We start from the raw sequence: 142,298 nt of genomic DNA, 5'->3' as shown, positions 1-142,298 counted from the left end.
TACAGAGTGAGTTCCTTGACAACCAGGGCTACACAGAGAAACTCTGTCTTGAAAAAACAAAAACAAACAAACAACAAAAAAAAAAACCAACAACAAAAAGACCTGGATTACCTCTTCTGAGAGGAAACCTCAGGTGAGATTTATTGAGTAGGAAATACGAATCATTTTATTAATAGCTAGATGGCTTCATGCAGAGATGTCTAGTACAGTTGAAGCATGTGGCTTAGGCTCACACCCCATCAAAACTTCTGTACTTAAAGGGCAGGCAAATTTCAAGCTTTGCATTTACTACTGATTAATGGTAAATTGTGTGAGAAGGAAAGCCAAGCTCAGAGATTGAGCCCATCTTAAGTGTATAGAGTGATATACACACAAGAAACATGAACTGAGCAGGTTGTATTTATATACTTGGAGGTGTGTGTGTGTGTAACAACAATTAAAAAACAGTCATGAATTTGAGAGAGAGCAAGGCCAGGTACATGGATAGAGGTTGAAGGGAGAAAAGGAATGGGCAGAGGAAGTTATGTGATTATATTTTATTTAAAAAAAATTTAAGCAAGTCAATGGTGGCACATGTCTTTAATCCCAAACACTCAGGAGGCAGAGGCAAGCAGATTTCTGTGAATTCAAGACTAGTCTTGTTGATAGAGCGAGTTCTAGGACAGCCAGTACTACACAGAAACCGTCTTGAAAAAAAAAATTTAAGTTATTTTACTCTTTTATTTTGAGGTAGGGTCTTACTATATAGCTCTGGCTGTCTTGGAATTCACTATGTAGACCAGGCTAGCCTCAAACTCATAGAGATATGCCTACCTCTGTCTCCTGAGTGCTTGGGATTAAAAGCATGTACCATCATGCCCAGCTAAGAATTTTTTTTTAAATACAAACATAATAATTATTTTTTTAAAAAATGCTTGGCCCTCAACTGCATACCTGGTTGTAGTAGGGAAAAAGAACCTAACAAATATACTTGATCTTTGATTGTTTTGAAATAGGGTCTCATTCTGTAGCCCAGGTTAGCCTAGAAATCTCAGGGAATTGCTATGCCTGATTCCATTTGAACTTTTAAAAAAGGAAAGCCACTCAGATCAGTATTTATCTTCCAGAAAGGAACAGGGAAGCTTTCCTAGAATGGAAAGTGAGTCCAGGAGTTCCCTCTTCCCCAGGACTTGTAAGACCCCCCCCACTACAGGATGCCACCTGCCCACCAGAGAAACTGGACCCTAAAAGTTTCCCTCCTCAGCTTGGTACTCCTTCTGGCTTACTTCCTTCGAGGTTTTCATCCATCTCTCCGGTTCAGGACACAGTTCAGGTTTCCTAAGCATCCAGTTGGTCACCCGCTGCCCTCTGAAGCCAACTCTTCAGAGGCTGCCCCTTTGCTGGAGGACAGAGTTTATACTCAAGAAGCCTTACGAGGCAGGCCAAGCTAGCAAAATCGTGCTCCTGACTGCTTTTCCAACTTCTTTCTCACCCTCCTCTCCGTTAGCTCAGTGTTCCAGTCATGCTGAACTTAGTCATCGTCGGCCCTGTTTTCTGTGCCTTGCTTTTCCCCCATCTTGTTCTCGTCTGTTTGACCCTCTCTTCTCCATTCTCACAATCTCAGCAGCCCCAGCCAGGACATCTGTCTTAAAGCTGGGGCATCCCATCACCTGCTGACACTGGATCTATCAAGCCCACAATATCCAAAGCTTCCTCACACACTTACCCATTGTATTGCACTGTATGTCTTTTTTCTTTACCTGATACTGCCCCTGGGGTGTGAAATCCAGTTCTATCCAGGCCATTGTTATAGTCTGCCAGCCTGACCAGAGTACAGTCACTAAACAGAAGAAAAAGGTGTTTGGCATAGATTTCTTGCTTTTTTGACTTTGACTGTAATGATGAGCTATTCTTTCCTACAGGCAGACAAGTTGTTAAGAGCCTTGAAAGCCCACCTGAATCCAGAAGCAAGGAAAGAAAATAAAAATCAGGTGAGTAATGTTCCTTATCACTTATTAGATAGTAAAATATTGTATTTAGTTAATGAGCAATTAATACTTATTGGTGATGATTTAAGATGTAATAGATGATGTAAAGGCTCATGCTTATAAGCCCAACATTGGGGGATGGAGCCAGCACAGTCTATTAGAGTTCTAAGTCAGACCCTGACCCTAGCTCAAAAACAAACAAACAAATAGATAAAAAGATATGATGTTTATTATTATATGATGTTATTATCATTAGTAATAGGACCAGGGACTGAATTATCTCATCATTGTTTGTTATAAATTTTTTAAATGCCATGTTATCTAACAAATAAGATATCTTTTTTTTTTGTTGTTTTTCGGTTTCTCGAGACAGGATTTCTCTGTGTAGTTTTGGTGCAAATAAGGTATCTTTAAACAAATGCAGAAGTACTTGTATGTCATGGTGCATGCTTATACTCTTACACTCCAGCCTTCCAGTGGCTGAGAGAGGAAGTTCTTTTTTTTTTCAATTTTTTACAAAAAAATTGTTTATTCATTATTAACATATGTTTTAATTCAAATAGAATTGCACCACTTCTCCCTCCTATGCAAACTCTCATTTCCAAGTTGGTAGCTTTTTTGTTTGTTTTGGTTATTTTTGTTAGATATATGTGAGAATATATATATATATATATATAATATATATATATATAAAATGATATGTATGTATGCTTATGCATATGCATGTGAAATTATAAGTAAATAAATAAATCTGCTAAGTTCTTTAAAAAAAAAAGGTAGTGCAAGTTGGTAATCCTAGCACTTTTTTTTTTTTTAAAGATTTATTTATTTATTTATTATGTATACAGTGTTCTGCTGCAGCCAGAAGAGGGCACCAGATCTCATTATAGATGGTTATTAGCCACCATGTGGTTTGCTGGAATTGAACTCAGGACTCTGGAAGAGCAGCCAGTGCTCTTAACCTCTGAGCAATCTCTCCAGCCTGATAGGAAGTTCTTGAGTTCAATATCAGCCTAAACTCATGTAAGACCCTGTCTTAAAAAGAAAACAAAAGCCAGGTGGTGGTGGTGAATGCCTTTAATCCCAGCACTAGGGAGGCAAAGGCAGGCGGAACTCTGAGTTCGAGGCCGGCCTGGTCTACAGAGTGAGTTCCAGGACAGCCAGGGCTGCACAGAGAAACCCTGTCTTGAAAAACAAAACAAAAAACAAAGAAAGCAAAAGTTAAGTGTAGGTTGTGAGAGGTAAGATACAGCAGGAGAGAAGCAGGATAGAGGCTAGACTTGAAGACGTGAATACCCAGGTGAAGTAGCGGATCTGATTTCATTTTCTTTTTTGTTGGTTTTTTGAGACAGGGTTTCTTTGTGTAGTTTTGGAGCCTGTCCTGGAGCTCACTCTGTAGACCAGGCTGGCTTCGAACTCACAGAAATCTGCCTGCCTCTACCTCCTGAGTGCTTAATTAAAGGTATGCGCGCCACCGCCCAGCATCATTTTCTTTTTGTAGTTATTGTTTTTAGTCTTCTTTATTTTGCTGTATGGGAATAGGATCTGTGTAAGAGCAACAAGTGCTCTTAACCACTGAAACATCTCTCCAACCCCATTTTGTTTCTTTATAAAATGTGTTTGTGGTACGGGCAGTGGTGGTTCACTCCTTTAATCCCTGCACTCAGGAGGCAGAGGCAGGTGGATCTCTGTGAGTTCAAGGCCAGCCTGGTCTATGAAGTGAATTCCAGGACAACCAGAACTGTTACACAGAGAAACGTTGTCTTAAAAACAAACGTGTTTGTGTGTGTGTGATTGGGGCATAGGAGGGGAGAACATGCTTGTGGATGCCTTTGGAATCCAGAAACTGGAGTTCCAGGAGGTTGTGAGTTGCCTGGCATGGGTACTGGGAACCAAACTTCAGTCCTCTGCAAAAGTAGCAAGTGCTCTTAACTTAACTGCTAAACCATCTCTCCAGCTCCATCTTTGAAAATTTTGCTTTGTTTTGAGACAAGGTCTCCCACAGTGCAAACTGTCTTCAAATTTGACCTTGACTTTATAATCCTCCTGCTTTTATCTCTAAAATGTTGGGATTACAGGTATGTACCACCATGCCAGGTTTGAAATGTTTACTCTTCTTCTTATTCCTGCTGATCTCCCAGTGTGTGTGTGTGTGACTCTAGCTGCTTGGAAGGCTCTGTGCAGACTACCGTGGCCTGAAGCAGAGCTCTACCTGCCTCTGCCTCCTATTGCTGGGCTTTAAGGTCAGCCTCGCCCGTTTGCTGCATTCTGATGATCCTGTCTTCACTGCCTTCTTAGTCCATAGGTGGACAGGTCGGTCGGATGTCTCTCCACTGCCCTGTGTCTGCTCTTTAATGAGTGCCCTCTGCTTTTGTTCTTCAGCATCTGTTCAGTTCTTTAAGATTCCATGGACCTTGCATCATTTGAAGTCACTCTACTTCTCCAATACTTCGCCCCTGTCTAAAGTGGATTTCTTTATTTTTATTTTATGTGTGTGCCAGGTGCCCACTGGGGTCAGAAGAGGACGTTGGATCTCTGGTAGCTGGAGTCATAGATAGTTATGAGCTGCCATGTAGGTGTTGAAAATTGAACCCAGGTCTTCTGGAAGAGCAACAACCCATTTCTCCATCCTCATTTACTTATTTGTTTGCTTGCTTGCTTGCTTATTTATGGCAAGGTCTTCCTATGTAGCCCAGACTGGCCTCAAATTTGAGACCCTCCTGTCTCACCCAGTACCTAGGATTACAGGTGTGTGCATCCATGCTCAACTACTTTGCTCTGACAGTCGAGATACAAAGCAATCTACTCCTTCCTCCATGTGTGGATGTGGAGTACAGATCTCCCTGTAAGGAAGGGTAAGTGCTTGTGAAGCCTTTGGCATTCAAGGAACCTAGGGCATAATGCACTCCTCCACCCACCTATCCAGTATTAGAATGCTGCCATGTGAAAAGCTCCCTTCTTTGGGCTGGAGCAATGGACTCAGTGGTTGAGTACTGGCTGCTCTTTTAGAGACCTAGGTTCAACTCCCAGCACCCACATGGCAGCTCGCAACTGCCTGGAACTCCAGTTCCAGAGATTGTACACCTTCATAAACAAAAACCTTCCTCCCCATTCAAGCTCCTAATGACCAAACAACTCAGTCACCAAACATTTGTGGAAAAGCTGCGACCTGAGACAACACTAAGGTAAGAAGAAGAAAAAGCCTGGCCGGGCGGTGGTGGTACACGCCTTTAATCCCAGCACTCGGGAGGCAGAGCCAGGCAGATCTCTGTGAGTTCGAGGCCAGCCTGGGCTACCAAGTGAGCTCCAGGAAAGGTGCAAAGCTACACAGAGAAAACCCTGTCTCTGAAAAAAAAAAAAAAAAAAAAAAAGAAAGAAAGAAAAGCCCTGAAGAATAGAGCTCATGTAGAAAACAACCAAAAACATACTTTGCAATAATTTATTGAGTAAACCATCCACAGGATCAAGTAGGTGGGCAAAACAGAGATGATTCAGTTAAGGCTATAGAGCAGAACACAAACTGACCGACGCAGAGACAAGAGAGCAGAAAGAGCTGGTTGTGGCAGCAGATGCATAGAGGCGCTATGCTGAGGCATAGAGCTTTACAGTTCAAGACAGCCTGGGCTGCTTATGAAGACACTGTCTCAGAAAACAACAGAGGACAGAAATTGGAAAGTAGGGCTCTGGCCTTAGCTCAGTGGCGGAGCACTCACTGGCTCATCATGCATGATGCCCTGTGCTCAGCCTCTCAGTACTGGTTTTTAAAAAAGGCTAAACAGGATAGGAAGTAGAGGTGTAATTAAAGATGCTCACACCTCCAGCTACAGCAACGTTTGAAGGTGGATTTAAGGCTGTAAGGGTGGTACTCTGACAAAAGTATAATTCTACTAAGAAGAAAGTGGCAAGAGAAGAGTACAAATAAGCCACATTTTGACATAAAAGCCCTGAACATCTGAATGATATACCAGAATTTCCTAGAGACAAATGAGGAACCTACTGAACTAAAGCCTTAACAGTAAGCAAGGGTGAAGAAAAAACTGCTTTTCATATTGTTTTTGTACATGACAACTACCCCATCTCCAAAGTGCGAGGGCCAAACTCTGGCCTTGTACACAGTAGACAAGTGTTTTACCACTGAACTACATACTTTCCAAATCTTGTAGTTAATATTTTAAGCCATATTTACTAGGCAGTGGTTTTATATTGTGTGTGTGTGTGTAGCATGAATCCTAATTGGTCTTATAATAAAAACCCAAGCCAGATATCAGAGTGAAAGCTGAAAGATCAGAGAAGCAGAGCAAGCCACAGCCACCACCTCTTACCTCACAACTCCTCAGCCTGAAAGAGTTGATCTTGTCTACAGGAATCCTCAGACTGATCCTCTGAGTCCTCAGCCAAAAGGGCGGTATTCCTTTCTTTGCCAGTCTATCACTTTCTGTCTCAACCTCCCTAGCTGCTGGATTAAAAGCCTGTGACTTCCAAGTACTGGGATTAAAGGTGTGAGCCATCACTGCCTGACTGTTTCTCTTTTAGACTGGATTAATCTCCTGTGGTCCAGGTAGTCTTGAACTCACAGAGATCCACTGCTCTGCCTCCCAAGTGCTAGGATTAAAGGTATGTGCCACCACGGCCTGGCTCTATGGCTAAATTCTGTGCTCACTCTGCTCTCTGATCTTCAGACAACCTTTATTTGTTAGAGCATATATAAATATCGCCCCCCCCAAAAAAAAAACAATATCAGCCCATGTGGTGGGACCATCCCTCTAAACCAGTACTCAGGAGGCTGAGACAGGAGGATCAGAAGTCAAAAGTCAGCCAGGGTACTTAGTAACAACAAGAAGTTTAAAAAAGGACTGGCTAAGTTCACCCTGGTGTGCTTGCCTAGCATGTGAGGTACCTAGATTTGATCCCTACTACTGAGAAACAACTATGACCCATCCAGATTCTTTTTTTTTTTTTTTTTTTTTTTTTTTTTGGTTTTCGAGACAGGGTTTCTCTGCATAGCTTTGCGCCTTTCCTGGAGCTCACTTGGTAGCCCAGGCTGGCCTTGAACTCACAGAGATCCTCCTGGCTCTGCCTCCCGAGTATGGGATTAAAGGCGTGCGCCACCAGCGCCGCAGCCAACCCCACCCCCCACCCCCCCATCCCCCGCCCATCCAGATTCTTTGTGGTATGGAAAGAAAAAAAAAAAAAAACAAGTTTTTTTCCTCTAACACAAATAAAAGAAATAGCTGGGCGGTGGTGGTGCACGCCTTAATCCCAGCATTCAGGTGGCAGAGCCAAGAGGATCTCTATGAGTTCGAGGCCAGCCTGGGCTACAGAGCGAGATCCAGGACAGGCACCAAAGCTACACAGAGAAACCCTGTTTTGAAAAAACAAAAAAAACCAAACAAAAAAAAAATATATAAGAAATAATAGCTAATAGTATTAGTTATTCAGTAATGAAAAGAACCTTCCCCACTAATATATATAAGCCATTAACAATGATTTCTTTTGTTTGTTTTGTTTGTTTCTCGAGACAGATTTTCTCTGTGTAGCCCTGGCTGTCCTGGAACTAGCTCTGTAGACCAGGCTGGCCTTGAAATCACAGAGATCCACCTGCTTCTGCCTCCGGAGTGCTGGCATTGCGTGCACCACTATGGCCCGGCTAACAATGATTTCTTACATAAGCAGGTCTGTTTAGGATTCTCAGCTTTCTGACTATACTGTATCATACAGTAACTTTTTACTTTTTTAGTTTATGCTATTTCCTTATTCTCATCTGTGACAAGTTACTTTGAGTTAGGATGCAATTGCTAGTGTACATGCATACAAGATCTGGCTCATACTGTATCCTCCTTTTTCCAGGATGAGAATCAGTCTTCTGCATTCTCCTGTGATGAGACTGAGATGCAAAATTAACTGTGAGGAGCAAGCTGAGAGGAAACCAGTTGGTCATGTCACCAACAACAAGAAGGAAGCGCAAGACAGTCCATGGAATCCCTAACTTCCAGGTGAATGGAACGATGCAAACTGAAGAGAAGCCACCATAACTAGCTTCCATTTTGAGCTTCCCTTATGAGCCAGATGGCTGGACACGTGCTATGTGCTGCACGCTCCTCACAAGTACAGACTTGTGTCTGCGGTACTCCCCACCATACCCCTGTCCCGAGCACTTGGAAGAATCACTAGTATTAAGTACAAATTAAATTAAATACCCATTAAAGGGGCTGCAGAGAGATGAGTGATCGCTCAGGGGTTAGGAAGGCTTGCTGCTATGGAGTTCAGATCCTAGTACCCATGTGAAGGCCAGGTGTGGTCTCATGCACACCTGTAACTTTAGCTCTGAGGGGAGTGGATACAGCATCTCTGGGGCTTATTGGCTGCCAGTCTAACCCAAAAACAAGATCTCCAAGTTCAGTGAGCGATCCTGCCTCAAAGAAACAAAGAATAATAGAGAGGCCCACACACATACATAGACACACACAATGCCCTCCTCTGGCATTCCTGCATTCATAGTGTGCATACCCGCACATACATACTTCCACGTGCAATTCATACAAAGTATAATTCATACAAAAATTGATAGGATAAATGTGAGTGCTCATGTATTGTTCACATAGGTGGTCTGCAGTAAATACGAAAGAGCCACCAACCTGAAGTATAGTTTTAATTCTCTTTCTCAGTCTGCTGCTGGCCTGGTCATCATCCCGTGCTTAGTCTTTCTAGTGTGTGGTCAGGCTGAATAACTGGGGCTTCCCTCACTTGCTTTGATTTACACTGATTTCATTCTTTTTTTTTTTCAAACATTTTTAAAATTTATTTCGTTTATATGAGTACTGTCTGCATGTTCCTCTGCCCACCAGAGGAGGCATTGGATCCTATTACAGATGGCTGTGAACCACCATGTGGAGGCTGGACCTGAGCTCAGGACCTCTGTAAGAGCAGCCAGTGCTCTTAACCACTGAGCCATCTCTCCAGTCCCCTGATTTTATTCTTGTACCTTATACAAATGAAACTTTTTTTTCCAAGCATGAAGGTATACAACTCTAATCTCAATTCTGGGAGGCAGAGGCAAGAAGATCATGAGTTCAAGGACAACTGGTGCTACTAGTGAGACCCTGTCTCAACAGCAACAGAAATCAAAAATGATTCTCACCACATGAAATCATAATCCATCCCTCTCTCCCTCCCTCCTTCCTTCCTTCCCTCCATCCCCTCTCTCTTTCCCTCCCTCCCTCCCTCTCCCTCTCCCTCTCCCTCCTCTCTCTGACACAGCATCTCACTAAGGGCCCGGGCTGGCCCAGTACTCATTATGTAAACTAGGCTCAGCTTAAAGGCATGCACCACCTTGCTTGGTCTCTTGGTGGTGGTGGTTGTTTTTGAACAAAAGTCCAACTCTCTAACCCCAGCTGGCCTTAAAATCATGGTAATTTGTAACAAGTCTTTCTCTGTCCCACCAGCCAGCTCCCAAATAATGACATGGAGAAGTTTTATTAATTATGAAAGCTCAGCTTTAGCTTAAGCTTGTCCCACTCACTCTTATAATTTAAATTAACCCATTTTTGTTAATCTACGTTTCAGCATATGGCTTTTACCTCCCCCATTCTGGATGCCTGACTCATTTGGCACCTCATGGTATCCTGCATGTCTCAATTCATCTCCTACTTCCTCTCTCTCTGCCTGGAGGTTCCACCTATACCTCTTGCCTAGCTATTGACTGTTTAGCTCTTTATTAAACCAATCACAGCAATATATCTTCACACAGTGTACAAATATCCCACAACAGTAATTCTCCTGCCTCAGCCCAAGTGTTGGGATTTCAGGTATGAACCAACATGCCTATCCTAATGTCTTAATTTTGTTTTGTAGTGCTTTTTCTTTTAGTTTTTCTTAATTACCTTTTGGGTGGTAGGGAACAGAGTCTCACTATGCAACCCTGGCTGTTCTAGAACTTACTCTGTAGACCAGGCTGACCTTGAACTCACAGAGATCCACCTGCTTCTGCCTCCCAAGTGCTGGGATTAAAGATGTATGTCTTAGTTAGAGTTTCTATTGCTATGAAGAGACACCATGACCTCACAATTGGGGCTAGCTTACAGTTTAAGAGTTTAGTCTATTATCATGGTGGGAAGTAGCGTGTGCAGGAGAAGAAGCTGAGAGTTCTACATCTTGATTCACAGGCAGCAGAAGGAGTCTGTGACACTGGATCTAGTCTGAGCATATAAGACCTCAAAGCCCACTCCCACAGTGACACACACACTTCCTCCAACAAAGCCACACTTCTTAATAGTGCCACCCCCTATGGGGGCCATTTTCTTTCAGACCATCGCGATGCATGCCACTATGCCCAGCCTTAATAATTGTTTTTAAATTTACCTTTTTTAGTTTATGTGTATGACTGTTTTACTTGCTGTATATCATATGCCATGTGCATTCCTTGTACCCTTGGAGGCCAGAGAGGACATTTCAGTTCCCCAGAACTGGAGTTACAGGTGATGGTGACCTGCCATGTGGTACTGGTAATCAAATCCAGGTTCTCTGGAAGAGCAGCCAGTGCTCTTAACCACTGTGCCATCTCTTCAGCCCCTTAATAACATTTTTAAAATATATTTGTTGTGTTGGGAGGGAATGGGTTGGGGCTGGGTGCATGCCATGCTTACATGTGGAGGGGATGTGGGGGCTGGGGTGCATGCCATGGCTTGGATGTGGGGGCTGGGTGCATGCCATGGCTTGGATGTGGGGGCTGGGGTGCATGCCATGGCTTGGATGTGGGGGCTGGGGTGCATGCCATGGCTTGGATGTGGAAGTCAGGAGACAACTTTCAGGATTGTTTTCTTCTTCTACCATGTGGGGCCTCAGGAATCAAACTTGGGTTCATTTCGTATTTGATTTTGGATTAATTTGGGTTACTTCATGTTCAGCTTCCATGTTTAGTCATGTGACCCCATGGATTAAGAAGCTATGTTTTAGTTTGTTATCCATAAAGGAACAAATCTTCTGTTCTTTCTAGTGGCCTCTAGTATCTCCATTTTTGAAATTACAGTCTCAGAACACTGGGTCACACAAAACTACTCAGGAGTCTTATTCCTCTATTGTTCTTCTGACTGACCCCCTCCCCCTACACACACCTTGATTTCATACCCCTTTTTCGGAATGTAGCAATTGTTCTTTTGGGTTTTTTTCCTTTCACAATTTGTTGCAGGATCATTCTGAGATAAAAAGAAGTGATCGTACTACATTACAGAATCAAGAAAAGCAGGAAAATCAGGACCTCAAAACTACTACAAAAGTTCCTTCTCTGCCAGACCAGAGCCAAGAAGACGGGAGTGCAGCTTCCTCAGGAAAAAGTGGAGTCAACGGTATGCCAGCCAGTGTTTTCAAACTGAAATGGTCAGGGGGATCATGGGTATTAGTTTATGAGGAATGCAAACCAGGCAGTTTGAAAATCTAGAAACTGAGCCATGCATGGTGGCACATGCCTTTAATCCCAACATTCAGGAGGCAGAGGCAGGTCAATCTCTGAGTTTGAGGCCATTGTGATCTACGGAGTGAGTTTTAGGGCAACCAGAGCTGCATATCAGAGAGAAGACCCTGTCACAAAAACCACAAAACAAGAAAAGGAGCAGAAATAGATTGTCATCTACATTTGGGAGCTGTAAATCTAAAGCCGAAGTGTCAATGAGCCATGCTTTTCTGAGGCACGGGTACCTTCTTTACTTCTTGTACCTTGTAATGGCTGTGCCTGTCTGTGGTTCCGTGGCCTGATCCACATGCTCTGCTCTCTGCCTCTGTTTCCATATGACATCTGTCTTATTTATTTGGCTTGTGGTAGATCCTCACACTCACTGCAGTCTTCCTGCCTCAGTCTTAAGGGTTCTGGATTGATGATCTGAATCTGTTCTTCTAAAGACACTGCTCCTATTGGATTACTACCTACCAAACAACCTCTGTCCGATTAAATATCTAGAGACCCAGTTCCTAAGTGGTGACATCACAGCTGGTAGAGTTTGGGAACTAACTTATCTTTTGAGGACCACAGTTCACCATAGCCACACTTGGAACTTTCACGTGTTTTACAATTAAAGCAAAACTTAGAAATAAATACAGAAGACCAATGAGTCATATTTAGCATTTGTTATCTGGTACTGGGACCAAACTCAGGAGCTTGAGCAGCTGCTCAAGTGCACGGTGACTGAGCTACATCCTTAGCCATGACTCTTATCCAGAGCAGAGTAAGAGGTTTCTGGAGAGCTTGGGAAGGTCAATCTCTCCTGGTGACAGGAGAGCCATTTTCTTCTCTAACCTTTCTGCTTAGCTCAAGAACGATGCAACCACTGCCTGCTTCTTAGGCTGGGATGCTAACATGAGGCGGTGACACCCACTTTTCACATAGTGAATCCCTGTCTTTCTCAATCATGCACATCCCATCCCTTAATTCCAACATTTGGGTGACTGAGGAGGTGGCTAGTTCAAGGCTAGTCTGGTCCTCAGAATAAGTTCCAGGCCAGCCAGGGCTACTTAGTGAGTGACTGTCCAAAAAGTCAATAAATAAAACAGGTTTTTCTTAAACTTTTTCAATAACAGGTTTTTGTTTGTTTTAAATTTTTTTATATACATTTTTAAAATTTATCCTTTTTTTTGGTTTTTTTGAGACAGGGTTTCTCTGTGTAGTTTTGGTGCCTGTTCTGGATCTCGATCTGTAGATCAGGCTGGCCTCGAACTCACAGAGATCCACCTACCTCTGCCTCATGAGTGCTGGGATTAAAGGCATGCACTACTACCTCCAGGCGTCTCTGTGTTTCTTAAATAAGATAGTTCTTACACAATGTACAAAGAACATAAGTTCATATTCTATCATGCAACTAACATTTAAGAAACTATGACTTGTCTGTTGGGTATGGTGATGCACACTTGAATCCCAGCACTCAGAAGGCAGAAACAGACAGGTCTCTATGATCTCAAGGCCTTCATGGTCTACTTAGAGAGTTTCAGGCCTGCCAAGGCTACATAAAGAGACCTTGTCTTAAAAGGAGCAGCAGCTTCCCCTTGGTGTGTTTAGTTGAATAATGCCTGCCATTACTAAAGGCTATTCAGACACTTCCTGCTCAACTGTGCCTCTCTGAAAGACCAAATAACATAGCACATAGAAGCAGATAAAATAATTTACTCTTTTTTTGTTTGTTTGTCTAGTTTTTGTGGTACTAAAGATGGAACCCAGGGCCTTGCATTTGCTAGGCAAGTGCTCAAATACAGATGTTTCTTAGAAGCTTTTTATATCTGTGATTATCTAAGTTAATAGAGTTTAACAGAAAATGTTTTTTTTGTTTTATATGTGTGTATTTAGACGATAAAGATTCAAAGATGCCTTTGGAAAAAAAAATCTCTATGCACGGATGGGTTTTCCAAACTTGGGAACAATAAAAAGACTGCAGCCACTACACCAAGTAAGTTTTGTACACAAAGAAGACAGTGGGTTGCCCTCCTTCAGATTCCTGTTGAGTAGGCAGTGGTTGGCAGCAGCTAAAATCTCCGGTATGGGGACCGGGGCTCATGTTCCACTGTTCTGGGTTCCTGGCTTTAGGATAGTGGGCACCTGACCCTCAGACTGTCTTTCTCGGTGGAAAGTGGCAATGGCTGTACTTAGGCTTCATGGGTTAGTATTTAACTTGAGAATACTCTTTCCACTGTTTAGTACCCAGCACATCCAATAGCACATAGCAAGGCTCCAGTAATTATCTGATGAAATAGTATCTGTGAAATACTACATACATGCTATTTACTCAGAACTTGGGAGTTAGAAGCTAGGTTACATGGTTTTGGACCAGCCTGATGTATAGTGTGACTTTCTGTCTCAATAGCAAAAAACAAACAAACAAACAAAAACAGTTTTTTTCATCTGCCTTACGGTTCTTGACACATAGATTACTATATATTTATAACAGAGTACTGTTTGTCATATATTAGAAATTCAATAATGAGGGATGGAGAGATGGTTTAGAGGTTAAGAGCACTTGTTGCTCTTTCAGAGAACCTAAGTTCAGTTCCCAGCACCTACATAGTGGCTACAGCCATCCATAACTCCAGTTCCAGGGGATCCGACTTCCTTTTCTGACCTCCCTGAGCACCAGGTATACACCTAACACACATACATATGTGCAGGCAAGCCTTCATACCTATAAAATAAAGCAAATTTAAAAAAAGAAAAAGTTCAGTAATGGAATAGCCTAGGGTAGATTTGACAAACCACTCCCTGATGACCTTTATTAGTTTTAAATCCTCTGAGCTAAAGTTTTTGCCTTCTGCATTTTTTGAGAACGGGTCTTAATGTAGCCCAGGAGGCCGCAAACTTGCTATGTATCCAAAGCTGACTTGGAATTTTTTAGCTTGTCTCTTCCTGCCCTGTGCTTTGTTTATAGGCATGTGCCACCACACTCAGCTTGACTTTCAATTTTTTAAAAAATAATTTATTTTTATTTTATGTACATTGGTGTTTTGCCTACATGTGTGGCCGTAAGTTTCTCTGGTCCCACCCAACCCTGTGGTCCCGTGTTTTTCCAGTCCTGCCTGGCCCCACTGTCCCGAAGCCACTTATAAAATAATCACTCAGAGGCTTAATATTAATTACAAATTATATGGCCTGTGGGTCAGCTTCTTGCTAGCTAGCTCTTATAACTTAACTCAACCCATTCCTAATAATCTACATTACCAGTCTGCTGGCACCTTGTTGCTCCTTCAGAGGCAGACTGGCATCTGCCCCACTCTCCTTTCTCCTCCTCTCTCTCCAGTTGGAATGTACTGCCTCACCTTATTCTGCCTCACCATTGGCCAAACAGCTTTATTTATCAACCAATCAGAGCATACATATTCACAGCCTACAGAAAGATATCCCACAGCATACATGTATGTTTGTGTGAGGGTGTCAGATCTTGGAGTTAGATAGTTGTGAGCTGCCATGTGGGTGCTGGGAATTGAACCTGGGTCCTCTGGAAGAGCAGTCAGTGCTCTTTAGCCACTGAGCCATCTGTCCAGCCCAGCTTTCAAATTTTTAAAGGGATTAAAATAAAATGAGACAGAAACCATACTAGCCTAACATATTTATTGTTTGAACCTTCACAGAAGTCTTTAGCCTAGTGCTTTCTCAGTGTATAAATTGTCAGTTTTCAGAGGCAAGAGAAGTTGTATCTCAAATAGTAGACCGTGTGCTTTCCATGCAGGAGGCCCTGTATTTCAGTCCCCATCATGCACATACACACACACACACACACACACACACACAAGCACGGTCCATTTTGTAATGATTAAATAAAGCCCTTTAACTAACTGAGGTGGAGGAAGACAAATCTCTTGTTCTCCAAACAAAGATGTCAGGGAACTAGCCAGTGGAGATGTGAATGCTTGATGATTTCTAAGATGAACATGCTTTCCCCAGAGTTTCCAAAAGTTGTGTGTTCTAGAATTGTGTTTTAGTCAAGATGACATTAAGTTGAATGTCAGCAAAGTAAAGAGAACAAATGTTGATAAAAACACAGAGAAGGTTAAAAATGGATTTTTATCTTACTACTTTTCATATTGTGATACATTCTAGACTTTAAGAGGCTTCATGAGGCTCGTTTTAAGAAAATGGAATCCATTGATGAATATATTGTGAGAAAAAAGAAACACTTTAAAGAACACAATTCACTTAATGAACTAAAGGTATGCAGACAAAATGCATGTGTTTTTTTTTTAATTTATTTTACTTTATTTTGTGTGTATGAGTGTTTTGCCTACATGTAAATATGTATACCATGTACCTGCCTGGTGCCCATGGGGTTGGATCCTCTAGAATAGGAGTTACAGGCGGTTGTGAGCTGCCATGTGGGTGCTGGGAATTAAACCCAAGTCCTCTGGAAGAGCATCTAGTGCTCTTAACCACTGAGTCATCTCTCCAGTCCTATCTTCTTCTTTTCTTTTCTTATTTCAAGACAGACTCTCACTATGTAGCTCTTGCTGTCTTAGAGCTCACTATGTAAGCCAGGTTGGCCTCAGACTCACAGAGACCCACCTGCCTCTACCTTCCCAGTGCTGGGATTACAGGTGTGCGCCACTGTTCCCGGTGTCTTGTTAATTGTTAAAATTCATGTTCTGAGACCAAACTACTTGTTGTCTGCCTTTTTGTTGTGTAGTCAAGACTATGTTTCGGAATATTACTTTAACTATGTAAAGATGTGTTACATTTGTTTCTGCTGCAGTTGTGTAATGATGTCAAGGTGTGTTACATTTGTTTCACCTTGCCTGCATTAGGCACTTAATTGTACTAATGAAAAGCTGAATGGCCAATGGGTAGGCAGAGGAGGGATAGGCAGGGCTATCAGGCAGGCAGAATAAGTACAAGGAGGAATCTAGGCTTGAGAGAGAAGAGGGAAAGGAAGAAAGAAAGGGAGAGGAGGGGGCCAGCCAGGCAGCTGCCAGCCAGGCAGACATGGAGGAAGCAGGAAAGTAGAAAATACAGAATAAAAGAAAGGTAAAAAGCCTAAGGCAAAACGTAGATGAAGAGAAACAGGTTAAAATAAGTTATAAGAGCTGGTGGGACAAGCGTAAGATAAGGCTGAGCTTAATAACTAATAATTTAATGACTTAATTATTAATGACTTAATAACTAATAGTCTCCATGCCATGATTTGGCAGCTGGTGATCCAAAAAACCTGCTATCAGGCTGTCTTTAAATTGTCAGTGGCCCACCTGTCTCAGCATCTTAAGTAGTAGGATTTTAGGCATGAGCCACTACACCTAGCAAAGTTTCAATTTAACACTATGGAGAATATAGCTGTAATCATATGACTGCATTTGTGAATGGACTTATCTGGGTTTGACACATCTTTCTTAAAATTGCTTCCTCCTGCCCTCAGAAATTTAAAAACCTTCCAAGTAAAACTGTATCCTGCCGTCTCGTGGCTCATGCCTTTAACCCAGTATTTAGAAGGTGGAGACAGGCAGGTGAGTGAGGCCATCATGAAGCCAGGCGGTGGTGGCGTACACCTTTAATCCCAGCACTCTGGGAGGCAGAGCCAGGTGGATCTCTGTGAGTTCGAGGCCAGCCTGATCTACAAAGTGAGTTCCAGGACAGGCACCAATACTACACAGAGAAACCTTGTCTTGAAAAACCAAAAAAAGAAAAAAGAAAAGAAAAAATATTATGTGTGTGTATACACACAAATAATACACACACACACACACACACACACACACACACACACACACACACACACGAGTTCAGGTGCCCATGGAGGCCAAAAATAGGATTTTATGTAGTCTACACTAGCCTTGAAATGTCTCTGGATGAACTTCTGACCTTCTTGCCTCCACCTTCCAAGTGGTGGGATTCCAGGGATGTACCTCCCCACCTGATTTAAGAACAAGCTCTTACTTTGGAAATTCTATTGTGTGTGTGTGTGTATGTGTGTGCACGCCGAGGTCAGAGGACCATTTGTGAGAGTTGATTCTTTCCTCTCTTGTGTGGGCTGTGGGATGGAATGCATGTCATCAGACTTCTGCCTTTACCGCTGAGATAACTCGCTGGCCTGCAACCAAGACTTAAAATGGTGCTTTTTCTTCCTTTCAAAAGCAGCTTGAGAAAAAAGGAATCGTGACCCCAGTCCCAGCAAGAGGAAGATTCTCTGCACCCTATACTCCTGCCAGGCAGCAGTTCTCACAAGACCGGGTCCGTGGCCCTGAAAGTCTGAAGGGGTCAGACAGACACTCTGTGCTTTCAGCAACTAAAATGAATGTCAGGTAAAGAGATTTTTTAAGAGAGTGTGTAGGTGTGTATACACACATGCACACTGGGGTTTAAATCCAGGGCCTTGGGTATGCTAGACCAGGGCTCTACCAATGTTCAGATATGCGCGTGTGTGTGTGTGTGTGTGTGTGTGTGTGTGTGTGTGTGTGTGTGTGTGTGTAGGTTTGTTGGCTAGTGGACAACCTCCAGTCATTGGCCAACACAAGAATATCAGAAAAACACAAATATATTTTATTTATTATTTATTATCGTTAAAGATTTATTATTTGATATGTGTGAGCATTTGACTGCATGTATGTATAGCACTTGGGTGCCTTGTGCTCTCAGAGGCCAGCCAGGAGGTGTCAGATCCCCTGAAACTGGAATCACAAATGGTTGTGGGAGCTGGGAACTGAACCTGGGTCCTCCATATGTGCATCGAATGCTCTGAACTCGTAAGCTATCTTTCCAGCCCCTCAAAACTTATTTTACAAATAATGGAGGTTGTCAAAAACATGTCTTTTGTGTGAGAGAGGCTGATTCACGTAGCAAGTATTTACTGAGGCTCCTGTGCCACCTGGTGATGGTCCAGTGGTTTCACTTACATCTTAACCTTGGTGACCCTTGGTACAGGTACCCACATCTTTCCATTGTTGCTTTAGGTTTTCAGCTGCTACTAAAGATAATGAACATAAGTACTCACTGACCAAGACTCCGGCCAGAAAGTCTCCACGTGTGACCCTACCTGGGAGTGCTTCAAAAGACCAGGCTGTGTTCAGGACACCCAAGTTAAAGACCACTGAGAGGACTTCTACTACTGCAGGTAAAAAAAAAAAAAAAAAAGAGGTTTTAACTTTAAACCTGAACTTCTGAACTAAGCGCGTCTCTTTCTCTAAAGTCTCTTCACATGTATATAATCAAGTACAAAAAGTCATAGCACGTTTTCCATTTACACTGGTGAAGGAAACACCAGAGATGTAAGCTATAAACTCACATGCCTGCTGCACACACTAAGACTCTCCTTCGAATCCCTTGAAAACGTCAGGCTGGTAGCGGGCTCCTGGGCCAGAGCCATCCATTGTTTCAGACTGGAGGAGAGGTCATTGGTGTGAGACTCAGGGCCTCTCATGGGTCATGACCTAACTGAATAGGGAGAAGGAAAATCAAATTCAAGGGCCCAGGGCTAGCGAGAGGCTTAGTGAATAAAAGCACTTGTCTTCTAAACAAGGGACCTGAGTTCAGTTCCTAGACCCTTTGTCTAACAACAGAAAGCTGGATGTGTTGACTTGCCTATTATAATCCAGTGCCAGGGAGACTTAGATAATGGCTCTCTGAAGTTCACCAATTGGTGAGAACCAGGCCATTGTGAGAGACAATGGGTGGTACCTGACCTCAAAATGTGTGCTTGCTCTCTTTGTGTCTGTCTGTCTATCTGTCTGTCTGTCTGTCTGTCTCTCTCTCTCTCTCACACACACACACACACACACTCACAGAGTGCAGAGATGAGAAGAGGAAGTTCACAGAATTCTCCCCTTAAATGACCTCTCATCTGGCCCAGTAGACATTCTGCTTGGCGCTCTAAACAGGAAGAACTAGCCTGGGCAGGGGTGATCAGAAAAAATTGGTTAATAGCTACGTCTGTGTCATTTTACAAAGAGCTCAGGCCTGAACAGCACCTACCTCACAATAACAAGAGGGTTTACCATTGCTCAGAGATAAAGACATGAGGCCCGACTCGTCCTGAGTGCTCTCTGCTAAGGAACTCAGGGGCTCAGTAAAATGAGATGCTATTTTGTGCCCCTACCCCCATTACCAGATTTGATTTTACATGAATAAAATTTAACTCTGACTTTTATTCCTGTGACTTTTTCACTCAACAGAATATTTCAAGATTCAAACATGTTTAGTTATTTTTATGGTATTTCAATAATAGGGATATATTTCAGTTTATCCCCCAAAGACATATAGGTTCCTCCAGAACACATCATAAGCTGTGGAAGTATACAAATTTGTTCTCAACACAGGATCGAGACTAGTGTACAGCACCTCACAACAGTCCTCCTGCCTCAGCTTTCTGAGTGCTGGGGTTCTAAATGAGCTGGCTTAATTAATTAATTTTTTAAGATTAACTTCTTTTGGTTATGTGTATTTAACTGTGGGTAGGTATGAGCACATGAGTACAGGTGCCCATAGAGACTAAAAGTTATCAGCTTTCCCTGGAGCTGGAGTTACAGGTAGTTGTGAACCACCTGATGTGGGTGCTGGGAATTGAACTCAGGTCCTGGAAAAACAGTGCATGCTCCAAACCACTCTAACCCTCTATTCATTTTTTTCATTTGCTTTCTGAGACAGGGTCTTGTGTAGCTGAGGCTGGCTTGAACTCCCGCCTTCCTGCCTTCACCTTTCAAGAGCTACAGTTAGAGTCACGCCCTGTCACTCCCCATGATGGCTATCAGCTTTTCTCTTTTTTATTAAAAAAAAAAAAAAGATCAAGTATGTATGTGTATGCACATGCATGTGTGCCAGAGCACACATCTGGAGGTCAGAGGTCAACTTGTGGGCCTCAGTTTCCCTTACCACCATGTGGGTTTCCAGGATCAAATTCAGGAGGTTAGGCTTCATCAGAAGCACCTCATCTGGTGAGCCATTTCCCAGCCCCCGCTACTCCCAGATGATCCTGGAAAGTGTTGAACCATTCAGAATATTTAGGGGCTGCTAACTGGGGAACAGACCTTAGTAGTTATGTTCACACCCCTTCTTTCCTGCCTTTGAGCCCAACATCTACATCACATAATCCGTATGGATTAATTCAGCATCTTATAATAAACTACCAAGGGCTGAGTGGCTCATAACAAAAGAAATGTCTTCGCTCTGGAGGCTAGCTCGGGATTGGGACCGAGTAAAGGCCCTTCAACTACCACGCTGCTGGTGTCCAGTCACACCCTGAAATGGCAAACTAAGTGTCTTAGTCCCTGTTCTGTTGCTGGGAAGAGATGCCATGACCAAGGCAACTTATAAAGAAAGCATTTAACTGGGGACTTGCTTACAGTTTCATCTCGGCAGGGAGCATGGCCGCACCCGGACATGGTGATTGGGAAAGAGCAGAGAACTCGACAGTCTGAGCAGCAGGCAGCAGGCAGAGGCAGGGCCTGGCCCGGGCTTTTGATATCAAAGGCCACTCTCAGTGACGCACTTCCTCCAATAAAGCCCCACTTCCTAATCCTTCTCGGCCTATCAAGGAGTTCCACCCCCGGTGAAGCTTTCAAATACAGGAGTCTGTATTGAATCCTTATTCAACCACCACCCTGAACTAGGATACACTGTAGGGATTCTTTATAATGCACTAATCCCATTCGTGGGGAATGATTCTTCTCAAGATTCCATTTCATCATGGGAATGAAAGATGGGAACAAAACATTTCATCCCTAATGTAGATATTTTTAAATGGTAAAATGATACTTTGATAAGAACCTGTTATCTGGGGAGCTGGAGAGATGGCTCAGCAGTTAGGAGTACTTGCTGCTCTTCAGAGGACCTGTATTCAATTCCCAGCACCCATGTGACAGCTCACACTGTGACTCCAGTTCCAAGTGATCCAATATCCCTCTTAAGTCCCTGGGCACAGGCATGTGTGGTACACAGACATGCAGGCAGAATACTCCTACACATAAGACGAGTCTAAGAAATAAAGTTTTAAGCTGTGTAATTTTTTTTGTTTAAATAATTAAGTTCTAGCTGGGCATGGTGGTGCACACCTTTAATCCCAGCCCTGGAGGGAGGGGACATGCAGAGGCAGGTGGTTGAGGACAGCCTGGTCTACAGAGTGAGTTCCAGGACAGCCAAGACTGTTTCACAGAAAAACTCTGCCCCAAAAAGACCAAAAACAAAAACAAAAGAAGAAATGAAGTTCTTTGGTGTTGTGCTTTTTCAGTTCTTCCCCCGTTCCAGTGGTCAGCTGAAGCAGCACAGACTCCAGGCTCCAGTAAGAAGCCGGTGTTTGATCTCCAGGCAAGCTTGTCTCGTCCCCTCACCTACAAGCCACACAAAGGTATGTGGAACTGTCTGGAAGGACAAGGCTAGTAGAAGACTTTCAACAGTTCTGCATCAAAAGATATCAAAAGGCTGGAGGGTGTGTGTGTGTGCGCACACGAGATATTATAATATATATAGCAGTAAAGTGCTTCCTGGCGGGCATGAGACTGAATTTGATCCCTGAACACTACAAAACAAGAGAAAAAAAGCTCTGTGACTTGGAAGAAGTCCTAGAAATTTCTGGCCCTCCTTCCACATGAATCCCTGACTTAAAAGATTTTCCATTGAGCAAAAACCAACTGACCTGCTTACACATTAACAAATGTCATACCAGGAGTATGACTTGTAACAGATTGGTGTCAGCCTGAAGGTAGCCCGTGTAGCTTTTTATCTCTGCCTGTTACAGACAGGTATATAAATACCCGCTTGAGTTTCTGCTCCTTTGTTTTGAGACAGGGCTTCAATTTTTTTTTTTTTTTCTTTTTTTTGGTTTTTCGAGACAGGGTTTCTCTGTGTAGCTTTGGCGCCTGTCCTGGAACTTGCTCTGTAGACCAGGCTGGCCTTGAACTCACAGAGATCTGCCTGCCTCTGCCTCCTGAGTGCTGCTCCCACCGCCCGGCTTCTTAGCAATTTTAAAGTGTATATCAGATCGACTTTATTTTGGGTATGCGGTTGTTGTTGTTTGATCTTTGTTGTGGTGTTTTGTTCTAAAAGACAGGGTTTGTTGTGCCTTACATTTGGGGGTGGGTCCAGTTCATCTGGTGGCAAAGGCCATGTGACAGAGCATGAGGCTGACCATCCATCACATGTGTGTCATAGCAGTTCCAGGCAGACAGTCCATGGCAGGAAGCCAGCCTGTCACACTGCGCTGGCTGGAAGCAGAGAGAGTTTTTTATTCTGAGTCTCACTGTGTAGCACAAGCCAATCTGGAACTCTCTCTTTTTCCCTTTGTGCCCTTGTACTCATGGCCTTTCTTTTCTTTCAGCCTCCTAAGGTGTGGAATAACTAGTGTGAGCCGCCATGCCTAGCTATAAAGTGCACAGTAACCACACAGGTGGCATACACTCACACACACATATACATATAATTAGAAACATCTTTAAAACCTTAAAAATATGAAATGATTTTTAAAAAATTCTATTAAACATAATACTTATACAATTTTAAGATAAATTATTTGGTTGTAATTGTTTTATTCAGTGTAATGTGTAATTAGATTAACAACAGATTTAATTATTAGTATTTGTTTAGATTTTTTAAGTATTATTGTACTGTCTGTCTGTGTGCATGTGAGTGTAGTTGTCTAGGGAGGCAGAAGGTATCCAATACCCTGGAACTGGAGTTACAGGGACTGTATGCCACGTGACATGGGGCTGAGAACGGAACTTGGGTCCTGTGTAAGAGCAGTAAGCACTCTTAACCACTGAGCATCGCTGTAGCCCCCCGTATTAGGGCTTTTCCCTCATGACTGCGTCAGAGTTAAAACAGAAGACAGCAGGGCCCGCATGGCGGCTCAGCAGGTGAAGCCACCAAACTGACGGCCTGAGTTTGCAGTTCTTAGGACCACACGGCGGAAGGAGAGAGGCAGCCATTGTCTGTTGACCCCACACGCCAGGGCATGTACACAGGAATACATGTAAATGGCGGCTATATGACCCAGGCCGCTGAGCCGTTGCGTGGGCAGAGTGCCTGCTGCATAGACCTGACCATCTTAGGTTCTGTCTGCAGAACTCTTGGTGGAGAAGGAGAGAGCCAGCTCTCCAAAGTTGCCCTCTGACCTTTGTACTCACACTCATACAAACACAGTAATAATAAAAGGTTTTTATTAAAACACACTTTTATTTTTTGAGGAATAATATGATTCACGTCTGGAATGTAAAATCAAGATACATTAAAATGTTGATAGGCAGTTAACCAAAAAGACAGAGACAATAGAGTTGTGAATAAAAGAATCTTAGCACTGTCCTTTTCCTAACCTAGGAAAGCTGAAACCTTGGGGTCAATCTAAAGAGAATAGTTCTCTGAATGAGTGTGTCAGCAGAGTTAGCCTGCACAGGAAAACCTACAAACAGCCTCATCTCCACACCAGGTGAGTACATCATTATCTCATATTCCAAATTTTCTAATTTCAGAAGACAGTGTACCAAAGCATGTCAGGGACAGAATCATAGTAGTGACAGAAGTGGAATATTCCATTCTATTCTATGTTGATTTAACCAAATGCTTGCAATTAGACTTTCTACAGACAACAGTTTATTTTGATCTACAGTTCTGGAAGTCCAGGGTGCTGGTGGAATCATGCTATGTCACAAGATGGCAAATGGTATAAGTCCACTTGAGAGTCAGGAGAATGTGTGGACTAGGCAGAGGGAGGGTGTTCTGCTGTCTTGTTAACAGCCTCCTCCTAAAGAGCTAGCTCATTCCTCAGGCTTGGCATTAATCACTTTCAAGGGTGGTACCCATAACCTAAAAGTGAGCTGGGTGGTGGTGGGTGGTGGTGGTACACACCTTTAATCCCAGCACTCAGGAGGCAGAGTCAGGCGGGTCTCTGTAAGTTCGAGGCCAGCCTGGTCTACAGAGCAAGATCCAGGACAGGCACCAAAACTACACAGAGAAACCCTGTCTCAAAAAACAAACAAACAAACAAACAAACAAAAACAGCAAACAAACAAAAAAAAAGTAAGCTAGGGGCCTGGAATACATGATAACATTTTTTTTTTTTTTGAGACAGGGTTCTCTGTATAGCTCTGGCTGTCCTGAAACTATGTAGACTAGGCTGGCCTCAAACTCAAGAGATCTATCTGCCTCTGCCTCCCAAGTGCTGGGACTAAAAGCATGCGCCAATGATAGCCTATTTAAAAATGTAAATTTTGTCAAGTATTTTCAGCTCTACAAAATGGATTCCAAACTGGGTTTGCAATGCACCCTGAATACTGCTTCATGTTTCTGTGGGACCTGTCTTCCCAACAGCACATGGAACTATCTCTGCAGACACCAGTGCTCAAGTATGGCCAGGTATCAATTCTCCACTCCCAAGCAAACTAGGCATGTAAGGAGTGAAGTCCCACACAGATCCAAGCCAAGCATGGGCCTGCGAGGCTCCCTTCTGTGGGCTGGGCTGCACTTGGTCTTGGCTGGATCAGATTACCGCCTGGACTGTCTCCATACAGGTTGCCTATCATCCACCTCTTGCCTATATCCTTTTCCACCAAGACCTTTTACTACGTGTAAGATAACATCATGAGCCTGGAGGTTTTTTCTTGTCTCTAGTCAGTGGACCCTAGTTCTAGTACTGTGGCCAAACTCTTATGTTTGACTTCTAGGAATAAGACTTCTCATTTACAACTAACTTTTGAAGTACAGGCACTGAATTCATTCACCAAGGTGTCCTCTGGTTCTTGCTCCATGTGTGACTTTAGAATGCTGTTACTCTAGCAACCTGGTGCTGACAAACAACTCTAGCACATGGTGCTGACAAACGTTGCAGCTGGTGGGTAGAGCCCAGGTCCTGGCTGACGTCTGTTCCACGAGTGTGCCAGGGGCCATTTAACTAGATGCTAAGTCAGCAGTACGTTCTTTAGTGTCTGTAAGGCTAACATGGAGCCTGTCTGTCCTCTTAGGGAAGAACAACGGAAGAAACATGAGCAAGAACGAAAGGAGAAGAAGGCAAAGGTCTTGGAAGCTCGAAGAAACCTGGTTACGACCAAAGCCCAGTGATGCTGTCCAGTCCTTTCCTTCTGATTTGTTTTCCTTCTCTTGGTGTTTTTATACTCTCCTCTACGTTAGTCCAAAGCTTTTTCTACCATAACTGTCAGTCCTAATTTGTGGAGTGTCTGCTTTTCATGTGCTATACCTCTGAAAATACATTCTCATCCTAAAGTTCACAACTAAAGTGGTTTTCACCTAATGTCCTGTAAAACTCTGCTTTTTAAAGTCCTGTCCTTGGGGCTCTTGACAGGTTTTCCATGTCAAGGTCCTGCTAGTTCTAACAGGGACGACCTGCATCCTTTCCTGGACAAGAGCACTTCCCACATGGCAGCAAGCCATAGCAGAAGCTTAGCATGAGACTCTGAGTGAGATCAAGTTCACAGGAAAAGGGAGGCTGGAGAGGCCACCTTTTTGTTCACTAGTCTGGAAAATCTAATAATCTTATTGATTTGGCTATGAATCAATATTTTATCAAGGTAAAAACATGTTTTAGCTTATAGGAGCCTTGTTCAGATCATTTCATGTAATTGCCAACTGTCACTCATATTTTTAAAACAGAATTCTTTGTCTCTACTTGTTAAATAAAAGCCACAGGGCAGAGGGTGTGCCTCAGTTGTACAGCACTTGTCTACCACACACTGGACCCTGGATTTGACCTGTTACCATCGAAGACAAACAGAGTCGCTGCTGTACGAGTTGCCATGTCTGTCAGACTTAACCCTTACCAGCTGTAAGGGAGAGGAAGCAGCTAGACATAGCTGTAGTTATTTGCTCTGCCACACAGAGATGCTGAGTTGTGTGTGATGCTTATGGTTTTCATGAATAAAAATGTTTTCACTGGGATAGGTTCGTTCTTTTTAAATGTAAGCTGCCCAGGGCTGAGGTGGCCACTGAAGGTCAGTAAGTACTTACACATCCTCCCCACCCACTTCTCTTCCACAACAACCTTTTTTCTTGAAACAGGGTCTCGGGTAGCTCAGACTCATTTTGTATCTGAGGATGACCTTGAACTCCTGATCCTCTTGTCTCTACCTCCCAAGTATATGCTGAGTTAGGTGTATACCACCATCCCTGGCTGTAAAGAAGTGTTTTTCTCTTTCCCTTTCTTATTGGGTTTTAAATCTAAGGCCTTGCACTTGTTACTAGAAATAGTAAGATAACAAGGTAAATAGCCAACAGTTCTATTTATATGTACTAGAAATTCATAAAGCTGAGCTGAGTGTGGTGGCATAAACCTATAATCTAGTACTCAGGAAGTAGAGGCAGAAGGATCAGAAGCTCACTGCCTGCCTTAGCTACAGGAGCCCGTTTCAAAAATAAACTATAGTACTAGGTGGGATGGCTTGGTGGCAGGGCTCTTGCCTAGCATGCATAGGATCCTGGGTTTGATTTCCAGTACCAGAAGTGTGCAGGGGGTGGGGCGGGGGAGACACGACCCTTAAGGTTGGAGGGATGGCCCAGTTGTTAAGGGCATGTACTAACAACTCTTCAAAGGACTCAAGTTCAGTGTTTAGCACCCAAGTCAGCCAGCTTACAACTGCCTATAACTCTACCTAAAGGGGATCTCATACCCATTTCTAGCCTTCATGAACACCAGGACTCATGTGCATATACCCACACACATACACATAATTTTAAAAATTAAATCTTTTTGGTCTTTCAAGACAGAGTTTCTCTGTATTAACAGCCCTAGCTATCCTGAAACTCACTCTGTAGACCAGGCTGGCCTCGAACTCACAGAGATCCACCTGCCTCTGCCTCCCGAGTGCTGGGATTAAAAGCATGTGCCACCATCACCTGGCCTAAAAATTAAATCTTACAAAAAAATAAACTGGTGTCTTATTTTACTTTTTGATTGCTGTGACAAAACCCGGTGACCAAGGCTCCTTAGAAAGTGCTTGATTTGAGCTGAACTGACTGGTACCTGTGGAGGCCAGAAGAGAGCTTCAGAGCCCCTGGAACGCCAGTTCCAGTGCTTGTGGGCGCTGGGAACAGGACCTGGGTTCTGTCAGAGCAGCCAGTGGTCTCACCGACTGAGCCATCACTGTAGCCCACGCTGTGACATTTTATATGAATGGGACCCATGAGCAACCAGTCTATCGCCTATGAGCAACAGTTATTTATGTAAGAAGCCCCTGAAAGTAAAAACTAAGTTCATGTCTTTGGAAGGCAAGCTCTCTACACGGCTATCCCATTTTCCAGGGATGTCCATGGCATATTTATTCAGCAGACTCCTTTCCTCAAAGCTCAGTTTAGAAACAAGGGCAGAGTGGATAAGATCAACCACAGTTGCCCTAGAGGTGCCTTATTTGAAACTGCTTCCTTAAGTAGGACGTGCTCCTACAGGAACTTTCCTGGCAAATGCATTCCTTACACTGTGCCTTTGTTAGCTACACCCCAGCCCTGGTTTCATGCTGGGTTCCCCCTTACCTGCTCTCTCTTAGAGACAGCATTTAACCTCACCTCATCCCATCCCCCAAAACATGTACCAACATGCATTGCCATCAGCCTGTGGTGGTGCATGCCTTTAATCCCAGCACTCGGGAGGCAGAGGCAGGTGGATCCCTGTGAGTTCGAGGCCAGCCTGGTCTACAGAGTGAGTTCCAAGATAGCCAGAGCAACAGAGAAACCCTGTCTCGAAAAATGAGACAAAAAAGTGCTCATGTGGGGATGGGAACGTAGCTCATGTTTGCCTAGAATACATGAGGCCCTGGGTTCAATTTCAGTTCCCAGTGTAAGTGTTACAGCTTCTAAGGGAAAGGTATCCTGGCAGTCAGGAGCCCAGGAATACCTACAGCTCTGTTCCAGCGTGGGACTGGATCCCCAGCAGTGTTAACGGTCCTTGCTCCAGGAAAGGTTTCTCTAAGGCAAGCCTAACAGTTCTGCTCCAGCAGGGGAGGGTTTCCCTGGTGAGGTTTGTTACAGCTCTGCTCTGCTCCAGGGAAAGAAATTCATTGCTACAAACCTCACTGGAGATTTATTGGGAGGGAGGAATCCAGAAGAGTGGCTGCCTCTGCCAGGGTAGAGAAAGGGCAGCCCCAAACTGACCAGGTACAAGGCTTATATAGGATTTCTTAGGGGCAGAGCTTTCCAAGGTAGAGATTTTCAGGGTATGGATTGGTAGGATTTCAATTCCTGAGTTTGGGACAAACTCAGAGATTGGTTGGTTTTTGTGCTCTGGGATTGGTTTCATGCTCAGGAGTGGGTGCTTGGTTGGTTGGTTGGTTGGTTGGTTGTTGTCCTCTGGGATTGGTTTCATGCTCAGGGATTGGTTGGTTGGTTGGTTTTTGTCCTCTGGGATTGGTTTCATGCTCAGGGTTTGGTTGGTTGGTTGGTTTTTGTGCTCTGGGATTGGTTTCATGCTCAGAGGTGGTTGGTTGGTTTGTTGGTTGGTTTTTGTCCTCTGGGATTGGTTTCATGCTCAGGGGTTGGTGGGTTGGTTGGTTTGTTGGTTGGTTGGTTTTTGTGCTCTGGGATTGGTTTCATGCTCAGGGGTTGGTTGGTTGGTTTTCATGTTCTGGGATTGGTTGGATTTCAATTCCTGAGTGGGTTAGGGGCAGGGTTTGTTTCCTTGACTCTGGTCTCAGGGCCAGGGTGTTCTTTCACTGGCCCTTTTTACCCTACACATAGTACAGCAGATAAAGGTTGGGGGGAAGTGGTAGACAGAAAGGCTTTATTTTGTATTTGTGACTAGTACTCAGTGTTACTCAAATCTGCCCCAGTTCTCTATCTGAAAAGATCTGGGTTAACAGCTGGAGAACTCTCATAAGCAAGTTCTTCTGTATGGGCTGGATCAGTAAACACACCAATAAAATCTATTTCCAGGAAGAATGGTCCATCCACCTTATCTGCCAGGGTGAGTCCTATAGAAGAGATCTAAATGTAAAATAAGAGAAATGGATTAGACTCTCCTACACTGATACAACGATGTTCTTTCTGAAGTCTTCAAAAGACTCGTGGGAATCACTGTAATGGAGTCTTCACCCCATCAGCCTCAGCATATTATACTCTTCATTTGCTGGACTAAATTTAAGAAGTACAAATTCAAGACTGCTTTCATTTTTTTCTACATAGGGTTGCATGTAGCCCAGGCTGGCCTTGAACTCCTGATCCTCCTGCCTTCACTCTCAAGGGCTGGGATTTACAGGAGTGTCCTAGCACACTTGAGCGAATGCTTCTCTCTACCCCACATTTTACTTCCTTTCTTCTCCCCTTTGAGTAGTCCACTTAAGACAGTCAGTACAGCATGGCCTCTTAATGGAGTCTCCTTAAAGTTCTTCTGAGATCTTACTACACAGCTAAAATAAAATGAAGCATGCTGATAGAGGTGGTCCCCCAGGATGGAGGTCTAAGTCAGCATCTGTCCCAACAGAGGAGCCTGGGTAGAATTTTAATCTTTCCTCTGCCATCCTTGGAAAACAAACTGAGCCGGCTCTACAACAACTGTATCTCACTAAAGAAGGTATCTTTCTGAGTGGAAAGCATTACCTTGTCAACTACAAGTGGGCTCTGGCCATCTCGTATCCTTCCTTGATTTGAGAAGAAAAATTTGGAGAAAGGAATCTGAAAAAATGAGACAAGTTATGTCAGAGCTGGAACAAGACCATTTGAGGCATATACGCTAGAATCTATAGTCCTAGCTACTCAGGAGACTAAGGCAGAAGGATCACCTCAATTCAGACTAGCATGAGCAACATCACAAGACCCTATTTCAATAAGTAGGTAAATTAGTAAGTTTATAAAAAGACAGGTATATGAGGTGCACGCCTTTAATCCCAGCACTCGAAAGGCAGAGACAGGTGGATCTCTGTGAGATCCAGGACAGCCAGGGCTGTTATACAGAGAGACCCTGTCTCGAAAACAACAAAGACATGTATATGAAATGGTTAGCTCCTTGTATTAATGCTGCAGTTTTCTGAGGGTTTTGTTTTTGCAGTGATGTGGATTGAGCCTGGGGTCTTAGGAAGCATTTCACTACTTTACCTTAGACTAAAGAGGCAATAAGTGTGGGCGCACAGGCGCGCGCGTGCGTTTGCACGCACGCACGTGAACACACACACACACACACACACACACACACACACACACACACACACACAGCAGGCCTGTGAATTCAAGGCCAGCACAGGTAACTTAGCACTTACTTCAAAACAGAAAACCCAAGTGTTAGCTACGCTGTGAAGTGTTCTCCCAGCGAGTGAGAAGCGCTTGCTGCAATCCTTGTATGGGGTGAGGGTGGAGGATGCTAGTTATCTGCATCACAGGAAAAAGCCAAATCTGAAGACTTATTTTTTTTGTCTGAGACAGGGATGTAAGTCAGCGGTAGATAGAGCACCTCCAAAACACTCCTCATCCACACACAAGTAGACTGGCTAGGAAGCTAACAAACTGTGCCGCCTGGTTTTATGCCAACTTGATACAACCTATAGTCATCGGAGAGGAGGGAACCTCAATTGAGAAGATGCCTCCACAAGACTGGGCTGTAGGTAAGCCTGTGGAGCATTTTCTTCATTAGTGATTGATGGGGGAGGACCCAGCCCACTGTGGATGGGACATCCCTGGGCTGGTGGTCCTGGGGTCTGTAAGAAAGCTGGCTGAGCAGGCCATGAGGAGCAAGGCAGTAAGCAGCACTCCTCCATGGCCTCCATGTCAGCTCCTGCCTCCAGGTAGGTACCAGCCCTGCTTGAGTTCCTGCCCTCACTGCTTTTGATGATAAACTCTTGTATGGAAGTGTGAGTGAATTAAACTTTCCTCCCCGACTTGCTTTTGGTCATGGTATTGCATCACAACAATAGTAACCCAAACTAAGACACATACATCCATAAACTTATTTTATTTATTTACTTATTTATTTATTGTTTGTTTGTTTGTTTGTTTTAGTTAGAGTCTCTATGCAGTCCTGGCTGTCCTGGAACTCACTATGTAGGCCAAGGCTGGCCTCGAACTCACAGAAATCATCTGCCTCTGCCTTCAAAATGCTAGGATTAAAGGCATGTGCCACCTTGCCTGACTCTTTTCTGGTGGGAGTGGGGTTGAGACAGGGTTTCTCTATAACTGTTCTGACTGTCCTGGAACTCACGCTGTACATCCGCCTGCCTCTGCCTTCTGAGTGCTGGGATTAAAGGCGTGCACCACCACCCAGCCTGGCTCAATCTTATTAATGAAAAAAACAAAACATGTGTCCTTTAAATCTTTCCCAAGGTCCTCTCACTTCTACTCATTCTGCCTCTATTTTATATAAGAATGATTAGTAGGGGTTGGAGAGATGGCTCAGTGGTTAAAGAGCACCAGCTGTTCTTCCAGAGGACCCGGGTTCAATTCCCAGCACCCACATGGCAGCTCAAACCTGTCTGTAACTCCAGTTCCAGAGGATCCAACACCCTCACACAAATATACATGCAGACAAAACACCAATGCTCATAAAATAAAAATAAATGAGAAAAGAATGATTAGTATGAAAAAGGAAACTACAATGTAACCATACTTTCAACAGTGAAGAACTGAAATTTTACCTTGACTTCCTGCCAGTAGGGCCCCCCACGAGTGAACATGAAGTAACTGTACATCTGATTTTTTCTCTGGATAAATTCTGTGTCTTGCCTGATATTCACCATCCAAGGCCGGCCATCCCCACGGACTCGGAGATACAGAGTGTTGAACTGGGACCAATCATAAGACAGCTTCCTCACAAAAGCCCCCTAAGGTACAGAAAGTTAAGTTAGTATATAGTAGGAACCCTCAGCAAGTCAGCAGTGTGTTGTTTATTACCGGGCGGTGGCGGGTGGAGGGGGGACGCATATGGACGTCAGAGGACAACTTCTGTCAGTCAGTCTTTCCTTCTCCATGTGGGTTCAGGGACTGAACTTGGGTCTTCAGGCTTAGCAGCAAGTGTCTTACCCACTGAGCCACCTTGCCAACCCAACAGGGCGGTCTATGTATATTTTCTACCACAAGAAGGCAAATAAACCAGTATTTTAGTACAAAACACTGACGTATGTTTCTAAGGTAATGTTCAAGGCATGATTAACCTAGGACAATGTTTCCATATGACAGACATTCATTTGTGTTTGCCAAATGGAAATTAATGTACCTTTCTTCCCTGGTTCTAAGAAACAACGGCTTCTGAGAAGCCCATTTTATAACAACTGTCTTACTCCATCAAGTTTTAAAAATCAAGAGACTGGGAAGATGGCTCAGTGCTTGCTGTAAAAGCATAAGGACCTGAGTTCGGATCTCCAGCACCCACAATACAAAACTAAGTGGTAGCATCCACCTGTAGCTGCAGCACTCACAGAGAGGGGCAGACCCCAGGGGCTCACTGGCCAGCCAGTCTAGTCAAAACGGTGAGCTCCAGGTTCAGAGGAGACCTTGTCTCCAAAAACTAGGCAGCCAGTGATACAGCAAGACATTCCAACATTACCCTCTGGCCTCTACATGCTTACACACTCCTCTCATCCCCTCCCCTCCCCCTCTCTCTCTCACACACACACATTAAATAATAGCTAGCATCCATTCAAGCAATTTACATGCATAATTTCCTTTAATCCTCCCCACAGTCCTAAAATACAGATATCAAGATGTCAGAGATAACAGAGAACTCAGCTAATCAGTACAAGCACTGCTTAAGCCCCAAATCTGTGTTTAACTGCCTAGGCTGTCACTCTCTTCAAAAATGGAAGTTAAGGTCTAGGTGTGGAGGCACATGCCTGTCATCCCTACACCAAGGATGCTGAGGCACAAAGATTCCTGGCAGACTGAAGTCAGCCTAGGCTACAGCCATTAGACCTGCTGGCGCTCCAGAGTAAGACTCCGTCTCTAAACAAATAAATAATAAAAAGAGAGAAAAGGAAAGGAACTTAGGATGCATTTCCCTAGGCATTTATTTATTTATAGCACTCTCAAGGACAACTGGCATTCAAGATGTCAATGCTCAGCCATGAACTAATGCTCACGCCCTCTGACTAGCTGCATCCCTGCAGAATCACCAACTCGCAAAGCCTCAGTTCCTCACAGTAACACCGGGATGATCTCCTGTCTCAGGACCGTTTTGAGGGATGAGTGGAGGACGTACATAAAGTACTTAGCACCAGCACGGGGAAAAACATACTGACACGTTAGACTAGGCGTGGTGGCTCACATCAGTGACCCCAGTGCTTAGGGTGCAGAGGCAGGAAATATGATGTGAGTTTACGGGGAGCCTGAACTACTAGGGGATTCTACCTTAAAAACAAACAAAAAAGTTATCTACTAGTTTCATTACTTCACAGTGTGTGTGGGGGTGTTTGGCTACAGAATTACTTTCTGCTCTGACTGACCATAACTATCCCATGCATTTTTTGAGGGAAGACTGGAAAAACAAACGACTTTGTGCATCCCTGGTTACGTCTGAAAGAACAAGGAGCTTCCTTTTTCCACTACTTCACAGAGAGTCTAATGCCGCTCCTACATCTGCTTTTCCCCCTAATGCATAATGTCCACGCGAACCACCAGACTGCAGCTGAAGTTGAAGTGCAGCCCCTCTAGGCAGCCCTGAGACAGCCAGTGAATTCACACGGAGACAGCCCTGAGACAGCCAGTGAATTCACACGGAGACAGCCAGAGGCTGACAGGGACTCAGGGCAGAACTTGAGACAGAAACTTTAAGAAACTGAGCCGGGAGCCGGGCGGTTGTGGCGCACGCCTTTAATCCCAGCACTCGGGAGGCAGAGGCAGGCGGATCTCTGTGAGTTCGAGGCCAGCCTGGACTACCAAGTGAGTTCCAGGACAGTCAGAACTGTTACAAGCAGAGAAACCCTGTCCTTAAAAAAAAAAAAAAAAAAAGAAAATTTAAAAATGAACAACGTTCTTTTTTGTTGTCTTGTAATATGGAGTAGCTATTGGTTATAGGGCCTTGCACATGCTAGGCAAGCACTCTACTACTCTAGGCCTCCTTGGACTTGGTAGTTTCTGAGATGGGGCCTCATATAGCCCAGAACTCACTATAACTCAGAATTACCATGAACTCCAATCCTCCAGGCTCCTCCCAAATGCAGTGATCACAAGAATGCACTACTACACCCAAGGTTTTTATTTTGAGATAGGGTCTCACTAATTTGCCTAGGCTGGTCCTGAACTTACTCAGTAGCCTAGGCTAGCCTGAATTGGCAAAACTCCTGCCTTTACCTCCCACACTGCTGGGATTGCAGGCCTAAATTATCAGGCCCAGCTTAAACACTTCAATCTAACATGCGATTTCTGAAATGGCTTTTGGTTAAGAATTCTGAAACTGGGGCTGGGGCGTAGCTAAAGTTCTGACACTTGCATAGAATACCGAAGCCCTGGCTCCGATCCCCACTGCAGAACAGACACGAAGCGTTGTGTGCATACCCGTAATCCCATCTGCTTAGGAGCTGGAAGCTGGAGGATCACTTAAGCCAGGAATTCAAGACTAATTTGGGCAACACAACTCCGGAAATTCTAAACTGCATTATATATTTACTGGGGTTGGATTAATAAGTAAGTGGATGTCGAGAGGATGAAGATTTCTGTTAGAGAGGCAAGTTACAGATAAGAGATGAAAGGCTATAATGAACCACATGGTACTAGAGTCAGGGACAACAGAATGTATCCACATTTAGTATAACACAGACACAGTGAAATAACAACAGATATGTATACACGGCCATTAAACAAACACATGTAGTCCGTTGTGACCTGGAGGAGCATGATGCCCCACCCAGCTTCTTATGTGTGCACTGGGGATCAAACCCAGGTCCTCAAGCTTGCGTGGCAGGCACTGTACTGACTGAGCCATCTCCCCAGCCCCCAGCACAGCAATGTCAAATATTAATACAAGTACCAGACATGGTGGCACATCACTTAAGTATCAGCATTTAGGTCAAGGCAGGAGTGTTAGGAGTTCTAGGTCATCCTCAGCTACATAATTAGTGCAAGGCCAGCCTAAACTGCATGAGACCCTGTCTCAAAACCAAAAAAGGCCATAGGGTGATCCTACTTAATCCAAGCTAGAGATCTCCCTAGATACCTTTCAAAGTCTATTATCTCAGGATTCCTCAGACACACCCCATTCTTCTCAGACCCCAAACAATGCCCAGAAACAAGGCTGCCCCATTTTACACTCAGGCCAAGTAGTTATTTATCCCTAGAGGCAAGCTGCCTATATATAACAAAACTGATGTGTTCATTTACAGAAAAGCAAGCTGTCTGTTATAGTTCATGCTACAACCAAAGTCACTAGAAAACTGGCTTCCAGGCCTCACCTACCCTTGGAATCCTGGATACTATTGCACAGTAGCCACTTTGGGTACTTTTTCCATCTTGAGGTGCCTCAGAGCTCAGCGTCCCATAGAGCAGGGCACTTTGGTTGTTCTTGGCCATTTTCAAGAATATTTCACTTTTGCCTCCAATTGTCTTATCAGAAGTCACTATCCACTTCTCCAAATCTTCTTTTCCACGAAACTGCCAGACGACCCTGGCTTGCTCCATTATGACCTCTTGTATTGGGCGGCCTCCTGGACCTATCCAATGAGCCTTAATTTCATCCTTCAAAAGCTTTAAATGTTCTATTACTTCATCTCTAATTGCTTTATCAAAACTAACTTCGGGTTTCTTGTCAGGAGAAGTTATATCCAAGGCAACCTCTTTGTCGTGACCCTCTTGTAAACCCTCTTCAGTTTTCTTTTTCTGGGAGACTCTGTCAGCAGGAGCCACTTGTTTCTGAAGAGGACTGGAAGAACAGTGTACAAAGTGAACACCTATAAACGGATGCAAGGCAGCCCTTGGCTTCAGGAAGTTTCTATGAATGTAAGTGCCAGTCAGTAATTTGTGAAAGGAAGCCATTGTAAGAAAAAAGTCAAAATGTAAAAATTTCCGTGGATTGAGAAAATAAGCTTCAGTAATCAGCCCAATTCCACCTATAGCAGAAAAAACATTGGTTATCAGGAGAGCAACAAATGAATGAATCAGAAGTTCAAACTCAACAGAGACCATGTACTGTATAATTCATAGGCCTCCCCCGCCCCCCAATTACTCAGCAGTGGCTTTTAGAAGCAGAGTACTATCTTATGCATCATAAAAATAAAAGTGCCAATATGGCCAAGAATGGTGACACCATACTTGTAACCCTAGCACTTGGGAGACGAAGGCAGGATGATCAGGAGTTTAAAGTCATCCTCAGCTACCTAGTGAGTTCAAGGACAGCTGGGCTACATGAGACCCTATCACTAAATAAACCAAACTACCAACATGACTACAGCAAAACCTCAGCTTCACAGAGTTGGCCATCAACCCCCAAATAATTCAAGTATGTGCCACAAGCTGCTTCAAGAGGTGTCAACTTCAAAGCAGCTTTTTCTTGGGGTTTTATTTTTTATTTTTTGGTTTTTCGAGTCAGGGTTTCTCCATGTAGTTTTTGGTGCCTGTCCTGGATCTCGCACTGTAGACCAAGCTGGCCTCAAACTCACAGAGATCCTCCTGCCTCTGCCTCCTCAGTGCTGGGAGTAAAGGTGTGTGTTACCGCCACTGGCAGGGTTTTATTTTATTTATTTATTTTTATTAAATTTTCTTTGTTCTGGAGTTTTAAAGACACAATAGGTTCAAAAAAGTAAACTCAAGTAATTCAGTCCAGAGCCTGGCCCAAATGATGTGGACATTAGTACTTTATCAATAAAAAGAGGGCCTAAGGTGAGCATTGCAGAGAGCCAGAGAGGCAGCAGCGATACCTGGTTCTATTTACTCATTAGCTGTGACTATTGGAGCAGAGGCTTTGCACTACTGAACCAATTCCTCTCTTTCTTCAGGCATTAAGTCCGTACCTACCCTGAGAGCTTCTTCTGAGAGATGGAATGGCAGTCACAGAGGCTCTCTGATTCAGTACATGAGATTCCCAAGATCTTCTGTCTGACAAATTTGTAGGCCAAGGCCCACACTGGTATTACTATTTGAGCACTTCAAAGGTAGACCTAAGCAGGATGGTGACGGGTTGTGATCCTAGCATTTGGCAGCTAGAGGCAATAGGATCGGGAAGTCATCTTTGGCTCATAACAAGTTCAAGTCCAGTCTAGGCTATATAAGACCCTGTTTTGAAGAATCACAAGAGCAAGAAAGAAAAGGAAAGGAAAGATGACAGACCTAAGTTAAACCTCACTGTTAATACTTACAGATTCTCTGACATATTTAATCCACATAAGAATCATCTGACTCTTCCTGTACGTGGCCTCAGGTGACCCGTGAAGATGGTTTGCTACTCGATGGACCCAGAAAACCCTACGAAATCATGCAAATCGAGAGGTTCAAATCTTCAGGTTCACTTTAAGAACACCCAAGAAACTGCCCAGGCCATCAAGGGTATGCATATCCGAAAAGCCACCAAATACCTGAAAGATGTCACTTTAAAGAAGCAATGTGTGCCTTTCCGGCGGTATAATGGTGGAGTCGGTAGGTGCGCCCAGGCCAAACAGTGGGGCTGGACACAGGGCCGGTGGCCTAAAAAGAGCGCTGAATTTTTGCTGCACATGCTTAAGAATGCAGAGAGTAATGCTGAGCTGAAGGGTTTAGATGTGGATTCTCTAGTCATTGAACACATCCAGGTGAACAAAGCACTTACAGAGCTCATGGCTGGATTAACCCATACATGAGCTTCCCCTGCCACATCGAGATGATCCTCACTGAAAAGGAACAAATTGTTCCAAAGTCAGAACAGGAGGTTGCACAAAAGAAAAAGATATCCCAGAAGAAACTGAAGAAACAAAAACTTATGGCACGGGAATAAATTCCACATAAAATAAATGCTGATAAAAGTAAAAAAAAAAAAAAAAAAAAAAAAAGAATCATCTGAGACAAGGGCTAGTAAGATGGCTCTGTGGATAAAGATGTTGCTGAACAAACCTGGCAACCTGAGTTCAATTCCCAGAACCAATATAAAAGGGGGAGGAGAGAACTACCACCACAAAACTCTTCTGTCCTCTACACATATGCGTGCCCATATACATCCATTATGCGCGCGCGCACACCATACATAATACTTATTTTATTTACTGGATTTTCTGGTTGTCCTGGAACTCACTCTGTAGACCAGGCTGGCCTCGAACTCACAGAGATCTGCCTGCCTCTGCCTCCTGAGTGCTGGGATTAAAGGCGTGCAACATCACAACCTGGCAAAATATTAGCTTATAATAAAGTAAATAAAGGCGTTGGATTTCTAATCCTCCTTCCCCAACCTCCCAAGTGTTAGGACTACGGGCATCTGTTACCATGCCCAGTCAAAGAGATTCTGTATTTCCTTTTCTTTTTGGTAAGAGTCGCATGTGACCCAGGCTGGTCTCGAACTCCTGATCCTTCTGCCTCTGTCTCCCAGGTAAAGCCTTGTTAACTCAAGAACACCTTTTAAATATTAAAGTTCTGGTCAGATTTGGGTGCAGACTACAAAACCCAGCACTTGGGAAATAGAGACACGAGGACCAAGAATTTAAGGACATCTTGATACACAGAAGCTTCAAGGACACGCTGGACATTATGTGACCCTCTTTGAAGAAAGAAAAACTATTTTAAGACAAAAAGGTTTGAGAGAGAAAAGGGCAGTAAACAGGTAAAATGGTGGGATTATGAGTAACCATTATTGAACTGTTTTCCAAACATTCAGATATCTTACTACTTTTCTAATAACACTACAACTTCGTGTTTTGTTTAATAATTTCTTGCAATAAATACAGTCAAACCCAGCAATCGGACGACAGCAGCCCGAAGCTAACGATGAGTTTTGACTACGGTATCCACACCTACGTATAGCAAATCTAGGGCTTACAGTGTGCCAGAAACTATTCCGCGTGTGTTTTCATTGAGTTCTCACAGAAATCCTCGGACAGGTACCACTAGTATTATTCCAATCACAAAGGCAAAAGGAAAGGTGATGTTTCGAGGTCACACGCTAGAGACAAAACTCACTCTGAAGACCGGGCGTTGAGCTCTCGGCCTGCGCGGAGTCGACCACGCCCCAGCCTCCGGGAGCGGGGTGCTCTGGGAGAGAGGAAGCCCCTCACCCTCTCCTGCCAGGCTTCCTTAGGGCTTCCCAGTGCCCGGCGTCCCCAGCTGTGAGAAGGGGCAGCTCACCTTCTCAGACCCACACGGGCTTCCGCTCAGTCCGTCGATTTTCCCCACCGGGTTCTCCACGCTTCCGGTGGAGGTCCGTGTACTTTTCCGGTCCCGCGCCAAAGTAGGTGTTTAAACACAAGGGTTTCAGATAGCCCCGGGGAGGATCCTAAAGGTGGACGACCTGAGGCTTTTGGTCCACAAAGTCCCCCGGAGTGTTCGGTTTCTGAAATTTCCTGTCATTTGTGAGCGAGTTTTTCCGCTCTCCTTGCATCCCGCCCTCACGTGCAAACACCAATCCTCTGCCTTTCAAATAGGGTATAGGCACTGCTAACGCCTCTTCACTTGTAGATGTCTGGGCCCCTCGTGCCTCCTCTTCCCTGCAGTCCCTTGAGAACTGTCCTGTGTGAATCCAGAAAGCCTCTTCTGCTGGAACTGCCTTTGGAGATCCACCGAGCTAGATAGCAATCCATCCCGGCTTTCTTCAATCGCTCCGTGTAGTCCACACAGCCGAGTTGCTGGATACCTTGTGTACACTTCTCTTAAAGTGTTGTCCAGTTTGGGGTCACAACCTGTGTCCCAAGTCAGCTCCAGCTACCCGTCCTCAATAAGGCAATTAAAAGAGCCAAACTGGGCTGGAGAGATGGCTCAGAGGATAAGAGCATTGACTGTTCTTCCAGAGGTCCTGAGTTCAATTCCCAGCAACCACATGGTGGCTCACAACCATCTGTAATGAGATCTGGTGCCCTCTTCTGGCCTGCAGTCATACATGCTGTATACATAATAAACAAATCTTTAAAAAAAAAAAAAAAAAAAAAAAAAAGAGCCAAATTAAAAATGAGAAGGAAGCCGGGCGTTAGTGGCTCACGCCTTTAATCCCAGCATTCAGTGGTAGAGGCAGGCAGATGTCCGGATTCGAAGCCAGTTCGGTTTACAGAGCGAGTTCCAGGACAGACAGGGTTATACAGAGACTCTGTCTCAAAAACAAACAAAAACAAAAAAAGCTAACTAAATGAAAGTGGCAAGCGGAAGGTGAGATTTATTCAATCCAAGCACATTGGGGAAAGGAACAGAGATGCAGCAAACCACCCAAGTCAGTCCTCGGGGTCCTGAAGTGGAATCAATGTTTGAATAGAAGATGAAGGAAATGCATATCTAAGCAGCCCAGTGCAAGTGTGGTCCTGCTCACTCATCATTGTATGGGCTCAGGTCTCATCCTGTAAGGTGGTCTGACAAGATGCTAGAGGTAATATCCTCAGCATGAGGAATTTAGTCAGGCTATATGCCTGATAATAGCTCCTAGCCATAGAGAATGGCTTAGCTCCAGCCTAACCGTTCAGCTGCATCTGCTGAAACAATATGTCTAGATATGGAAAGCAACCTAGTCTGCTCCTGGTCAAACCTCAAAAAATACAGTAACTTCCTGGTAGCTACCCAGGTATGTGTGTATGTGTGCCACAGTCCCTGTAAGTACGCCCAACCTTCATCCCACGGAAAGACTGAGGCCTCTCGCTGTCCCAATAAAACAATCGTAGCCTGTTTAAATCAAATCTGTCTCTTCGCCTCATTTTTCCTATAAAAACGGTTAAATCTGTTTCCCAGAGACAAGTTCCCCATTTTGCTGTTTTGTTTTTTTTTCTTCCTACATGAGGCTCCTGGAGAAACTCCCATTTCTTTGAGATACATTGTGTAAATACTGTGATAGACTGAGAGACACAAAATGTCTCTTTAGAGTATTTTTATTTTTGCTAGGCTGGTTCATGCACAAATGTAAGTGCAACATATGTGTTTGGTACCCTCATAAGCCTGAAGGTATCAGATCCAATGGAACTGTAGTTACTTAAGATTGTAGACCACCACAAGAGTGCCGAGAACCAAATCCTGAAAATGCTCTTAACCAACGACCCATCCCTCCAGTCCCTTAGCAGCTTTTTACCTCTACTTGGGAAGCAGAAAATCAAGTTTGGACTTTGTTTTTGGATTTTTGAGAAAGCAGGACGTTTGGTAAGTATCTCTCTCTCTCATCCGTGCACCTCAGGCTTTGCCTTCCTGTTCGCCTTTGGACTCCTTTGAGCAACTTGGTGTTCTTTTTAATCACTTGGTGCAGTTATGGTTGACTGGCTTTGTTTTGGGGTGTTTTGGTCAACAATATTGGGGTATTATTGATCAATAGAAAAACAGTGACCATGGCAGTGGAGGAGACAGCTCTTGATGGCATTGGGAACCTGACCTTAACTCAGTTAGGGACTGCAGAGATGGAGCTCTGCCATTCTTTCAGTGGGAGGCCTCAAGGAGACATAGGTAATAAGTGTTCTGTCTTGGGCTTGCTTTTTCCCTGCTGTGACCCGTGTGAAAGGGTCCTCCCAGCTCTAGAAGGGAACATGGCTTATTAAAGACAGGTGGCTAGACCTGTCTTGGGGCACAGGTTGTGACCCACAAGTCTGATACAAAAACACTAACAATATTGTATGTTAAATTTTTAGCATTGAGTGGTTAGGGTATCATGGTGTGGGTTCTGAGGATGGAACTGTCAAGTATCTTGACTCCCTGGGCAGTCTTGATAGCATTGGGTACTGAGGTATGCTTATCCCCATTGAGACCCAGTTCTCAAACGTTTCTCCTTCCTCTTGCCTGCTCTGCTGCATGAGAGTTAGCTGACCACTGAAGTCTTTATAGATGACACCCTAAAGTTAGCTAGAAATGCACTTCTTAAGGATTTCCCAGTCCCAAGAAAAGGTCATACCTGGAGCCAGAAATGCTGACCACAACAAAATCCAGACATAAGTCACTTTGATCAACAAAGAAACATTGATCATGTATGTCTTCTTTAGATCCACACATCTGTAAACTTCACAAACATAAGTGAATGAGATAAGGTATACACAGCCCACACTCAAGAAACAGCCGTTTATTGAAACATTAGATAACCATGCACACGTTTTTTTACCTCAATACTGGATAGAGATGGGAAATTTGAAGACATGGCAAGGGAAAGAAGTTCTTCACCTGATTCTGGTTGAAGTTTCTCCCCAGCTGAGAATCAGGAGTTCCAACATAATTAACAAAATTGCTTAAGCCTACCTCCTTTCCCAGCATTGTCTAGGAATCTCAGTAGAAACCCCATTTACAATAAAACAAATGTCCTAAATGTCTTGTGTAACTCCAGTGTTCTGGTTTTACCTCATCAAATTATAAGCCCATTCAAGGCACCTCCACAGCCACCCTTTAACTTCATCTACCAAAAAAAAGGGGGAGGGGAATTTCATAGTAGTCCTTTGAGTTAGAACTTGAAAGCCATTAAAACACTACACACGTCCAACCCTAAGACATTTAATTGAGACTTTCCAATGGAAGACTGGTACCCAAGCAGGGATATATCTTTTATTTTAACAGTGTCTTAATATACAGCCCTGACTGACCTTGAACTCCCAGAGATCCACCTGCCTCTGCCTCTTAAGTGAACTTTGGATATGTCTTATTTTTTCCTGAGTACCTTTCCTTCTCTTAACCCTTGAACTTAAAAATCTATATTTAGGGGCTGGAGAGATGGCTCAGCGGTTAAGAGCACTGGCTGCTCTTCCAGAGGTCCTGAGTTCAATTCCCAGCAACCACATGGTGGCTCACAACCATCTGTAATGAGATTTGGCACACAGACAGAACACTGTATACATAATAAAAAATAAATAAATCTTTTAAAAAAATCTATATTTAAATATTTTTAATAAAACTCCACTGGGATAGAGTCGCAATTTCATTTCCACTCTGAAGCCAAAGATCTGGTTTAACCTGGTTTGAGGTCCCTAAACGATTAAGAGAACTTCTCAGAGTGTAGCAGTGTGACACTGTGGAGCTGTATCTCTGTTCCTGTCACCACTAACATAACCCACAAGCCTTCCCTTGAAAATTCATACTAAAAAATGATTCCTCATAGCAAGGAACCTGCTGCCCTCCAAAATGCCAGCTTGTGCTGTTAATAATGATAAAGACTCTGGGGCTGGGCATGTAGCTCCGCTGACCGCTGCTCGCCTAGCATGCATGAAGCCGTGGCTTGACTTCCCTACCTCTCGTGGGGCACTCTTGCTGTCTCAACACTTGGAAGGTGAGATGGGAGGCCACTGAGTTTCAAGGCCAGTGTGGAATTCACTGTGAGTTCCAGGCCAGGTCATATAAAATAAAACAAAACAATAAATGCTATAGGAACTGGGCCTGGTGGCATCGACCTATAACCCTAGCTACTGAGAAAGCAACCCCCCCCCAAAAAAAAACACCAAAACAAACAAAAAAAAAAACATGCTTGGTACTAGAATAAGTGTTTGAGATGCCACTCATTTGGTGAATATTTGCCTAGAATGTATGAGATCATGAGTTCAGTCTTTTCCACTGTGTAAATCTGACCTTGTCGTGCACACCTGTAAATGTACCAGTTGGGACATGGCAGTGGGAAAGTCAGTGGCTCAAAGCCAGTCTCAGCGATGTATGGAGCTTGAAGCCACTCTGGATTACATAAGATCCTTCCTGTCTTAAAAAAAAAATAGGGGACTAGAGGAACGGCTCAGCAGTTAAGCACTGGCCGCTCTTCCAGAGGTCCTGAGTTAAATTCCCAGCAACCACATGGTGGCTCACAACCATTTGTAATGAGATCTGGTGCCCTCTTCTGGCATGCAGGCACACATGCAGGCAGAACACCATATACACAATAAATAAATAAATCTTTAAAAACAAACAAACAAAAATAAGAAGTTGCTTGGGAACAGCCATTGGGAAGTCTAAAGCAGAAGGATCACATGTTGAAGGTCTGCCTACAAAGTGAGCTGAAGTTCAGCTGAGCAGTCCTAGCAAAATCTCTCAAACTAAAAAAAGAGTGCTGGGGGTTGGGGGTGGGCGCTGGAGAGATGGCTCAGAGGTTAAGAGCACTGATTGATCTTCCAGAGGTCCTGAGTTCAATTCCCAGCAACCACATGGTGGCTTACAACCATCTGTAGTGAGATCTGGTGCCCTCTTCTGGCATGTAGGTGTACATGTAAGCAGAACACTGTATGCATAATAAATAAACCTTAAAAAAAAAAAAAAGAGTGCTGGCATGTAACTCAGTGGTAGTGCACTTGCCTAGCCTGTGAAAGGCCCAGGTTTAATCCCAGCACCCACATGGCAGCTCACAATTGTCTGTAGCTCCAGTTCCAGAGGATCTGACACCCCTCACACCCATGCACATAAAATAAATTTAAGTAATATTTTAATGAAAAAAAAAAACAATATCAGGACACTGCTGGGCATGGTGGCAGATTCCTATAATTCCAGAGGCTTTGGGAGCAGGAGAATCTAAAAGCAAGGCTTCCTGGGCTAAAGAGAAAGGTTCAGACCACATGAACAACTTAGAGAGACCCTGTCACAAAATGCAGATTTTTCTTTGGTTCTCTTATGACAAGGGCTCACTGGCTCTAGCTGGCATAACACTTGTTAGGTAGATGAGCCTGGTTTTGAACTCGCAGCGACCATTCTCACCTTAGGATTACAGGCATGTATCACCATGCTCAGCCTTCAAACTGAAAAGTAAAAAGAGGGCAGGGTATATATGGCTTAGTGGTACAGTGCTTACTTAACATGCATAAGATCCAGAGGTTCAGTTTCTGGTACTGCACACAAAGGAAGGAAAAAAATATCAGACACAGACGCATTTTCTTTCTGTCTCTCAATCTCTCTTCTATTTGTATTTGTTGTGCTGTTTTTAATATATATACATATGTATGTATACAGAGCATATACATATATACATATGTGTGTATATGGAGTATATACATATATATGTATATGGAGAGAGAGAGAGAGAGAGAGAGAGAGAGAGAGAGAGAGAGAGTTTGAGACAGGGTTTCTCTGCATAGCCCTGGCTGGCTGCCCTGGAACTCACTCTGTAGACTAGGCTCACCTAGAATTTACAGAACTCCACTCCTCTGCCGCCTGAGTGCTAGGATTAAAGGTGTGTGCCTGTGTTTTTTGTTTTGTTTTGAAGACAAGGTTTCTCTATATAGCCTTGGTTATCCTGGAGTTTGCTCTGTAGACCAGGCTAGCCTGGTCAGGCTCACAGAGCTCTGACTGCCTTTGCCTCCTGAATGTTGGGATTAAAGGCGTGCGCCACCACCTTTCGAGACAGGGTTTCATTGTGTGGTTTTAATGCCTGAACTGGATCTTACGCTGTAGACCAGGCTGGCCTCAAAATCACAGAGATCTGCCTGGCTCTGCCTCCCGAGTGCTGGGATTAAAGGCATGAGCCACCACCGCCCAGCCTGTGTTGGTTTTTTAAACTGTTTATTTCATGATAACCTAAAACTCACTATATAGCCCAGATTGGCCTCAAATTTACTGTAACCCTCCTGCCTTAGCCTCCAGAGTAATGAGAACATAAGCATACACCACTATGTTTAACACATAGATTATTCTTTTGAAATATTTGTTTTTTTATTTTATGCTTATGTATGTTTTGCCTACATGCATGTCTATGTACCATGTGTTTCAGTGTCTCAGAAGGCAGAAGACGCGTTGGATCCCTGGAACTGGAATTATAGATGGTTGTGAGCCAACTTGGGTCTTCTGCAAGATCAGCAAGTGCTCTTAAACCACTGAGCAATCATACAGTCCCTTTTTTTTTTAAAAGGATTTTATTTATTTATCATGTATACAGTGAGTGTTCAGCCTGCCCGCAGAAGAGGGCACCATATCTCATTGTTGATGGTTGTGAGCCACCATGTGGTTGCTGGGAATGAACTCAGGACCTCTGGAAGAGCAGCCAGTGCTCTAACCTCTGAGCCATCTCTCCAGTCCACTCCATTCCCTTTTTAAAATTTATGTGTATGAGTGTTTTGGCTGCATGGATGTCTGTTTCACATGCATGCAGTTCCTATAATAGCCATAAGAGGGCATCAGATTCCTGAAACTGGAGTTACAGGTGGTTTTGATTCACCGTGTGGGTGCTGAGAATTGAACCAATGTCCTCTGCAAGTGCTCCTAACTGGAGAAACAACTTTCCAACCTCATGGACATACTGTTTATTTATAGTCTTGACTTAGTTCCCTCCATGTGGCCAATTCACTATCCTCTACTATTATGCCCATGACTATTTTTTTTTTAATTGAGTAATTGATTTTGAGATAAGGTCTTGTTTCGTAGCCCTGGCTGATCTGGAACTTACTATGTAGGTCAGGCTGACTTTAGAACTTTTGGTAATTCTCCTTATACTCTGGCTTCTGGGTGCTGAGATTATAGGTGTGCTCCACAAGTGGCCCAAATGAGGAAAACTTAGCCTCCTTAAAATGACAGCTGGGCGGTGGTGCGCACGCCTTTTCCCCAGCATTTGGGAGGTAAGGCAAGTGGATCTCTGTGAGTTCCAGGCCAGCCTGGGCTACAAAGTGAGTTCCAGGAAAGCCGCAAAGCTACATAGAGAAACCCTGTCTCGAAAAACAAAAAAAAAAAAAAAGAGAGAGAGAGAGAGAGAGAGAAGAGAGAGACACGTCGTGGGCTGGGTTGTAGCTTAGTGGTAGGGTGCTTGCACAGCACACGTGAAGCTAGAGTTCAATCTTCAGTACTGGAAAAATTTACAATCACAAAATGTCACGTGTGTTGGAGCACACCTATAATCCCTCTTCTGAGGTTCAAGGATTTGAGCTGAGCCCCAACTATCTAGAAAGACCCTGTCAAAAAAAAAAAAAAAAAAAAAAAAAAAAAAAAAAAAAAAAAAAAAAAAAAAAAACTACAAAATGGTAATCACGTCTGGGAGGTTTTTATCAACAGTCCTCCTGATGTGGAGCTGGGGAAGGGTGTTACATCTGACACACCTTCACAAAAATCCTTAAATACTAAAGCCCTGCCCACCATACAAGGGTTAGTAGACCTGAGGCTTCAATTTCTGATTCATGTTCCCAAACTTGGTCATGAAGCTTAGGTGGTGAGCCCTGAAAAAAAAACCAACCGTTATTACTCACATATTTTTCCATCTTTTCATTGCAATAGAATATTTAGCTGGGCATATGAATAATCTTTATATTTCCAAGCCCCCATTGCAAGTAACAGTGGGAATACAGTGTCATGGGATAGCTTCTTGTTTCTTTGTTTTTGAAGATTTATATTCCTTTAATTTATGTGCATAGGCCTTTTACCTGTATTTATGACTGTGTAACACATGCTTCTGGGAACTAGCTTTATGTGCATGGATTTTTGCCCGCGTGTATATAAGTGTACCTAACATGTACAATGTCTTCAGAGAGGCCAAGGAGGTGTTAAGATACCCTGACACTGGAGTTACAGTCTGTGAGTGAGCGACATGTCGGTGCTGGGAATTGAACAAAGGTCCTCTGGGAAACAGCCAGTGGTCTTAAGCACTGAGCACCTCTTCAGCCCCATGGGAACTTTTCTTAAAAGACAACTGTCTCTGGAGGTTGAATCTCCGTCACCACAGCAGACAGCATGGGGCTGCTTTCTCTACCTTCTCTTTGCTTTCAGGTCATTATTAGAACTTATAAATGGTAGAATTCCATCTTTCGACTATACGATGAAAACAACCACTAACAAAACAGCAAAACAGAAAGGAGTTGGGGATTTGAGGACTTGGTGGGTCAGAGCGGATTGCACCCACCTAGGGATCCCAGTATGGCAACCACACTTGTAATCCCAGCGTTCAGGAGACTGAAGCATGAATTTGAGGCCAACTTGGGCTACACAGTGAGATCCTGTCTCACACAGGAGATGAGAAAAGAAAGTCTCAGCAGCCTTCTACTGTGCACATCTGGACTATTTCATGGAAACCTTTTCTCTAATTCAGCCTACTAAATTGGGTTTATCCTAATCTAAACAGCATAACCCTGTTTGCGCCACTCTCTGAAGTACACAACTGGACCAACTTTTGAATTAGGAGATTTTTTTTTTTAAGATTTATTTTATTTATTATGTATACAGTGTTCTGTCTGCATGTATGCCCGCAGGCCAGAAGAGGGCACCAGATCTCATTACAGATGGTTGTGAGCCACTATGTGGTTGCTGGGAACTGAACTCATGACCTCTGCAAGAGCAGCCAGTGCTCTCAATCTGAGCATCTCTCCAGCCCGATTAGGAGGTTTTTTAAAATTTGGTTTTTGGCTAGGCAGCAGTGGCACATACTTTTAGTCCCAGCACTCGGGAGGCAGAGGCAGGTGAATCTCGGTGAGTTTGAGGCCAGCCTGGTCCACAAGGTGAGTTCCAGGACAGGCTCTAAAAGCTACACAGAGTAACCCTGTCTCAAAAAACAAAACAAAATTTTGGTTTTTGGGCTGGGTGGTGGTGGCGCACACCTTTAATCCCAACTCCTGGGAAGCAGAGTAGGAAGATTCTGTGAGTTCGAGGCCAGCCTGGTCTACTCTATACATAATAGATAAATAAATCTTTTTAAAAAATTGGTTTTGTTTCATTTTGTTTTGTACATGCTAGCAGGACTAGCCCTTTTACACATTTTATTTAGTTACTTTGGTGTGTGCATACACACAGTTGTGCAGATGCCAGGATCAATGTCAGAACTTTCTCTATCACTCTGCACCTTATCACTGAACTCAACATTTCAGCAAAACCTGGCTGGATTTGCCTGTCTCTGCTGCCAGAACTGTGTTAGACATGGGCTTGAGCCCAGCTTTCTACTTCCTTCCTTTATTTACGTTGAAGTACTCTCCTGAGATAGATTTATCAGCATAGCAAGGATCCCACTGTTTGCAGATTTGCTGCTGTACCGGCTCTATAGAGCATGGAAAGGACAGCATGACTCAGCGACTAAGGCAACCGCTACCAGCCTAACGACTGGGTTCGATTCCTGGGACCCATGGTAGAAGGAAGAACTCCTCCTGAAAGCTGTCCTCTGACCAAGCTATAAGGAAATGTGTTGGCATGAGGTATACTAGTGTCACTACTGGTCTATGTGGACTGTGGAATGTAATCATTGGATGGATTTTCTTCCTTACACTGCACTTTTATATCCACTCCAGTTACACATTTCTTTGAGCTCTTTAATCCTTGATCTGTTTTAGTAGTTCTTGCCTTAAAAAAAAGTAATTGTTATAGAGTTTTCCACGTCAACTCTTTTAACAAAACAAAACAAAAATGATCATCTAGCTTATTTTCAATTTTTTAAAAAAGATGTAAAGACAGGGCTGAGGAATAGTTCAGCTGGTAGAGGTCTTGCCTGACATGTACAAAGTCCTCTCAGCACAAGGAGAGGTGACACAAGCCTATAATCCAAGCTCAAGTGGAAGAGGCAGGAGAACCAGAAGTTCAAGGTCATTTTAGCTACTTGGCCAGTTTAAGGTCATCCTGGGATACATGAGACCCAGTCTCAAACAAACAAAACAAAACAACAACAAAAAGAAATACAAACCTATTTGTTAGGAATCCATAGTTTTTGTCATTTTCTATTTTATTTAGTTGGTTTTTTTCTCTTTTTTAAAATTTAATATTTGCTTTTCATTTTCTAGTTTCTCAAACAACAAGTTTTCTATTTTGTAATCTAACACTCAGAAGATAAAGGTAAGAGGATCAAACACAAGCAGTTCAGGCCCAGCTAAGCCACATGAGACCCCATCTCAAAACACTTTCTAGCTAGGTGGTGGCGGCGGCGGCGGCGGTGGTGGCACATGCCTTTAATCCCAGCACTTGGCAGAGGCAAGAGGATCTCTGTGAGTTCAAGGCCAGCCTGGTCTACAGAGCGAGATCCATGAAATGTGCAAAGCTAACACAGAGAACCCTGTCTCAAAAAACCAAAAAGGAAAAAAAAAAAAAAGAAAAAGAAACCCTGTCTGGGGCAGGGTGTGTGTATGTGGGGGAAGACTTTTTGTTTGATCTCTTCACACACACAGTCTTCTAGAGAGGTCATGAATAAAAGACGGGTTCTCACATATCCCCCCACCCCTCCCGGGAACTCTGAAGACTAGGCTGAGATCTACCTGCCTCCTGAGTGCTGGGGCTATAAGCCTAAGCCTCCACTCCTATTTTTTTTTTTTTCTTTTTTTTTTTTTTTTTTTTTTCGAGACAGGGTTTCTCTGTGTAGCTTTGCGCCTTTCCTGGGACTCACTTGGTAGCCCAGGCTGGCCTCGAACTCACAGAGATCCGCCTGACTCTGCCTCCCGAGTGCTGGGATTAAAGGCGTGCACCACCACCGCCTGGCCGATATTTTTTAATTTAAAATATTTTATGTATTATTGTTAGTAAGTGTGTGTGCATACATGTGTGCCAGAGCTCCTGACCAGAAGACAATTTATGGAGATCAATTCTCTCCTTCCACCTTGGATGGGATCTGGGGATCAAATTCAGATCATCAGGCTTTCATGGTAAATGCTTTTACTCCATGAGGCACTTGCTGGTCCTTACTTGGTTTTCAATGTGTTATTGTCTTTGAGATAGGGTCTCATCTAGCCTGGGATGATCTTGAAATTACTATGTAACTGAGTCTGGCCTGGAACCCCTGATCTTTCTGCCTCCACTTCCCAAATGCTGGGATTACAGGTCTGCACCACTATAACCTGCTACTCCCAAAGTGGAACAATTATAACTGACATGTACTCAGTGTTGGCTCTTTTTTAGAAAGTACTCCTGAACACCTTTTTTATATATTAACTCATTTAAAGCTTCTAGAAATCAAAAGACAGAGGCAGGGGAGCAGGCTCAATCCTCATTTTGCTGACTGGAAACTTTCAATAAACATTTGGAAAACATTCAGAAGGGATTTAGAGAGCAGCACAGTTATTCCCTTAATGTAGACACCAATTAGTCTCACTAAGGAGTAACTTGTCCCTGAATCCTTAGAGGACCCTTGTAAGTGGTTCAAAATTCATCAGATTTCACTCAAAGACCACCTTTAAAATTCACTGATTATGGGTTTTTTGCAATCCCGTGATGAATACATTTAAAGAAGCCTTATCAGAGGGCACCAGACTTAAAGATACCTAGAAACGCAGGAGCTTTTGTGGTCGTTTTGTGTGATCTTGGCCATGGACTTTGAATATGCTGGGGAGTAGATGTGTAGGCATTACTGTTAGGGAAAACTCTTCAGGAGTAAAGTGGTACCTGGGTTTTTACTTAGTTTCCTTCATCCTAATCCAAAACTTCTTTTCAAGTAGCTAACAGTAGACAGTATTTTCTCTCTAGGGATGGCATTGTGTGTGTATGTATGCATATATATACATATGTGTGTGTGTATACACACATATATACACATTTTTTATATATACATGTTTTATAAATATACATATTACACACACACACACACACACACATAAACTACGTCTTTGCTATATAGCCTAAGCTACCCTCAAATATTGTGATCCTTCTGCTGGAGTTATTACTGTTTTGAAGCATGCACATTTGTTATTGTTGGTTTTAATACTGGAGATTGAGCCTGGGGCCTTACATATGCTTCTAAGCACTCTGCCACTGAGTTACATCCTCCAGCACTTTATTTATTGAGAAAGGGTCTTAGTAAGCTGCTCAGGCTAGCCTTGGACCCATTATGCAGCCTTAGGCAGCCTGTGTTCCTTATGTTCCTCCTGTCTTAACCTCCCAAGTAGCTGGAATTACGGGTTTATAACTCCACACTTGGCAGGGATCTTTGATGTATACGGTAGTCGAGTTGAGAAAAATCAACTTACAGAGTCAAAGTGGGACAGTGAGCACAAGAGTGAGAGCTCATCAACCCAGCCAAGGAAGCCTTAAATTCCAAAGTTCACTATCAGAATGAATGAACTAGTGGGCTCCAAGAAGACTGGAGAACAGCCTCAACTTATTATGTATATACTCCTAAAATACAAATCCTGCTGCATATGTTTATATATATACATATATGTACACATCGACCTTTCTGGTGCTGATCTTTTTTGTTGTTTCGTTTTTGTTTTTTGAGACATGGTTTCTCTGTGTAGTTCTGGTGCCTGTCCTGGATCTTACTCTGTAGACCAGGCTGGCCTCAAACTCACAGAGATCCGCCTGGCTCTGCTGGGATTAAAGGCGTGCGCCTACCGCTGGCGCTGATCTTTTGTCAGATGACTTTAAATTCAATACAGGGATAAAGCATTTTCTCCTCCTCACCTCCAAACCTCTCTCAAAAAGGGCTAGCTTGCCTTCACCTTCCTAAACCAAAATCTGCAACCTCTGCCCCTTCTGAGCACCAATCTCAAGTCCTACGGATACTACCCAGCAAATAATCCAGAACCCATCTTCTTCTCTTCCGGTGTCGAAGACATCGTCGTCCCTTACGAAGACAGGACGACCCAAGCGAGTCTGAAACTCCTTAATATAGCTCATTAGAAGCTGCTTTCCTCCCGGGCTTCGTCTTCTCAACTCATCCCACACTCCCGACACCTGCTGCTTTCCCACAATGAATTTGAGTTCCCCAAACTAATTTTATTATCGCTGGACTTCTTCCCACGACGCTATCGCCTGGAATACTCTTCCCGAATTCTTTGGGTCGCAGTTCGCCTGTTACTAATACGGCTCAGGCAGGGAGGCTCCGGTTCTTCCACCCATAACCTCAGCCAGTTCCAGGCGACTGTCCTCCACACTGTTGGCTCCTGAAGTCGCCTTCCAAGGCTGGAGATGCATGAGCTTCCTTAGAGTGGACCCTGGTCCGGCGGCTCAAACCAGCTTCACGCAGAGAATCCCTGGGCAGCCCGCAGCTCCGACACCGCATCAGCTTCCGGCCCGCGGAAAGAGACGGAGTTAACTCCCGCCCGGAACCAGCGGGAGCGTAGCTCCGCCCTCGCGCTGCGTCGGGGGTGGGGCGGGGCGGGGCTCCAGGCCTCGGCGAACGGCGTGCGCCCGGCGGGGGGCGGGGCCAGGGGCGGAGCGGAGCGCGCATGCGCGGTCGCCTTTGTGTGGGTCGAGCGGCGGCGGCGGCGGCGGTGGCGGCAGTGGCGGTCCCACTGGCAGGCGGGCAAGAGGGGAGTCCCGGCGGCGTCCGGCGTGGGAGCCGGGGGACCACCATGGTAAAGAAGCGGAAAGGCCGTGTCGTAATCGACTCGGATACGGAAGACAGCGGCAGCGACGAGAAACCTGGATCAGGTGAGGGCAGGCCGCGGAGGCGCGGGCCGGCGGAGCGGGAGGGCTGAGTTCTGGCCGCGGGAGCTGGGAGCCGCCCGGCCCGAGCGCCCGGCCCGCCCGGTGTCCGGCCCGCTGCTGCAGCCCCTTCCTGTCTCCCCGCTGAGTCTTTAGGCCCTGGAAGCCCGGGCCAGGCCTGGAGACGGAGCCCCGAGGACTTGGCGCCTTGGGCCGGGAGGCGGGGCAGGGATCGGGGCTGATGGGCCTCGGGATTTGGGGTACTGAAGGGGGCCGCTGTCCGCTTGGGCCGGATCAGGGCGTCCTGACTGCAGGCCGGGAGATCCGGGCCGGGCGAGATAGGAAGTATCGCTCGCCAACCCCAATGGCTGGGAGATTTTGGAGGAGGTGCAAGGGTGAGCATGGGGCTGTGGGAGGGAAAAAATAGTCTAGAAGGTGTGGACTCTGGAAGATGAAGTTTCTCAGACCAGGCGTGTGGACATAGGAGGGACACCCATAAATGTCCGGAAAAGAGCTTCCGCGGTGTTTGAGGAGGAAGACTTAGCTGTGGTCCCTTTGAGACTAGGGTCATTTGCCGTCGAAATGGGTTCCAGTTGGGATGTCAGACCCCAAAAAAACTTTTGGGAGGAGGAAAGAGGAGAGATAACTGGAAGTTGTGAAGTGTGTGGCAGCGTAGAGGGACTGTGGCGCAAGCTCTTAGCCTTTCTTATGCAGCAGCCCGGAGTTCTTCACTTGAAGATCGGGGAGCAAGTGTTGAAAGGAACTCGTGGCCTTAGTGTCTGGAGTAGTCCGCTTTGCTTGTGTACTCTAGAAAACACTACGGAGAGGAAGCTGTTCTTGTAGCAGTACTTTGATGGTATCAGGAGATACAAAGATAGTTTCCTCCATGTTTCATGAGTAAGTGACATAAAAGAAGAGTATGCAAGATGCAATAGCTTTATAAATTTATAAATAGTAGATTACTAAATTCGGAATCTGAAATTCTGAGCCTTAATTGCTTTCTAGTCGTGTACCTTTGGTCTCCACTGTTAAAAAAGAGGTATAACATCAGCCTTGTGTATTGAATTGGGCAGTTGCATGGATCAAATGTTTATAGTAGTGTTGGTATAAACTACAAAGTTGTTGTATAAAAACCTTCTTGGGAATTTTTAGTAATAGAGCAGAGGTCTGAGGATTAATTAGGGCTTGAAAAGGAGGGCTTTTAAGAGGGAAGGGCCGGAAAGGTTCTAAAGAAGACCCACTTACACAACAGTTTTTTCTCGTTTGATACAGGTCTCAGACTACAGCTTAGTCTGTTATTGGACTAAGCCAGTTGTCTATCTTGGCCTCTTGAGTGCAGGGGTTACAGGCATGGGTCACCACACCTGGCAAAAACAAAACAAAAGACAAACAAAACTTGTAAAAGGGTGGTAGGGAGGTGGGAAAGTAATGGGGCCAGTAAAGGACTATCCAAGGACAGGAAACCCTGTTCAGGGGTAGGAATTGAGTGAATAAATCGAAGGCATTTTCATTGAAAGACTCCTAAAAATCTACCAAAAATGTATTGCTGTCTATAAAAATTTTATTGATAAATGTTTAGACTGTCCCTCTGTTTTGTGGAGTGTAGATGCAATCTTACATTATATCTGAAATAAATTAGATAAGTACCTTGATTAAGTGCTCCATTTACATGGTCACACTTTCAAATCATGGCAAAGTTGAACATATTTTTCCCACTTTACATATGAAGAAAATGAGATTAAAGGAGCTAAGTAATTCTCTAGCAAGTAGTAGAAATGGAATTTAGCCTAGACATTTACAAGTATACTGTTTCTATTACATAAGGTTAGTATATATAGTCTTTTAGTTTTTCATATTGCAAAATGAAAATAATGTGGCTTTTAACTTGTTGTTTATATTTGTTTGTATATATTTTGTGTGCATTGGTGTTTTGCCTACATGTATGTCTGTGTGAGGGTACCAGATTCCCTGGAACTGGAATTATAAACAGTTGTGAGCTGTCATGTGGGTACTGGAACCAAACCCAAATCTTCTGCAAGAGCAGCAAGTTCTTGTAACAGCTGAGCCATCTCTAGATCTTGGTTTGTTTTTGAGGTAGGGTCTTGCTATGTGGTCTGTGCTGGGTTTGAACTTGCGGTCCTCCTGCCTTGGCCTTCAGAGTGTCGGTATTACAAGCTTGAGCCATAGCCACACCCTGTCTCATGGCCAGCTTCCATGTTGCTAAAACTGATGGTTTTTTTTTTGTTTTGTTTTGTGTTTTTTTTTGTTTTGTTTTTCGAGACAGGGTTTCTCTGTGTAGTTTTGGTGTCTTTCCTGGATCTCAGTTTGTAGACCAGGCTGGCCTTGAACTCACAGAGATCCACCTGCCTCTGCCTTCTGAGTGCTGGGATTAAAGGCAAGAGCCACCATCACAACCACCCAGCAAACTCATGTTTTTAAGATACACTAAATAGAGAAAGTTATCAAATCAATTAGAAAGATTGTTTAGGGTGCTTGGTAAAGCCTTCTTACGAATGAATCAAACGATCAGTTATTCTGACCTTACTGATTTCCCCACAGAATTCTGATGAATGATTGGGTGGATGCATCCATCGGTGGTAGAGATATTTTACCTGATCCACAAAGAGCATTTCCAGGGGCTGGAGAGATGGCCCAGTAAAAGAAGCATACTGTTCTTGCAGAGGACCTGGGTTCAGTTGCCAGCACCTATATGGTGGTTCACAACCATCTGTACTTCTAGTTCTAGGGATCAGATCACTCTTCTGAACTCCACAGGTGCCAAGCGCACGGATGACGCATAAACAAACATACAGGCAAAACATAAACACAAAATAAAAATAAATAAATCTAAAAAAAAAAAAAGTATTTCCAAAGTAGTAAGTGAAGGAGGTTCCAACTTTAGATCTAATTCTAAATATCTACTTGAAAAAAGAATGTGAAATTTGTGTGTGGTACCAAAAATATTTTAGGAGCAATTCTACCTCCCCTTAAGCTGCTTGTTGGCATGTTTGCTGTCAGATGGGCACTGGATCAGAGGTCCTTTCCTTGTACATCCTAACAGGGCACCTGTGCCTCTGTTGGTTTCTGTTGTTTGTTTTGTCTGCTTGGCACTGAGCCAGGCTATCAAAGGAATCCAAGAGAAAGATCTTTGTCTTCTAGATGGCCTTACCAAAGGCTTTTAGAAGAAATTTATAGTCAGCCTGATTTTAGGATCTTAAGGAGTCTGCAGAACATAGCCAGTGCATCCCAGGTCTTTCCTGACTAATGCTGAGTTTTCATTGGAAGTTTGACATTGGGCTTGGCTAGTTCCTAGTCCTTGTGGAAAGAACAAACCATGACAGATCTGCCAGTGTCTAGTAGGAGAGTGGTGCACAGTTAGTAAGGAGGCTTTTACCCCAAGTTTTCAGGTGGGAATCCAAGCCATTATGTCGGAATTTCTGTAGCACCTCCAAATGAGTACTTAGCTACCGAAGGGCGGTGGGTAAGCTGCTCGTGGGTAACCTTTCCTTGGTGTTCAGAAGAAGGACCATCTGTGTCAGAAGCCACCTGGGTTGTTTGTTTAAAATGTAGGTTGACTCTAAAACCCAACACTATGTATGATGCATAAACAAACTGATGAAGATAAAAAAAAAAAAAAAAGACTGGGGGCTTGAGGGACATAGTTCCTACTTCCGGTCTACTAAACCAGACCCTCAGAGACTAAAGTCCTGGATTCTATATTTGTAACAGGTACAGGCTAGTCAGTTATAATTCATGTTCATGATGGAGACCACTGCTTTGTATGCAGGTTCATCTTTGTTAGTAAGAAATGTAACTAGCTGGGGAGGGAAATAGCTGCTCGTGTTTCCTCTAGTGTATCCCAGTGAAGGGCATACATGCAACCCAGAGAACTTGATGGAGATGTTCAAAGTGGCAAAGCTGCTAGCTCATTTAAATCTCGAATATGATTTAATTGGTGGGATGGCTTTTGTATTTTGTTGCTGTGCTGGCATTGAACCCAGGATATCATGCACTCTAAATACATGTTTTAGTGCTGAGCTGCATACCCATCTACTAGGGGGACTTTGTTTTTTTTAATTTTTTTTTTTTTTTTTTTGGTTTTTCGAGACAGGGTTTCTCTGTGTAGCTTTGCGCCTTTCCTGGGACTCACTTGGTAGTCCAGGCTGGCCTCGAACTCACACCTGGCTCTGCCTCCCGAGTGCTGGGATTAAAGGCGTGCGCCACCACCGCCCGGCCATAATTTCTAAAAATTTTATGTATATGGATAGTTTACCTGTATGTATGTTTGTATACCACATTCATGCCGGATGCCTGTGAGGACTGAAGAGGGTGTTGGATTCCCTGGAACTGGAGTTCCAGATGGTGATGAGCTACCATGTGGGTGCTGGGAATTGAACCCAGGCCCCCTGGAAAAGCCAGTGCTCTTAACCACTGAGCCGTCTTTCCAGCTCTAGAGATTCTTTTTCTTGAGTCAGTAATTCTTTCTTCTTGGGAACGTGTGTGTATGGGGTGTGTGTTTTGTGTGTGTGCGTGTGCACACACTCATGAAAGTACCACTGGAGATTAGACCCAAGGTATCATATATGCTGGGAACATGCTCTGCCACTGAGCTACACTTCCAAGCCTTAGAGGATTTTCTTTTTGCATGTAACCTGATAGTGTCCCTGTTTTTTTATTTTGGCCATCTTATTCCTTTCCATTTTTAAACTGCAGGATCCTTGTCATTGGTGCTTTCCTCAGCCCCAACCTGCCATGGAAGTGCACATCTGTAACCCCAGCACTCAGGAACCTGAAGCAGGAGGAGCAAGAGTTCAAGGCCAGACAGGACTACATAACGGGACGCTTTCTTTCTTTTTCTTTCTTTTCTCTTTCTCCCCTCCCTCCCTCCCTCCCCCCCTCTCTCTCTGCTTTGCCTTTCTCAAAACTTGTTGATATATTCATACTAAAAGTATAGTTTTATACTTTTCTTTCTTTCCTTTCTTTTTTTTTTCTTTCTTTGTAGAGAGAAAGTATCTCACTTGTAGCTAAGCTGGCCTGAAACTTAGGATAGTTGTTTGCCTGCCTCAGCTTTCCAAATGCCAGGATTATAGTGTGACCCACCATTCCTGTTTTATAACTCCCCCACCCCCATCAACTTGAAAGAGCAGCAATGAAATTTGTCTTCAGAGATGGCCTGGTGGCACAGACCTGTAATCCCAGCAGCAGAATCACAAGTTCAAGGCTGTTTGCACTGTAGAGTAAGCTGAAGGCTAGACTGACTGGGCAACTTGATGATATGATATAGGGATATGATTTAATGCTCACCTAGTGTGCAGGAGGCTTTAGGTTCCAATACCCATCATATTGCAAAAAAAAAAAAAAAAAAAGAACAGTCTTTATCTTAGATGGGCCTACTAGAGATTTTCTAGGACTTCTGTTTAACATTTTGTATAAAACATTGATGTAAAGTATCCTTCTGTAAATGTTCCTCATAAAAGTTGGGAAATTGACAAGTTATGCTTTTCACTGCTGCTGTGTTGTGTTAGCCAGAGGTAGATTTTGAAGGCCATAATGAATTGCAAGTGGCAGTGCTAACCTGTGAAATACTAAGTTTGTGTAATAGTGTGGCGTATAGCTTGCTGCAACTTATTTACTAATTTCATTTGGCTTTTATATGGAAATGGTTAGAGAAGAGTGAAGTCTCTTGGCATCTTTGAGTAATTGTGTGTGTGTGTGTGTGTGTGTGTGTGTGTGTGTGTGTGTGTGTGATCTCGAGGGTTGCACATGCTAGGCCAGCACTCTACCACTGAACCACTCACTCCTCCCTAGCTTTTTGGTTTTTAACTTTTTAAAAATTACATTTGTTGATTTGTTTGCTTATTTATTTATTTAGATGTGTGTAGGCTTGAGTGCCATGGCGCAAGTAATATGAAGGTCAAAATACAACTTTTGGGAGTTGGTTTTCTCCTGCTTTGTAGATCCCAAAGCCTGAATTTGGGTCATTAGGCTTTGTCTTGGTAGCGGGCGGCTCTCTTTACCTGCTGAACCATCTCACGGGTTCCCACTTGTGAGTGTCCTATTTTAGTTGGGAGTAATGGGACTTTAAGCATGTACCCCTACATGTAGCTAAAGAGCTAAAGATTTATTTTTAACCCCAGCTTACAGTACAATAATTTATATATCCACTATATAGATAAATGAAATACAAGTTAATTGAAACAATACTTATAATATCCAACAAACTTTTAAGTTTTCTCTTCAAGTCATCTGTGTGTGTGTGTGTGTGTGTGTGTGTGTGTGTGTGTATGTGTGTATGCAGTTTTTCGAGACAGGATTTCTCTGTGTAATAGCCTTGGCTGTCGTGGAACTCACTCTGTAGACCAGGCTGGCCTTCAACTCACTGAGATCCACCTGCCTCGGCCTCCCGAGTGCTGGATTAAAGGTGCACCACCATTGATCTGCCCATCTTTACTTTTAATGTTGCCTATAATGCATTAACCTTGACTTCTCCATCCTCAGAGTTAAAACAGATCCTGCTTCTGCAACTAGGTTAGATAGTTCACATCTGTAATGCCAGTACTTAGGCTACTGAGGGAAAAGGTCTGCCATGAGTTCAAGGCCAGCCTGCATTGTACAATGAGATCCTGTCTCAAAAACCAAAACAAGACATATACAACCCTCTTCACTCATTCTGGGTTTCTTTCAGTTTCATGAGGGGGCTCAGTCTTTGCTGCCTCACTTCTGTACACACCGGTCTCTTCTCAAAAATGAACACACAACACCCTCTCTTTATCCTTCAGTTCCCTAATCTCCTTTTCCTTAACATCTGTTTCAGATCTCAGCTTCAGTGCCATCCTTATCAGGCCAATATAAAGCCTCACATATATCTGCCCTTCCTTCATAACCTGCAATCCAACGTAAGGAAAATGACTAAGTATCTCACCCTCTCTGCCGCCTCTTCTCTACGAGGTCCTTGAAGGTGGCAAACACTTTCATTTTGTTCATCTAACCTAACACATTTGTTGACAACAATCTCTACCGTTGAGTGAACAATAGGTAAAACCAACAGAGTCAAAAATGGTTTGGGGCTGGTGAGATGGCTCAGCAGAAATTTTTAATGAGTTTTGTATTTTTCTTTTTCTTTCTTTCTTTCCTTTTTTTTTTTTTTTTTTTTTTTTGGTTTTTCGAGACAGGGTTTCTCTGTGTAGCTTTGTGCCTTTCCTGGAACTCACTTGGTAGCCCAGGTTGGCCTCGAACTCACAGAGATCCGCCTGCCTCTGCCTCCCGAGTGCTGGACTAAAGGCGTGTGCCACCAATAGAATAAGAGTTATTTTTCTTAAAAGCTTTGATATTGAAGGGAAGGCTGGGGACGGGAGGAGAGGGGAATCTGTGGTTGGTATGTAAAATGAATAGAAAATGTCTTAATAATAAAAAAAAAATGAAAGAAAAAGCTTTGATATCAAAGCTGCCATGGGGGGTGGAGATAAAGATCAGCCTGCCTAGCATACCTAGGAATGAACACACAGGCACTCAGACAGACAGACAGACAGACAGACACACACACACACACACACAGAATTAATCTTAACACTTCACAAGTTAACACTGCCACTCACAAGTTCATTATAGCCTTCAAAAATCTACCTCTGGCTAACATGAATCAATATCAGTGAAAAGCATAACTTTTCAATTTCTCAAGTTTTATGAGGAACATTTACAGAAGGATACTTGCTTAACAGAGATCCTAGAAAATCTCTAGTAGGCCCATCTAAGATAAAGACTATCCATTTTTTTGTGTGCCTGCAAAGGTTAGAGGACAACTTTTGGGAATCAGCTCGCTCTTTCCACGACGGTCCCAGTGATGGATTGTGGTTGTCAGGCTTGGCTACAGCACCTTTACCTGCTGAGCTATTGAATCACCGCATCCCACTTCCCCTTCCTCACTCTTGCTTTTTTTTTTTTTTTTTTTAAGATTTATTTATTTATGTACTTTATGTATATGAGTGCTCTATTGTGAGCCGTCACGTGGTTGCTAGGAATAGAACTCAGGACCTCTGAAAGAGCAGCCAGTGCTCTTAACCTCTGAATCATTTCTCCAGCCCATCCCTTCCTTACTCTTTTTTAAAAATATGTATTTATTACGTATACAGTGTTCTGCCTGCCTGTGTCCCTACAGGCCAGAAGAGGGCATCAGATCTCATTACAGGTGGTTGTGAGCCACCATGTGGTTGCTGGGAATTGAACTCAGGACCTCTGGAAAAAAGTCAGTGCTCTTGACCACTGAGCCATCTCCAGCCCCCCTTCCTTACTCTTAATAAACAGCCAGTGCCCACTGTTTGAATCACATTTCTTTGCCAGTGATGTCTCTATGAAAGAGAGAACACCAACAAACATCTTAAATACAACATTCTGTGGATTGTTCTTCCTTAGCACCTCTTCCGGCCTTCCCAGTTCGCTCCATCCCTGTGACTGCTTACTTTGTCAGGCCCCCATGTCTCTGCTCAGGAGGGAATGGGTCTCAGACGGACTGCTCTACACTTCCACCTGGCCCCACGTGCTCCTCTGAAACCCTTAGTGGCTAGGTTTCTCCTCCTTCAGACCATCGGGTGGTTTCTTGCTGTCCTCAAATAAAATCTCTGCTTCTGACCCTGCTTTGCAGTCCACTGATACAGTTTCTTCTTCCTCTGACCACCTCATTTCACCCCTCCCCCTTGCTTGCTTAAACATCTGCGACAGTTTCTCTTTTAGTTCTGTGACCCAGCCAGCATTGTCGGCTTCATGGCCTTAGCTGTTTGGGAGGAAGCCTCTGTTAGGAACCCCGTATGTCTTCCTTTCCTGGGAAGGTTTCTAATCTCGACCTTGAGAGCCCTCTCCTCTCCTTGCTGCAGACAGGCTCCCTGTGTGCTCAGCCTGCTTCCTTCTTAGTGCTTAACTGCGTTCCTGCTGACTTATCTTCTTGCCCTTAAAGTCTATGAAGTAAGGAGGACATTTGTAGCTTTTCTTTGCTGTTATCTATTTGCCCTATGTTTGGAACATAATAGATGCTGGTAGCAAGGTAACCAACCATTCTAGTTTGTCTGGATTGAGGTGTTTCTATGAGTGCAGGAGTTGTAATACTAAAAAATCAGGATAGTAATGGACAAATAGTACCTAGCTGTTGATGTTTATAGAGTTAAGAAAAAAAGCTTAGCATGCTAATTAGATATGAACCCTTAAGAATTTTATTCATATGAGCCTTTTATTCTTTCTGTTTTTTTTTTTTTTTTAATACTGAAGATCCTGCCCAGGTATCTTGCACATTCAGACAGATGCTCTACCACTGAGCTATAGCCCCACCCCTTTCTCTTTCTTTTTCTTTTTAAATTTTTTATTTTTATTTGATGTGCATTGGTGCTTTGCCTGCATGTGTGTCAGTGTGAGAGTGTCTGATCCCCTGGAACTGGAGTTACAGACAGTTGTGAGCTGCCATGTGCGTGCTGGGATTGAACCAGTGCTCTTAATAGCTAAGCTATTTATCTCCCCAGCCTCTTTTTCTTTTTAAGGCAGGATTTTACTATGTAGCCCTCACTGGCCTGGAACTCGCTTTGAGGACAAAGAATCTACCTGCCTCTACCTCCCAAGTGCTGGGACTAAAAATGTGTGCCACCACAGCTGGCATCTAGCCCTTTTAAAATTTTGAGACAGAGTTTTACTGAATTTCTTAGGCTGCCCTTGAACTCTCTGTAGCTCAGGAGTCCTTGGATTTAAGATTGTCCTGCCGCAATTGCTTCAGTATCTCGGATTACAGGTTTATGTTATCAGTCCAGTCTCTTGCTTTATTTTAGGTCTAGTTTGTACTCTCTACTTAAATGTGGCCTTTGAACAGTGTGATTGAAACTGCTGTACAAGCTAGACACGGCATCTCTTCACAGCTAGGCCTGTAGTAGATTGGGCACTGATACATTAAGCACATCTTTGGTTTAGCTTAAATATGATAGATCATGGTGTCACCTCACACAACATTTTTCTTAAGACATGTCAAGATAAATGTGAAGATTTTCACTAGATGAGATAAAATACAGGGATGGTAGTGAAAGAGATCACTGGCTGTAAGAACTGTGACCAGCCATTGTAGAATCGTGGAGTGGGTTATAGGTAAAAGGCAGATAGGTTTGTTCCTTGTGTGTGGACCACTTTTTTTTTTTTTTAAAGATTTATTATAGGCCAGGCAGTGGTGGAGCACTCATTTAATCCCAGCACTCGGGAGGCAGAGCCAGGCGGATCTCTGAGTTTGAGGCCCCTGGTCTATAGAGCGAGCTCCAGGACAGGGGCCAAAACTACACAGAGAAATCCTGTCTTGAAAAACCAAAAAAAGAAAAAAAAGATTTATTTATTACGTATATAATGTTCTATCTGCACGCCAGAAGAGGGCACCAGATCTCATTACAGATAGTTGTGAGCCACCATGTGGTTACTGGGAGTTGAACTCAGGACCTCTAAAAGAGCAGCCAGTGCTCTTAACCTCTGATCCATCTCTCTAGCCCCATAGACCACTTTAAAAAAAAAAAAAATACAGGGGCCGGAGAGATGGCTCAGAGGATAAGAGCACTAATTGCTCTTCCAGAGGTCCTGAGTTCAATTCCCAGCAACCACATGGTTGCTCACGACCATCTGTAATGAGATCTGGTGCCCTCTTCTGGCCTGCAGTCATACATGCTGTTTGCATAGTCAATCAATCAATCAATCAATCTTAGAAAAATGCAGGAGGTTGGGGATTTAGCTCAGTGGTAGAGCGCTTGCCTAGTAAGTGCAAGGCCCTGGGTTCAGTGCTCACCCCCCCCCCGGGGGGGGGGCAGGGAAGATATCAAATAAATCACCCTTAAACATCTCTTCATGTGGGTGGAGAGATGGCTAAGCGGTTAAGAGTACTTGTAGCTCTTCCAGAGGACCCAAGTGTGGCTCCCAGTACCCCTGTCAGGTGGCTAACAGCCACCTGTAATTTCAGCTCCAGGGGATCTGACACCCTCTTCTGTCCCTCTCATGCACACATGCACGAGTGTGTGCATACACGTGTGAACAAATAAAAATCCTATCATGTGTGCAGTATTGTGGAGACTTTTCATTGGCACATTGTTCTAGCCATCTACCTAGGAGCCCTCATTAGGATATAAAGGATTAAGCCATGGAGTGGTTTGATCAGGAGTTCCCTGAGTAGCTTTCTAGGTTGAGCTCCGGAAGTGGAGAGGTCAGTTTTCACAGTCTTAAGGTCATTGTTGTCTCCACACTCTGGTAGTGTAGCTAATATGCTACACAAAGTGAAAGTGTGCTTATCAGATACATTTGGTAATGGATTTTGTCGGGTTTTTAGTATAAACTGGTACCTCTTGTTTTTGGTTTGTTTTTATATTTGCTACCCCAGGATGGTCTGGAAATCCTTTCAGTCCTAGGCTGATCTCAGGCTTGTGTCAGTTTTCCTTTTTCCGTCTTCCAAGCTCTGAGGTTACAGATTTATTGTGCAAGATAAGGGTGTGTGTGTGTGTACGTGTGTGTACACGCACGTGTGCATGCGAATGCACGTTTCTGTCTGTCTATCTATCTATCTATCTATCTATCTATCTATCTATCTATCTATCTATCATCCATCCATCCATCCATCCATCCATCCTTTTGGTTTTTCAAAACAGAGTTTCTCTATATAACAGCTCTGGCTGTCCTCATAGAGATCCGCCCGCCTTTGCCTTCTGAGTGCTAAGAGTGAAGGTGTGTGTCCCCCAGCAGTGTGTGTACTTTTAAGTGCATAGGTGTATGGAAGTCAGAGGACAACTTGAGGTAGTTGGTTCTGTCCTTTGACCTTGTGGGTTCTGGGGATTGAATGCAGGTTTTCAGGCTCATGACTGGTTTCTTTGACCTGCTGAGCCATCCTGCCAGCCCAGTTTCAGTAACTTTTAATGAATATCTACTGAATATAATAGCTACTGTTTTAGGAAAGGACTTGATTGCAAGCTGTAGTCAAAATTTCATTACTGTAATGAATTAGGTTACTTCTTAGGGAGAAAGGGTGTACCTAGCTCACAGTTTTGGAGGCTGGAAGCCAACAGCATGGTACAGACTCCGGCTGGATGACATCATGGTGAGAGACATGAATAGTCCATGTGTCTGTCTGCTTACAAAGCTGTCAGGAGTCAGTCATGAAGCTGTAACTTCCTTAAGCCCCACTTCTGCACACCAAAGCTAAATCAACCTCCTTTCCTCTTAATACCATCAAGTAATTCTCTGTGGATTAAACTACTGCAAGAAGCTGGGTGTTGTGGCACATGCCTAGTTCCAACACTAGGCAGTCAGATCTCTGTGTTTCAGGCCAGCCAGGGCCACATAGTGAGGCTCTATCGCAAAACAAAAACTAACTACTACAAGAGTTAGGGGAACAAAGCATATTCAAACCAGAGCAAGAGTGTATCCAAATACATGTTCTAATGAGTATGTGTTAAAACCAAATTCTACAGTCCTCAAAGAGATTCAAGATTGCTTAGCAGGTACAGGTGCCTGCTTCCAAGCTTGACAACCTGAATTCAGTCCCTGAGACCCAGGTGAAAGGTTCTGGTGGAAGGAGAGAACTGACTTTCATAGGTTGTCCTTTGACTTCCATAACCTCACCGTACATGCACACAAACACAAATAAATGTAATAAAAAGTTTTGTTTATAATTTTGCATTAAGGTAATATAGGGCAAAGTGTAATAGCAAAGGCCATCATCAAATTCACATACAATCCTTTTTTTTTTTTTTTTTTTGGTTTTTCAAGACAGGGTTTCTCTGTGTAGCTTTGCGCCTTTCCTGGAACTTACTTGGTAGCCCAGGCTGGCCTCGAACTCACAGAGATCCACCTGCCTCTGCCTCCCAAGTACTGGGATTAAAGGCCACCACTGCCCGGCACAATCCTATTTTTATCCCAAGTAAATAGAAACTGTGAGCATGAAATTGCTCCACAAATGAAAACAGTCCAAGTGATTTTCATCTGGTAGGTGATATACACTAAGATACATTCATATAGCGGAATGAAGTTTAGTATTAAAAATAGACAAACTTGGGCTGGAGAGATGGCTCAGGGGTTAAGAACGCTTACTGCTTTTGCAAAGGACCCAAGTTCAGTTCCTAGAACCCATGTCAGGCAACTAATAGCTGCCTATCACTTCAGGGAATTGGATCCTGTCCTCTTCCGGACTCCAGGCACTTGCACTCACATGTACATACCCCCCCCCCCACATACACACATAATTTAAAACAATAAAATGGGAGGGGCTGGAGAGATGGCTCAGTGATTAAGAGCATTTGTTGCTCTTGCAGAGGACCTGGGTTCTGTTCCCAGTACTTACATGGTATCTGTAACTATCTAGTTATCTGTAATCCAGTTCAAGGGAATCCAGTGTCCTCTTTTGATCTCCTTATGAGGCAAAACACTCATAGATATATATAGTAAATCTAAAATCTTTTTAAAAAAGGAGAGACTACTGTTGCATGTTGCAACATGGATGAATGTCAGATGTGTAATGCTAAATGAAAGAAGCCATATTCATGCCAGTGAAATGGCTGGGCAGTTAAAGATACTTGCTGCCAAGCCTGATAACCTGAATTTGACCCCCAGGACTCAAATGGTGAAAGGAGAGAACAGATAGATACTCAAAAGTTGTCCTCTGACCGCCACATACGTGCACCCACAAAAAAAAATAATAAAAAAATTTACAATGAAAAGTAAGAAGCCACACTCAAAAGAGACTGTAGACCATGTGATTCCGTTCTTGTAACAGTCTCTAAATGGGCAAACCTGTAGGGATGGAAAACATGATCATGGTTGCTGGAAAGGAGGAGGAAATTTGGAGGATGCTGGGGTTCTGTATCTTGATTCTGGTAGTGTTAAACTTATGTATTTGCTAATTTTATTTGAATGATATCTTGGGGGGTGTGGTGTGTGCACATTTTTTGTTGTTGTTGTTTGGTTGTTTTTTTGTTTGTTTGTTTGTTTTTTGGTGTTTCGAGACAGGGTTTCTCTGTGTAGCTTTGCGCCTTTCTTGGAACTCACTTGGTACCCCAGACTGGCCTCGAACTCACAGAGATCCACCTGCCTCTGCCTCCTGAATGCTGGGATTAAAGGCGTGCGCCACCACCGCCCGGCCTTTTTTTTTTTTTAAGACAGGGTTTCTCTGTGTAACCCTAACTGCCCTGGAACTTCCTTTGTAGACCAGGTTGGCCTCGATCTCATAGAGATCTGCCTGCCTCTGCCTCCTCAGTGCTGGGACTAAAGGTGTGCACCACCACACCCAGCTATTATTTTTAAACCATTAACCATAACTATCGTCATAGTAGACTACGCATTTGGTCTATAGGAGTTACTTCTGGTCAAAAGAGGGATGGATGTCCTTGTGACTTGTAGCCTTTTCAGAATATGGTATAATCATTCTCCAGTGACATAAGAGTGACAGACATCTCATGACTGCTTATGAAGAAGAAGCATGTCAGCTGTTAATCTCAGAAGGTCATTTTCTCATCCTGGCGGAGGAAGGACAGTGCTCCTAAAATAGAAGGAGACGGGTAGGGAAACAAGCTTTGTACCAGTCTTCTGCTCTGCAGTCTGCCCTGCACTCCACTTCTCGGGCATGGCACAGCACTCGTCAAGGATCTACTGCCAGTATTGATTAACTGCACTTTCTTTGGTACAGTAGGAAGAGGTTTCGACTAGTAAAGCATGACTGCATTAGGAGCCAGGATTCTACTGCCAGGTTCGAGTCCTGTACTCTCATGTACTAGCTGTTACTAAGTCTATTATACAGCTTAGAAACGTTGTTTAACCTCTTCTGCTCCACATGCTGCTTTTAAAAATGTATATGTAAGTGCTAGAGAGGTGGCTTAGTAGTTGAGAGCCCTGGCTGCTCTTCCAGAGGTCCTGGGTGCAATTCCTATCGCCTGCATGGTACCTTACTACTCTCTGTAACTCCTGTTCCAGTGGATCCAACACCCTCACACAGACAGACATGCATGCAGGGAAAACATCAATGCACATAAAATAAAAATAGATTTTAAAAAAATGTGTGTGTAAAATTGTGTGTGCACGCGCGTATGATGCACGTGGGTGTGTGATGCCAGTGTATGGGCTGATATATGTGCAGAAGCCAGCGGACAGCTTCTCGGAGTCTCTTCTTTCCTTCCACTTTACTGCGGGTTCTGAGGACCAAACTCAGGTCATCAGACTTTCGAAGGAAGCACTGAGCATCTCACCAGCCCTTCCGGTGCTTCTCTCTCTTTAAATAATGTGGTGATGATGATGATGATGATGATGATGATGATGATAATATAATAATAATAATAATAATAATAATAATAATAATAATAATAATAATATCGTGGGTTGTTGTGAAGAGCAAGTGTCAGATGCTGAGAAAAGTGCCTGGCATCGAGTAAGAACAGTCTTAATTGTCAGCGGGTATTGTTACTGCGGAGAGTTGAGCGAGTGACCCTTTGCCATGTTCTTGAATAAGCGGACTGAGAATGTGGGAGAAGTAATGGGGACCATGTGACAGTGGACAGCCACCACCACCACTCTGGTATTTAAACCACCAGGACAGGGTAGATAGTGAATGCGAGTGTTGGGATTATCATATTAGAATTCTGGCCATCACATTTACTTCTTACTTGCGTGACCCTGGATAGGAGATACCTCTTTTTTTTCTGATTTACATTTTCAAAATATAAAATGATCTCAGAAACTTATAGTTGGTAAGCTTTTAGATAGAATAGCCACAAATGCTAAATTTACCATGAACTACAATAAAAGATCCTTGGAGTGTTGGCTGCCTGCCCTTTGAAACATGAAGCAGATTACCTTTGCACACATAGCTCTTACTATTCAGTATCGGTGGTCGGTACTCGGCTGTGTAGAGAGGAATCTGGAAGTCTGAATAGCTGCAGTTCCATTTCCTGTTTGTTTCATTCCCTCGAGAGGGCAGGTGGTGGTGAAGCTTTGGTTTTGTACCATGGATACTGCTCTTCTGTCTGTCTGCTCATATGCCCAGTGCTCATGGGCGTGTACTCAGTTGAAAGCATAGGCATGAAGTGATCAAGGTGGGCACTTTTCTATTAAACACAACTGATGTGACTGTTTCTGCCCAATTAGGAGCTCTTGTCCCTGGCGAAGCGGAAGCGCAGTGACTCTGAGGAGAAGGAGCCTCCTGTGAGTCAGCCTGCAGCCTCGTCAGACTCAGAGACGTCGGACAGTGACGATGAGGTGGGTGTGGAGGAGCTAGGCCTGTGTGATGGGCAAGCATTCGATGAAGATTCCTGACTTGATGATGCCTGATAACCTTGCTTCCTTAAACTAAGACCTATAACCCAAGACCTACAAGAACTTAGTAGGGAAAAGAAATTGTATGAGCAAAGCTTTGAATTATACGCCTTACATGGTGGCCATTTTGTATTGTGGATGGCCCAAACATAAGTTACCTTTTGAAACAAGTCATCTTTTAAATACCACTTTTATGTTAGAAAACAAATTCTAAGTCAGGCATGTGGCACATGCCTATAATCTCAGCATTCAGAAAGCTGAAGTAGTAGGATCAAGAGTTCAAGGCCAGCTTGGGTTATACCGGTCTCCGGAGAAAGGTAATACAGAAAAAACACAGATGCCATATTTATTTTAGTGGTCAGTACTGTGAGACACAAAGCTTTCTTTGGGAAGATTTATTACAAATCAAACAGCGTTCATTGTCTAAACCAGGGCAGTTTTCTCAAGTGTCTATGACAGAAGCAAAGCCCTGAGAGACCCAGACCATGGGTGGAAGATTGGCGGGTAGGTTTCTCATTTGACTTAAAGAACTTTTCACCTTAGTTATTTCCTGGAGGGAGACATTGCCCTCTGTTCAATCTCTTGTTCTACAGAATAGGAGATTACTTTCAACAGATTTAAAAATGTTTATTTAATAAAATGATGTTTAATTAACATCTGAACAGTATTTACCAATTCCCATTGTATGTAAATTGAGAATGTTTGCATTCTGATTGATTGTAGTAATATTCTTTTAGTCTTAAATAATTCAGTAAAACTAAAATTGCTTCTCACAGTAAGAGGTAGTAAATGTTTATTCTTTTTCCAGTGTAGGGACTGTAATTTGCCTCAGTAAAATTACATGATCTATTAGAAAATTTGTGAGGCCTATGAACTAATTTGATTTTGAGCTTTTTTTTTTTTAATGCATAAACAATACAGAAAAATCTTGTTGGTATTTGTTTTGAGATGGGGTCTCCCTCTGTAGCCTTGATTAGCCAGGAACTCACTATGTAGCTGTGACTGGCCATAAACTCCTGAGCTTCCTATCTCTACCTCCTGAATGTTTTGGGTTAGAGGCTTGTACCACCACAACCCCTCCCCCTTTATCCTTCTGACTGCTTCTACTAGAAAGGTAGAGTGTGTTAGTTCCACAGCAGTAGAGCTCACAGCTGTGTTAGAATAGATCCAATGTCCTGGGTTGCCTTTGTTCTAACTATGTAAGTATTCTTTACCTTAGCCAAACATCTTGAATTTGAAACTAGCTAGGACTGTATATCAAGATCCTGTCTCAAGAAGAAACACCCAAACAAAAAACCAAGTCGTCACTCCACTCCCGCCGCTCCTCAGCTGTCAGTTTACTTCAGGGAGGAAAAGCTTTCTTGTTAGGCTGTGCCCTGTCTCCCGTGGAAAGGAATTTGGAGTACCTTTTTCCCTCTCGGGCTATTCTTTTCAAGGTTTATTTTTTAATTGTATATCAATGTGTGGGTATGTGCAAGAGAGTGCGGGTGCCTGAAGGGGCCAGAAGAGGGCAGTAGATCCCCTTACGCTGGAGTTACAGGTAGTTACGAACTGCCTGATGTGGGTGCTGGGAATGAGCACCAGCTCTGTGAGAGAAGCAACGCGCTCTTAACCCCTTAGCCGACGCTCCAGCACCCCGTACAAAGTTAACTCCTGCTGCTGCCCGCAGGCCACAAGCTTATCGTAGCCCCGTCTGATGGGGAATAGCAAGTCCTGTGTGAGCTCAACGATCGTCTTTTCATCTAGCCTGGTATAGAGCACTTTAGAGTTAGAGCAAGTGTTTCACTGCTGTGGACAGTTGGAAGGTAACACGAGGGTTTTGTTTGGTTTTGTTTTCCCATTTTTCATTCTGCTGCTCTGGCACTAGAGGACGCAGTGGTAGTGCCATGATCCCGAACTAGGTTGCTGTAGATTCTTTAGGTTGGTTAGGGGATCTGAGGAATCCACCAAATAAGAGATTTGTGATAGGGGCTTATTGTCTTTTTTTCTCTGTCATAGTGAATATCCATCCATGCATATGCCTGGGGGGAAAACAGTACTGTGTTATATTACCTCTGCTTTGATTTTTACATCTTTGCTACTTACAAATCAGCCTTTTAAAATTTTTTGGTTGTTGTGGCCATCCTCAGTCAGCTGGTACATACATGTACCAGAAGCTTTGCTGGAATTCTTTCAAATATACTCCTTTGTCTTTGTTTCTTTGATCATTGGTCTGAGACAGGGTCTCAGTATGCAGCATCCTCCTGCCTCCATCTCCCAAGTGCTGGGATTGTAAGTGTGAGCCACCGTACCTGGTTGCTATTGTCCTTAGTCATGAATATACACAGAGATATTTTTTGCTCCCCTTAGGTTTTATAGGACAGAAAATTGATGAGAACAGTTAATTTTAACCTTTTAAATTTTTATTCACTGTTCTGTGTGTGAGTGAGTGGTAGCGTATGGGTGTGGGCACCCTTACCTTGATGCACATGTAGAGGTCAGAGGACAGCTTACAGGAGTCAGTTCTTTATTTCCTCCATGTGGGTTTCAGGAATTGAACTCTGGTCATCAGGCTTGGTAGCATGTGCCTTTGCTCACTGAGCTGCAAACCAAGAACAGCTCATTTAGAAGGTCAGTGGGAGCCGGGCACGGGGGGAACAACCCTGATCCGGCACTTGGGAGGTGGAGGCAACATGACCAGTTCAGGACATTTCTACCTACAGATCAAGTTCAAGGCCTGTCTAGCTACATGAGACCCTGTCTTGCAGGGGCCAGGTGGAGGAGTTAATGAGTAGTTTGTCACAAGGAGAAAAGCTCTCTGATTTTATTTAGAGCAAGATAATAGCTACTTAATCGATATAGGGGGTAGGGATTGAAGAAAAAAAAACCTCCATGACAGTTTCCCATTTAGAAGAATATATATACTAGACAGTAAGTATAAGATCCAACAAGTGAGGGAATAAGTGGATTTTTTTTTTTTTTTTTTTTTTTGGTTTTTTTTTGAGACAGGGTTTCTCTGTGTAGCTTTGCGCCTTTCCTGGGACTCACTTGGTAGTCCAGGCTGGCCTCGAACTATAAGTGGATATTTTATGTGTAGTATTTTTTTAAAGGGGAAACCTTAGGTTTAGTAATACACTGATGTGTTATTTGGGGTAAATGATTCTTGTGACACACATTAAAAATAAGCAAGGCTCTTTCTGTTTCATGTGGATCAAGCCTCAGAACTAGAAAGACTTCAGTGGCTGAAGGTCATAATGCTGGGCTGAGGGTGTAGCTCACAGAGTGCATGCTTGCCATGCTTGAGGTCCTGGCCCAGTGCTTAAGAGCACTTGCTGCAGCTGGTGGTGATGGTGCACACCTTTAATCTCAGCACTGGGAAGGGGAGTGAAAGGCAGGTGGATCTCTGTGAGTTCAAGGCCAGCCTGGTCTACAGAATGAGTTTCAGGACAGCCAAAGCTACACAGAGAAACCTTATGGGGACAGGCGGATACACTTGCTGCTCTTGCAGAGGATCTGGGTTTGGTTCCCAGCACCCACATGCCAGTTTGCTTACGTCCCTAACTCCAGTTCTAGGAGATTTTTGATGCTCTCTCCTGGCATCCATGGGTACCAGGCATTCATGTGGTACACATACATACATGCAGGAAAAATACTAATACACATAAAAAAATAAATAAATAAATCTTAAAAATATAACAAAATCAAAAGTTCATGAACTCTATGTGAGACATATTCAGAATCCTTTTTTAGAAACAACTACCAGCTAGATAAGAAGGAAATGTGAATTCTTCCTTGTCCTCAGTAAAGTTCTTTGGATGCCTAAAATTTTTTTTTTGTTCAGAACTGAATATTAGCTACATTTAAACAAAGTAAAGAAATAGTAGAAATTTCTGCCTGAACAATAATTATTTGTTTGCTTTTTTAGTGTTTGACTTGTAAATTGTTATTGATTAATTAGTTGTTGAAGCAGGGTCTCATATAGTCCAGGCTGGCCTCAAACTTGGTATGTAGCAGAGAATGACTTTGAACTTGTGATTCTTCTCCTTCCACCTCCAGGTGCTGGGGTTACCGGCATTTGGACATCCTAGAGAGAGTTACTGTTTTAAAGGTGTCTGTCTCCAGCATTCTGGAGAAGTCTAGCGTTTGGCCCCACCCTGCAGCTCAGCATCTGGCACCGCTGTATCTTCTCTCCCAGAACTTGCAGCAGTCTTTGGGAGTCGTGTTTGTGCCCATACCCCCTCTTCGGACCCACCTCTTCTTGCTGTTTATCTGCTTCACCACCCTCAAGCTCCTGCCTTCTCTTTCTCTTAACCAACCTGGTTTTTCAAGCTCTTCATTTGGACCTAGTTGTACCACTACTTACACTCTGTGATCTCTGGGTGTCTCTAATGCATGTATTAGTAGAAGAAAATGAATAGAACAAGGTGTATGGTGCATACACAGAATCCCAGCATTCAGGATGCTAAGGCAGGAGGGTCAAGAGTTCAAGGCCAGATTGGGATGCATAAAGAGAGCCTATCTCAACTAAAGAGTAGAATGCTTTGAAAAAGATACAACAGCCCCCCCTCCCGGAGCTGAGGACTGAACCCAGGGCCTTGTGCTTGCTAGGCAAGTGCTCTACCACTGAGCTAAATCCCCAACCCCCAGATACAACTTTTAATTTTGAATAAAAATGGCTGAGAGCATTTTGTTCTTGTTTTACCTTATAGATAATAATTAGTATATGTGTCCAATAAAGACCTTCATTGCTTCCTACCAAACAGTATTAATTATATTTTTTATGGCTCTGTATCACTTCTGTTCCACTTGTGGTTTTGTCTCTATAACTAGACTATAATTTTTTCTGATTTAGTGCAAAGATTCTTTATGCTTTTAGTAAACTAGTTATGTGATTGCCAGATTATAAAATACAATAGTACCTTTTGTACATTGATTAATTATACAATAGAAATAAGAGAAAGCTAAGCTAGACTTCATGTTCTCTTAAAAATTTATGATGTTTACTTGTTTGTTTGTTTAGTGTGTGTGTACACATGCCACAGCATACATTATGGAAGCCATAGGACAGCTTCCACTCACCATGTGGGATCTAGGGTCAAACTCAAGTTTGTCAGGTGAGGCAGCCAACACCTTAGCCGCTGAGCCATTGCACTGGCCTCCTTTGTCGTGTGGTACTAAGTTGCATTTACTGTTCCGCTCCTTTCTGTCTTTAGTCGGGAGGTGGGCAACTGCAGGAGTCTGGCTAGCTCAAATCCCACTCAGGATCCGTACCAGTGAATAGAGACGCCCTCTGACAGTTGCTTTGACTTCAGCACAAGAAAGGAGGGAAAGGGGCTGGAGAGGTGGCTCAGTGGTTAGGAGCAGTGCCTGCTCTTCCAGAGGTCCTGAGTTCAGTTCCCAGCACCCACGTGGTGGCCCACAACTGTCTATAGCCCTCTTCTGGCATAAAGGTGTACATGCAGATAGAGCACTCATACATAAAATAAAGAAGTCTTTAAAAAAAAATCTCAAAAAAGAAGAAAACTATTTTAAAAAAGGAGGGAAGGAGGGAGAAAAACAGCTTCAATGGAAGTTCTGATTTTCTTTTTCCAACATAAAATAGTGTATTTCATTTATGTAGAACAGGGATTTTGTTTTGTTTTGTTTTGTTTTGGAGACAGGGTCTCTCTGACTGTCCTTGAACTTACTGTGTAGATCAGAATGGCCTCAAATTCACAGAGGCCTGTCTGCCTCTGCCTCCTGAATGCCGGGATTAAATTCGGGCATTACCCATTCTCTGCTTTTTGTTTTGTTTTGTTTTGTTTTGTTTTTTGTTTGTTTTTGAGACAGGTTCTAATATGTCCGTGGTTGATTTCAAACTCACTCTGTAGCCAGAAATGAATTTAAACTTTTTTATTTATTTTTCTTTTATTTGCATTGGTGTTTTGCTGCATGTACATAGACTGTGTGAGGGTGTCAGATCTTGGAGTTACAGACAGTTGTGAGCTGCCATGTGGGTGCTGGGACTTGAACCCAGGGCCTCTGGAAGAGCAGCCAATGCTCTTAACCACTGAGCCATTTCTCCAGGCCCGAACATAAACTTTAAAAAAAAAATGGTGTGTGTGTGTGTGTGTGTGTGTGTGTGTGTGTGTGTGTGTGTGTGTGTGTGTGTGAGAGAGAGAGAGAGAGAGAGAGAGAGAGAGAGAGAGAGAGAGAGAGAGAGAGAGAGAGATATGCATGTGAGTGCAGTACTGGTAGAAGCTAGAGACATTGGAACTGGACTTAACATAGATCAGTGGACCACCTGATGCGAGTGTAGAGCAGTGTGTACAGGGTTTCTGTATAGCCTTGGCTGTCCTGGAACTCGCTCTGTAGTCCAGGCTGGCCTTGAACTCGGACATCCACCTGCCCCTGCCTCCTGAGTGCTGGGATTCAAGGCATGTGCCATCACCACCTGGGTAGTGTGTACTCTTAACAGATGAGCCATCTCTCAGTCTGAGTTGAACCTCTGATCTTCATGTCTCCAGTTAGGATCTGCTGGAGATCAAAACAGGGCTCCCTGTGTGCTAAGGTGGCACTGCCCACTGAGCTCTACACACAGCTGGAACACGGTTCATAATGAGACTGAAACCACCTTTCTGTCTGTCTCCTTTCAGTCTCATGTTAGGCATAGTAAGCAGTCAAGTCAATGTGTTATTTGTATTTTACAGATAAGAAAACAGTCTCAGGTTAAAGGCTTAGCTCTTTTCCAGTTCTTTTGACCCAATTCCAACACTGTTTGTTACTAGCCTAGCTATTTTTCTGAACACTATTTACTTGAAATGTTTTTGTTTCACATAAAAATTCAATTTAGAACCAGCATGGAGACCCATGCCTATAATCTCTGTGCTGGGAGATGAGGCAGAGGAGCAGACATTCAAGCTCATTCTTAGCTATATAGTGAATTTGAGGCCAGTCTGGGCTACGTGAGTCCCTGGCTCAAGGGGACAAATAAAAAAACAATTAGCTCAAAGAGCCAGAATGGTTTCTTCTCTGGGTCCAAGACCTGGGCATGTAGGTATTGCTGCCTCTTAGAGATGCTGTCTGAAGTCTTGAAGTGTCTTTGTTCTCCTGCTCCAGAATATTCACAGTACTCAGTATCTAGCTAGCCAAGTCTGAAGCAACCACTTCCATCCTGTGTTCCATCCCACCCTTCGACTGTTTGGAAGGAAACTGGTCCCAGGCTGCTTGTAACATCCACACACCCTCAGGATGATATGGGGTGGTATAGTAACAACTTCTGATTTGTTATCTAACTGCTGCCCATTAAGTTGTTACCTCAGTGAGAGTCAGGCTGTACTCTGTTTTTATTAAATAAGAAATATCTTCCCATGCTGGACGGTGGTGGCACATATTTTTAGTCCCAGCACTCAGGAGGCAGAAGCAGGCGGATCTCTGTGAGTTTGAGGCCAGCCTGGGCTGCAGAGTGAGTTCCAGGAAAGGCGCAAAGCTACACAGAGAAAACCCTGTCTCGAAAAAACCAAAAAAAAAAAAAAAAAAAAGGCAATGTCTTCTCTCTAGCCTTGAGTTTGGGCTTTCTTTGCTATGTAATTATGTGGTCACTTGCCTGGTGTTAGGTGAGGCTTACATACAGTTGGCTTAGGAGAGCAGCAGGATGTCAGTATGTATGAGAGTCCTGAGTGACAGCCCGATCCTCCTCCTTTCCCTGATAGTTTATGGGTAGCTCTCACTTGGGGACGTTCTGGCCTCTGTACTCAGAGTTCAGATGCAGACCAGGGGCTTTACACTATCATAAGGTTGCATTTACTCTTCAATTCCTCTGACCCTTTTAATCTTTAGGGAAAAACATAAAAAAAAAAAACACTGAAGTTCAGAAATCATGCCTTCTTAGATATCCCTTTTGTGGCTGTTAGTATCTAGAAAAACAAATACAGAGAGCCATCCTGATTAAAAACACCCAGTTCATATAAAGTCTCATAATGCTGAGAGGGTCTTAGAGATCATTTGGACTCTTCAAAGGTATCAACAGAGCTTCCCTTCACTACTACTTCAAAACAAATCCTCAAGGAAGAAAACATCAGAACATCAATTCTGACCTGTTTCCTTTTTTGTTGTTGTTTTTGTTTGTTTTTTTGGGACAGGGTTTCTCTGTGTAGTTTTGGAGCCTGTCCTGGATCTTGCTCTGTAGACCAGGCTGGCCTCGAACTCACAGAAATCCACCTGGCTCTGCCTCCCGAGTGCTGGGATTAGAGGCATGTGCCCCTGCTGCCTGGCTAATTCTGTCCTGTTTCTCCCTCACTCCATTTACTGTGGAACACTGTCAATAACTGCTGTCTCAGTCAGGGTTTTGAAGGGATAGGTGAGCAGTCTCTAGCTCAGTGGCCAAAGTCTTGACTATCTTCATTTATACTTTATTAGAGTCTGTATTTTAGGAGTATAAGTATTGCACAAATATTTAACTATATGTGCTTAAGCAAAAAAATGTAGGAATATCTGATTTATACATTTTAATGTAAAATATTGCAAATGTGATCTACAGGGGTTAAAAAAAAATCTTGGATTATTGGAACCCTTTGAGTCCTCCCAAAAGTTGTCAAATTTTAAGTCTTTGCTTTTGGGTGTAGAAATACAGGTGACTCTCCCCACTCTGGTGCTGGGAACTGATCGAAGGGCATTGCATGTGACAGTCTGTGTCCTACTACCGAGTACACCTTCAGCCAAAAAATCTGCTTCTTAAAAGAGTTTTTATGAATTTTGTGTGTGCATTCATGTGGGCACGCACGAGTCACAGCATGTAGAGAGGTCAAAGGACAACTTCAGAAGTTGGTTCTCTCCTCATCATGTAGGTTCTTGAGATTGAATTCAGGTTGTCAGGCCTGGCAGCAAATGCCCTTACTGAACCATTTCGCTGGCCTCAGAAATGTATTTTTAGGTGTCATATTCTAGTTCCCCAAAGGGTCACATATAGCATTATTGCTTGTTTTCCTTTGGTGTCATAGAACTCACTGAGTCAGCCTCATGAGGGGAGCAGCTTTGTCATCTTTTGGAAATTGTTGGAAGAAAAACAACCAAAGTTCTTTTCACATTCAGGTTTAGCCTCTTTTTAAATCAACATTTACATTTCTTCTGTTTTTTACCCTTGTTTTTGTCCTCCTCATAAACTGGTGAGCATCACATGCAACAGATGAGAGGCAGCTCCTGGGCTCAGGCTCAGGCAGAGAAAGAGCGGAAGGGTGAGGAAGCCAGGTGACTTCATAGTTCTCTCCCGCTTGGCTTCACTGTGTGACTTCACATTTAGGGAGTTTTTGCTCCAGTCAAACACCTCCCTAGGGAGTCCAGAGTTTGGCTCTGTTGCACATTAGAAACCCACATCTGGAGGCAAAAATAGACCTAGCTTCTCTGACTCATGTGACCCTGGTGGCTCAGTCTTTTGCTCTGAACCATCCCCTATTTCCGTGGAGGAGTCCAGAGTGCCAGGCACTGTTTGGAAAAGGTGGATTGAGGCCATTTTCCTGAGACATTAATGAAAGTACTGTATGGATGTTTGTGCCATTTCTTGTCACAAGAACCATTGGAACAATATACATTATTGACTCTTAATACTGTCTGCAGAGAAAATGGATGAATTTTTAGCTCAGCTAACTTAAAAAAAATTGAACATTGTGGACTGTTTTGAATTCTTTTAAACCGACTTATTTTTTTTAGGCATTTAAAACTAGAAATGCCTGAAACTTCAGATTTAAGATAAAATTACAGTTTCTTTCTAGGTGGTGATCTAGGTATTGAAATATAACCGTTTAGAAAGTAAATTCATAGATTCCAAAAAAAAAATAAGAAAGTAAATTCACCTATACAAGTCACTATTCACTCACATAATATTTTATTTCAGAATATACAGTTTTATATTATACCTATAATACAAATACTCGGGAGGATTGCCAGTTTGAGTTCAACTGTGCTATGTAGGAAGACTTAGTCTCCAAAAACAAAACAAAGCATCTTCAACAATATTTTATCCAGGTGAAGTAAGAGTGTGGATCTTAAAAGGGTATAGCTTCTGTGGGATGCCTCCCCAGAATTACCAAAACAAGAATAAACACCACCCAGCTTACAAACTGATCCTCATCAGCCAGGGTTCTCATCCTGTTAGGGTAGGAGCAGAGATGCTGGGTTTTCATTAAGTAGTAGATGTAGAAATTTTAGTTTACAAAATTGAACAGTCTGTAGTGATGAAAGGGTCTCCATATTTAGTGCACATTTCTCAAGTGCTGCTCTCTAAAGTCATTCCAGAGTAGCAGCTTAAAATGTCAAAAGACTTTGGGCTGGAAGTACGAATGTGCTACCTGTTGTTTTAATGACCCAAATTGCAGGTTCTCTAAGTTTAGAAGTCCAGGATCTCATGTTTATGATCTAATGAAACATTGTTACAGTGTAATCCAGATTACTTCTTTTTTTTTTTTTTTAAATGTGTATGGGTGTTTTGCTTGCATATATGTCTGTACACCATATTTATATGCCTGGTGCCATGGAGGTCAGAAAAGGGCATTGGATTCCCTGAAATTGGAGTTAACAAATGACTGACTGTGAGCTACCATGTGGGTGCTGGGAACTGAACCTGGGTCCCCTGAAAGAGCAGCCAGTGAGTGCTCTTACCTTCTGAGTTGTCTCTTCACCCCCCACCCCCGTCTTTATAACATTGCAGGTGCTAAAGTGCAGGCATGAAGATAGGAGTTCAGATCCCCAGCACCCACATGGAAGCTGGGTGACATAGTGCTGCATAACCCTACCGCTGGGGCAGTGGAGACAGGTGGATCCTTGGAGCTCACTTCCAGCCCGTCTGGCCTATGGGTGAGCTCCAGGCTCAGTGAGAGACCCTGTCTCAAACGCTGAGGTGGAGAGCAGTAAGGGGAAGATACTTGATATTGACCTCTAGCTTGTACATGCACAAGCATCATGTGCATTCACGTCCACATGTACATGTACACTACCCACAGAAAAATAAATATCACAGGAGGAGACATTGTCACCACAATGTATTTTGTGAGTTCTCTGACTGTTCCAAATCTAGTTCTGCACTTAAATGCAGTATGACTCAGTGCCCGTCTGACTGAATCAGTTCCTCTGCAATCACAGTGTGTGCCCTTAGCTGTTGAGCTATCTCTTGCAACCTCACAACCCAGATTTGTAAATGAGATTCCTACTCAGACTCAACAATCTGACTTTACTTACTGCTTCCTTGGAGTTGCCAGAAAGTTCTCCCTGTGCTTTTTGTATTTTTTTCCTGCCGGAAGTTCCCTGCCTTCCTGAGACCCACCTGAGTGCTCAGCCGTCCTGTGTACTCTAACCCAGCATGCCAGCCCTCAGCAACTACGCTATCTGAACCACAGAAAACAGGAAAAGTTGTGTGTGTTTAAAAACACAGTCTCACTATGCAGCCCCAGGCTAGCTTCAAACTCAGAATCCTCCTGCCTCCCCTTCAAGAGTACTGGTATTATAAGCATGTATCACCTCATTAAAGTGCCTAGTCCTGTTTCAATTTTCCTTTTTTCCCCTCCTTATAGTGGACATTTGGGAGCAATAAAAATAAGAAGAAAGGAAAAGCCAGAAAAATAGAGAAGAAAGGAACCATGAAGAAGCAAGCCAACAAAACTGCCTCCTCAGGCAGTTCAGACAAAGACAGTTCAGCTGAGAGCTCAGCTCCTGAGGAAGGTGAGCTCAGCACCCAGCCCAGGAGGAGGCTGTGAGGACGGGCGGAGGAGCCTGGGTGACGGCTGGGCCTCTGCTGTTAGAGCTGGGGCTCTCGTAGTTGTCAGTCACCATGGGTCTGTGATACCTGAGGCTGGTGAGGCTGCTGGAGTCTGACCATAGCTCCCCTGCATCGGTCTCCTCAGTGTTAGGACCTTCTCTTCCCTTTTCTGGGTAATTCATGGTCTGACTGAGAAGGGAAATCCCTTAGAAAATACTCTTCCATGCAGACAGTTTAGAAATTTGTCAAGACTACTTTGACAGCTGAACTTGTTCCAGGACTAGAATGGTAAACTTTATATTTTCTTGCCCCCACTCCCCCTCCAAAAAAATGGCCTAACCTGGTTTTAAGCCCATGTCTATGAATGCAAATTGAATCAAGCAAATTCTGGTTTAACTGATAATTTAATATCCATTAGTAATATATGTTATCTTTTTTTGTTTTATTGTTTTTGGTTTTTTTGCCATTCAGGTCAAACTGGCCTTGTAGTTTCTATGTAGTTCAGGTTAGCCTTGTACTATCTGGGTAGTCCAGGTCAACCTCGAACTGGTGATCCTCCTGTCTCAAACTTCTGAGTCTGAGAAAAGTGAAGTAAAAAAGAATGCAGAATTACTAAACCCCACTGGATGGGTTTGAGTTTGTGAGGGACAAGATGTTTATGCTGTCTAAAAGCATTGCCTAGTGCATACTAGCCCTTATGCAGGGAAATCTGAGGCTAGTATCTAACCAACTAGTAACCCAAGTTAGCACTGCCAGTAGCCACAGGACCACAAATGTTAGTCTTCCTGCTGTGATGCTACAAGGGAAGGGAGAGTAGAGTTGCCTAGGGGACAGAAAAACTACAGTCGCACTAGGCCTAGCATAGGAGGAAGAGGGGTGAAGGTGACCTTTTTTAAAGGGGTTGGACTGTAGCTGGCGGGGGCAGCCCACCTGTCTATCATGCTCCAAGTCCTGAGTTTGGTCCCCAGCACTATGGAGGTGGAACAGCAAAGGACATAAATCACTTTTGAAATATGCTTGCCAAGTTCATAGCCTAAATTCTTTCTTGACAGAACAAACCCATTGAAACCAAGTTGCTATTAGTTGTTGCTATTTAAACATAAATGAAATACAACTCATATTTAAATTTTGGTTTCTCAGTTGCACTACTCACGTTCAGTTGTCTGTCAGCTACTTGTGGCAGTTACCATTCAAATGAATTATTAATTTATGAAGAATACAGGCTGAGGTGGAGGGATGGCTCAGTGGTTAAGAGCATGTACATTTCTTACAGAAGACCTGAGTTCGGGTCACAGTAAACCATAAGCACCTGTGACTCCAGCTCAGAGAAGATTTGATCCTCTGGCCTCTGAAGGCACTGCACTTATGCACAGACCCACACACATACATAGATAGATACATATGATTAAAATTATAAATAAAAATGGGGCTGGTCATTATACAGAGAAACACTGTCTCAAAAAAATAAAAATAAAGTACAACAAAACAGAGGGAAAGAAAAAAATAGGGCCGGAAAGATAGTTCAGCGGTTGGGAGTACTGACTGCTCTTCCAGAGGACTGGGTTCAGTTCCCAGCACCTACATGGCCGCTCACAACTGTCTGTAACTCCAAGATCTCACACAGACATGTATAACGACAAAACACCAATGCACATAAAGCAAAAATAAAAATTTATTAAAGTAATAATTTTTTTTAAAAAAAGAATGCAGGTTTATTCACTCATGGGTATAAAGACTGAGATGCCCAAGACAGGGCATTCCCCTTCCGTATGGCTTTTTTTCTGGTGCAGACTCTACAGAGGTAGGCAAGATATGGTATACACTCTCAATTTTAACACTTGTGGGGCAGAGGCAGGACAAAGAGAGTCCAGACCAGCAGGGCCGTGCAGTGAAGTCAAGGTTAACTTTTCCTGTTGCTGTAATAAAATAAGAGAGAAAAGGTTTATTTTGGCTTATAAAATTTGGGAAAAAGCCCATTATGGCAGGAAGGGCATGGTGGCAGGAGCCTGAGGTAGCTGGTCACATTACATCTGCCATCAGGAAGCAGAGAGAGATGAATGCTGGTACACAGCTCCCTTTCTTTGTTTTGTGCATCCAGGGCTTAAATCCAGGAAATGATGCCACTCACTTTTAGAGTTGGTTTTCCCACTTCAATTAACCTAGTCAGGATGTCCCCTCGTAGGCATGCACGCCTGAGGCTTGTCGTCTGTGTGACTCTAGATCTAGTCAAGTGGACAATATTCACCGTCACACAGAATAGGCTTCACAGGGTAAATGTTTTCATTACACCTCACAGAAATCTGTTAAACAATATGGCAGGCTTTAATTCTTGAAAACTGTAATGGCATTGTAAGACAGAGACTGATCCAAGCTTGGTTATGTAGTCTCAGCTGCTCTGGAGGCTGAGGCAGTACAATCACATGAACTCAGGATCTGGGGGCCAGCCTGGACATCACAGTGAGCCTCCAGCTCAAAACAATTAATTGGGCTTGCTAGATGGCTCAGTGGGTCAAGATGCTTGCCATCAAACGCAGAACTGAGTTTGATCCCTGAGACCCCAGATGGTAGGAGATCACTGACTCCAAAGATTGTCCTCATGAGCTCTGACATATGCATGCACATACACACACTAAGTAAGTAAATGTAACAAAAAAATTAGTTAATTAAAAATTAAGACATATAAAGGCTAATCCTCATTAAAGGATACTGGACAGATGTGTAAAAGTTTTGTAGGCAGTGTTAACAAGTGAATCTTAAATAGAGTATGGAAGTTAAACTAGTCTTTCTGTTTGTTTGTTTGTTTTAGTTTTTCAAGTCCTGGAACTAGCTCTGTAGACCAGGCTGGCTTCTGCCTTCTCGGTGCTGGGATTAAAGTTTTGCATCACCATGCAGAGCTAGTCTACAGGTTGTTTTTATAGGCCTGTAATTTCTTCACAGTAACAAAGTTGAGTTGAAAGATGGGTATGGTGGGTGGCACAGCCTATCAATCCAGAACTCAGGAGGCTGAAGCAGGAGGCGTTTGAAGATATCTTGTGCTACAGAGCAAAACCCTGTCTCAAAAAGCAAAAAAAAAAAAAAAAAAAAAAAATGTGGTGGTTAATTTTTCCAGCCTAAATTTTCCTAATCTGTTTGCATTTACCAAAGGTGGATCAAGGAGACACCCTAAGTGCGTGGAAATGGCTGTGTGCCATTTCATCTGGGAGAGCCAGGAGGTGGCAAGTGTCCTACTGGGGTCCCCATAATGTAGTGTGATCTGATGTTGGTCTTTGTTGCAGGTGAAGTGTCAGATTCTGACAGCAACAGCTCCTCTTCGAGTTCAGATTCAGACTCCTCCTCAGAAGATGAAGAGTTCCACGATGGCTATGGAGAGGATCTTATGGGGGATGAGGAAGACAGGGCCCGGCTAGAGCAGATGACGGAGAAGGAGAGGGAGCAGGAACTCTTCAACCGCATAGAGAAGAGGGAGGTGTTGAAAAGAAGGTAGGCTGTGTGCTCCATTTGTCTTGCACAGTGTGGTGTGAGGCTGTAACCACATCATTATTCTCTTTCTCATTCATTACAACTTTTGATAGGTTACATGAGATAAAACACTTCATCTTCCAGGAGGCTTGTGAAAGATAGTTCACCAAACTATAATAATGAAGATGTTGAGGGCTGGCAAGATGGCTCAGAGGGTAAAAGCAGTTGCCACCAAGCCTGATGACGGAGTTTGGTCCCCAGATGCCATGTGAGGGAAGGAGAGAACTGACTCCCAAAAGTTGTTCTCTGACCTCCACAGTTTGTCAGGGCATGTGTACATTCTCCCCACCACAAAATAAATAAAAGTAAAAATTAAAACATTTAAAGGACTTTTAACATGCTTGAGTCAGGCTAGGCTATGATGTTTGGTAGGGTGGTGTAGTAAATGCATTTTCAGCTTTGAGTGTTTCAGCTCCTGTGGGTTGAGATGCAGTCCCTTACTAGACTGAAGAGAATCTGTTCGTAGGAGTGGACAGTTGGAAATCGGAGTACTAATGTAATGTGAACCAACTAGTGTACTTAGGTGCCGTCAGCTCCACTAGTGTGTGTTAGTCAGTAGGCTTTTCACTAACTAGTCTGTGGTTCTGGTGATGGAACCCAGGGTCTCGGCATGCTAAACAAGATTTCTGCTACTGAGCTGTGTCATGCTTTTTGATTTTTAAGACAAGTTTTTGCTGGGCATAATGGCACATTAATTCCAGCACTTAGGAAGTAGAGGCAGGCGGATCTCTGAGTTTGAGGCAGCATGGTCTATATAGTGAATTCCAGAACAGCCAGAGCTACATAATAAGACCATGTCTCAAACAAACAAGCAAACAAAACACACAAAATAAATAAAATTAATTAATTTTTTAAACTTATTTATTTATTTATTTATTTATTTATTTATTTATTTATTTATTTATTTATTTATTGTTTTTCAAGACAAGGTTTTGCTATGTATCCCTGGCTGCCCTGGAACTCAGTTTATAAGCCAGACTGGCCTCTGCCTACTGAGTGCTGGAATTAAAGGCACCACCCAGTGTAGTTAATTTTTTTTTTTTTTTAGAAAAAAATTAAGTAAGTATATTATTTAATTTCTACCAGACAAAAATTATTGAGAAAGTCAGAATCTTGTCTTCGTTTTTGTATTTTATGTGTGTATGTATTTGTTGTGTGTATAACATGTATGTAGGTATTCATGTCTGTGTGTGCACATGAAGGTCAGAAGAGGGTGTCAGGAGTCTTCTTGTATTCTGCCCATTCGTTTAAGTCAGGATCTATCCCTGAACCTGGGACTCTAGTTTGCTTGGCTTACCTCGAAGCCAGCAAGCTCCAGTGATGATCCTGTCTCCTCCCCCTTAGAGCTGGACTTACAGGCATGTGTAGGCTGCCTGGTTTGTTATGTGGATGCGGCGATCAGAACTCGATACCTCATGGTTGTGCAGCAGGTCTTTTAATCACTGAGCCGTCTCTCCAGCTCTTCAATTTAGATGTCAGTTTATTACTTAGCAAAAGTAATGTGGGCCAACTGTGGTAGCACAGGCCTGTAATCCCAGCACCTAGGAAGCCAAGGCTGCTGGCTTATTGCTGTAGGCTTAAGGCCAGGCTGGGGCTCCAGAATGAAACTGTGCTAAATAAAACAAAAGGCTGAAATGTTGGGCTGGTGATTGGCTCAGTGTAAATTGCTTGAATGGTTTTCCCAAGACCCAGACTCAGTCACCAGCTCTGTTGTGCAAGCTGACCTGTTTACTCAGGCTGCTTCAGGTTTCTGGCTGGGGGTTTGCCATATTTTAAGTGGCAAAAGTTTTTTCTCATCTCCCAAAAAGGTCAAAGTAAACCTGGCTTTTGTTTTGGGTAACAGAGTGCCCAGAACTAGCTTCCTTTCTGTATCTGCCTAGTATCTTGAGAAGAAAATTGAATGAGGCTGGAGAGATGGCTCAGAGGTTAAGAACACTGGCTATTCTTCCAGAGGTCCTGAGTTCAATTCCCAGCAACCACATGGTGGCTCACAACCATCTGTAATGAGATCTGGTGCCCTCTTCTGGCCTGCAGGGATACATGCAAACACAATGCTGTATACATAATAAATAAATAAATCTTAAAAAAAAATATTGAAGCATCTTGGCAATTAGTTCCATTGCCTCAGGGAGCCTCTTTGTCTCTCTGGACATATTAAGTATGTTAAGTATGATGAGTTATCCTAGACGAGAATGTTTGGCTTACCATCAGCAGAAAGTGGTGGGCATTCATTAAGTGTAAATGCCTCCAAGGTAACCTGTTTTACAGAAACCAGGACCTGGAATACTGCACAGGGGTTGTGGGTGAGGAAGGGGGACTTCTAAAGTTTGGATTCTGAACTGTGGAGAGCATAAGAGTTTGACAAAAAAATTCCAATATCACAAATTTTAAGGGTAATTTGTTACAAACTTCATATATTAGTTTTATCTTTCTGTTTTTGTTGATTTATTTTTGAAACAGGGTCTCACTGTGTATCTCTGGATAGCCTAGAACCTGCTGTGTAGACCAGACTGGCTTCTAACTCACAGAGATCCACCTGTCTCTGCCTCCTGAGTATTGTGACTAAAAGCATGTGTCACCACACACAGAAAGTTTTATCTTTTTAGGGGGAGAGAGGAGCTGGGCATCAACCCAGGGAGCTTTATCATGCTGGGGAAGTACGCTATCACTGAGCCCGTTGTTTAAATTTTTTCCTCTGTAAGGATCAGTTGACATTCAGTGACATTTTTTAGCAACTATAAGGATGTTGGAAGGTGATGATATAACTACTCGGAAACACCGTGTTCTGTAGTTTATAGGTTTAGTTCTGGAACAACACAGCAAGGCCACTCAGAAACACAGTGTTCTGTAGCTTATGCATTTAGTTCTGGAGCAACACAGCATAGCCGCTCGGAAAATTCTCTTCATCTTTGTAGCTAGAGTTTTCCGCCTTGCCCACAGTCAGGACAAATCTCTGTCACCCACCAGTCCCACGGCTGCTCAGACCCAACCAAGTAAACACAGAGACTTATATTGCTTACCAACTGTATGGCCGTGGCAGGCTTCTTGCTAACTGTTCTTATAGCTTAAATTAACCCATTTCTATAAATCTATGCCTTGCCACGTGGCTCGTGGCTTACCGGCATCTTCAGATGCTGCTTGTTATGGCGGCGGCTGGCAGTGACTCCTTCACCCTTCCTGTTCCCTTAATTCTCCTCTCTGTTAGTCCCGCCTATATTTCCTGCCTGGCCACTGGCCACTCAGTGTTTTATTTATTGACTAATCAGAGCAATTTGACATACAGACCATCCCACAGCACATCTTTTTTTTTTTTTTTAAAGCTTTAATTTTGTTTTTTGGTTTGGGTTGTGGTGTGTGTGTGTGTGTGTGTGTGTGTGTGTGTGTGTGTGTGTAGTTTCAGGGTTTCTCTGTGTAACTGTTCTCTGTATCCTGGAACTCACTCTGTAGACCAGGCTGACCTTGAACTCACGGAGATCTCCCTGCTTCTGCCTCCTGAGTGCTGGGACTAAAGGCATGCACCACCACCGCCTGGCCTTTTTTTTTTTTTTTTTAAATTGTTTTTTAAATTTTCTTTTGTGTATGGGTGTTTTGCTTCCATGTATGTCTGTGCACAGTGTGTGCCTGGTGCCTGCAGAGGCTAGAAGAGGGCCCCAGACCCAGATCACCTGGAGCTGGGAGCCACAGGGTGAGTTCTGAGAAGCTAACCCAGGCCCTCCAGGAGCTCAACCTGTGCTACTAAGCATTGAGGAACCATCTGTCCATCCTCTAGAGACAGACACTTGCTATGGTGTCCTGGTACCCTGAGCTCAAATAGTCCCTCCCCCTCAGTACCCACCCCTTGGTGGGACACATGTGTGCCTGTGCTCAGCTTCACTTCATGGTTTTAAGTTAATCCATGTAACATCTATTAGCACTTCAGTCCTTGTTAGCTGAGTAGCATTCCATTATAAGTGTATACTATGGTTTGTGAATTTATTCAATTGCCATTAAAGTTGTTCCTGCCTTTTTCTGTTATGAATAATGCAATTATAAAAGTTGATATTCAAATATTTGAGTGCCTATTTTCAGTTAATTTGGGTGTATTCTGCTGCATTTTTGTTGATACACAGTTATTTTCTTTATTGAAACCGAATTTCACGTATCTCAAGCTGGCCTCAAACTCACTATATAGCTGAGGATGACCTTGAATTCTGATCTGAATATTTTCCCTTAAGGCCATTCCAACTTTATGCTTTTGAAGACTTTGTTTGTTCTTTTTTAAAATATTTTTATTTTATAATTAATTTAACTTTACATATCAGCCACGAATTCTCCGTCCTCCCTCCTCCCATTCCCCTTGTTCTTTTAAGTTTATTTTTATGTGTATGAGTATTTTGCCTGTCTGTGTACCACAGGCGTACTTGGTGCCCATGGAAGCCAGAAGAGGGCATCACACTCCCTGAAGCTACAGACAGTTGTGAGCTGCCATGTGGGTACTGGTAATCGAGCCTGGGTCCACTGGATGAGTAGACAGTGCTCTAAATCACTGGCCCCTCTCTCTAGCTGCACAGGCGACAATTTTAATGTACTTACAGTACATTGGAGTTTCTTTCAGGAAGCCAAGAAATTATTTTTCTGTGAGTGTCTGAGACTCTCATGTTCTAAAAGTGTTCTACTGCTTTCCTTACTTCCTGTCCCCTAGCCGAGTAGAAACCAGCCTTCACATATATTTTATTACTTTTTAAAACTAAGTATCTTTTAACCAGGTTTGAAATTAAGAAAAAACTAAAAACAGCTAAAAAGAAAGAAAAGAAAGAAAAAAAGAAAAAGCAGGAAGAAGAACAAGAGAAGAAAAAGCTGACTCAGATTCAAGAATCTCAGGTAAGCAGTCATCCACAAGTGGGCTGAGGCTGTGGGTGGGAGCATTATGCCGGTAGCCTAGGTTGCTTGTGCAGATTGTTCCAGCGGCCTCACCCTGGGTCTCCTTAGTCTCTGAACACCATTTCACTGTTGCCTATACCATAAACTCCTTCCGACTTGTTCACTCAAGTCTGGCGAAATAGGAGCCCACTAGAGTGGGAGCATCCCTGAAGGGTAAGTTGATAAACTTCCTTTCCCAAATAACCAGCTTGAGTATGTTCACTGAGACATACGTCACCCCTCTGCATTTGAAATAACATGTCAAAAGATATTAGATCATAACATAGAATGTCTTCCGGAAGAATTCACTCTGATCATTCATTTTTTTTCTTTTTTGAGACAGTCTCACTGCATAGCCTTGGCTGTCCTGGAACTTGATACATAGACGAGGTTGAACTCCTGAGTGCTGGGATTTATAGGAGTTCACCACCACACCCAGCATGATCATTTTTAGATTTGTTATCTATTAGGCAAGTAAAAAGAGGCTAGGTTTACTTCTACAACTCTTTGTCCACAGAATCCCCTCTCTTAGACAGTTTTTTGTTTTGTTATTTTCAAGACAGAGTCTTACTATGTAGCCCTGGCTGTCCTGAAACTCACTCTGTACACCAGGCTGGCCTTGAACTCAGAGATCCACTTGCCTCTGCCTCCTGAGTTTTGGGACTAAAGTCATATGCCACTGTGCTCAGATAGGTTTTTAAGTTTGTACAGTTAGGAATTCACAGGGTTGAAAGTGTTGGTTGTTGACATAGAGAATCTTAGCAACACTGAGTAAAAAAGCCACCCATACATACCTCTGCAGGTAACTTCCCACAATAAAGAGCGGCGTTCCAAACGGGATGAGAAACTAGATAAGAAATCTCAAGCCATGGAGGAGCTAAAAGCAGAGAGAGAAAAACGGAAGAACAGAACAGGTAAGTGGAGAAATGAATATTGACTTGTTTTCCTTTTTATAGCTCTATATTTTATGGAAGCTTCCAGACATAATGGTAGTAGTATAACTATCAGCTCTGTTCCCATTATCCAGTCTCTACTTATTTCATAGTCTTTCTTGTTAATCTATATTTCCTCGTGAAGTGAATGCCAACATCACTGTATTTTAACTGTAAATAATTCAATGTTTCTTATAGACAAGCAGCCCAGTGTTGTTGTGTGTGCTAGAGATAGAAGTCAGGGCTTCGTGCATGTTAGCCAGGCCCTCTCTACAAAGCCATCTCCAGGGCTCATGTTTGTTTTGTTTTGTTTGTCTGAAAACATTGTCTCATAGCCCATGCTGGCCTCGAACTCACCATGTAGCTAAGGATAGCCTTGAACTTCTGATCCTCCTACCTCTACCTTCTGAGTGCTGGGATTATAGGCTTGTACCATTAGGCTCAGTCTCATATATCTCACTTTGAACCTAACTTTTTTTTTTTTTTAATATTTATTTATATATTTTATATACATGGATACTCTGTCTTCATGCACACCAGGAGAGGGCATCAGATTCCGTTACAGATGGTTGTGAGCCAACATGTGCTTGTTGAGAATTCAACTCAGGACCTCTGGAAGAGCAGTTAGTGCTCTTAACCACTGAGCCATCTTTCCAGCCCGTTTTTTGTTTTTGAGATAAAGTTTCACTGTGTAGCCCTGGCTGGCCTGGAACTTGCTGTGTAGACCAGGCTGGCCTTAGCAAAGATCTGCCTGCCTGTGCCTTCCACGTTTGCCACTGTGCCCTGTTAAACTTTTCTTTTTTTAAAATTTAAATGTAATTTTTAAAATTTATTTCAAAATTATATGTCTGTTTTGTCTGCGTGGATATTTGTACCACATGTGTGCAATACTGTGGGAAGCCATAACAGCATCAGCTCCCCTGAAACTGGAGGTACAGACAGTTGCAAGCTACTCTGTGGGTGCTGGGAACTGAACCCAGGTCCCCTGCAAGAGCAGCAAGTGTTCTTAACTGCTGAGCCATCTCTCCAGCCTCTACACATTAAGTTCTATACCATAAACACATGCATGCACACACAGACATGCACATAGAGTAGCAGGGCTTGATAGATGCCTCAGTGGTTAAGAGTGTATCCTGTACAATCATGAAGAACTATAGTTTGGATCCCAGCACCCACTTAACAAGCTGAGCATCTTGCAAATGCCTAAAACTCCAGTTGCAAGGATTCTAATGCCCTCTTTTTTTTTTTTTAAGATCTGTCTTTTTTTTTTTTTTTTTGGTCAGAGCTGAGGACCGAACCCAGGGCCTTGCGCTTGTTAGGCAAGCGCTCTACCACTGAGCTAAATCCCCAACCCTCTAATGCCCTCTTGGCCTCTTCACATAAGCAAGAGCATGCACCCACCCACATACATGTACATAGACATACATACACATGAATAAATCTTTGCCAGGGGGGATTGGTTTTGATTTTTTGAGACAGGGTTTCTTTGTGTAGCTAGCCCTGGCTGTCCTGAAACTCACTCTGTAGACCAAGCTTACCTCAAAATCAGAGATCCTTCTACCTCTGCCTATGGAGTGCTAGGATTACAGGTGTGTGCCACCACTGCCTGGCTATAAGTCTTTTTTAAAAAGCATTGAATCCCTCATGATGCAGTGTATCCTCAGTGTTTGGCTCCCTCTTCAGCAGAGATGCCCTGAGCCTTCCTTGTAAGGAGAGAGTATGATATAGATGCCCCATTTAGGACTGGGCATTCTGCAGTTTTAATATCTATGTGAACTTATCCATGTTTTGTTTTAATCTGGTACTGCTGTTATTCTTCATATTCAATTAGTCAACCAGTTATGGACCCTTGACAAGACCCCCGTACTCCTTTCTCCAAACCCTTCTTTCCCTTCCCTTTCCCTTTGTTGGTAAAATTCCTTCCCAGGAAGAGACTAAGCAACATCTACTCCTCCCCTCAAGGTCCCAAGGAGGCATGATCCCACCAGAGTTCACTCTGGAGAATCAGTGAGTTTATTGGGCTTCCTTACAGACATGGTTGTATTAGTTAGGGTTCTCTAAGAGTAACAGAACTTACAGAATGATTTTTCTCTCTCTCTAATATTATATAAATAATATGTTACATATAATATATTATATAGATATAGGGGTTTATTAGAATGACTTGCAGGCTGTGGTCTAACTAATCGCTGGACCGACAATGACTGCCTATGTATGGAAGGTTCAAGAATCCAGTAATTGTTCAGTCCACAAGGCTGAATGTCTCAGCTGGTCTTCAATATACACTGGAATCCGAAAGAAGTAGGCTCTGATGCCAGTGGAGGAATGGACTTGCTAACAAGGGTGGGAGGAAGCAGGCAAAAAGAGAGAGCTTCCCTCTTCCATGACCTTTTATATAGGCTCCAGCAGAAGGTATGGCCCAGATTGGAGGCAGGTCTTCCCACCTCACAGATCCAGATTAGAAGTGGATCTTCTCACTTCAAATGATCCAATTAAGAAAAAAAAAAAAATCTCTCACAGGTGTGCCCAGCCATTTTTCTGTTTTAATTTCAGATGTAGTCAAGTTAACAACCAAGAATAGCCATCGTAATGGGTGAGGTATTTCTTAAAGAAATGTGAGTGTTCCTTCCTCCAAAAGCCATATCCAGCAGAGATGAGACTTCCCTGAATAGATGGAGTCGCCCCACTCCTCTAGTCCCCCACCCCATACTCTAGTGCCCGCCCCATACTCTAGTGCCCCGCCCCATACTCTAGTGCCCACCCCCCCATACTCTAGTGCCCCACCCCATACTCTAGTGCCCGCCCCCCCAGCCGCATGCAATTATAGCAAAGTTACATACAACAGGTGGTAGGGATCTGCTGGGATATTCTGGGAGGGTCTTGTGACCCTCTCTTTTCACCCCTCCCTGAGGGGGTGTAAATAGTCAACAAGCCCAGCTAGGGTAATCCCTTCACAAGGGGGCTCAGCTGAACTCCCCAAGATGGCTTTTGCTTGGCTCCAAGGATAATCCTGCACAAAACTCTTCTTTCTCTTTTCCTGACCAAGCCAAGATTGGACTAGGACTTTGTACATCTTAGGCAAGTGTTCTGTCATTGACCACAACCCACACCTTTAGTCATTTAGGAAAGTAGGATGCTGGGAATGGAACCTAAGTTTCAGGCATACCAATATGATGCTAAGCCACATCCTTAGAGTGCCATAACCCCTCCAGTCTGTATATGTTCGTCCTTTTTAGATTTGGAATTAGCCATTTCTCTTTCTTTCTCTCTGTGGTTTTTTTGAGACAGGGTTTCTTAGTGTAACCTTGGTTGTCCTAGAACTTGCTCAGTAGACCAGGTTGGCCTTGAACTCACAGAGATTTACCTGCCTCCGCCTCCTGAGTGCTGGGATTTAAAGGCGTGCACCACCGCCGCCCAGCCTTAGCCATTTCTCTTTAATGGCCTTTTTTGCTGAGCAAGTTAGAGAGACTACAGTCTGGACAGAAGAATATTCATTCTACTGATTATTTCTTCCAATTTTGTGCCTTTTCAGTGTACCGAGCTAGGATTTTGGTTCATTTGTTTTTTTTGTTTTTTTTTTTTTTTCCTTCGAGACAGGGTTTCTCTGTGTAGCATTGCGCCTTTCCTGGAACTCACTCTGTAGCCCAGGCTGGCCTCGAACTCACAGAGATCCGCCTGTCTCTGCCTCCCGAGTGCTGGGAATAAAGGCGTGCGCCACCACCGCCCAGCTGTTTGTTTGTTATTTAAAGATCACATCAAGAAGCTAGGCACAGGCTGCTTGAGAGATGGCATAGCAGTTAAGAGCACTGGCTGCTCTTCCAGGGTGTTCAGTTCACAACACCCACGTGAACTGCATACAACCACCGGAACACCACTTCCAGGGAATCTGGTGCCCTCTTCTGGCAAAGCATGCACATGGTACATAGATATACATGTAGACAAAACAGCTATGCATATTAAATAAAATAATAATTTTTTAAAAATCAAAGAAATGATTTAGGTGTGATAGTGTACTTGGAAGGCAGAGGCAGACAGATCTCTGTGAATTCGAGGCCAGCCTGGTGTAAAGAGTGAGTTCCAAAAAAGAGAGAGAGAGAGAAGAGAGAGAGAGAGAGAGAGAGAGAGAGAGAGAGAGAGAGAGAATCCAAGAAGCTAGCATGGTGGCAACACAGCTGTCTTTGTAACAACTTGAGAAGCTGGGGTAGGATAATGGCTTGAGCCCAGGAATTTGGAGTTTGAAACTAGATTGGGTAACATAGCAAGACCCTTATCTCAAAAAAGGGGGAAAAAAAAGAAAATTTCTATGTATCTCATCATACTTGCATTTGTTTGTTTGTTTTTGTTTTTTGAGACTGGGTTTCTTTGTGTAGCTCTGTCTGTCCTGGAACTCTATTTATAGATCAGGTTGGCCTCAAACTCACAGATCCACCTGCCTCTGCCTCCCAAGAGCTGGGAGTTTTTCTTTTTACTTTTTCTTTCTTTTTTCTTTTTTGCTTTTTAAGGCAGGGTCTCTCTTTGTAGTTGTAGCTGTCCTGAAACTCACTATGTAGACAGGCTGGCCTCAGACTCACAGAGGTCAGCTTGCCTCTGTCTCACAAATGCTGAGATTAAAGACATATACCACCATACCCAGCTGATGTCTCTTTCTTTTGTTTGTATGAGTTTTTGATGTTATAGCCAAGAAATCTTTGCCAGATTCAATTTGATTCATCAGTGATTTCTTCAAAGAGGTTTTTTTTTTTTTTTTAAAGATTTATTTATTATGTATACAATGTTCTGCTTCTGCTTGCACATATCCCTTCAGACCAGAAGAGGGCACCAGATCTCATTACAGATGGTTGTGAGCCACCATGTGGTTGCTGGGAATTGAACTCAGGACCTCTGGAAGAGCAGCCAGTGCTCTTAACCTCTGAGCCATCTCTCCAGCCCCCTCAAAGAGTTTTATAGTTTTTAGTTCTTACATTTAGGTCTTTAATCCATCTTCAGTTAATTTTAATATATGGCATAAAGGGGCCAATTAATATATTTTCTTTTTTATATTGTTAAGGAGTTTTCCCAACACCCATTGTTGAAGACACATTTGCCCATTTATGGTATTGTTACCCTTTAAAACAAAAACAAAAAAAAGTTGATCAAGGAATGGAGAGCTGGCTCAGCACTTAGGAGCACTGGCCACTCTTTGAGAGGACTTCTTTTTGATTCCTAGGACCTGTATAGTGGCTCATAACCACCTGTAACTCTGGTTTTAGGGGATCCAATACCTTCTTCTGACCTCTGAGGACTGCTGCATGCATGTGATATACATCTATATACTCAGGCACACACACACATACACTATACACACTACATACACTCCCCCCCCACACACACACACATCTCTAATAGATGGAAGCCAATCTGAGCGACAAACCTTCACAATGTACAAAGTATTATTCTATAGCTTGAACTTGGGTCTTTGTGACATTTGGTAAGTACTTTACCAGCAGAGCTATTACCACAACTCTCCCCTCTTGATTTGAACCCGAGTCCTGTGCAGAGCAACCAGTTCTCTTAACCACTGACCCATCTCTCCAGTCCCCAAACTTAGTTTCTTATGTGCTTGTTTAACAACATCCAACAGCAAACTTCTGTGATCTTTAGTATGAGAGTTTCTTCCACTGCAAACGAGCAACTGATTGATTCCATGCCAGACATCACCTGAGTGTCCTGTAACTGAGTTCAAGCGCTGAGCGGACACTGTCCATTCTCAGGTTGAGAACTCAGTCTTCCCAGGATGTCCAGGCTCTTATCTGTGCTGCTGAGCTATGGACCTCATTCTGCTTCCCTTTGATTCAGTTAATTGCTACAGTGTTGCACAGGATTCAGGCACACTTAGGTTTGTTGGTTTGTTTGTGTTTTTGTTTGAGACAAGGTCTTATATAGCTTAGTCTGGCCTAGAATTTTATGCAGTCGTAGGTGACTTTGAATTTGTAATCCTTGTGTCTCTACCTCCTGGTTGCTAGGATTACAGGTATATTCCATCAGGCCTAGTTAGATGATCCCTTTATTATAAAGGCTATTACAAAGGATTCAGCTGAAGCGATTCATAGGGTGGAACATTTGCAAGAAAAACTCCCCTGTCTTTCTGGACAGGCCACTCTCCAGGAACTTTGACTGGTTCAGCTACCCAGCTTTCCATATCCTATACTATGGAAGGTTTTTGTTTTTTGTTTTTGAGGCTTCATTACATAGGAAAGTGGAGCAAGTCATTGGCCATTGGTTCTGCTTAACCTTCAGCCCCTTTCCCTCCTTAGAGAATCTCAGTCTCAGCTCTCTAATACTGCCTTGGTCTTTCCAGGGAGCACACCCTGTCCTGAAGCTACCTATGGGCTTGCAGCCACCAGCCAACTATTAGCATACTAAAAGACACTATCACTTTGAAGATGCGATGGATTTTAGGAGTTGTGTGCCAGGAAAGGGAATGAAGATGTATTTCGTAATGTCACACAAGGTATATTAAAGGAAGTTCAGCTTCCACATCCTTCTACTTGATGCCTTGCCCCCTCCCATAGTGAGCATCACTTAGACATTTCATATGTATGTAAATATACCAAGGGGATGGGGTACCACTCAGTTGGTAGGAACTTTGCTAGCAATGCACAAAGCCCTGAGTTTGATCTCCAGCAAGTACTAACCAGGCATGATGGCACACCTCTAATCCTAGCATTTGGCTGGGGTAGTTGAGGCAGTAGAATTAGAAGTCTGAGATTATCATGGTCACATGGCAAGTTCAAAGCCACTCTAAAATATATCAGACCCCTGTTTCTCTGTGTATTTCCTTTCTTCTTTTTTGTAAACATAAAGACAGACTCACATGCAGTCTTCCATGAACCATCAGTAGGTAGCATACTGTACATACATACTTACATACATACATACATACATACATACATACATGCATACTATACATACATACCTGTTTTCTTTCCTTCTTTTCTTCCTTCTAGCTGTGTTAGGTTTGTATTCTGGAGGATTTTCCTGGTTTGGGGAAATTTTTTGTTTAGGTTTTTTTAATTACTAGAGAAAGAACCCGCCTACATGTATGTATATGAGAACTTTTTTAATTTTTATTTACTTTATGTTTGCATATATGGGGGCACATAGATGCCATATATGTGGAATTCAGAAGACATCTTCTGAGAGTTGGCTCTCTCCTTCCACCTGTGAATTCTAGGGATCAAACTCAGGTTGTCAGGCTTGGTGACAAGTACCTTTTGAGCTACTTCCTCAGCCTGAATGTTTTTGTTTTGAGACAAGGTCTTACTAAATTGCCCACACTGGCCTTGAACTCAGCTTTCTCAGTAGCTGGGCGTATAGACAAGTACTAACCACTACACCAGGCTCTACTTCCTTTTTTTATATAGCTGCTAGAAGACTACCGTCTTTTGTGAGTTAATTCTCTTGCCAGCCAGGGGGAGTAACAGCATTCACAAGGCAGTCTCCATCACCAAGAGGACAAACTTCCTTAGGATAAAGCAGCACTCCTTTGTGCCTGCGTGCTGCTCAGGACCACCTTCATGCTGAGCAGCTGAGTAGTTGAAGCAGCACATGAACCAGAGGCCTGCAGTGTTTGCCTACTGGCCCTTGAAAACTCACTTTGTCACTCAGAAAGTAGGGGTATCTCTTCCTTTTTAATTATATGTGTGTGTATGGGTGTCTGTGTATGTGTGTGTGTCTGTGTAGTGGGGTGTCTGAGGATGCCAGAATAGGCACCAGATCGTCTGGAACTAGAATTAGACGTGGTTGTGAGCCACCTCATAAGGGTGTTGGAACTGAATCAGGTCTTCTGGAAGAGCAGTAGGAATTCTTAATCCTGAGCCATCTCTTACCCATCTCTCCTTTTTGTATGTTTTTTGACTCATTTTTCACAGCTTTAACAAAATGGAGGTGTTACGAGTGATTGAGTGGTACTCCATTTGTGGACATTGAGTTTGCTTTCATTCTTCTGCCTTTATATAGTACTGCAAATTCAAAATAAAGTTCTCCTTAACTCTAGAAGGGTAATGATAATGGCCCAGTATGGTGATGAAAGCTTGTGATCCCACACTAAAGCAGGAGAATTTTTTTTTTTTGTCCTGAGATGGTTTCTCTGTGCAGCCCTGGCTGTCCTGGAACTCTCTTTGTAGACCAGGCTGGCCGCAAACTCACAGAGATCCACCTGCCTCTGTCTCTCGAGTGCTGGGATTAAAGGTTTGCGCCACCACCACCTGACCAGGAGAATTTTAAGTTCAGAGATAGTCTAGACTACATAGTGGAATTTTATCAAGAGTCAAACAGTGCTGGTGGGGTGGGGTAAGAGTGCTTGGTGCTCTTCTATTCGCCTGAGTTCAGTTCCCAGCACATGTGTCAGGAGATTCTCAAGTACCGGAACTCCAGCTCCAGGGGATCTGACACCTTTTGTCCTCCTTGAGCACCTGCACATAATGGGTGAGAGAGAGAGAGAGAGACAGAGACAGAGACAGAGAGAGAGAACCCACAAGGGGTGATTCAGAGTTCTCCTCATTCTTTGCTGTCTAACTTGAAGCATCTTGAGTACAGTGAAAGACAAGGGAAGCAGTAGGATGGCTCCTCAGCTCGAAGGCATTTGCCCAGGACTGCCAACCTGAGTTCAGTTCTAGACCCCACATGATGGGGGAGAGACCTGACTCCTGCATGTGCTCCTCTGACCTCCTCAGACATGCATACGTAAAGGAAGTAATTGAAACCTTCTCGGGAAGATCGGGGGCTGGATGTATAGCTCACTGGTAGAACATTTGCCTAGCGTGGAAGAGTCCCTGGGTTCAATCCCCAGTATGTAGGGAGGGTTGGGGAAGTCAGTGTGATTGGTAACCATTTCTGCCACCTTATAACAACCTCCTGACTTTTTTTTTTTTTTTTTTTAAATTGTCTGTCTGTCTGTAGGACCTGATCTTGGTGCCTGAATGTTTAACTGTGGTTTACCTCAGTATGGCTGATAACTCAGGTTATCACAGACCAGTCTAGAGTGGTAGATTGTCTGCTCGGGTCTTTGTGTTCCAGTTCTTTTCAGAGGTGAAAGATGAGTCGATTCCTTGTTTGTGGAGAGAACACAGGTGATTGTTTCCTCTTTTCTTCTAGCTGAGCTCCTTGCCAAAAAACAGCCATTGAAAACCAGTGAGGTCTACTCTGATGATGAGGAGGAGGAAGACGACGACAAGTCCAGTGAGAAATCAGACCGCTCATCCCGAACATCGTCATCTGACGAAGAAGAAGAGTAAGCTGTCTGTTTCATTCAGCAGGATAGTGGGGTGAAAGAGTTTATTTCGTATTAAAGGTCCCATCATTAAGGGAAGCCAAGGCAAGAGCTTGAAGCAGAAGCCAACAGAAAAATGCTGCTTATGCCTTGCTCAGTCTGGCTCTTGCCCAGCCAGCTTTCTCATATAACCCAGGACCACCTGCCCAGAGAGGGCACTGCCCACAGTGGCCTGGGCCCTTCCACAGCAATCATCAGCAAGAAAATGCCCCATAGACGTGGCCACAGACCATTCTGATTAAGACAATCCCCCAATTTTGTATTCCTCTTCCCAGGTATGTCAAGTAGACAACTAAGATTAGCTGTCCTAGGAGGGTTCTTGGAAGAGAAGCTTAGTGTAGGTGTGGGGTTGCATCTTTGACTTGATTCGGTATCCTGAATTCTGCATTCATTTCCCTGCCTCTGGCTCCTGGCTGCACCCTCCTGGTCCTTTTCTCTGGGCCTGGCAGATAGGAACTGACTGCATGTCACTTCACACTGGCCTTCAGCTTCTTTTCTGGGATGGAGCATCAATCTGGCAGTGCACACTACTTTAGATTAGAGTATAGTTCTTGTCTGGTCCTTTATTTCGCCTACTAAGTTGATCGAATGCTGTAAGTATTGAGAATTTGATGTCTGTCTCTCTGGTGGTTTTATAGTGAATACTAACTATTCTTTGTTTCTTCACAGGAAAGAAGAAATCCCTCCAAAATCACAGCCAGTCTCCTTACCTGAGGAATTGAATCGAGTTCGGTTATCAAGGCATAAGTTAGAACGCTGGTGTCACATGCCCTTCTTTGCTAAAACTGTCACAGGCTGTTTTGTGCGGATTGGCATTGGAAACCACAATAGCAAGCCAGTATACCGGGTTGGTATTCTTCCCTTGGACAATTCTGCATATTTTAAATTTAATGATTGTCTCCTGGGAGTGGGAGCCGCAGAACAAATCTGTTGTTCTTCTGCCACCATTTCACTTTATTAGTCAGCTTCCCTTGTAACTAGAAAAGTAGCCCACGCCTGTAATCCCAGCACTTGGGAGGCTGGTTGAGGACTGCTGTGAGTTGGAAGCCCGTCTGGGCTACAGAGTGAGACCCTGTCTCAAGAACAGAAGAGGCCAGGTATGGTAGCACAGACCTATAATCCTAGCACTGGAGAGACAGAGACAGGAGAATTGCCACGAGCCAATAAAGTATAGAGAGGACGAGGGAGGCTGAGCAGTAGTGTATGGCTTTAATCCCAGCACTTGGGAGGCAGAAGCAGGCAGATCTGAGTTCAAGGCCCCCCTGGTCTACAGAGTGAGTTCCAGGACAAGGAGGACTACACAGAGAAACCCTGTCTTGAAAACAAAACAAGAAAAGAAAACTAAGAACAAGCCAACAGAAGCTCCCAGTGGTTTCTGCCACCTCCCAATATTGTCAACCCAGCACATGGGCCTTTGGGGGACCCTTAGGAGTCAGACTAGCGGAAGAGGAACTGATTGTAGGAGAGTGGCTCATACAGCCGTGAGAATCCTTCACAACTAACTGAAAGGTACTTGGGAGCCCAGAGAACTAGTGTGCTTGAATTGAGAATTATTTTCTCTTCCCTTTCACCATGAAAGGGATAAAGGACATTCATGACGTCGTTGTTCAGACTTATATAATATATAGAAGTTTTGTTCATTTGAGAAATAAGTGAATGAAATTTTTCTCTGTATGAAAAGTTGCCATGTCACATACCAAGTCACCTCTAGACTCAGGGAAGAGAAAAAAGATGACTCCACTTCTCCTAGTTCTCATGTGTCCCAGCACTGTTGCTGTGGTTTGGATGCTAGAACTGAGCTGTTTTCTTTTTCTTATTTATTTTTTAGACTGGGTTTTACTATAGCCCAACACTGACCTTCCAGTCCCATCTCCCTCTCTGGACACAACCCCCTCCCCCCCAAGACAGGGTTTCTCTGTATGGCCCTGCCTGTTCTAGAACTCGCTCTGTAGACCAGGCTGGCCTCTAACTCAAGAAATCTGCCTGCCTCTGCCTCCCAAGTGCTGGGACTAAAGGTGTGCATCACCATCGCCCAGCAAACTGCCCCCTACCCCTTAGAGACAAGGGTCTGAACTATAGATTGTTGGAATTGAAAGCATGCACCACCCTGCCTGGCTTGGCTTTGAACTCTTGATTCTCTGGTCTCAGTCTCCCAAGTTATAGCCATGCTTGTCCCATTGATTGTTGTGTTTGGTTTTTCTTGTTTTCAGTTGTCATTTAATATAGCTCTTTGCTTGTCTAAATACTAGTAACCATGAAACTCACTTCCACACTCTTCTCATTTGAACTATAGAAATTACTCAGTAAGCCAGACATGGTAGCACATGGCTGTAGTACTCGCACTCAGAGACTGAGGAGAAGAACAAACTTAGTTGAGGTCAGCTTGGGCTCCACAGTGAGGTCGAAAGCAGCCTAAACTACATTTAAGACTGTGTATCAATTAAAAAACCAAAAAAAAAAAAAAAAAATTGATCTGAAGAACTCGTTCTCGGACTGGGGAGACGGTTCATTGAGTCAAGTGCTTCTGCATAGGCAGGAGGGCTTGAGTTCAGGTCCCAGCAGCCACACAAAAGCTCGTCTGGCCGTACACGTTACCTCTGCTAGAGTCAGAGTCAAATCAGGCAGATCCAGGAGCTCACTGGTAGTCCAGCCGGAGCGTCATTCTTCCAATTCAGTGAAAGACGTCATCTCAGATAGTAAGGTAGAAAATGGCGGAGGACACCTGGCTTTCTGGTCTCCACATGAGCACAAACACACAGGCAGGCATACCCACTCACATGCACATACATAAATTTTAAAATCTTAAAAATAATTACTTCACTGGGCTGGTGGCGCACGCCTTTAATCCAGCACTTGGAGGCAGAGGCAGGTGGATCTTTGAGTTTGAGGCCAGCCTTACCTACAGAGCAAATCCCAGGGCAGCCAGAGCTGTTACACAGAGAATCCCTGTCCCAAAACAACAACAAAACAAAAACTATATCATTTATCATTACTGTGTGTAAGGTGTATGTTGGAAAGGTACACGTGTGTGGTGTGCATGAAGAATTCAGAGGACCATGTTGGAGTTGGCTCTCTTCTTTCATGTTCATGTGCATTCCAGAGAGGTTGTCAGCTTGAGTCATCAAGTAGCAAGTCCTTTTACCCACTGAGCCATCTTGCCAGCCTGCTCTATCTACCCACCTACCTACCCACCTACCTACCTACCTACCTACCCACCTACCTACCTACCCACCTACCTACCCACCTACCTACCTACCACCTACCTACCTACACCTACCTACCACCACCTACCTACCTACCCACCTACCTACACCTACCTACCACCTACCTACCCACCTACCTACCCACCTACCTACCCACCTACCTACCTACCCCACCTACCTACCTACCTACCTACCTACCTACCTACCCACCTACCTACCTACCTACCCATCTACCTACCTACCTACCTACCCACCTACTCACCTACCTACCTACCTACCTACCTACCTACCTACCCACCTACCTACCTACCTACCTACCCACCTACCTACCCACCCACCCACCTACCACCTACCTACCCACCTACCTACCTACCCACCTACCTACCCACCTACCTACCCACCTACCTACCTACCTACCTACCCACCCACCTACCTACCCACCTACCTACCTACCTACCCACCCACCTACCTACCCACCTACCTACCCACCTACCTACCCACCTACCTACCTACCATCTATCTCTCTATCTGCCTCTATCTGTCTATCTGCCTCTATCTATCTATCTGCCTCTATCTATCTATCTATCTATCTATCTATCTATCTATCTATCTATCTATCTATCTCTATCGCTATTGTAAGTGTAATGGTGTACATGTGGAGTCTGAGAGACTTTAGGAAGCCAGTTCTTTCTTTTCACCTTATTTTGAGGTACTGTCTCTTGTTTCTGCCATCCTGTGTACTCTAGAAGACTAGCTAGCTCATGAGCTTCTAGATGATTCTTCTGTCGCTGTTCTCATCTCCCCATGGAAGTTCTGGGATTCCATATTTGCACCACCATATCTGGCTTGTTTTGGGGCATGGGATGAGGTGAGACAAGGTTTCTCTCTGTAGCCCTGGCTGTCCTGGAACCTGCTCTGTAGACCAGACTGGTCTCAAACTCAGAGACCCACCTGCCTCTGCCTCCAAGTGCTGGGATTAAAGGTGTGCCCCCCAGCCCAGCTCACATCTTGCTTAATATATAGGTTCTAGATGTTGAATTTGGGTTGTCAAGCTTTGCACTTAGCGGTTTTGCCTTCCTATCCATCTCCCTGGCCCAAACATCTCTCTCTCTCTCTCTTTTTTTGTTTGTTTGTTTGTTTGTTTTTTTTGAGACAGAGTTTCTCTATATAGCCCTGGCTGTCCTAGAACTCCTCCATAGACCAGGCTGGCCTCTTTTAAACTCAGAGATCTGCCTGCCTTTGCTTCCCTAGTGCTGGGATTAAAGGTATGTGCCACTACTGCCCGGCCCAAACTTTTCTTAACACGCACACGCACACGCTGTAGGTGAGTGCTAGAAGCCTGGACTGGGTGCTTGGAAACAACCAGGAGGCTCATTTGAGCCTGGAGTTGAAGAACAGCCTGGCCAACATAGTGAACCCTGTCCTGTCTCATTTAAAGAAAAAAAAAAAAAAAAAAAGCAGGGAGGGCTTTTGGGAGTGGCTCAGTGAGTGAGAACAGTGATCACCAGGCCTAACCACCTGAATCAACCCCCAGAACCCACATGGTGGAAAGAGAGAACCCACTCTGTGGGTTGTCATCTGAGCTCCACATATGTCTTGGCAAGAACATTCATGTAGCCAGAATGGGGGTTGAGATGGTTTAGTTCACAGACACTTGTCACCAAACCTGACGCTGAAGTTGATCCCTGGACCAGCGCAGGAGAGAACTGATTCTCACAAGTCATCTTCTGGCCTTCTGTGACCTGGCACATCCATGCCTGCACGTGTGCACACACACAAAATAAATGAGTAGAGTAAATTTTGTCTTTGTTTTTAAGGATGGGATGCTGGGAATGTCAGTCACTTACCTAGCTAGCATGTGCACCACCCAGCAACAATGAAAGAGGAAAAGAGCTGACCTCTGACGTTTCTGTAATGGCCTCCAGACTAATTTGCCTTTTCTCCTGCCTTGCTTACCCTGAGGATAAGGCTCAGCAGCCTAGCCATCTGAATTCTAAGCATGAGACAGGCCCCTGTGGGCTCCTCTTTCACAGTTCTTCCGTGTTTGGATAGAGACAAAAGAATGAATGGTGTGAACGCTCTGGAAGAGGCTTTTTACGGGTATCTGTTTTTTCTCTTAGGTGGCTGAGATCACAGGTGTTGTGGAGACTGCCAAAGTTTACCAGCTGGGTGGTACCAGAACAAAACAAAGGGCTGCAGCTACGGTAAGAGGCAGGCATGAAGACAGACCCCTGTAATCCCAGTACTCCAGTGACAGAATCAGGAGGATCTCTGCAAGGTCAAGGCCAGCTTGGCGTACGTGGTGAACTCCAGGCCACCTGGAGTTAGTTACCTAATGAAATACATCCTTCCTCCCATTCTTCCCATCTTTTCTGAGACAAGGTCTTGCTATATAACCAAGCTGGATAATGCTGCCTCAGCCTTCCAAGGGTTGGCATAACTGTGTCACCACGCCCTGGTTTAAGAGTTCCTTCTGCGGAGGCATTAGCTGCCTTTGCAGATGGACTGCTTCTTGGCCTGCCATTGCCTCCAATATGATGTTTGTAACATTGAGCGCTAAGTATGGTCCCACAATGCACAGAGGAAAGCTTGGTCTGTGTTTCCTAGAAGGTAGCAAGGATGCAATATGTTGGGGTGTATAGAAGAACAGTAACCGGGTCTATGAGACAGACAGACACACACACACACACACACACACCCAACAGAGCCTGCGACGTTTTCTGGACAGTCAGGAAACTTGCTTCCTTCGGATCCTGGCTCTCAACTAGCCTCACCTTTGCCAAGTAAGGTCAGCTTTCTAGACTTACTTCCTCTTCAGTGAAATGGCAATGTCATTGACTTGGCACACATTTACTGAATCTCTACTCTGTGTGTGGCGCTGTTCTTGACATTAGGAAAAAGGTGATGTCAAATACACAAATCCCTGCCCCTTCCTTCATGAACCCTAAGAATTCTAAAGACCCCATATCAGAAGGTGTAACAGGAGTTTGCCAGGATCATGTAGCAGATAGCAAGTAACAGATAAGACTGTCCCCTCGCCCATTTCCTGTCACCACATTCTTTCTACTCCCCTCCCAAATCCTCATCCCACATCCTTCCTGGTGTGTTTGAAAAGAGTTTGGGGGCGGGCAAGATGGCTCAGAGGATAAAGGTACTTGCCACCAAGATGATGACCCGAGTTCAGTCCCTGGAGCCCCTGTGGTGGGAGGAGGGAGCTGACTCCTGCAAATTGTTCTCTGTGACGCTTGCAGTTGTAAGCACATGCACGCACACATGCGCACGCACACAAATTTGATAGTTTTAATAAGAGCTGGTTGAGGGATCGCTGCTTTTAGAGAGCTTGGTTTAGTTTCCAGCACCCATGGCCACCTGTAACTATTTCTGGCCTCCCCAGGCACAGACATAGATACTTGTGGACAGATACACATATACATTAAAAAAAAATTTTTTTTACATTTAAAAAAGGGTTTTTTTTGTTTTGTTTTTGTTTTGATTTTTTTTTTTTTTTTTTAAGAAAAAGAAATCAAAAAGAGCTGATTGGGCTAGTGTCCAGAGAAATCTCTGAGAGTATGGCATTGAGCCCCCAAACTTTGCCAAGCAGTGGTCAGTAGAAACACTGCTCTTCAGTTCATCCCAGGAACTGTGCAGAGTGCATACTGATGATTCCTGATAGGCTCTGGGGGTTTATGATGAACAGACTTCTAAAGCACTTGCCAGGCCTCCTTGGTTTCTACTGTTAGTTTTGTAAGCTAAGTCCTGGCTACCCGTTGAAACGACCCCTGGTAGATTCATTTTGTGCCTGGGCTTAGTAGGTCTAGTTGGTGCTTTAGTGGTAGTTTTTGTCTCCTTGGCAATTCAGAGGGTAGCCAGGTTGAGGCCCACAGACATAGGTCGTATACGCAGTCTGGTAGGTTGCTTAGCTGGTTACAGTCAGTGTGTACATTCTTTGAGATGCTGTCTCTCTTTCGTGTAGGCATGGCAATGACCAGCGAGTGTTCCGCCTGGAGTTTGTGTCAAACCAAGAATTCACAGAAAGTGAATTCATGAAGTGGAAGGAAGCAGTAAGTGTCTGGGCTGCTGGCAGCTGCCTGTGATCGGTTTCTTTCCTAAAGCCCTCACTGACAGCTTTCTTATCACATTTTGGTACAGATGTTTTCTGCTGGCATGCAGTTGCCCACTCTAGATGAAATCAATAAAAAGGAACTATCTATTAAAGACGCTCTCAATTATAAATTTAATGATCAGGACATTGAGGAGGTAAGAAACCTGAATCCCAGGGGCTGGGTTGTTTAAGACCAGATTGGAGAAGATCTGTCTTGCCTTGACATTTTCTGTGATATGTGAAATTAATTAAAGGGTTGCTTACTATTGATACCTCGTAATTTATACTTCATCAAGCCTTCCCTATACATTCTCATCTACAGTGAGACTACATAGACTCAAGTCTATTAGGATGTGTATTCCCCTAGGCTTGGTTCTTCTAGAACTTCCTTTCACCAAACTATTTTGGTCGAATTCTTGGACCTCTGCTCTCTTGGACAGTGGCTAGCCCTACAATACCAGGCCTTTGTCCTGCTGCTGTTTATGGATACCTGCTCCTTCAGACTGTCCCAGAAGAATCTCTGTGACCCCGGAAGCAGCACAGTGTCCCTTGGAATGAGTCTGCTCCCCCTCTGGGGAGTGGCACTGCTTTAGGATGAGCAGTCCCTCTAACTCCAGCTTACCTCCAAAGGGGCTCGCTTAGCCCAGCTACCAAAGTAGTTTAGGAATACCTCATGCTGGTGTCTCCTCTCTGGTACAGATCGTAAAAGAGAAAGAAAGGTTCAGAAAAGCTCCACCAAACTATGCCATGAAGAAGACTCAGCTGCTAAAGGAAAAGGTAGGACTTGAACCCCTGTGCTTGTCATGTGAAGATGGAGAAATCACACTCGTGTCCATTCTCTGCCCAAGTCAGGGAGAGCAGGGTGGCAGGGAGACCATGGTGGGCCCTGGGATAAGCAAAACAGGGTGTTCCTTGCTGTAAGTGCAGTCGATCTTTTCCTAGTCCTGTGTTTGCTTTACTATGAACCCCACTATAGCAGGTGGTTTTCCATTCCCTCCATCGAGATAGGATGGACCTAGTTATGGAAGTTTGGCCATGTGGCCTATATCCTAAAGTTAATTAATGGTGCGTCATTCCTGTCTGGGCTCACAGAGCCCGGTAACTAATGGGAAGGTAAGTATTGTACTGTTACGAACAAAAAGACACCTTGACTTTGTCGAGTACTTTTGTCGCTGTTTCTTCACATTTCCTATCATTGGTTCATCGTGTGGGGTGCCTTACCTGTGCTGTATGAGCTATTTAATAGAGAGCCAGCAACAGCCAAGAGCTCACATGTCTCTCTGTGTGCAGGCCATGGCTGAGGACCTGGGAGATCAGGACAAAGCCAAACAAATCCAAGACCAGCTAAATGAGCTGGAGGAGCGGGCAGAAGCCCTGGACCGCCAGCGAACCAAGAACATATCTGCGATCAGGTGTGTTAGTGATCCTGTTTTGGTAAGGACCCTGGCCTTAGCCGGCCTGTAGTCTTGTACATTCAGTGCTGCACAGACCCCACAGATCTCTGGGCTGCCAAGGTGCCAAGCTGCCCCGCCTCTCTCACAGCCCACTGACTGACGACGCCTCTTTCTTTGTAGCTACATCAACCAGCGGAATCGGGAGTGGAACATTGTGGAGTCTGAGAAGGCTCTGGTGGTGAGTTTTAAACTTCACATGGATTCCTGAAAAAAACTCTAGTAAAATGATAGGAATTCCAGCATGATGGCACACACCTGTAATACCAGCACCTAGGAGGTGGCATCAGGAGGGTCAGTAGTTCAAGGCCAGCCTCAGCTGATTATTGTCCAAAGCCAGTCTGGGTTATATAAGACTCTGCTTCAAAAAAGTAAAATTAGGACTAGTGAGATGGCGTTGCAGGTAAAAATGCTTGCCAGGCAAGCTTGGTGCCCTGAGTTCAAGCCCTAGAACCCACAGAGGTTAAAGAACCAACTCTACAGAGTTACCCTTTGACCTCCACACAGACAACCATGGCAGCATGTGCCTCCCCACAAATAACAAAAGAATTTAGGTTAAACAAAAAAAAATTTTGTATTATCCATGTGTGGTTTTAAATTATTGAAATGATATACTTTTAGCATGCATTCACTCTGCTTCATATCTGCCCCTAGCATTTTTAATGTATGATACAAACTATCGGTTTTCTGGCCTGTTCTGCCCTTACATTCATTTTTATCTTTGCCATTGGTGCTTCTGTATCTATTTTGTTGGGGTGGGGGTTGGTTCTTATTCCTGTGTCTAATTTGTTAGTTGGTGGTAATTTGTTCTTGCTCCTGTATCTGTTCTGTTGGGGGAGGTTGTTCTTGCTCCTGTACCTGTTCTGCGGGGGAGGGTTGGTTCTTGCTCCTGTACCTGTTCTGCGGGGGAGGTTTGTTCTTGCTTCTGTACCTGTTCTGTTGGGATTTGGTATTGCTCCAGCATCTGTTCTGTTGTTGGGGGAGGTTTTGTTTTTGTTCTGTTCTGCAGCTCAGCCTTGAACCCAGGCCTTATGTGTGCTAGGCAAGTGCTTTATCACTGAAAGGACAGACAGCTTTTGAATTTTTCCTAGTTCCTTGCAAAGATGTTATTTATAATGTAAGCTTAGGACGAAAGAGAGGAGGAGGAGATCTAATGCATATTTTCTGTTTTAGGCTGAAAGTCACAACATGAAAAACCAGCAGATGGATCCCTTTACTAGGAGGCAGTGCAAACCCACCATCGTGTCCAATGTGAGTGCCTGAAGAGGACGTTTTGAGTTGGGACCTAGATTCTAGGACATAAAATGAATTCCATTAGGAAATTAATAAAGAAGTTAAAAATAATGTTTTTCTAGCTGGATTTGCTTGCCTTGAGCTTGGGTCTGGATTCTTCCTTTTTTATCTTGCTATAGGGCATAACAGGTAGTGAAAACCTGGGAGTTAACCCTCTGTATCAGGGTGCACTGAAAACGTGCAGCAGATGTTAACATAGGAAGAGTCCCTGATCCACAGTGCTTGCGAGTAGAAACATCCCAGAGCTTGGGCATATTTAAAGTTGGAGATATTTGCAGTATATAGAGAGATAAATCTTGGGGATGAGGTACAGGTCTACAGAAGAAATGCATTTGTTTTGAATGTATGTATATATCACCTGAAGGTAACTTTTATCAGACCTTTAGTACCTGTTTTTGACAATAAATGAGGTCAGATGTGGACTTGTCCACACATGGCACTGTGATGGTGCATGACATTTTAGATGCTGAAGCATTATGGGTTTGGGATTTTGATACTAGAGGGGCACAGCCTGTGTATGTTGGTTAGCATGGGGGGCTAGATGGGCTGTTTTGATGGTTTTAATTATGCTTTTCTGCAGCTGACTTAAGGGAGACTCCTCTGAGCTGCTAATGGATGCCCAGTAGTACTTGTGATGTTAGTGGGAGTAAATGGGACAGAACTTGGCATGGGACTCTGAGTGTTAAGTAGTCTTTAAAATAATTTATGTATTTTCTTTCCCAGTCCAGAGACCCAGCTGTTCAGGCTGCCATTTTGGCCCAGCTAAATGCGAAATACGGTTCTGGAGTATTACCAGATGCTCCAAAGGAAATGAGCAAGGCAAGTATAGTACCTCCCTGCGGCTGTGGCGCTAGACTGCCGGCTAGGACCTCAGAGGCCGCCTTGCTTTGTGAAGGCCTGCTGTCCGTATAGGGAGGAACGTGGGTTGGGCTTGCGGGCCTTTCTTCAGCTATTTGCGAGTGTACTCACTGGTACTGAACTGTCTTCGGTTCTAAACTACTACTTACTGAGGCCTTGCCTGTGTTCAGGCCACCGACTTTCTAGACTTGTGCAGCACGTTTCCTCATAGAGAAAACTGTCCTGTGTATCCTACAGGGTGACTAGAAGAAACAGGTGACAAGTAAGGAGCAGACAGGTGTCAGTGTAAAGGCAAAAATGGTAATCCAGGAGGGCTCGTTCTTTAGTTGTTTGTTTTGTTCCCCTTTTCCCTTCTTACTGTGGCCTCGCTGGGCTTGAACTTGCAGAGACCCTTCTGCCTCTGCATCCTCTGAGTGCTGGGATTACAGATGTGGTGCACATGCCTGTGATTGGAGTACTCAGAGGAGAAGAAACGGCACCAGGAGTTCTAGAGTTTGAAGGCCGACTGAGGTCATGAGACTGTTTCAGAGAAACCGGAAATGAACGGGAGCTGGGGGCGTGGCCAGTCGGTGCAGTGCTTGCCTAGTGCGGCATCGGAGCCCCACGGGGACGGTGACTTATGCCATTATGTTTCCCTGGGCAGGGCGGGGGACGGTGAAGGCTGATGCGTCAAAATTGAAGCGAGTAGTTTTCAGTTTCCCACGTTGCCCTGACTAACCCATGAAGGCCTTGAATGTTGGGTCCGAAGGGGCCTACTGTCTGAAGCCCACCTTTTCCATTCGTATACCACAGACAAGTCTCCCTTCTCCTTTCCACATTGCAGCCTAGAAAGACTCTAAAAGGGAAGACTGTCATGCCCCTCCTGGTTTCCCTGAGAAACAATCTGAAAGGGGCGTTAGAGCTAGAAAGTACAGCTGAGTTGGAGAGAATGTGCCTGGCCGGCTCAAGGCACTGGTTCCATTCATCAATACCACACAAAAAGTAAATGTGTGTGTGTGATTTTATATATATGTCAATTACAGAAAGAAGTGTCAGTCAAAGGGGTGGGAGGCTAATGAGATGGCTTAGTTGGTAAATTCCTCCCTCAAAAACATGAAGATTGAGTTTGATCTCCAGAACCTATGTAAAAATGCTTAGGATAGTGGTTTCCATCTGTAATCACAGTGTTGAGGAGGCAAAGGAGGTTCCTGGACTTGCTGGTGCTAGCCTAGCCTAATTGATGAGATCAAGGCCAATGGGAGATGCTGTCTGAAAGGAGATATGTAGCATTTCTGAGGATCACATACAAGGTCGCCGTCCACATGTGTGTTGCACACATTAAAAAAGATGGGCGGGCTTATTATAAAAAGCATATGATTTTGAGTAAGAGCTTTGACCATCCATGACTGCTGTTTCTTTAAATCTATTTGTATATTATTTATCTTATGTTGTATGAATGTTTTACCTGCATTTATGTGCCTGGTGTCCACAGAGGTCAGAAGAAGGTACCTGATCCCTGGAACTGGAGTTACCGATGGTTATGAACTTTCATGTGGTGCTGGAACTGAATCCAGGTCCTCTGAAAGTGCTCTTAACCATTTTGCCAGCCCTCCGGCCTCTCTGTTAGCACTTGAGTTTTATAATTTGTTTCCTTTTCTCATTGCAGGGTCAGGGAAAGGATAAAGATTTGAATTCTAAGTCAGCCAGTGACCTCTCAGAAGACTTGTTCAAAGTCCATGATTTTGATGTGAAGATTGACTTACAGGTTCCAAGCTCAGGTGTGTGTGTGTGTATGTTGGGACTTAGAAGGGACACCAGATAGATTTGTGGGTCTCTCAGCTTTGAGTCTTGACTATAGGGAAAAGGAGGTACCTGCCTCTCAGGATCCATAGAACCAAGGCCAGATAGGGCACGGGTCCTTCTTGAGAGCAGAGTCCAGTCAGCAAGGCTCCCTGAGAAGGGAAGCCAAGATCAGAAGGCCTGTACCGATCCTAAGTTTACCAATTTATTCTTTCCCAAGTCCAAAGCTTTGGCCATCACCTCCAAGGCCCCACCAGCCAAGGACGGAGCTCCAAGGAGATCTCTGAACTTAGAAGACTACAAGAAACGGCGGGGGCTTATTTGAGCACTCCCAGCCTGCTGCCTCCAACCCTGCATGCCCGTCAGAGTCCAGCTCTCCTCTTTTCCTCTGATTTGCCCTCTTTGGGCTGGAGCAGCAGTGGAACTGGAAGAGACTCTAAACTGCCAGTCATTGTAATATAAACCATTTGCTGTATAGACCTCCCTTGTCTGCACCATCTCCCGCCAGCCCCAGGTCCCACCCAAGGTGGATCTGTCCCATGTCTTTAGGTTTGTGTTTGCCCTCCCCACCCACTTTTGGTTTTGAACTAGCAGTTTGGCCACTCTGCACATTCAGTATTCCGGGGAGCTGGGGTTCTTACCGGACTCCTGGTGGCAACAGTGGCAGCACTTCAGTGTCCTCCAGACTGCCTTGGGCCTGACCTTGACCATGGCCCCTAACCTTGCAGAGAGCAGGAACTGATGTCTGCCGAACTCTTTCCTCTCGTCATCTTTCCCTTCTTCCTGGGTCCATGGAAGAGGGATTTTCAAAAAGTTTAGTTTCCAAAAAGTGTACATTTATGGGGAGGGAGGGGGTCTAATTGAGAGAGTGTGTGTGTGGGTGTGTGTATGTGTATGTGTGTGGATTTTTTATCATTTTTTAAAATGCAGTACTCTTTGTATCAGTCTGTCATGGGTCTATAGCTGTTTCAGATTTTTTTTTTTTTTTGAGCTGTACTTGAGCATCTGAAACTGCAAGAAAGAAACTGATTAAATGTGATTCTTCTTACTAAACAGGCCTGACTGCTGTAGCTGTGTGACTTCCTCCCCTTTTTCCCAGCACTGTCCTCCTACAAGAAACCCCTTCGAGCCCCCTTGCCCCACAGGCTGTGCCCTGGCAGGTGGGCAGGAAGCTCGTGGCAGGTCCCAGGGAGGGTAGCCAGAGTCTTGCTCATTGCACAGGTACAGCCTATAGCTTCTTGACTGAACGTAGCGCTTCTTGTCCCCTCCCAGTGTGCCTACCTGTCCTCCTAGTTGACTCTGTTTGATGTTTGGCAAGAATAACATTTTATTTTTGTTTTTTAAAGAATTAATTCAACATGAATGTGGAGAGCAAACACAAAAAGATGTAGGTTTCAGATGTTACCAGCATGTGCAGTGGTGCGTGCGTGCGTGCGTGCGTGCCCGTGTGTGTCTGTGTGTGCATATATATGTATGGTGAGCATATATATATTGTTGTGCAGCTAGGGTGAAGCCAGCAAAGAGGTGTGTATGTCGTTATGAAATGTTTGAAAAGAGATAAGCTGACTGCTTGATAATCATTCTCAGGTGTAAAGCTCCAACTGTAAATAAAAGTGGCATTTAACAAATCTTTTCAGAACAAAGTACAGCTGATGATATCCTCCAAGCACTAGGCTGAAGGAACAGCTGAGAGCTGCTGATTCCACACGACGATGAGCTCTGTACTTCACTGAACTCCTGTATAAGGAAGGGATGATGGGAAATCATGGAATTAAGTAGTATTTAAACAAAAGTGGACTTAATAGTTCTGATGGTTGAGTAAAGCCTTGGTGTTGCTTTATCTTAGTTTACATTTTTACTTTTTTAAAGAGCAGCGACAGCTGGTTTTGAAGAAGTATTGTGACTGTAGATCTGGAAGTGGGGCAGAGGACCGGTGATGGACTCCTTGCAATCATACATACTTGAAGAGTCCATCGACTGAAGCTCTTTGTAGACTGTTGTGTAAATGTGGAGTCACAGACTGTTGAACACCTGCACTCGAGCAGACTCCTGGAGCTGCTGGGACCTCTCCTATCATGTCAGACTTGGACTTTTTCCCTTCTTGTTTAAAGGACATAAAATCATAGAATCCATATAATCTGTGGAGTCATCCTGACCCACGTGTAGATCTGTATCTAGTATCATTTGGATTTGGACAAGTGTCAATGACATTATGGCTGTGTAATAAAATTTTTATTAAAACCACCATACACTGTAGCCCCTTGGCCACACCCCACCTGCAGCTGCTGACATGCTGAGACCAAAGCACGGGGCAGGGAGAAAAGCCCACCAAAGAAGATTGAAAGGTAGCCTGGCGCCTGACCGCCTGTCTGGCGAGTCCAGTCAACATTCAGCATCTACCTGCAGTCTCAGCTGAGGCGGGACCTCTGAGCCAAGATCTCAGCCAGTCCTGAGACCTTAGCCTTGGCGCACCAACGGGCTTCCTGGTGGGTCGGATTTTCTGGTGCTGGTAACAGCCTCAGCAGCCTGTCCACCACCCGAGCTTCTCTGCAGCGTTGGAAGGTGGAGCCCAAGGCTGTGGTCTCCATCTTTCTCATTCTGGGAAGTGACCCTCAGTATCCAGATGCCTAGATCATTCTGTCTATAGATCTGGTGTCTGATTTCTGACGGGCAGAGAAAGTCTGTTTTTGTTATTTTTCTGTGAAGTCCTGACTTGTCACTCAAACTGTAAAGATATTTGTAAATAAACTTGATGGCATTTTAACAAGGGGTCAGATTTAGTACACAGCTTGCATCCCAAGTGGCACCTGTAAAGCCCCGTTTGAAAGTCTCAACTCCTTTGTCCCCCTGCACTTGAGGTTCTGCACCCCCAGAATGACAGTAGCTGTCCTCAACTCTTCTTTGTTTGGTTTTGGTTTTAGGTTTGGTATTTGAGACAGGGTTTTTCTGTGCAGCCCTGACAGTCCTGCAACTCGCTTTGTAGACCAGGCTGGCCTGGAACTCAGAGATCCACCTGCCTCTGCCTCCCAAGTGCTGGGGTTCAAGGTGTGCACCACCACTGCCCAGCTGTCCTCAACTCTGAAGCAGCATCCTCATAATGGTAGTTCCCCGGCCCAGTATGAGTTCCAGCATGAATCAGCTGAGCACGCAGATACCTAATGTGCTGCCCAGCCCCAGCCAGAACCTGGTCCTAACAGCTTTCTCATGGCCTAGGCACAGTTCCTTGGCCTAGTGTGTGGAGCAGGAGGCCAGGGACTGAGTAGCTGATTTGCAGCAATCTTGCCCTACATGGTGAGATCTGAGAGCTCCCCGTGGTGCTGAGGTGGTGTCGTATTTATTTCCTTACCACTGTGTAAGCAGCAAAGACCTACACTCACCCTCAACAGAGGTGGTAGAAGCCGGTGCCAGGCTGCCTGGTGTTGCTAAGATGGGACCCACAAGTTACCAGATGTTACCACTCACTGCTTGACTGTTGGGTCCGGACAGTGAGTAGACGAGCCACTTAGTTTTCAGTATCTGGTTGCTGCCTGACTGAAGAAGACAACCTCCAGTACAGGTGGAGAGAAGTGTGTAAGCTTCTCCCAGGAGAGGAGACTGTTCTTGAATGGCCTCGCTGCTCTAAGGAGCCAGGAAGCCATTAAACTCAGTTCAAGCTTATTTACTTGTTGAGCAGGTTTTCAAAGATTGAAGGCTGGCACTGGTTCCTTTGAGGAACTACAAGGGGCAGCGTTTGTAAGAGGGTCCCCTGCAGCTGCAAGGCTGCCTAGGCCTGCCCCAGCGTCCGGTGGATGGCCTGGGGTAGCACCCGGCCGCTGGTGTGCAGGCACAACTCGGTACTCCAGACTGCTGTGTACCCAAGATAGCCGAGGACCAGAGGCAGTCGCTGGTTCAGGCCCATCACCAGCACCACCGCTTAATCCCTAGGGATAACCATTTCTCTGACACAGTACCCCTTCTTTAGATGGATAATGTGCTGGGCATGGTGGCCCATGTCTTTAATCCCAGAACAACCACCAAAATAGCGGTAGCTAAGTTGGCAGTGTTCGTCTGGCATTCAACAGGGCTCGAGGTTCAATCCTAACAGGTGGAGGCTGGATGGATTTAAAAAAAAAAAAATCAAGGTCATCTTCAACTACATAGTCAGTCTCATCTCGAGTGGGGAATCTTCCGGGGCTTCCGCGTCATTCTCCGGCCTTTCAACATACACTTCCACTAAAGACTCACACCCCACACCCACCCCCACACCCGCCCCCACACCCCTCAAGAGTATTGAAACTCAAGCCAAAAAAAAATATAAAGAATCCCAGCAAATTTCCAATTCTTCCCATAACTACATCGAAGCCAGGTCCAGAAGTGCAGGTTTATCTCCACCGACTTACCCTGGGGAACTCCCTAGCTGAAAAAGTCACCTCCGTGGAAGCCTTCCTGGGACTCACCTCTGCCGTGGGTGTCCTTCCAGCTCCCCTAGCGCAGCACTTACCAATGGAATTGGAGCTAACCCCAACCAGGAGCACCCAGCCTCGAGGAGCGCTTACTGGACCACAGATAAACGAAGAAGGAAGGAGGAGAAAGGATCAAGCTGACATCCTGCCAGGAGGACCGTACCTTGGGTTCTAGAAACGGGCTGTGAAAGGTGGAGCCGGCCGGCTGGCTAAGAGGGTGTGTCGTACTGGATCTGATGGGTCCCCGGGTCTTGGCAGCCCTAGCAGGAGGGTGAGCAGCAACTGGGATGGGCGTGGCCTGCACCTGTGAGTGCTTGCACGTGCGTGAATCCCCGCCCTCCCCCTGCCCCCCACCCTCATCCCGCAGCTGGAGGCTCCCCAGGATATTAACGGAGCGAGGTATTGACACTCAAACTTGCTCCAGGGTCATGGTGCCAGGTGACTCAGTGACCTAAACTCACATGCAGTGAGCCAATGGCAGCTTCCTGGGGTTCCAGCTTCCAGTCCTATTCTGATGCTCTGTGGACTAGGTCCCCTGAGAGGAGGTCACATCTGCAGGTTCTGTGTTTTAGTTGAGAGCTTTATCTCCTACCCCTTCGACTGGGAAAGGCAGGGAAGTTCCTGATGAGCACTCACCCAGCACATCCCTAGTGTGTGTGGGGCTTTAAGCAGTCAGCCTCAGTTTCTCCCTGTCCTCAGGCCCTCCTGGAGGTCATCACCTCCAAGTAGCTGGCCACTAGAAGAGGCCCTGCAGCTCCCTGTCCTCAAGAGAAGGTGTAGACTTAATGAACACAGGCTCCTGAAGGAACTGCAAACCTTGCTTCTGAAATGTGTCAGGAGGAGACACTGTTGTAACGGCACATGCATAGTGACACTTGGGTTCATTTAGACAAGGGTGACATTGTGGAGGGCTAGCCAACTGCTAATTCCCGCGCCTTGCTATCATTATGACTGAATATTCCAGAATATTGTCACAAAGACTAAGCTATAGGTGTGGGGCAGATTGCTGGAGAAGAGATGAAACCCAGCACCAAGAAGTGTCAGAGGTTGGGACTGTCCACTTTGCACATTTCCTTTTCCAGAAGGAGACCTGCTCTTCCCCACCCGAAAATCAGTCCTCTATCCAGAATGCTCTGGGCAGAGCCAAACATCAGAGTGACCACTTGAGAATGTTGGAAATACATGAAGAAACCGAGAGGCCAAGATTCTCGAAGCTCCACTGACAATCCACTGGGAACAGTAAAGGAAGCTCGGCAGCATCCTACGGCCAGTTTTCTGGTTGGCTCCTTTGTGGTTTTCTTCCCGGGAAATGTGAAATAATGATCATTCCCAAGAATGGGCCCATTTGTTCCTATATCCTTTGCATCGAGCACCATTTCTGGTTCATTGCAGCTACTCAACAGGTGTTTGCTCTGTGAGTGAGTCAAGGCATTCCCACAAAACGCCGGAGTCTTACATTCAGAACATCCCTTGGAAAGCCCATGCCTCCTGGAGCATGTGCTACCAGAATGAGATTTTGTATTCATCCTACCTGGTCCAGAAGAAAGTGACATCCCAACGCCCCAGCCCCCATCACTGAGCTGGCTCTGGTGAAGAGGACCTGGAGTCTCAGAGTAATGGGTCCCTCATTCAAGAGTGCATGATTTCTTGCCCCCTTTTCTTCCCTTGCTTGTCTTAAAGAACTGGAGGAGCTGGAGAGATGGCTCAGCAGTGGAAGTCCTTATCCAGAGGACCTGGGTTTGATTCCCAGCACCCACGTGGTAGTTCACAACTGTCCGTAACTCTGGAGTTACAGTCCCATCCCAGGGGAACTGACACCCTCCTTTGGCCTCTGTGAACACTGGGTACTCATGTGGCACACAGATAGGCATGCAGGTGAAACACCCAAATACATAAAATTATGTGTGTGTGTGTGTGTGTGTGTGTGTGTGTGTGTGTGTGTATAGAGAGAGTTTCTCTATATAGCCTAAAGATCCGCCTGCCTCTGCCTCCCAAGTGCTGGGATTAAAGGCCATCACACCTGGGGATACACACACACACACACACACACACACACACATATAGTGTTTCATTTAAAGAAGCTTGAGAAATTGCACCTGAGCTGATAGAGATGGGGGTAATGAGCAGTTAATTTTGCTTCAGCACCTGGAGTGGAGGAGGCTAGAGAGAAATTAGACATCCCACACGCACACCCATCCCTCACTTGCTCATCTCATTTCCGGGTTCCCCTTTCCCGTATTTTGTATCCCATGGTTGTCGCTCTCCAGGAAAGTCTGCCCTCACACATGAGTCCAGAGGGCCAGGCACAGGGACAGGACTCCTGCATCTTAGGATGTAGTACCCCACACACACTGAGATGTCTCAAGAAAACAGGATGAAAGCTGGGTGTAGTGGTACACGCCCGTGATCTCAGCCTCAGAAGGTCGAGTCAAGATTGGAGGTGGTGGTACACGACTTTAATTCCAACACTCAGGAGGCAGAGGCAGGCAGATCTCAGTGCGTTTGAGACCAGCCTGGTCCACACAGTGAGTTCCAGTACAGCCTGGACTACAAGGTGTGATTTCATATCAAGAAATGCAGGGAAGGGGAAGCAGGAAGGCAGGGAGGGAGAAACTTAACGTGACCCCCAGGAAGAGAAATCAGGGAACTAGTTAGGACTCCCCGGCTGTGGGTTTGAGCAAGCGCCCTAAACAGCACTCTGCCTGTGGGCTCCTATGCCTCAGTTCATCCATTCCCTATTGTACCCACCATGCAACAAAATACACCTAGACAGGCATGGCAAAGAACAATTTATGTTGTTATTGTGGGGAAAAAATGGTTTCATGTAGCCCAGGCTGGCCAACTTATTTATAGCTGTGGATGGCTTGAACGCCTTATCCTCCTACTTCTGCCTAAGGAGTCCGAATAAGGTACTGCAGGGATTCAACATACAACAAAGAGCAATTGCTTGGCTCCTGCTATGACGGACCTAAGACTTGGGTGAGTATATGATATAAGAAGAAAAAGAATTGTTCTGGGTTTTCTCTCAGCCTACTCATATGCCCAGCATTGCTCACATACCACCTGGCACCAGGTCACCAGCATGTTCTCTCCTCCCTCTTCTCTGTCAGGTCCCAGTCTACCCTCTGAGGACCGCACCTCTGAATTCCCTGCTACAAGCTGGCATAGCTCTAGGTCTTACAGCTCAAACATCCTGCCCCCCTACCTGCCCCCAGAGAAGGTGTCCGTATCATCCATGGAAGGGGCAAGGACTCAAACTTTTCTTTTCTCTTGTGCTTTCATTCCCTACACACACACACACACACACACACACACACACACACACACACCCTCTTGTTCTTCCTTTGGCAGTCCCCTGGGATCCTCTTTTCTTTGCCAAAGGTTCTCATGCTCCCTCTGAACACTAATTTCCCCTTTCCCTTGCCCATTTTAAATTCTGGCTGAAGAGAGAAAAGGGAAGGCACCTACATACTCCTGTGCCTTTGTCAGCCTTGGAGGCATTTCTCCTGGAGATGCACCAGCAATCCCAGGCTCTAAGTGTCCAATGAGAGTACCCTCAGTCTTCTGGCATTTAGGGGAAGGCAGAAAATTCTGGCTTCTGCTCACAGTAGCCTTGCAGCTCCGCAGAACACCAGCATGCGAAATCCACAGACCTATCCAGAGATGACAAGGACTTTGCCATGTCTGAACGTCTCTGTCCCTTCTCTCTCCCCAGTTGCATGGCCGCGACTCTAGGCAGGTGAAGTTGTCATCTGTTTACAAATAGGGATGAAAAGGGTGCCTACATTTTCCATCTAAGAAATGGTGGGCCTGAGAGACTGGCTATCCACTACAACATTAGAGCATCGCACTTTTTCTTTCGTGTTGCATAGAATCCAGCATTTGCCACATGCTAGGCAATGCTCTACCATTGAGCTACGCATCCAACACCCATCTCTAAATTTTACTCTCACAGCAATCCTATAAAGTTGACAGCTCCTCTGAGAAGGAGAATCAGCAGTTCAGAGAAGCGAAAGGACTCTTTCGAAGCCACAAAGCTCCAAAGAAAGGGGGGAGGAGAAACTTAGCACTCCAGCTAGTGGGGGCTGGAGAGGGCGGTGTTGGGGGGGCGGAATGCAGGCCAGACGTAGCTGGGATACTTGGAGAGAGCCAGGCTCCGCTCTTGACCTTGTTCTCTGCCCGCGGGAAGTGGGGAGCTTCGAGGGATGGGGCAGGAACAGTCTCAGCTCGACCCTGGGCACAGAATCTCCAGTTGGCGCATGCCTTGGGGTGTGGCTTCCTTGGATGGCTGATGGCCTTGAACTCTGGATTAAGGGCCTAGGCCAGAGAAAAAGCCCAGAGACTCAGAAGCCTTTGACCAGGAAGATTGAAACAAGGAAAAGAGTACGAGGAAGCGTGTGAAGGAGCCGGCGCAGCTCCTTCCTGTGCAGGTCAAGACCTAGGATCGCATTGAAGGAATCCTTCAAACACCGGAGAGGGCATAGGGCTCAGAGTCGGAGCATTCCCTCCCACCTCCTCGAGGGCAGGTCGAGAGAGATGGTGGGGACCCGAGCCTTCGCGGCGACTCTGGGGGAACCGCAGGCTTTCTGCGGCGGCGAGGGCCGCGGGAGGCCGCGCTTTCTCAGAAAGTGAAAGGAGTGGGCGGGGGGCGCGGCCGGGGCGGGGCCGGGCGGCGTTGCCGAGGCTCCGCCCCGGGGCAGTCCCAAGCCCCGGGCGCTGAGCGTCTCCAGTCCCGCCGCGCCGCGGGCTGGTGGGCTCGGCTGCTGCTCCGCTGTTGGGAGATGACCCTGCCCGGGCGCCCGACGGGCATGGCGCGGCCACGGGCGCGGGACCCTGCAGCCCTGGGCTGGAGCGGGCCCCGCGCCGGAGCGTCGGGGAGCTGCGCCTGCTCTTCGAGGCGCGCTGCGCCGCGGTCGCCGCCGCCGCCGCGGCAGGGGATCCCCGGGCCCGCGGGGCCAAACGGCGTGGGGGACAAGTGCCCAACGGGCTCCCGCGGGCTGCCCTGCCCCAGTGATCCCGCAGCTCACCGTGACAACCGAGGAGGACGTGGCCCCGGCAGCCCGGGGCCGCCAGAGCGGGAGGGGGACTGTCTCCCGCCGCTGGCTCGCACCTGCAGCAGCCACGCCGCCTCTCCACCTCGTCCTCTCCTCCACCGGCTCCTCGTCGTTGCTCGAGGACTCGGAGGACGATCTACTGAGCGACAGCGAGAGCCGGAGCCGCGGTAACGTGCAGCTGGAAGCGAGCGAGGACGTGGGGCAGGTACGGGCCGCGGGGCGGGCAGCGGGGGCTGCGCGCCGGGGACTCGGCTCCCGGCTCTGCTGGGACCGGCTCGCGCCCCCCGCAGGGAGTCCAAGCCTCACTGATCGGAGGTACCTAGGGGGGCGGAGAGGGCCCCGGGACGACCTCTCGCCTTGGTTCGTTTTCCGGGGCTAGCAGAAGATTGTGGCTGAGCGCTTGGGCGTCTAAAGGAGGGTGAGGAGTGCGCGACCCACCGGGAGGGAACCAGCGGGCATACCTGGGTAACTGTCAGGTCGGGCTGGAGAGATCAGAGCGGGGTAGCCTTGCCCCGGGAGCCCCGGGAGAGAAAGGGGCGCGTGAGCTCTTGCCTCTTTCTCCTCCCCCTCTCGGTGCCGCGGCCCCACCCCCGCCGTTGCCACGGTTTCCCTCTCCTGAGTGGGAGTGGAGCGGAGCTCCTGGCTCTGCTCCGGAGCCGCTGCCGTCTGCTCCCCGAGCGCGCACGAGGCGTGGACGCGGGAAGGGAGGGGCGCGGGACTGGGAGCCCTGGAACCCAACGGAACCAAGATCCGCTTGGTGCGCCCCCCTACTCCCCCTGGCCTAAGGGTGGTGAGGAAGGGAAACTGAGGCTGACAGAAGACATGATTAGCTGGTTCGTCTCTGCCTCTAGTAGTGTGGATGTTCCGGAGCCGATTCAGCCTCTCAGATAACACCGGCTAGTGTGAAGTTTATTATTCGTGGTGTGGCCCTCCTTGGACAGCGGGGCCATCCCTCACTTCCCACCCCTGCACTGGAGATTGAACCCAGGGTCTCAAAACACGGTGGGCAAGCACTCCACCACTGAGCTACATCCCAGCCCTCTTTTGTTTTGAAACAGTCTTACTAAATTGCCAAGTTAGAATGGAAACACAGCAGGTAGCCGGTTCGGGCCTTGAACTTGGGATCACCCCGCTTCAGTAATCTCCCTTGTTTTAACCATGGCCAGATACCTACATTAACTTCCCGTGGACTGTGCAGCGTTGCTCTAGATGCATTTCATGCAGGCGTTTCTCAAGTGGAAAGAGAGACCGGAACGCCCCACTCGGCTTCAGTACCCTCCAGCCCTGCCCGGAAGCCGGGTCCTGGCGACTTCCAGTGAGAGTAAGACGCGCACCTGCGTTGCCTAGACGCCTTGAGACGCCTGAGGTGTGGCCTGGGCCTTCGAACCCCGCATCCCTGCACACAGGGTTGGACCGAGGGAGGGGGCTGTATAACGACTCGAAGTACGGCTGTGACTCAGAGCTTACATACCCAGAGAGGGGTGACACAAAGAGAGAAGTGGTGGGGGGGCTCACAGCAAGGCTGCCGTCCTCTTCCCGCTCCCCGTAGCCAGGTGTGGGTGCGGAGCTCAGTCACGAGTCCGCTGCGCCCTCGCCCCGAGTCAGCGTGCCCTCGGGCAGGTGGTCGTTCTTGGGCGACTCTAGGCTAGGTACTGAGGCGAATGTTGCCGGGGCTCCCCCAAGACCTTGGCCTGTGAGCAGTGGGAGGACCTCTCAAGAGCCTGAGCAGTAGATCGGCCACTCCCTGCTCAAATCTCTGACACCAGAGAGGCGGGTCCCGGGAAGGCGCGACCGGTGAGCTCGGAGGACCCGGGCTGGGACGCAGGCACACCGGCTTCCCTGTCCCGCTCCGGGAGAGGCTGCGCGGAGGCGGAGGACCCGCAGTCCAAATCTGGGTGCAGTGTAGGTAGCCCAGGCAGGAGTCAGGACATCGAGGACTCCTGGCTGAAGTTAGCCATCCCCTGCAAGTCTCCGTCGTCCTCTCCCACCCTGAGCCTTGGCGTCTCGGGAAGCCTCCAGGAGCAGGTCCAGATGGCCTCTCAGGGCCCTTTCAAACTCCCAGGCTGTGTCTTCCAGGCTTTCCCAACCCCAGCCCGCGGGCCTCCCGAAGGCAAACAGCCCCGAGCTGCAGATAAGCCTGGAGCTGTTGACAGAGGCTGCCTGCGTCTGCGTGGAAGGGCCGGGAGCGGACTTTGCCTCGCGGCAGGTCCACAGCATGCCCGCCCAGGCCGCCCGTAAGGGCTTCCCCAGGCAGAGCGGGTCCCGCTGACCGTTAAGGATGCACCTGGGGAAAGATCCGGTGCTGCACTCGAGGGCCGCCTCCCAGCCGTCATCTCACACCCACCCCGAGGCCCTAGGAGGCTCGGCCTGCCTCAGCCAGGCCCTCTGACCTTCCCTTTAACTTCCCAGCGCCTGCACAGCCGGCTCAGAGCAGGGCTTGTAGGGCTGGGCAGCTTTGCCCCTCCAGCCGCCTTTCCTCTGATGGAAGGAAAATTCAGGAACAGGAAAGCTGAGCGAGCCAAGGAGAAGCTGGAGACCTCCTCCAAGGGCAGGTGCCGTGGCTCTGAGGCCTTGGCTGTCTCCTCAGACAGTTGTGGGGTGACCCAAGCAGAAGAAAGGGCGTTTGGTTCTTCTGTGGTTTTATTCTCTCAATAACTCAGGCTAGGTAAGGAGACCTGGATGCTGTCCCCTCCTGGACTCAGAACCCCCACACATCATTTTCCACTAATTATAGAGCAGAATTTAGGTTAAACAGACTTCCTTTTTAAAAAGCAAGTGCCCATGGGAAGGTGAAGTCGTGGGTCACTTATACCTTAGTGCAAATCATTTTGTAAATTTAAATTGCTTGCTCTCCCCACCATCACCACAGGGAGTGCTAGTTTGGTAGGACAATTGGAACATGGGGAAGGGGTTGGGCTGGCAGAAGTTTCAGCCAGGATCGGCGGTTCTCAACCTTCCTAATGCTTCGATCCTTCAATACAGTTCCTCGTGTTGTGGTGACCCTCAACGATAAAATTATTTTCGTTGCTACTTCATAACTCTAATCTTGCTACTGCTATGAATTGTAATGTAAATATCTATGTTTTCTGATGGTCTTAGGTGACCTCTGTGAAAGGTTAGTTCACTCCCCCACACACAGTCAAGGGGTCGAGACCCACAGGTTGAGAACCTCTGTTATAGAAGCAGGGAACAGGATGGAGGCTAAAGACAGAGTAAAGGATGTAGTCTGGCAGGAAATAGACTGTCTGGGTTGATGGGAAGAACAGATGTCCCCAAGGCTTCCAAACAGCCTAGATAAGGGAGGATCTGAGACTGGACACAGCAAGTCCCTACCTATGGAGACGCGCTTTCTGCTCATCTGTAGGGGTGAGAAATTATCAGAGGGTCCTCCTGTGTCATCATCAGGGAGTCCTAGACACAAGCTTCTTGGCCTTTGCTCCAAATATCCAGGTAGCCTGCGGCTGTGTGTTGGCTGGTGGAAACGGCCTCTTCATGGAGGGAGGGCGGGACCATATCTTCCCTGCAGTTGTTTATGAGCCAAAATCCTTACCCACCCACCAACCCAAGAATGATTCTCTAGCAGGCTTTCTGGATACACTTGTTTGTGAGTGCATTACGTGCCCTGCAGGAGAGGGAAGATGGGAGTGGGTTGACCTCCACGGCACTGGAACCAACTGGTTCCATGTTTGACCACATCTGTTATTGGCAAGGGAGCTACTGCTGGTTATGAGAAACCTCAGGAGCGTCTGGGAGGCTCGGCTGAAATCTCGGACATGAAAGCTCTTTGTTACCTGCACAGTTACTCTGCTGCTGTTTGTCCCTCTGGGACTCACAAGACCAAGGCGGCAAGAGACTTGTTGATACTGTTACCATACATTAACCAATCACTCCAGTGGTAGTATATACATTTTTTAAAGATCTATCTCAAATGTTTCTCAGGCTGGCCTCAAACTTCTGGGTTCACACAATCTTCCTTTTTCAGCCTCCCAAGTAACTGGGATCACAGACATATGTCACCACGTCCAATCATCCCACTTCTAGCAGGCTTCTCTTCCACCTTCAAACCCCTTCCCTGAAACCACAAGACTCTGAAAGGAAGGATGGCGTAGTTCCCTCCCTCACACAGCCCAGCTGGCCCTCCCACAAGGATGACTGCAGAACTAGATGTATCCTGATTAAATCCACTCTTTCCCACTCCCCACTCTTCCCCACCACTTTTTTTTTTCTTTTTCTTTTTGAGACAGAGTTTCTCTGTGTAGCCTTGGCTGTTCTGGAATTCACTCTGTAGCCCAGGCTGTCCTTGAACCCAAAGATCTTCCTGCCTCTGCCTCCTGAGTGCTGGGATTAAAGGCGTGCACCACCACCTCCTGGCTTCGCCAAAACTTATTAGGCTTCTCAAACCACCCGAGCCTTTCACCATTAAATCCATCCTTTAATGAAGACAGTAGTGGGGGGCCTCAGGTCTGTCTCAGAGATCAAAACCTTCACAACACCCTATAACTATAAATTGTTTCACCTTGTAAAAGTGGCCTGTCATATGGTATCCCATTGGACCCCCAGAAGGAAAATATAAAAACTGCTAGAATGATTGGACCATGGTAGGAAGTTGGCCTGATAGAGAGCATAAGCCAGAGAGCTTGGGAGTCCAGAATCAGGGCATGAGGATGCTGACTTCTCTGAGCTTGCATTTCCTTGTGTAATGGGACTGATAGCAGCTCATATTCATGCTGTATGGGCATCATGATCATCATGATTCTCAAGCTGAATGTGAGAGAAGAGTTTTAAGATGCTTCTGCTAAATACTCATGCTACATACATCACCTTCCTGGAATTTTACTTGAGGATTTGGAGGAAGGGAGTTTTATAATAAAACTTGGACTTATTATGCAGCAAAATGCAAACCTTGTATGTATTAAAGATTTATAAAAGGAGTTTTGAAAGATGTCATGTTTCTAGTGGGCTGCTTCTGGCTACACCCCCAGATCCCTGGGGATTGGACATGTGATCACGCCCCAGTGTGCCATGTTGGGAAAGTGAGAGCAATGGTGACCGTGGGAGGGAGGAGAAGGTGCCTGGTGTGCAGTAGGCAGTCAGTAAATGGTGGCTCGTGTTAGGGCAGCCGCTACATCCTCCCAGAGGAAACAGGCCCACACAGATGCTGGCTCTGCTTGAACTCGGTGAGCTAGGAAGTGAACAAAGCCAGGACTGGAAGCGACAGCTCACTCCCCACCCCACCTCTTCCTCACAGGCAAGGCTTTCTGGTCAGCAAGCTCCCTCCTCATTTCTTAGCACTCCATTTTGGCAAGGAGGCCGGTTCCTGGGTTCTAGTAATTCCTCTACAAGACAAGCACCTGTGGGACAAGGCTTCAAACAAGACACACACGAGCAAATCCCTGCCCTTCAAAGAGCAGACGCAGGACTGCTGAGTTGGGGGGAGGAGGTAGAATGGTCCAGGGTGTGAGATGTTGTGGATTGAGATGGAAGCCGGAGTAATGGCCTTGAGGCCGGAGATAACGCCCACAGATACCTCCATTAACCTGCAGCTTATTTAAGAGGACAGGCCTTCAGCTTTGTATCTCATCTTCAAGCCTTAGGTTTCTTGATCCAGATCACAATCAAGGATGCCTTGGGCTTTGTCAGCTAGTAAGGAGTACATGGGAGTACAAGGGTAGCTAGAGGGTCCTAAGGAGCCTGTTCATAAGCCTGGCAGGCTGCCCTCCCTTCCCTGGTCTTGTGTAAAGGGTTGATTGTGATTAGTCTGCCTCCCTAAGTGAGAAAATTAGGTCCCAAGTGAGTAAATCCAGTACCTAAATTTGGCCCAATTCTCCCCATGCCAAGGAATCGGATGAGGAGCGTCAAACTCAAGCTATACTCATTTCCAGAAAGAGTAATTGTTTCCCCATTGCACAGATGAAAAACAAAACAATACACAGAAGCATTTTTCTCAGGCCTCCAGAGGCCTTGGTAGGAATGCAGATTTGGCCTTTAATCCCAGCACTTAGGAGGCAGAGCCTGGCGGATCTTTGTGAGTTCAAGGCCAGCCTGGTCTACAGAGTGAGATCCAGGAAAGGCACAAAGCTACACAGAGAAACCCTGTCTTGAAAAACAAAAAACAAAACAAAACAAAAATGCAGATTTGTAGTCCCATCCCTGGCTTACTCAAGATGTCCCTGTGGTAGACCTCAGACTCAGCACCAAGGGTGGCCTCCAAGTGATTCTGATATTCACAAAGTTCAAAAACCTCACAGAGCAATTCAGTCACCTGCCCACTCTGTGGCAGAGCTGGTTTCGGCACTGAGCCTTCTGATACTAAATCTTGGGCTCCTTTCAGACGACTGGAGATGCCAGAATGACCTTTTCTCTGCTTGTCTCAGTACCTGCCACACTGGCTCACAATACATTTTCTTTGGGTGGGTGGGTGAGTAGTGAATGCTTGGATGAAAGACCTCAAACTGCTTCTCGTGGGGTGGAGTCAGGGTGAATTCTTTACACTAGCAGGGAAGGGCTTCCCTGATACAGAGATGCTGACCTGGACTTGTTACTTTTAGAAAAGCCACTGGCAGAAGATTCGTACCATGGTCAATCTGCCGGTCATAAGTCCTTTCAAAAAGCGCTACTCCTGGGTGCAGTTGGCAGGGCACACAGGTGAGCATCAGTGCAGGTGGGTGAGGTGGTTGTGACAGGAAGGAGGTGGGCAGTTCTAACCGGTGCCCTTCTGCAGGGAGTTTCAAAGCTGCAGGCACCAGCGGCCTGATTCTGAAGCGTAGCTCAGAGCCAGAACACTACTGCCTGGTGCGGCTGATGGCTGACGTGCTGCGCGGGTGTGTTCCTGCCTTCCATGGTGTGGTGGAGCGGGATGGCGAAAGCTACTTGCAGTTACAGGACCTGCTCGATGGCTTTGATGGGCCCTGCGTGCTTGACTGCAAGATGGGTGTCAGGTTTGTGTCCCCTCTCTGGGTCGGGCAGAATCGGTGGGGGAACCAAGGAGCTGGGATAAAAGCTCACACGGGGGTCCCTGTACGCGCACGCTTCCTGCGCTGGCCCCTACCTGCACCTCACAGAACCTACCTGGAGGAGGAGCTGACCAAAGCCCGAGAGAGGCCCAAGCTGCGGAAGGACATGTACAAGAAGATGCTGGCGGTGGACCCAGAGGCACCTACTGAGGAGGAGCATGCACAGCGCGCGGTCACCAAACCACGCTACATGCAGTGGCGCGAAGGCATCAGCTCCAGCACTACGCTCGGCTTCCGCATCGAGGGCATCAAGGTGGGTCAGGCTTCCCTGGCTTCGTACAGCTTTGCTTCTGCCTGGACTTCAGCGCTTGCGTGTCCTTCCTTTCCTGACCTCCTGCCTCACCTGCCACCAGGAGACGCCCTCTGGTGGCCGTCTGTCTCTTGGTCCCCAGAGGTTAAGGCCCCAGGGAGGTACCACTGCCCTTTGCATGATCCTCTCTCCCCTCAGATGGGCCCGGGTCCCTGACACTCCTTGCCCACCTCCTTCAGAAAGCCGACGGATCGTGCAGCACTGACTTCAAAACTACACGAAGCCGCGAGCAGGTGACTCGTGTCTTTGAGGAGTTCATGCAAGGAGATGCTGAAGTGCTGGTGAGAGGAGGTCCCCAGAACCCTGAGGTTTGGGGGCACCTGTTTACAAGGGTGCCTCCTGGTTATTCTCTTTGCCGTCCTTACCTATGCCATCCCCCGACCCCCCACCCCCGTGGTCGAGCTTCCCTTAGTGTACTAGAATTGTTTTCCCTCCTCTCCTGTGGGAGCCACGTTTGGGGGTGGGGGGCGGCTTGTGTCTTCCTCAGCACAGTAATTTGGCAAGCTGAAATGCATGGTGCTTCTCAGTGTCCCTTGGTGTGAAATTAATTTGTCCACACTAACCCTTCCAGAGGAGGTATCTGAACCGCCTACAGCAGATCCGGGACACCCTGGAGATCTCGGATTTCTTTAGAAGGCACGAGGTAAGAGGTGGGTGGGCTCGGGGGCGGGGCTTGTGCTTCATGAAAGAGAATGGGAAGGGGGTGCTCTCTGGGAGAAGCAGGTGGCCTGACTGCCCTGGGGGTCGGCAGGTGATTGGCAGCTCACTCCTCTTCGTGCATGACCACTGCCACCGCGCCGGTGTCTGGCTCATCGATTTTGGCAAGACCACGCCCCTCCCCGATGGCCAGATCCTGGATCATCGGAGGCCCTGGGAGGAGGGCAACCGTGAGGACGGCTATTTGCTGGGGCTGGACAATCTCATTGGCATCTTGGCCAGCCTGGCTGAGAGATGAGGCTGGGCCCTTGTCCCCCCACTTGGGCCGGCTGGTCAGACAGATGTGGACCTGTGGCTGCATTCCCACCATGCATGCCGGCAAGAGACTGGAACCCCGCTGGGCGGGCAGTTCACATGGTCCTGCAGGACCAGGCGCCATCCACTAAGGGGGTATCCTACCAATACCAGGAGTTGGCCTCCACACAAGCCTGTTTCCCAGAGCCGAATGACACTAGTTTACAGGAGGGGAAGGAAACAATGGGCTTCTCCCTCAGCCCAGCTCTTCTCAAGTGGCTTTGCACCTCCCTAGAGGGGCCAGATCCAGAATTTCATTTCCTAAGTGTATAGACTTCCTGGTCTACCCTCCTACACTACAGTGGACACCCTTCCTAATAAAACTCAAAGACACAGCTTCTGTGACTCAAGCCTCATCCCCTCCTCCTCTGGTCCTCTCTTCCTTAGTTCCAGACTCTTTCAAGTTCACTCAGAGAAGTGGAGAATGAGACGAGGTTGTTGTGGTGGTGGTGGTGGTGGTTTTGTTTTTAATTATTATTAGAAACATCTGCAGCACTGGGGATGGGTCAGATGAAAGATGCTTAGGGGAGAGGACAATCTGGGATTCCCAACCGAGTCCTGCAGTGGGTGGGTGTGTGATCTCTGGCTCCAAAGACAGAGAGTGGCCAGGCCCTTCCCCAGGAGGGTTTGGACTGGTTTCCAGTGTGGAGAGGCCAGGCTTCCAGGACAGCCCTGACACATATCTGACCACATGGTCATAGACTGCAGGGTAGAGGCTACTGGACTAACAACCCATCTAGATGCCTGGGAAGGAATGCGAGGAGAAGCCATTGCTGAAGTCAGCGCCTGAGTCTCCATCCTTGGGGTCCCTTGGGGTCCAAGAGCCATAGGTGGGGTTCCAAATGCTCTGAGGTCGGAAGCATCTGGATTTGAGGGCCTTGAGGCCAGAGGGCAGCCAAGAGGCAAGAAGGCCTCCTCCCCAGCTTTTCAAGTTCTCTGAACTCAGCTCCAGGGCCTGTGGGGATCTAAGACCCTCCAAGGACCTGTTCCCCAGCCCAGAAGCCCCTTCCTCCTCTAGAATGGGCCCTGGTTCCACTGGCAGGGGTGAATTCAGCACATCAGGATCCTATGAAGGGAGAGTGAGGGAACAGGGAACAGGCTTTCTTCCTGTCCTACAGAACCAGGAGAGTTGGAGGGGATCAGAGGGATATTCAAGAGTTGGGGGGCAGAGGCACACCTGAGTGCAGTATTGAAGGCGCTCCAAGATGCTGGCAAAGTCAGGGCGGAGCTCAGGTTGATGCTGCCAACACTGGGTCATGATCCTGTACCTAGAGAGAGGCAGGAGGTTACGCCCCCTAAAATCTTGAGGGACCTCCCTCCCTGGGAGGCACTGTTAACTCACACTGGCCCAGGGCAGTTCCTAGGAGGGTCCATCCGGCTCCCGGTGACAATGAAGTCTAGGACCTCCTGGTTGGTATGGCCAGGGTAGGGCATATAACCCAGTGAGAAGATCTCCCAGAGCAGTACCCCGAAAGACCTGTACCACAGGTGGGAGGGACAAAGGAAACCCATCAAATACAGCCTCCTCTGCTCTCCCATGAGGTGGCCCGAAAGGTTAGGATTGGCCTCAGGGCAGGGGAGGGGAAAGCAAGAGGGCCATGCTATCTGTCACCAGGAGTCTGTCTTGGATGTGAAAATGCCCTCCAGGAGAGCTTCTGGGGGCATCCACTTGACGGGGAGCAAGGCCCGGCCCCCCTTACGGTAATAACTGGCCCTGTAGGAAGGAGAGAGGATGTGATGAGTTTTTCAAATGCCGTCGCGAGTCCCGTCCTTGGAGCAACAGCTCTCCCACCTACCCAGTTCCTGCTTACCGGTAGATGTCTCTTGCCATTCCAAAGTCTCCAATCTTGGCCACCCGGCCGGGGCCGGCGCAGCTCAGCAGACAGTTACGGGCGGCGATGTCTCTGTAGAAGAGACCGAACGACCACTGTGAGAACTCAGTTGCTCTGGTTCTTCCTCATACGTTTCTTTCAAAGTTGGATAGGGGGGGGGTGTTCCTTGAGGGGACACATGGGGCTGAGGGTCTCCTGAGTCAGGACGGCTTCCAACCTGTGGATGAAGTGGTTTTCCTCCAGGTAGTGGCAGCCCTGGGCGATATCCTGGGCCAGCTGCAACAGGTCCTGCATGGCCAGAAGTGATGGCTGGCCCTGGGTGGGGCAGAAGGTACATAAGTTGATCCTGGTCTTAGGACAAATGGTCAGGGTCTTAGAAGCTCAGGGAAAGGTCTTACCGGGTGTGGTCTGCTCTGTCTCAGAAAACTCTTCATATCCCCACCAGACATCAGCTCCAGCAGAATAAGGCGAGGGGCAGCCTGGAAGCTGAGGCCCACACAGCGAACGATGTTCTGATGGCTGAACTTGCTGGGTGGGAACGGTGCGCATACTCCGTCACCAGTGGAAAGATGAGCATGTTCTAGACCCCGTTAAACTACCGAAAACCTCTGTGCCCTAGAATGCTGCCTCTCAGCCCGAAAGACAGGAGAGGCCATTCCTGTAGACAGGTCCTGCCTCCCACCACGCCCTCTTGCCTGCCCCAAGGGGCACCTGATGATGAGAGCCTCCATGAGAAAGTCCAACTCGTCCTGACGGGAGCAGAGCTCTGGCAGCGTCTGGGAAGGGAAAGTAGAACACTCCTGAGCTTTGGCTGGGAGCTTTAGGAGGGTGATTAACAAGGGCTCCAGTCCATCCCTCCATGGTGTCTACCCCAACCAGAAGCCCTACCCCTTCTCACCTTGATAGCCACCTGCAGAGGGCTGGAGTCCCCAGGAAGACCAACTACCAGTCCCTCATGCACCTCCCCAAAGGCACCACGGCCAAGGGCTCTAGAAGAAAGCAAGTGGAAGGGAGTGGGTGGTCTATAGACAAGGTCTGTAGAGGGAGTGGTGCCCCTTCATCTCTTCAGTTCCCACGCCGTGTCCAGATGACCCTCCCTGAGCTCTCTCTGGCTCGTGGCTGTTCTCAGGCACAAGCTTGCGAAGATAATGCTAACACACAGAAGAAAGGGCAGGTAAGGGCCGAGTCAGGATGCTAATGTGGGATAAGCCCTCGCCTCATGCTAACACAGACCCTGCTGGAAAAGGGCATCCAGACAGTCATGTTCCGTTCCCAGGTCTCTGAAGCCCAGAACTGGGGCAAAAGCTGACCCTTTACACGTTATTTTCGGAGCTTGTGGGGTTTTCCTCTCCTCTGTATAAGGGATTTGAGTTGCATGCTCTCTGGGATTCATAACACACCGTGACAGGAAAAAGGATGGAGAAGGGGGTTCAGGGTGCGTATGACCAGAAGGAGCGAGAGAACTCACCTGAGTAGAGTGATGTTGGCCGGGGAAACCTCAGTGAGCCCCGGGGGCAGAGGCCAGGACTGGGCAGGGCCGAACCCCACCTGGCAGTAATAGGGATTAGGGGCTGTCCTGATGGCAGAGGTTCGAAGCTTGCTCAGCTCAAGCTCAGGGCCTGGCAGCCTGGTCCCCCACAGGTTCTGCCACTTCTTCTGGTTCACTGGGGGTAAGAAGAACAGAGGCATACCCTCTGTCTGCACCACTAGGCCCTCTCTGCTTCCCCGTGCCCAGAACACCTTTCTAAAAGTCTTTTCAAATACACATTTTCCCCATGACTCCCCAGCTTCTAAAAGTCTGGGGGAGTCTATCATTTTCTGTGGGAGTAAGCACCCTGGAGTCAGCTACACTTGCCCTGGAACCACAAAGAAACCCATCACAGCCTAGCGGAGAAGGGCCAGCCTGCAGCAGCCACGCCTGCTAGATGCCCATACCTAGAATCAGGACTCCGCACGTCATAAGGAGGCTCAGCGTCAAGGCTACCACTATGGCTCCCATCAGCATCAGAGGGCTTGCGGTGGTTGGCAGGTCTAGGGAGAAGCACAGTCATCTCCAGCAGGCAGCAGGAGGGCTCCATTGTCCCTCTGCCCTCAAGTATTTTTTTTTTAATTTGCTTTGTGTGAGTTTTGTTTGTTTGTTTTTGAGACAGGGTCTCCCAGTATGATGCAGGCTAGCCTCAGACTCTCAATTCTGCTTTAGCCTGCCCACTGCTGGGATTACAGATGTGTTCTACCATGTCTGGGTACCCTTAAATCTTACCCATGCTCCAAGACTCAGCTCAGTGTTTACTTTTCCATGATGCCACCCACCTAGACAAAAGCAACTCTCCCTCCACGAGAACCCCTTAACTCTTTGATACCTTCCATAGCAACTGCCATTTTTAGATACAGATCTATATCTAAATATCCATCTTGCCTCCCACACTGGCCTACATGTTCTTGACAGCGGAATGTACCGTGATGCATTTCCAACCCTCTACCCGGCACTCCGTACAGTGCCTGGCACACAACAGGCCTTTACATTGTCTTTCCCAGTGGCCCACTGCTCCTAGCAGCCTGTGACCCAGCAGTCAGACTGAGGGCAAAGACGAGACATACCCATGCAAGTGACGTTATCCACAGCCAGCTCCATGCCCTCTGGGCAGATGCATTCAGCCATCTGGAGCTCTGCCCGCCACTGGCAGTCTTTGAATGAGCAGTGACTGCAGTTGAGATGCTTCCGGATCTCCACCTCCCCGTGGCCCTCTGTGACTGTGAGCCAAAGAGTAGACAAGGCGGGGTGGAGTGGGGATGGGACATACGGGACCTTCTAGCCACTTGGTTAATTCTTGCTCCGGAGTTTAGGGTAAGCAGCAGTACCAACCACACCAACACACAGGGTGATGACAGAGCCTGGGGACCTTTTGTTCTTCCATTGATTGATTTTATTCAGAGACAGAGAGAGGCATGCATGCACATGCTTGTGGATGTCAGAATTCAGCTTTCTCCTTCCACCATGGAATCTGAGCAATAAACTCAGGTCATCAGGCTTATGAGGCAAGGGTTTTACCAGCTAAGCCAGCTTGGTGGCCCAGCCTAGGGGACCTCAGTCAAGCTCACAGATACTTCTCAGATGTCCCTGTAACATTTGTGAACTGGGTATCCCAGCTCAGAGCAGATGGTACCTATGGTTGTGGGTCCAGGGATCGAGGAGGATGGCTGGCCAGGCTGAGAGGTGGGGGTTTGGGGCGAATACCTGCCAGAGGCTGCAGGTAGAGCTCGCTGCTGGGGTGTACAAAGGATACGCCATCTTCCCCGTCAGCCCAGAGGATGTCGGACTCTGAAGTATCACCACCTTGAAATTGAGAGTGATAGTGGTTTAACTACCAAAAGGGGCAGAGAGGCCGGGGGGAGCACGCAGCTGCCTTGCAGTTGGGAAGCTGGTTTATGAACAGCAGGACAGCTAAGATCTCCCATTGTAAATCCTATGCGGCCTTCTCCACAACGACACTGCCTTACATGTGCAGAGGGGCTACAGAAGCGGGGTTTGGCTGTTCTGCTGAAACCCAAAGATCTGGCATAGCCTGGCTGGGACACCCTTTGTGTGAGCCCTGCAGACCACATACTCAGCTGAGAAGTTCAGTCCACAAATTCCATTTCTGTGTGAACAAAGACATGCGTTGTAAAGTATTTATGAACTGTCCAGTCCTGATAGACCAGGGGTTCCAGTTCTTTACATCAATGTCCCCAAACTCTGGACCATTAGGACCAATTAACAGATGCCCAACACCCTCCCCTGGAGTCATAGATTCTGGAGACTGGCCGTGTATTTCTCTTTGAAATTAAACATAGTAATTAATTTTTAATTAAAAAACAAAAGTGTATTTATTGTATACAATATGATACTTTGAAATGTGCATGCATTGTACAATCACTTAAGCCAGTCAACATATGTACCATTTTTTGTTTATAGTAAGAATAACTCAAATCTACTCTTAGCCATTTTGTTATGGGGACTAGAGAGGCAGCCTAGTGGTAGAGCACTTCCCTAGCATCCCAAGACCCTGGGTTTGATCCACAGGCTGTGTTTTATCCCCTACACTGACAGAACCAAAAACATTGTTATTAATTGTGGTCGTCATATTGAACTAAAGATAACTTAAATTTATTCCTTCTATCTAATAAAATTTCTTTTTAATGTTTGACCATCATCATCCCAGCTTCCAACCCTGAATTTGTATTTTTTTTTAATTCAGCCACCTACTTTTCTTTTCTTTCTTTTTTTAAAAATTCCTTTATTATGTACACAGTGTTCTATCTGCACAGCCAGAAGAGGGCGCCAGATCTCCTGTGGTTGCTGGGAATTGAACTCAGGACGTCTGGAAGAGCAGTCAGTGCTCTTAACCTCTGAGCCATCTCTCCAGCCCCCATAAATCAGTAGTTCTAACAACTTCTGTGATAACCACAGTTTGAGAACTGCCGTCTTTGCCCTTCCTGGCTTAGCTTTCTAACAAGGCCGGCTCTAAATTCCTTCGACTTTGGCAGAGTAAGGATTTGGTTTGATTTGCACTTGATTTGAGCTTTTCTTTTTTGTTTTTAAGTCAGGGTTTCGCTGTGGGACCCTGGATAGCCTGGAATTTACATAGATCTGTCTGTTTCTGCTTCCCAAGTACTAGGATTAAAGGAACGTGCCACCAAGCCTGGCTAATTTGGCCCTTTGTAAAAGACAAAACGAGCCTGTAGCGCAGCCTGTCCTCAAACTCTCTCTGTCGCTACTTAGCTTGAAATCCTTCTGCCTCCACCACGCACGTGCGGGAGTGTGCCACCACGCCCAGGTCTAACCTTTCTAAGAGCACCTACTGGGGCTCGGCACAGGGGAGAGTGGAGCCTTCCCCATCTATCCTCCGGAAGGCTCAGGCCAGGTTCTTGGGCTCTACCCTCACATCACCCACCTACCCCGGTAGCCGCCGCCGCCGCCGCCCGCCGAGCAGGCCCCGCCGCCGCCCCCGAAGCCTCCAGCCGCGGCCCAGCGGAGCGTGGCCCAGGCCTCCGCGCAGCCCTCGCCGCCCTCGGCCCCTTCCCGCAGTGAGCGTCCCGCCTGCGGAGAGGGGGCCAGCGACGTCCAGCCGCCGCCCCCACCTGCGAAGCGACAGCGGCCGGCTAGCAGTGGCGGTGCCAGCGGCCAGCCCCTCCCCGCCGGCCCGCGCGCTCACCTGCCGCGCCTCCTCTCCCGCTGCTCCCCGGCGCCGCCGCGCGGTTCTCCAGTTTCTCGGGGCCGCCTGAGTCCGGCCTCGGTCGGGTCGCCTCCAGTAGCCCCTCCCGCCGCCTCCCGCCGCCACCAGCAGCGGCTCTGGCTCCCCGCGCGCAGCTACGGGGTCAGTGGCCGGTCAAGGGCCGCGCCCGTGGACTGAGGGACCCCACCCCCACCCCCGACTCCGGAACCCAGACAGAGAGAGGAGCCTGGGACCCTAACGCCCAGCTAGGGGTCGAGGCGACCAGCATCCTCCCCCCGCCCCGTGCACCTACCCGGAAGATGTAGGTGGCACCCCCGCCACCCCCGCCCCCGCCGGCCAGCGTCTCCAGCCTGGGACCCTTCCGGTCCCATCCGTTGCCGCATGCTCTCCGGTGGCCCAAGACTCTCCCAGACAGACGAGCTGGCTCTCAGGGCTGCCCTGAGCGGCACCAAGGTGGAAATCTGCGTGACCAGGGACCCCTCCTCCCCGTACTGCTGTCCAGGCAACAAGGACGCCTTCCCCAGCCCTCCGCCCGGGCGCCCCTTTCCCACCGGCTCCGCTTACTCCGGGACAGGCGTCCTCGCCCTGCTGCCCCACAAGGATGTACAACGGCTCCCTCGGCTGAGGAAGAAGACCGCCGAGAGGAAGATGCCGTGCGCCCGGGACAGGTGGTTTCTGGCGCCTTTGCCGCCCGCGGCTCCGTAGGCGGAGATCCTGCGGGAAGAGGACGCAGGGTTTGGCGCCTCCGTCCTGGGCCAGGCTGCGGCGGGAGGTCGGAAACCCGCGGTCGGGAAACTGCTAAGTGGCTTCGTGCGGCCGACTGTGAAGGGATGGGCAGACTAGGTTTGCAGTTAGGTTCCACGCGTATTTCAGGAGTGTTAATGGAGATGGCGGGAAGGGTCGAGCCCCGTTTGGAGCCACTGCTGATGAGGCGGCCGTCCTGTCGATGGTAACAGGATCCCTGCTACCCGCTAACTCGGGTCCTGTTGCTACACTTCTCGCTGGAAGGACAAGCCATCCAAGCGACTGACAGACACTAGGCATCGCTGCGGAATACTTTAAGACAAAAAGTGATGGTGCTCTGGTCCTGCTTCCCCGCACTGTAGAACCTTAGGCTAGCAGGGATTGCCACCCTCGCCCTTGCCGGGCACTTACAGATACTGGCCGGTGTCTGGCGCCCGCCACAGCTGCACGCCTTGCAGCGGCCCAGCAGCTCCCACCGTCACCGCCACGCTGCTTCCTGAGTATGCCCCGTCGCACTGTGTTTGTGTGGGCCCCGCCGGCCGCTGGCGCCACAGGTGCTGAACACCCAAGGCCCCCGCGCGCCTAGGTGCAAGGGAGAAGGAAAGAGTGGAGTGCCTGTCCAGACTTAGGAATCTGGTGATGGTGAGCCAAGAAAAGGAGGAGCCTGAAGCCCACCTAGAGGATTTGGGAGGGAAGCTGGCTCCAATCTACTGGGCGTGGGGGTGACTTTCTGCTCCTGGGAATTGGAGACTAGCACCGGCAAGGGCGAGGATGTTAGCAAAGGTGCCTGGAACTCTGAGTTGGAGCAAAGAATAGTTCCTGAAAGGTGACAGGGAGGAAGAGAGGTTAGAAGAAGGTGCAGAATGTGGAGAGACATAAGAGATTGACGGCCACTCAACAGTATCCGGCTTGCAGCCACACCCCTAATACCACCCAGCTGGCACACACCAGAGCCTGAAGCCAGAGACCTACCACCCAACCAGGTCGCCCGAGCCCCGCAAGGTGTCTGCATATATCAGATTCTCCATTCCAGAGTTCTCGCTGAGTGACTTGGGGGCTGAGCCATGCCTGGTGGTATAGCACCCCCCACCCCTTTCCTCCTTTTAGACCGGTGTCCTTACTCCCAGGTAGTGCCAGGGGCCCACCTGATTCTTAAATTTGTATGCGCTCCGCGCTTCTCTGGTTGCACACTAAGGCGCAGACTAGAGAGCTTTGGTTCGAGGCCGCCTTAGAAGGAAACATAGAGACCCGGTCTGTCTCTGACGCAGCCCTAAATCTAGGTGTGTCTAGTTGGCTGGTACCCTGACCACCAGACAGTACTCACCGGCAGCTCCCAGCCACAGCAGCAGCGGGCAGGAGCATCCCATCGTCGGATCCGTGGGTTCCAGCTAAGGGGCCAATCCCACTGCTCTGCGGACCTGGAGCTGGCCTGACTACGCCCACATGGGGGGTGAGGAGCAAGAGGAGGAAAAGGCGGGGCATGTGGGCAGTGAGGTCCCCAAGCTTCCGGGAGGAGCCTTGCTGAACTCCCACGGAGGGGCTCTCAGTCACGAGCCACTGGCTCGTCCTCTGGCCACCCTAACAATTAGGGTGAGTTCGTGGTAGGAGTAAAAGTTGGACCTATTCTATTCTTTTGGGATAGCAGCCTGGATGGCAGCTAGCCACATCCTAGGCGGTGGCCTCTGTGGTTTTCAGGATAGGAACAGAGTGAACGGCTTTATTGGTGGCACTGTTAGTGTGTGTGAATGATCACGCATGGGAAGTATGTAGAACCAGGTTGTCCTCCAAAGACCTCCCCGCCTCTTGAGTGCTGGGATTAATGGCATATGCCACAATGCCTTGCAGGAAGCACTCTTTAAACTGTCCCCAGTAAGGCATTGCTAGGGTTATCACCCCTGACACCTCAGGACGAGACTTTCTGGGTTTGTTGCACACAGTTCCATTGTCCTGTGCACAACTTGTTACTGCCATGACTGGACAAGGTATCTGAGAACTCCGGCAGGGTAGCTCACACTTCTAATCCGGTATCTGCCAGATGTTGAGGACCCAATGCTCAAAGTTATCCTCTGCTATCAAACTAGATGCCAGCCTGGGCTACATGAGACCTCCTCTCCGAAAGCAAATCAAATTAAAAAAAAAAATGTGTCAGAGGACCCAAGCGCTAGCACCCCAGGCAATACAGAGTAGCACAACCACAGTCCACATCTGCCAATCATGTGCTAGGAAACTTCTGGAAGTCACACAACAGCCACTTACTGAGAGAGCCACTGGAATTGAGCCTTCAAATTGTTTTGTGTATTGTATTCTCTATCTTTTGTTCAAAATGCTAATGTTAAGCCAAGCCTGTAATTCCCCCACTTAAAGGCTGAGGAGGGAGGATTGCTATGAGTTCCAGACCATCCTGAGCAAGAGTAACACTTTGAAACAAAAGACGAACGAACAAAACCTCCCTACAAGAATACATTTTTGCAAAGGATTTCCTTCAACCACCTGCAGAGGAAAACTGAAGTTGTGCCTAGCAGGAAACTAACTACTTAAACCCTGAGCCGGGCCAGCGGTGGTGGTGGTGGCGCACATCTTTAATCTAAGCACTCCGGAGGCAGAGCCAGGCAGATCTCTATGAGGCCATCCTGGTCTACAGAGCAAGTTCCAGGACAGCCAGAGCTACACAGAGAAACCCTGGCTCAAAAAAACCAACCAACCAACCAAGCAACCAACCAACAAAAAGCCCAAAACCCTTGCAAACAAAAAGCAAGCAGTGTGATGATACATGCCCACAATCCCAGCACTTTGAAGATAAAGGAAGAGGGATTAGTTCAAAGCCATCCTATGCTACATATGGAGTTCAAAGCCAACCTGAGTCACAAGAGACTCTATATAAAATAAAATACAGGGCCAGGCAGTGAAATGGTGACCACTGAAATGTTAAAACAGGGCCAGCGAAAGGGTGTTTGCTGCCAACCTGATGACCTCAACTAGATCCCTGGGACCCACACGGTGGAGGGAGAACTCACTCTTCTAAGTGCTTCTCAGACCCTCACCCCTTAAACACACACACACAGACACACACACAGACACACACACACACACACACACTGGATAAAATGTAACTTAAAAGGCTGAGGGCAGTGGTGCACACTTGTTTAAAAAAATAAGTAAATAAAATGAACTAAGTCAATGTGTGTTTTGATCCACTCCTCTAATCATGGTCCTACTAAGGGAAGTCCACTGTGTGGGGCTGGGGACGGCTCCGTGATTAGTGCACTTGGGTTTGGTTTCCAGCCACAGCAGGCAGCTCACAACCCCCTATAACTACAGCTCCAGGGGGATCCAGCATTATCTCCTGGCCACTGTGGGTACCTGCACACACGGCATACATTCATACAGATACACACATAAACTTTAAAAAAAAAAAAGCCCACCGAGAAGGGCATATTGGAAAGTACTTCATCAGGCTGACATCTGGCCTTACTGACCCCTGTACTTCCAGGGGCCTGCACTGAGTTCTCCAGGACCACACCCAGTCCCAAGAGCATTGTCACTATCACAAACCTCTAGGACACACATCTCTGCCATCTGCAAATGGAGACCGTTTCTACCTCCCATTGGGATGTTTTTCTCCCACTTCTCTAGAGATAATCCACCCTTGCTACCAACTATGAACATGAAAAAACCAGTTCAGACCAGCTAGACTAGAAAAGAATTTATTTCAACGGGCGGCAGAGCAATCATACACCCATGTCTGGTAAGGACTGG

The 142,298-nt window shown here is 45.8% G+C and overlaps 6 protein-coding genes and 1 pseudogene across 10 annotated transcripts in view; 4 read left to right on the top strand and 3 right to left on the bottom strand.

The window, feature by feature from the left end:
* Nucleotides 1–26,289, top strand: part of LOC114681132 (nucleolar and spindle-associated protein 1) — a 28,113-nt gene extending 1,824 nt beyond the window's left edge. Inside the window, 13 exon segments of the mRNA XM_037205126.1 lie at nt 1,902–1,970; nt 7,815–7,862; nt 7,864–7,914; nt 7,916–7,960; nt 11,152–11,308; nt 13,294–13,321; nt 13,323–13,393; nt 15,535–15,644; nt 17,554–17,720; nt 18,369–18,529; nt 21,638–21,754; nt 23,719–23,827; nt 25,359–26,289. Of these exon segments, the coding sequence (XP_037061021.1) occupies nt 1,902–1,970; nt 7,815–7,862; nt 7,864–7,914; nt 7,916–7,960; nt 11,152–11,308; nt 13,294–13,321; nt 13,323–13,393; nt 15,535–15,644; nt 17,554–17,720; nt 18,369–18,529; nt 21,638–21,754; nt 23,719–23,827; nt 25,359–25,455 (1,230 nt within the window). The 3' untranslated portion in view covers nt 25,456–26,289.
* Nucleotides 26,290–29,091: 2,802 nt separating this feature from the next.
* Nucleotides 29,092–39,655, bottom strand: Ndufaf1 (NADH:ubiquinone oxidoreductase complex assembly factor 1). 5 transcript variants are annotated; one of them, XM_028854434.1, is made up of 6 exons: nt 39,388–39,546; nt 37,264–37,521; nt 35,710–36,359; nt 31,959–32,144; nt 29,935–30,009; nt 29,103–29,322 (listed from the first exon to the last, which is right to left on the bottom strand). In XM_028854434.1, the coding sequence occupies exons 3-6, from the start codon at nt 36,283–36,285 to the stop codon at nt 29,173–29,175; spliced, it is 987 nt and encodes a 328-aa protein (XP_028710267.1). In that variant the 5' UTR covers nt 36,286–36,359; nt 37,264–37,521; nt 39,388–39,546; the 3' UTR covers nt 29,103–29,172. The 5 variants fall into 5 exon arrangements, with proteins under 5 accessions (XP_028710269.1, XP_028710267.1, XP_037061020.1 ...); XM_037205125.1 differs by lacking the exon at nt 39,388–39,546 and adding an exon at nt 37,605–37,694 and having other exon boundaries at nt 37,264–37,448; XM_028854436.2 differs by lacking the exons at nt 37,264–37,521; nt 39,388–39,546 and adding an exon at nt 37,605–37,691 and having other exon boundaries at nt 29,092–29,322.
* LOC114681128 lies at nt 37,680–38,223 on the top strand (annotated as a pseudogene).
* A 13,724-nt stretch (nt 39,656–53,379) lies between the features above and the next one.
* LOC114681111 (RNA polymerase-associated protein RTF1 homolog) lies at nt 53,380–112,960 on the top strand. Its single transcript, XM_028854399.2, is given in 19 exon segments — nt 53,380–53,576; nt 53,578–53,589; nt 69,706–69,816; nt 81,393–81,540; nt 84,853–85,057; nt 89,842–89,956; nt 90,798–90,909; nt 100,063–100,198; nt 100,907–101,084; nt 105,561–105,623; nt 105,625–105,644; nt 107,414–107,501; nt 107,590–107,697; nt 108,242–108,319; nt 108,833–108,954; nt 109,117–109,174; nt 110,167–110,244; nt 111,010–111,105; nt 112,790–112,960. Coding segments are annotated over 19 exon segments (2,076 nt in total). The 5' UTR covers nt 53,380–53,384; the 3' UTR covers nt 112,946–112,960.
* A 9,186-nt stretch (nt 112,961–122,146) lies between these two features.
* Nucleotides 122,147–131,109, top strand: LOC114681117 (inositol-trisphosphate 3-kinase A). Its single transcript, XM_028854404.2, is given in 12 exon segments — nt 122,147–122,183; nt 122,186–122,362; nt 122,365–122,418; nt 122,421–122,459; nt 122,462–122,506; nt 122,509–122,624; nt 128,968–129,064; nt 129,141–129,357; nt 129,481–129,685; nt 129,922–130,023; nt 130,314–130,385; nt 130,494–131,109. Coding segments are annotated over 12 exon segments (1,365 nt in total). The 3' UTR covers nt 130,698–131,109.
* Nucleotides 131,110–131,199: 90 nt separating this feature from the next.
* LOC114681137 (leukocyte tyrosine kinase receptor) lies at nt 131,200–139,984 on the bottom strand. Its single transcript, XM_037205124.1, is given in 24 exon segments — nt 131,200–131,819; nt 131,931–132,021; nt 132,096–132,230; nt 132,366–132,467; nt 132,565–132,657; nt 132,803–132,900; nt 132,984–133,113; nt 133,297–133,361; nt 133,484–133,574; nt 134,054–134,249; nt 134,521–134,616; nt 135,184–135,336; nt 135,821–135,919; nt 137,521–137,703; nt 137,778–137,840; nt 137,843–137,932; nt 138,087–138,134; nt 138,137–138,236; nt 138,363–138,412; nt 138,415–138,512; nt 138,954–139,077; nt 139,080–139,124; nt 139,218–139,361; nt 139,867–139,984. Coding segments are annotated over 24 exon segments (2,667 nt in total). The 5' UTR covers nt 139,910–139,984; the 3' UTR covers nt 131,200–131,489.
* Nucleotides 139,985–142,230: 2,246 nt separating this feature from the next.
* The window catches only part of LOC119087878 (RNA polymerase II-associated protein 1-like), a 3,152-nt gene continuing 3,084 nt past the window's right edge, over nt 142,231–142,298 (bottom strand). Inside the window, exon 4 of the mRNA XM_037205123.1 lies at nt 142,231–142,298. This exon is cut by the window's right edge and continues 419 nt beyond it. The gene's annotated coding sequence lies outside the window, so the exon portion shown is untranslated.

Source organism: Peromyscus leucopus, chromosome 4 (genome assembly GCF_004664715.2).
Source record: "Peromyscus leucopus breed LL Stock chromosome 4, UCI_PerLeu_2.1, whole genome shotgun sequence".
NCBI classification, from domain to species: domain Eukaryota; kingdom Metazoa; phylum Chordata; class Mammalia; order Rodentia; family Cricetidae; genus Peromyscus; species Peromyscus leucopus.
Note: the sequence above shows the minus strand (reverse complement) of the source record. Positions and strands in the feature narration are given on the sequence as shown.

Excerpts from the sequence above, each read along its gene's own strand:
- Ndufaf1 (XM_028854438.2), bottom strand. The coding sequence starts at position 36,285 with ATGGCTTCCTTTCACAAATTACTGACTGGCACTTACATTCATAGAAAC. Across the intron at positions 30,010-31,958 it reads CCTACTGGCAGGAAGTCAAG|ATTCCTTTCTCCAAATTTTT; the intron begins GTAAAATTTCAG and ends TCATTTTTTCAG. Across the intron at positions 29,323-29,934 it reads GCCCACTTGTAGTTGACAAG|ATCTCTTCTATAGGACTCAC; the intron begins GTAATGCTTTCC and ends TTTTACATTTAG.